Raw genomic sequence first — 124,403 nt, 5'->3', positions numbered from 1 at the left:
AGGAATAGGATAGGCCTAAAGACAGTTCCCTGGGGGACGCCAGATGTGACTGGAACTTTTTGTTGATGATTGGCCCTCCAGGACGACCGTTTGAGTACGGTCATGAAGAAAATCTGTTATTCAATTTAGAGCATTACATTGTATACCATAATAGTTGAGTTTGTATATAAGATGTTATGGGGCACTTATCGAACGCCTTGGCAAGGTTCATGATGATGACATCAGTTGAGTGTTTTCATCATTGGGATTTGTAAAGATTTGAAGGAAAGGGACTAGCTGAGTTTCACATGAGCGTTTAGATCTAAAACCATATTGCAAGTCATAGAGGATGTCATTGTTTTCCAAGTGGGTCATCACGTTACTAGAAATAATATGTTCCAGGATTTAACAACAAATACATGTTAAAGATATAGGCCTGTAGTGGATGGCATTATGTTTGTCGCTTTTTTGAATACAGGGAATACATTTGCCTGTTTTCCAGTCATTAGGGATTTGCCGGATATTAGAGATTTATTGAAAATGATTTTAAGGATTGGTGCAACCGAATAAAGATTCAGTTTCGTATAATCTAAACAAGTCAAAATCAAACGTAAATTGTTTTTTTTCGAACAGATTTGAGAATTCTCTTTTTGATGATTTTGATGATAAAAATCCTGATGATGATTTATGGCCACAGGCAAAATTGAAGGCACCAGAATTGGGTGACCCAGTTACCTTGGCCAAATCAATCAATGATTGGTGCACTCATATGTGTAATGCGAATGAAACGGTAGACAAATACAAAATACCGTCCGATTGCCAATTTATGTCGGCACCAAAAGTTAATGAGGAAATTTTGGGCGATCTCGCACGTCACCGTAGGGTTCAAACCACTGACCATTTATTATGGGATACTCAGAATCTGGTTACTGCGGGTATGATACCCATTTAACATTGGCTAAACTCTTAAAGCCACATATTGACAAAGCTCCAGAAATAAAAAGCACTTATTGCAGATTCATTGACAATGCTTGGCCAAGTCCAATTTAATATGAGTGTCCGGCGAAGGTATTTGTTGAGACCTTTCCTTATACAAAAGTATTCAAGTATTTGCAATATTAATAGACCTATTTCAAGTTACTTGTTTGGTAATGATGTGAGTAAAGAACTGAAAAAGTGTGAAACTATTGTTAGAGTTGAGAAATATCCCATGAAAAACCCACTTCTGTTGGTCCTATTAGGGGCCGACGGGGCAGATGGAGGGCTCGCCCATATGGCCGTGGAACATACGGCTCCAGCAGACAGGCGGCAGTGACTGACTATGGGCAGTTTGGCCATAAACATGACTTCAAAAGCCAGAAGAAGTTCAGCACAACTGCGCCTCAAGCCCCAAACTAAGCAAGGTCTTCAAAATAATGGTAATTGAAAGCAATAACATCAGATGAATGGGTACTTGAAACCATACAAGGATACAGAATTGTATTTGATAATCCTCCACATCAAAAGAAACCTCCAAATAAAATTTCATTCAATGATTTTGAAATATAATTAATTGATACTGAATTTGAAAATATGTTGAAGGCTGGGGCTATTATTCCAACAGTTCATGAAAGTAATGAATTTATTTCAAATATTTTTCTTGTACCAAAACCAAATGGAGAATTAAGACCGATAATATATTTACGAAGTCTAAATTAATTTGTTCATTGTGATAAATTTAAACAGTCAAGAGACATTTCCATTTTTTGGAATTAGTACAACCAAATGATTTTTTCACAAGTTTGGATTTTAAAAGGCACATTGGACCTATTGACAAACAATATTTTAAATATCTAAAATTTGAATGGAGGACTAAATTAATCATTTTGTGTGGCTCTGTTTTGGTTTAAGTTCAGCCCCTTATTGTTTTACCAACTTATTAAAACCAGTGTATGCTTTTTTCCGAAAAATGGGCATTAGATGTTGACGCTATATTGATGATGGCATTAATATGCATGGAAAAAAGAAAATATGTATAACCAACATGGACATGATGAGTAAAAAAAATTGGAATCTTTAGGATGTATCATAAATGATGAAAAGTCAAAAAATTCCTACTCAAAGAATAACCTATTTTGGTTACATAATTGATTCGGTCTTGTTCATGGTTTTTCTGCCTGAAAATAAAATTAATAAAGTTAAAAGTTTTGGTGAACATTTATTGACAAAGAAACTGGTTAAGATCAGAGATCTAGCGTCCTTTATTGGTTTGAGAATAAGTACATTTTTTTGCAATATTAGAGGGACCACTCCATTATAGAACTTTAGAAAGATGTAAAGTTCAGGCATTGACAGTTTCAACAGATTTTGAGTCAATTATGACTCTGGATGTAAAAGCACAGAAACAAATTCATTGGTGGGTCATGAACATTGATTTTAAAAAATGGCAGGAAATAAGACCAGACCGTATATCTTTCGCTATACAAACCGATGCTTCATGTGAAGGTTATGGCTCATTTTTTAATTACACGAATCAAGCTTCTGGTGGGAGTTGGTCAAACGAGAATCACTGTTTCATATTATTATTATTTAGAGTTGCTTGCAATTTTGTTTGCATTGAAGACCTGGTTTGCAATAACACATGTATTCATGTTGCCATACAGAGTGACAGTACCACAGCTATATCATATCTTAATAATAAAGGTGGTATCAATTGTAAAGAAATGGATAAATTAACGAAAAAGATACGACAATGGTGCATTAAAAGAGATGTTATCTTTCTGCTTTTCATTTGCCAGGCATCTCCAATATTCAGGCAGATTATTTTTCTAGAAATTGTTCAGATACCTCCGAATGGAAATTAAAAACATCAGTTACTGAAAGGTTGTCTTCACAGTTGATGAATCCAAATAAGGATGCTTTTTGCATCTCGATTGAATAAACAATGGGCCAACTATATGTCACGGACCCCAGATCCTGAAGCCTTATATACAGATGCTTTCTTTTTAGACTGGTTAAAATGGAAACCGTATATCTTCCCGCCATTTCGTTTACTCGGCATGGTGTTGAATAAAATAAAGGAAGATCAGGTTAAAGCCGCATTGTTAATATGTCCATTATGGCCTAATCAGACATTGTTTCCATTGTTTTTGGACTCATTTTTTCTTTTCCTGGTTGCCGCGACACAAGAACCTACTTACCATTCCTCACAACAACGAGTTGCATCCAATGAAAGGACATCTGCAGTTGGTTGGAGCGATTGTGTCAGGAGAGAATTGCAGAATTGCGGCATTCCACAAATGGCTATCGACTCAGTCTTCCAAAGCTGGTGACCAGGAACAAGAAATCAGTACTCATCCGCATGGGAACGATGGTATATGTGGTGTAATCTCCGGATGTGCAATTCCATTAAACCGCTTGAAAGTGACATATTATCGTATTTGCTTTATTTAAAACAGTTTAAGTTGAAAAACTCGTATAGTGTTATATGTTGTCACAAGTCAGTGATTTTAGAGACGGTCAAGATTTTAAATCCTAGCATGTTTTTGAATTTTAATATACTAAATAGATTTATGAAGGGTCTAAATAGAGAGTTACCTCCCAAACCTAGGTATGTTGACACTTTGGATGTAGGAAAGGTACTAAATGTTATTGAAAAATGGATGCCTTTACAATCCCTTTCATTGAAACTTTTAACATTTAAACGCGTGTCTTTAGTGGCTTTGTGTGGTGATCGGTTGAAAACAACTAAACCAGGTAAACATTTTGTTCTAAAATTATGTTCGTATGAGGAACATGAGTTGTGCCCAGTATTTTTTTAAATGTACACAGTTTTTGAGAAAAGATTCTCAATTGTTTTTTTTTTTTAAATTATAAAGCAGTCTATACAAGCACTTTTGCTCGCTGGTTAAAAATGTATTTCTATTAGCAGGAATAGACAGTGTTAAATATAAAGCTCATTCTTATTGGGGATCTTCATCACATGCAGCTTCTAGGGCTGGGTATAAAATGTCCGAAATTCTCACAACCGCTAATTGGTCTTCAGCAAAAACAATTAAGGCATTTTATCTCAGAGATAACTACCAGAATTGTGTATTGAGTTCATGGTAGTTGGATTAAAAATATTAAATTCAAGATGTTTCATATTGTTATGAATTGTTTTAAGCAGAATTGTTTTTTGATTTATATCTCTTTTCTGCATAATATTGGTCAACTTTGCAATATATATTTTGATGTTATGTTCAGATGATGCTTAAGTATATGAAGCAAAGTAATATAGACTGTATGTTGCATCTGAAGTGAATTAAATGTAGTTGGTTATATTTATGTTGTCTTTCACCTGAAACATGCTTGTATATGAGATCCGTAGGCCATCGAAAATAATGAACCCCCCATCCAAACATTTTGTGCTGAATGAAGGGGCATTATTGGAAAATGGCCGGAGGCCGAAATATACCAGCATCTTCCCTCTGATTCCCACTTTATTTATAAATATTTACTAGTGGTTGGAGTTTTGTTTAACAATTCTGACACAATGATTAGTTTATAATAAAGATTAACATATGCTTTTTTTCTAATAATGAAATATGCATATGTTTATCATTTGGTTTTTTCTAAGAAGCCAACATAAATTTCTTCAAAACTATGAGATTTTCATGTGGATCTCGAGCTTATATGTATGATTGGTCACGTGGTGTAAGGTCATTTTTTGACCTTTAAAGTGCGACTATTTTGCGGGTCACAAGAGCCATATGCTTGTATACTTCGGCCTCCGGCCATTCTCCAATAATGCCCCTCCATCCACCACACAATGCTTGGATGGGGGTTCATTTTTATCGTCTGTTACATAAACAGAACATGCTCGCGGAAAGGATTAAAATCAGCTTTAATAGTCATAAAAATACACATGTACAATCAATCGAGAGTGAACTGGTGTATTTAAGGTGCTATATATGTTGCATCAATTTACACGTCATATTCAGTATTCAAATAATGTTGATAAAGTAATCCACAATAGACAATCCATTTCATTTTTAACAACTGAACCCCCTTTTCGTATATAATCTATATCATATACAATACTTCCACAACTTTCACGCTTCGCACGCCTATATTGATTACGTCTATATTAATGTATCGGATCACGTTATCCAGACAATTAGATATTAGATAGTGTCCTTGTTTCTTATAACCGTATAATGGCATATGGAGAAAGTATTTGTACGAATTCCGGTGATGTAAACTTGTCCGCTGTGAGCCCTTCAACGTTCCAGGTTACGCATTACACAACACTCCAACATTTCTCAAAGGCATTTGGCTTGTTATACCCCAACAAACGAAGTTTAGGGGGTATATAGGAGTGAACTTGTCTGTCGGTTGGTCTGTCTGTCGGTCCGTATTAAGTGTCCGCTCTCTAATTCAACTAGTTTTCATCCGATCTTCACCAAACTTGGTAAGAAGATGTATCTACATGATGTCTAGGCCAAGTTCGAACATGGGCCTTGCCGGGTCAAAACTATGTCACGGGGTCACTTAGTGCGTTTTAAATATTCAGCATGTTGTCCGCTCTCTAATTCAAGTAGTTTTCATCCAATCTTCACCAAACTTGGTCAGAAGTTGTATCTTGATGATCTTAAGGCCAAGTTCGAACATGGGCCTTGCCGGGTCAAAAACTAGGTCACGGGGTCACTTAGTGCGTTTTTTAACATTCAGCATGGTGACCTCTCTCTTATTCAAGTAGTTTTCATCCGATCTTCACCAAACTTTGTCAGAAGTTTTTATTTAGAGTGATCTGAAGGCCAAGTTCGAACATGGGCCTTGCCGGGTCAAAAACTAGGTCACGGGGTCACTTAGTGCGTTATTAAAACATTCAGCCATGTTGTCCGCTCTCTAATTCAAGTAGTTTTCATCCGATCTTCACCAAACTTGGTCAGAAGTTGTATCTAGATGATCTTAAGGCCAAGTTCGAAACATGGGCCCTTGCCGGGTCATAAACTAGGTCACGGGGTCACTTAGTGCGTTTTTGAACATTCAGCATGGTGTCTTCTCTCTTATTCAAGTAGTTTTCATCCGATCATCACCAAACTTGGTCAGAAGTTTTATCTAGATGATCTTAAGGCCAAGTTCGACCATGGGCCATGTCAAATCAAAAACTAGGGGCCACAGGGTCACTAAGTACGTTTTTACAAATTGGAGCATGGTGTCCGCTCTCTATTTCAAGTAGTTTTAATCCGATTATTCACCACCCTTGGTAAGAAATTGTAACTAGATGATGTTTAGGGTCAAGTTCGAACATGGGCCATGACGGGTCAAAAACTAGTTCACGGGTTTCACTTAGTGTGTTTTTAAACCTCACCATGTTGTCCGCTCTCTAATTCAAATAGTTATTATCCAATCTTCACCAAAATTGGTCAGAAATGTATGTTGATAATGTCTATGGCAAGTTTGAATATGGGTCATGCCGGGTCAAAAACAATGTCACGGGGTAACTAAGTGCGTTTTAAACATCACAATGTCCGTCCGCTCTCTAATTCAAGTAGTTTTCATCCAATCTCTTCACCCAAACTTGTTCAGAAGTTGTATCTAGATGATTGTCTAGAGTCAAGTTTGAATATGGGTCATGCAAGGTCAAAAACTAGGTCACGAGGTATCTTAGTGCGTTTTTTTTAAACCTCACCATGTTGTCCGCTTTCTAATTCAAGTAGTTTTATCCAATCCTCACCAAACTTGGTCACCAGTTATATCTAAATTATCTCTAAGACAAGTTTGAACATGGGGCCATTCCGGGCCTAAAACTAGGTCACGGGGTCACTTAGTGCGTTTATTCACATTCAGCATGGTGTCCGCTCTCTAATTCAAGTACTTTACATCTGATCTTCACCAAACTTGGTAAGAAGTTATATGGAGATGGTCTTAAGGCCAAGTTAGAACATGGGCCTTTTTGGGTCAAAAACTAGGTGAAGGGGTCACTTTGTGCGTTTTAAAAATTGAGCATGGTTGTCCGCTGTTTTTTGTGAAGACGACATGCAAATATTATGTGTCGATACGGCCTGTGGGGGTATTCGTCACGTCCGTGTGACAAAGCTCTAGTTCTATTGGCAGTCGATGAATAGTTTATCCTTCCTGAGATAGGCCTCCCTTATTAATTTCTCTCGTCTTCTTCGTGATTCGAATTAGCTTCTGTCTGTTTTTCATAATATCTCTGGGGTATTGTTCCGAGAAACCACACGGCGTCCCTTTAAGCTAATTGGAAGCCTTTTGTCCGAGACGTAGGTGTTATCAACGCCTAAGCTTCCGAACTTGATCTCGGTCCGTGTTATAAGCAATCTTTGTTACAATAGGCTTAATTTTTGCGGTGTTATAACGCCCTATTGTATCGGCATGGTGCAATTTGATGTTTCAATTTTCATTGGTATTGTATTTAAATCATGCAGCATAGTACTACAATATTGGCGCTTTGCTCTTTTGCTATGATTTTGTTCTCAATTTGTTACACTTTTTTGTCCATGCGCTCATGTTTCATTGTAAGAGTATTCATTGTTCACTAAATGGTTTCTAATTGGCTTAGTTGTTTATTTATAATGCCCATCCTGCCAAAAAGACTGTTTAGTACTGTTTAGTATAATCTGTATTTTGCTGTGAATACATGACATTGGGAGTTGTTGGCATATTGAATTTTCCGAATCCCGGTGAAGGCATGTTAATAAATTGACTACTGTGGAAATGACTGTTATTGTTAAAGTTAGCAGGTGTGGATGTCGCTGCTCCTAAAATATTCACACAACTCATACTTTCCGCCATATTGCCATTTGAACACATACTCTTTCTCTTTTTTGTTTTTACTTGATTTGTCTCACGTTAAAAAAATCCCGCTTTTTAGGCATTTATAATCCACAGAACAAGTGTATACTTATTGCTCACATACTTTTCACACTTAAAAACATTTGTTTACATTTCCTGCAAAATTTCCCGAATTTATCAAACCTTCATAGGTTTGTAGTTTCCCCAGTTTTCTCTGTTGTCCAGACCCTTTTTCCATCCTGTAGATCAATTGGTTCAATGCGTGTTAGATCCAAGTTTGTAATCAGTTGCTAATCGATGTAAATTATACTATACAGACGGATTAGCCAAACGGAAGATAAAAAATGTTTGATTATTCAAATAAATGCTTTGCTTTTGTATCCTCCTGGTTTGTTGAGTTCACTAGTGCTTTAAGTAACGCCGAGCCGGAAGGAAGATATTTAACAATAAACGTATTTAAAAAATAGTTAAGTGCGCAGTATGGTCGACCATTAATTTATCAACGTCTTTAAATTCAATGAACAATAGGTGTATATTCTAGCATAATACTTGCTGATCTTTCATTGTTGCTTTTTTGCCTAATTGACAATACTAAATCTTATGTCTGTATTTTAAGCACCAGGTCAGCGAAATAAACGACTTCAAAACAGTTGTACAAAACTTGCAAATGAAAGGTCAAAACTGAAGTAATGACATGTATATACAGATGTCTGGTCAAGAATCCAGTTACTGAAGTGGTATACAATCAGGTGACATGTTCATCGGACTTTTAATAAATATTAAACATTTCTTAACTTGACATTTTGAGATAAAATTGAAAAAATATTTATTAAACGAATTCATTTCTCTTACTAGATATATATCTAGTAAATGTAAAATATATTTTGTTCATCAAAATACTGAGTTAAGCTTAAATTTGTTTATAAAGCAGTGTCTTACATAATGCCTCATGTTTTATTTACTACCGAAAATAAACCTGATGTTTGCAGGTTAAATATTTCCATGAAGTTCTTTCTTGACTCTCTCGTTTAACGTCTTTATTGTGTTCATATCGTACAAACGTTCATTTAAATCCTCTTCGCTCAATATCAAATAATTAATAGTTTTTTAAAGAAAAAAATACAATGCAACTACAATAAAAAATAAACTGTTAATCTAAACTTATGTACAAAGTGATGTTTTATTTTGTATATATTTAGGCTCATTGAGAACGAAAACTAAATTGATTGGTCCCTTAAATTTGGCCAAGTGGATGCAATACGATGCGCTAGAAGGGGAAATGACTTAATCAACATGTGTTTTTACATGCAAGAAACTCATGCTAATAAGTGTAAGCTTTTTTTTATATTTTAGCGTCAGTGTTACAAAAGACTCATTCTTATAGGTCAATTGTGTTTCTGTTTAAGAACCAGATCTGTGTATCTTTGCGAAGATACTACGATCGCTCCCTGAGACGTGACCTCACTATCGGTGGGCGGGCATCGTATCAACTGCACGGTAGGTACTTATAAAAAATCTTTCAAAATAGTTACTCGGAACACATCATGTTTTAGACTAAAGGTTGAAATTGTACGTATCAAATTTATAAAGTGGGATACGAATTCAAGATTACAAAAAATTGTGTCTTCATTTTTCATAATTTTACTACAGTACATATAAGTCATCAGTAGTACACATGCATAGTTGGGCAGTGTTTTCTAATTAGCATCATTTAGTATGTTTTAGTAGTAATCTAACAAATATTACCATATTTGAATATGTCTGATCTATACCAACTTTCTCTTTGGATAATGAAACGGACGTCACGATTGTAGTTTATGGAAAAATCACATTAAAATAATGATGACACATAAGATCTATAATTGCATGAGCCAGTCAATGAACGGATACAATAAGCGATGTTTGAAAGCTGTTCGAGAAGTCAACTGAGAAATTACCTTGAAGCGCGCGACATTGTGTTAGCACCTTATGCGTCGCTTTGATATGATGCTCATTAATGCCAATTTATTTTGAATCAGACGAAAGACGTATCTTCTGCTTTTTCGTAGTTTCATAGCTTTGGGCATAGAGTTATTACATGTAGATATGTTTAAACTTCGAGACGTTTTAATGTGCGCTACAGGTCAAACGTTACTACTTTATTAGAGATAAAAACTAATGATCTCATGGTCATGAAATTTACGCACATATTTATTGTCTTCTGTAAAATATCCTATTTTTTGTGCGTTTTACCGAGACGATCTACATTTTTATACCAATAATAGCAAAACTTAATACAGACCTATAATTAAAAAACATACAGATTTCTCATGTACTTAGTCTGTGGACACGTAGGCCAAACGTAGTTGGGAGAGTTTATTAGTGGAATTGAGTTTTTGGGTTCCTACACATCCAAAATAAGCTAAGTGCGTCTCTGTGTCTGGCATCATTGCACTTTTCTTGCCATTTCCGATTCAAGGATGGCTCCATTGGTATAATTTTGTTTAAATTTATTATACTAGCAATATCCATTTAAAATGAAAAATCTATACTGTCTGAACGTAGTGTGTAGAATAACGTAATTATCAATGTATCTCTTCAAAGTAAAAATGGACTTAAAACGGCATATACAATGTCATTTTGTGATTTCAACCGCTTAATCCTTTGATACTGAGAGTCATTGGTTTGAAGGAATGGAAAGCTCCGATTTTACTTAAATTTAACGCTATTTTTCGCAGTTTTAAATTGTCTAATATGTATTTGAATATTATATTTGCAAAAAATCTCACAAAACATATTCAATAGAACCATTTTTTTATAGATAATCATGTAATCACATACTTATTAATGAATGAGGATTATAAACATACACATGTAGATCCGATCGTTGAGACCCTCAGTTTATTTCCAATTGCGGGAAAGTCACGGTATGGCGGAATACGAATCTGTTTAACACAGCATGTTGTTATTGTGATATGATTATGTTGATTGTCTTTTTAGTTTGTTCCCAGGTTTGGTAAATTTGCTTTCTTACTTTGATCCCACAGTTATATGTTAACATTTCTAAGATCTCTCTGGATGATATTTTCACAAGAATGGCTGATCGTCTGAGCAACTGCCAAGATGAATGTATAAAGCCAGTTATCTCTGGAGCTATACTGCCACATCAAATGTCGTCAGAGCTACCTAAGACTAAATTTGAGCGTTATTTTATGTCTACTGATCATATCAACCTGGCCATTACAAACATCAATCATGTGCTCTTTTATCGGCCTTATATTGACAATCTTCGGGCAAAGGGTGAATGTTGCACATCTAATTCTGAGGACAAAGCTACCGTGTCAAGAGCTACCTGCCCAAATCAAGCTTATAGTTAGACCAGCGTTATCATAAAATATGTTCATGCATCCTGAAAATAATACGGCCACGTTGCTTGACACACAAACTGCCCGGAATATAGCCACAGTCCGTATATTTACTACTATTATTATTTCTGTGCAATGGTTCAGACCTAGAAAGTTCTTATATCTGGGCCGCTTTTTACACGATTGTTTAGTGTGCGTTGGTGCCTATGATGCCTGTTTGCTTCATACATGTTACGCAAAGAACAATCACTGAACGTGCTACAGTCGGACCTTGCCTCACTACATTTCAGAGTGTGCAAATATAGTTTTATAAGGAATAACTTGCAATATGGTGTAATGAGAGTGTTTCGCTCTTGCCGCAGACATGTACGTACACGAAACGAAAACGTTCAACGACAGCTTTCTTCGTAAGGACCCTTTCAATTTTACCCGTTTTCTGCTCAGGTGGCAGAGCAAATGTCTGCAAGGTTCGACCTAGATTACGAAATCATCGAACGTAGTGTGTTTTGACCAGGTGATAAAGAAGCAGTGTTGAATGGTAGCCATTATTTATGTGTCCGCACTGGTGTTCTGATGGTGGAAGAATTAATGAATAAACTTCAGTAGCAAGCTATTAAGACTTATAATGACAAAACTACATATCCGGTCTTGGAGCAGATGAAAATCAACGTACTGAAAGCACTGGTAGGGCGATTTTGCTCAAATTGTGTGGTCGTAAAAATACTATACACCGTGATGCCAACCAATCACTTTTGTTGACTTAAACAGATGGAATTAAGGAAGGGTGACAGGCTGTCAACATAATATATGATTTAGCATTTGGGGTAAAAAGTAAATGCTGCTTTTTAAAACAAGCCATTGTCGTGCGTGCCAATTCATAACTGCGAAACGTTTGTGAATACAATTTTGATTATTATCATATGAAATGGTGACCTAGGTTTTAACTCTGACTTAGTGTTATATGTGATCTGAGATTTCGTAAAGAAAAACGTTGTCATAAGGTTTCTATATATCATGTCATATATATATTCAATTAATTTTTTTGCTGGACTTTAAGTCACACCGAAACAGTGTAGGTAATATGTAAATTTTAATCTAGCGACTATATGGGAACAAACAATAAATGTTGATAATGTTCTACCGTTAGGACGGACATAAACGAGATTGTTTTGATTAATTGGTAAACATTAACGCAAATTAATTAGCTGCTGAAAGTGACAACCACAACATGTATTTCGTGTGTAAGAAAAAAGTTCAAAACTGGCATGAAAAGCACGGGCGATTGTAATATAAAAACTTTGTAGCACAGAGATTATTGAGATGTATACTTTGCCAGTAAAAATGTAGCGCGTGGTAATTTAATTGTGTCGCCCATATCGCGAACGCAGTTAATTATTTTCCGAAAGTTGACAAATTTACTGTCACCCTGTCAGACATGTAATATTAATTTTATTATACCGAATAAACTATTCAAACATGAACAATTTATATGAACCATGAACAATTTTAATATTCAATAATTGAATTTAATTTCAGCAATGAACAACCATTAATATGTTGAGTGGTTCAGATTTACGGGCAGAGCAAAATGAACTTCGTTTTATTCGGCACCGACCTAGTAATCAATTTATCCCATCAATTTTCTTAGTCGTCAATTATTTCTTTGAAAATATATTACAGAACCAGCTTTCATCACTTGATTACGCAATTTATGACGTACTTGTGTGACGTCATTTCGGTGACGAAACATTTTGGGACAACAATATGGACGTGGTGGTTTTTTTAACAGTAAAATATTTGTTTAAAGCATTGAACGAATCCAAAACGTATTTCGGATTGGGTGTTTGTCATGCATAACACCTTAAGAACAGACACTGAAAGTGTATATCGTTGTAACTTTATTAATATTAGCATTGGATTAAAGTTGCCTTTGAGGTTAAATAATTGCATTAATCTATTATACCGCACAGTTTCAGCTGCAATCGATATTTTAATTTTCCAAATACAACGGACACGCAAAACTGCGTACTGCGCATGCGCGAATGGGACAGTACAATTTTCGAACATTCCGCACGTTATTGCTAAGGCAGCGGGATACAGTATTTTTTTGTCATTAATTTTTTTCCCGCTGGTGGCACGTGATTGCTGTGGCAGCGGGATACAGTATATTTTGGACAGTAAATTTATTCCCGCTGGGTCTGACAGTCTTTCTATGTCACGATGGCCTATGGGAGTTTAGCAATGTAAATAAAAGTGAGGTATAATAATATTGAACTGATATTTCGTCGCTGTATACACCTTCCATGAGAACTGCGTGTTACTCGGGTGCTAATGGCACAGTGAAAAGACGTTTGCATGGATGGAACGCGCTAATCCGAGTTATTTTGTTTGCGAATGCAGAATATGGCTGCAAAGTGGTTAAATGCAGTAACAGACTACATTCTTCGATATACGTATATTATGTTACCTATGGTGCGAATTGCAGAAGGCAATCGCCCAAAATCTATAAACTATAAAACATGCACTTTTTCAATTAACGCCGTCCAGAGCAGTATGAGGGTTTTCACGAGTATTGTTTTTTTATACAGACTGGTTCTGTTTAAAAGATATGTATAATAGTGGATATTTATTGAGGTGTGACAGTCAAGTAGCAGATCATTCGAGATCCTTCGGTTTGAATTGTATAAGAGTGTCATTTGACATTCTCTAATGAGCCCCGAAAGCAAAACTAATTGGATATCATGGAGGAGTCTGTTTAAAATAACAGCGCTAGGTTACATATAACTATGAAAATAAATATTCTGAACCGGAATTTCCAGGGGTGGATCCGTACCCGCGAATCTGAAGTTGGATCCCATATCATCGGATATTTCGTGTACCCGTTGCAGCCCTACTGCTTCCCATATCGTGCATTGACCCTTTACGACGGAGTTATTTGATATTGCGCAAGTGTACTCGACGTTGTCCTTAATTTGTCTGCGGACAGGCATTGCATCACAGTAAGTCATAGTCAAATGGACATGCACCTTGTGGAAACCTGACATGAAATGAATAACTTTGGGACTGCATTAAATCTGCAAAAAATGTGAACGAATACATTTAAAAATATATTAGCAATGTAAAATGAGCCTGATTGCATTTTTATGATTTGTGTGCGTTTTTGCTATAATGCAATATGCAATTAGTTGTTAGCCCGAAATTAGCTAATTAGGATAATCTCAATTAGCCTGTCACTAGAAAGGTGGTGGCTCAGTGATTGCCTAGCTAAAATATGACATTGGTTCAAAGTCTTCCCGACATCTACTCGATATGAAGTCGATTTGAAATTGAGCCTACGTTCAACAAATGCTTAGCATAGGGTTCGGTCGATTTCACATTATTTTCCAATTTGCATTTGGGTTTGAGTCCCGCTCACTGTAGTATTTTTCCTCCGAATATGAAAAAAGTTTTAATTTACTAGTCAGTTGTCAATAGATATAACATGCGTAAGTTATCTAAATGTATAAATATTCCGTAAAACTTGCATACACATATTGTAATAGAATTAATTACGTCAAAATGTGTGACATTTAAGTTTATACCCTCGCTACTACTGTCCAAGGTAAATTCAAGGTCGTCAATGTATCAAATGACCTTGTACTTGACCTTTCCGAAACACTCACTATTTAAAAAGACCTCTCAAAACTGAGTCCTTCCCGAAAAATTAATCCATTAAGAGGTAAAACATTTTATTTTATTACAAAAGGCAATCCTTTTTCAACATGGCCGTCAACGGAAATTTTGGGTTTTGGTATTTTGATGCTAATGGGACTGTGACGAACACGCACCTCATTGCATTATCCTGTATAGGGAATAATTTACCCACATCATGTGAAACAATCTCCCAACCCCATTTTGCAGGCCTAGTCCTGCACTAGATAACAATGCAAATAGATGTAGAGCTGATATCTCATAATGATTTCATGTGGTTAGATTCTTGACAATTATAGTGAAATTATTGCGTCAGTACCACAACACGGTTTTATCCGATGTGCATTGCGTTATTCAGCACGATCGCGATTCCAGCAGCCTGTATGTACAATTTCTAGGGATTTCTTTACATTCTAAATAAACAAACCACGTGACGATGCTTTATTATTTAATTATTTAAGATTTTGATGTTAGTTTTTTTTTCTTTATTTGAAATAGTAAATTTGAAATTGTAAATAAATGCTTTCCTGTAGTCCGTTTAGTAAAAACAGCACTGAAAAAATGTATGAAAGGTGTAACACCAACGTTATCAAGATAAAATCATTAGCAATTATTCAATAGAGAAGTAACCGCTAGGGTGTCTCTGTTTCTAACTTCATGCCTGAGTTTCTAGCTCGTTCTGAAGCCAGAAGGTTCGCACTTGCCCTTTTCCCTGAAAGTTATATGAAATTCTTTATTAACGAATGATAGTATGTTTATAAATGTACGGAAGTGCAGAACATTCTTCTCGGAAATGAAAGTTTGGTGAATAGCTGATTAAGTCATTCAATCGTCTGTTCGTTCTTTCTCTCCTTTGTTCATTCATTAATTAGTTCATTTATATAAATATATATTAACAAAATATTGGCAGAATAATATTCTTCAATACAAGAAATTAGAAACGATATTATGCAGCTAATTCGATTATTTTGTATTGAGTGTACAAATATTTGAAGGTAAAAAATCTTAACAATGTTTTCCTTATCCTTTGCTTAGTAACAATTGTAAATCGTGCTGATGCGCAATTCATAACTGGACTAATAAATTGACGACCTCGTTATTTAATTGTAAATTTCGTTTGTTAGTGAATAAATAACCGTAAACAGAAAAGTATTTTTCATTTCACAGCTCGCCTTAACGCCCTCACATGGGTAAAACATTTCAAACAGAATGCGATGAGATAAACAAACTAGATTACCAAACGCCCTGTATTACCTTGACCTCGATTATTCCCCGCTCTTCTATGGTGAAAGTGGCAAATGGCAAAAGAAGTTCCATAGTGGCTTCACTGATATGTATTTTCATTGCTGTAAACACACTTCGGGAGTTTTAAATAAGCCTCTGAAGAAAACTGATTGATTTAATTATATGGGAAGCTACAATAAACTATAACTGGACTTGACCCATCAATTAATTACGATCAGCTGATGTATATTTTCATTGTTAAAAAACGTTTTGGTAATTAATGCCACCTTGTTTGACCTTTTGCATTTATATTCTTACATATCAGTCAATATGATTTTTCAAAAAAGAAGAGTTAAACATCAACGTATATCTAACACGATGTATGAAGTACTTACGGCGCGATGTTAATATTTCTAATGTGGACAAAACACAATAAAGTAATGGTGTTCATGTGTATAATGAATTCAACCCCTGGATGCTATCACTGGAACATGGTATCTGAGGTGCAAACGTAACACAAAATATGCCGTATGTTAGAAACGTTGCTCGAGGCAGTGATTGAATTGATGCATTACGAAATAGAAAAAATACCCAAGGCTCGCGCAATAAACTTATTTTAAGCACAATATGATAGAAAAAGCGAATACATGATAATAGATTATTAAAGTCAGGTGTAAAAAGTCCTGGTTTTGAGTTATATCGTTTAAAACTGTTTAGTGTCATATATACTAGTATTCACATAAGTATTATTACACGCATTTTGAAACTGGCCTGAACAGTTAAGTCACACAAGTGGAGGGAAAATTGCGTTATGTTTTGGAGCTATGATTGTATGACACAAACAATTCGGGACTACATATAACTTCTAAGAGACATAAAGAAGGTGATGTGCTAGAAATGTTATCGCGCTGATTAAATCGATCAGGCAATATCGATTATTTGTAACAATCTCCGAAAAAAGCCGAAATGTGAATATCGATGTTAAATTTAAAAATTCAATTAAGGAAATCAATCTTTAAACCCGACCTTTTCCGTTGGACTCCATACGACTGGCGGTGTTCACGGTGTCCCCAAACAGACAGTACCTAGGCATCTTCCGTCCAACCACGCCTGCGCAGACAGGACCTGAGCGAGAGGTAAAACATCATTAAAGAGCTTGATCATTTGTTGTAATATTGAAGGTAAGAAGATCTTTCATTTTCCATATTGAGCAAAAGATAGACGTTAAACAAATATGTTTAAAAAAAATTGTATTGTCTAAAACGCTTTCTTTATACATATGTACCAGCAACAAATTTTAAAAGCATACATGTTTGTTTAACACACGGTCACTGATGTAAAGTTTTATACAAATGACACAAACAATAGTATTTTCTACATGGCATCATCTAGTCTTAAATGTTCATGGGTTTGGTTTGTTTATAAGACAAGTGTAAACCGCTAATAGAAACCTGTTAAAGCTCCGGTAATAAACAATGAGCCGTCCATGCAATGTTGAACGCATAAATTTAAGCGGAATATTTGACTTTTCACGTTCATAACACTGAACTAAAATACAAACCAGAGTGTAATCCAATACGCGCCCGTAGCGGTTCTTCCGGTTTATGACGAATCACGAACTGTCGCACACTGTGGACTATTTCAAGGGACATCCGAGCAATCTGTCGAACATGCTCATTCCCGTTGCGTTCAGGGAGTCCGGATACCACCATGTAAGCGTCGCCGATTGTTTCAACCTGTCAGTGAAGCGCGTTATTGTTAAATGCAGTCAGTAATGTCTACCATAACGTATATCAATTTTAATAATATATCGGTATATTTTGACCTTACCTTGTATACGTCGTAGTTTTCAATAATGTCATCGAAACATGTGTATAGGTCATTAAGCAAATCAACGACCTGAAATAAAACAAAATCAATAACATCATCCGCAGCACTGAAATCAAATTGTAGAAATACAAGCAGTGCCTGTGTGTATGTAACCAAGTATTGTTTCTGTTCGTATTAACAGTTGTGCGCTTTAGCACATTGGTATATAGAGTTTGTAGTTTTTGTTCGTGGACATATACATAGACGGTACGCAATTTGTTTGCTCATTTCAAAATACCAGATAAAACGACCTTACAAATAAGCCATATCATCATTTCTAGCAGTACAAAACACACATTAGTATCAACTGAACCGTCTAAAAATCGCTACAATCGCATATAAGGTTGTTGCATATTTCAAAACGACGTTTAACGCATGACAGCACGAGTATTCTCTCTTAACTGAGTACACTCGTTTTTACTCCTTATGTTTGCTCGTTATTCTTCCAAACGACACCAAAAATAAGCGGAATTACGTTTAATAATGATTAAATGACGCAGTTATTTGTTGTTGTTTTTTACTTTTAGTACTAAGTCTGCAAGTTAAGCTTTTGTTTGTATATTATGTCTAATTTTAATAATATATTCCCATTTTCGCCTGTTATCTCATCGATGCCGCCGACCAGTTTCCTCCTGGCTTCTCGGTTTTGGGCTTGTATCTCCAGCTTCCCCCTTATCTTGCCAATATGCTTGGAATCTTTATTCGGGATCTCGGCGCCAACTGTTTCTAAACCGCCATGTTTTCCTGTTTCCAACGGGAGTTAAGGTGAGAGATTTCCTCGTTGTATTGGATTAAGCCTACCAAGTGTGTTATTAATCCATCTCCTACGTCTCTGAATGTTCTCTTATTCAACGACTTTTTTGTTCTTCTCTATAATTCTTCGTTGATGATATTGTCTGGTCAGCGGATCATGAAGACTTTTTTCGGGAAGATGTTGATGAAAACCTGGATTTTTTATGGTGGTGACGTATGATCTCCAGGTATCTGCTTCATAGAATAGTATTGCCTACACGATGGTTTTGGTGAGCCTGATATTGGTGATGATGCATATCGCGCTGCATCCTCTGATGTTCTTCAACGGAAGGTTTGTTCGTGCTATAACGATGCGGATTCTGACGTTTCTATGTTTATGGTCGATCTTATTTTTCATTGACAGGTTTGGTTACTCTCCAGTGTTCTCGTGTATACTTTTGAGGTGGTAAACACTTCCACAGATGAGGTGGTTAACACTTCCACAGATGACCTGATTATTTGTTGCGCACAGGTCGGCGAATCCCACCCCGTTTAAATTCATCTTGCCAAGCACTTGCTAAGCTTTAAGCTAAATGAGCTTATCATATCCTAGGTTTTTACTGCTGATATTGGCGACTATGTCGTCCATTACAATAATGATGATCTTTTTTGTCTGTCTTGCATGACATGATGTTTGACATTCTTTCCTAAAAGTTGTCCTTCACCGTCCTCGTCACTGACGTTCGTCTTGGAGTAACACTACATTTTGTCCACGCTGATATTGTATGTCTTTTTATAAAAAGAGGATGACATTATTCATGGTCCGTGCGTTTCTCACTAGCTCTCTCTGTCTCTCTGTCATTTCTGATGCATTAAATTTTCAGTTTCCAATAATCCAGTTATAACGTTAAAGGTCAGCAAGTAAACAAGCAATTGCAGAAAATAGTGTGGTATCGAACTGGAAAGATACTGCATTAATTTGAACGTAAAATTTTAAACGCGTGTACCATTGTAAACAATAGCAAATGGGTATGCTAGTGAATGATGTCATAAAGTAGACTATATATTTTTTGCAGGCTACTACTGGCGCGCGCGTCAAGCGCAAAGATGAGATCGATTGTGGGAGAGATATTTCTAGTTGGCGCAGAAAAGATTTAAGGACTGTATTACGAAAAGCTTTCTTATCTTAACTTAAAGAGGATTCGTTCTAAACCCGAATTGTGTAATCTTATGCAATAGCTTATACTTATTCCGAGTTGAGATGTGAAAAGGACATGTTATAATCTCTGCATTACGACATTCTTTCTTTCATTTAGGAAATGAAATCATTATAGATAAGGAGTAAGGCAATCATATGATGTTTTTATTTTATATAATATGCATATGAAATAACTCAAAAGGGGATGATTAATTATGCCCATCATTTCATGATCTACTATTGAAAAAGTGATTGTATTAAAAAATGCTTCGTGTTTTAAAACAGATAAACAGATAACGTTCATCTTCCAAAAGTGACGTATTTTTTATACTAATTCCCAAATTATTCATTGCGACATAGCTTTAAGATATAACAAGGCTTTCTAAATGATAAGCTATATTTTAAGCTTGCAGTAAATTGAAACAACGGAACTATTATAAATTATAAATATTTCAGCAACTACAATATAAGCAACAATTTTGCGTGTGAATTTCGAAATGTATGAAGAGCTTTAGAGCTTGGCGCTGCATCATGTAAGATATCTAAGTGAGACACAGCAATCCAGCCTGATCTCATAAATACTTGCAAAACAATAAAACGATTGCGGGTATCTCTCTTACCCAAATTATGACCTTCATTTATATCAAATAATGTTTGAAAACCGCTTATTTATCCGATTGAATAATTGCTAACATTTGATATACTTATTTGATATATTTCCTTCAACAAAATGGCTTCCCATTTTATATCACTGAAAAACATGTTGTTATCACACCTTTCTCTTGACACGGTTTACTTTTTTTTTTTTACTAATATATGTTTTTGCTATTCCCCCAAAAGTCAATTTAAAAAATTTAGATCATTATTCATGAAATGTAGTTATTTCCTTGCATATATATTTTTTCATTCACCGCTTAATTAAAGAGACACCAGTGTATGGAAGGCAATTCTTGTCGTATTCAATAGGCCATAATATAACATGAATTTGACGAACAGTAAAACAAGATCAGAATTGAATTCTTCATGTAGCTGCATTGCAGTTTAGTCGCAGGATTGTTGACATAACCTTTTGTTTTTTTCTTAAACAAATACACAAATCGTATAAATTACACTGTTTTATTTTGTTCAGTATATGTTTTATATGCGTTCGCTTTTATAAAACGCGTCTTGTACAAAACTCAAAGTGGGATAATATGTAATGCAGAACGAATAACTTCCTCGATCCTGTAAAAATCATTTAAATATGTTGATAATATAATTTACAATAAACGCACTAACAATAATACATAAAATATCGCAGTTTTAGACACATGTATTCATTAAATAACCTTATATATACATGCACCTCTTTTGTCAGGAGCGTAAACTTTATTTTTAAGTATATCTGAAACAGCCTTTTGTTATTTAAGCGACATGAGTAAGTAATACCTGTCATAAATATCGATCTAAGCTTTATCATATGGATCACCTGGAATGGCGTACTGTCTGCGGAGATGGTAGTAAAGCCGACGATATCACTGAAGTAGATGGTAACACACTCGAAGGCTTCCGGGTTTACAGAATGTCCCATTCGCAGTTGATCCGCCACGCTTCTGCAAATGAAAGGGACGCTCATATAAGGACACGATGTCATTGTTCATGTAGCTATAAATTTGTATTTTTAATTAAATACGCAATTTCAAAAGATATACATCCATACATTTCATATACGTGTGAACATATATATTTTTGCGGTCACGTTACACGGTCAATGATATAAGCTTATTTAGGTTTTTATATTTCTTATGATAATACTATTGGTATCTGAATATTGTAAAAATACACATTCTTTTCAACAACCGTGTTATTTTATTTAGAAACGAACGTCATTAACAACGAGGTTTTATAATATTTAAGGCACAGAGTAATTTAGTTGGCGTAAAGGAGTTTTCAAAGGCTAAACACAGTTTAAATCAAAATCCGTCGATTTATATGCTAAATTTATGAAACACGTCATCTATAAATATTCCACAGTCCTCATACTGGCATGACCTAATACAACACCTCTTTTGAGTGTTTCTCTCCTTCAGGATGGCCAGTGTTTTCTCAACGACAAAACATCTTATGTAACTTGCTTTCTCTTTTTAACATCAATACTAAACTTTGCAATTATACGAGCGACGTAGAGCAATTATGTCCCTTATCCTTACAGACCACCTCCTCAAATCCTAAATCAAAGTTCAGGTGACCTCACCTTGGCAGGACCTTATAAAGCAGCTCCTCTGAACGTTTCTTCTCATCTAGGAACGCCTGTGTCTTCTCCTCGACCATGCTCTCCAGGTTATTGGCGTATCGCTCCATGCGTTGTAGCAGCACGTCCAGAACGTTCTTAGAATCGCCGTTGTTTCTATGATAAATTACACATTGGGCGCTTATCATAAATATCTATACAAATAATCTTCTGTTGGCCTTATATTGTTTCGTTTCGAATAAATGGCAAAAAAATGCGTATTTATTTAATACTGCTTGATAATTATGCCGATGTTTTAAGTAAACTAAGAAAAATGTAATATCAATTTAATACTTATAATGATAACTAAATCTAAATATAATTGTTATCTATCTGACTATATATTATTTGTTACTTGCATAGAAAGTCGTTCGTATGGATTTTGGTCTTGATACTCGACTATTTTATTCATGCTCCTTCAAGTTTTCAATATTGTTGATTAGCCGCAAATATGCTGTCTGTTTTTTTTTTATTCAGCCTAATAATTGTTTTCTGTTATTGATGTTGTTTTTTAAACTTAATTTAGAAATTATATTTGTAAGTTGTGCTCGATTATGCAAATTTATATTGTATACTCTATATACCACTGGCCTCGACTAGTTGTTTGTAACGGTTATGATGCCGGATAAAATAAACTCGTAGTTTCGTTGATTGGAACTCAAAAGCTATAGCTCGTTGTTCATTCTACCTAATATTAACAACATGCTTTATTTGTTTTTACTAAACCTATATTATCCAAAGTTACACGAAATTTAATTAATTTTTACATTACCTTATGGCTATTTAGTCATTTAGGTATCTTTGCTTATGTTTTACCTAATGGGTAACTATCTCGCTGATTACCGAATGGCCGTGTGGTTATTTAATTCAAATTAATATTGTTGTAGTAAATAATTATTTTACACGTTTAGTGTAACACATGAATTTGTATAACTATTTCTTTTTCGGGTTCTCGCGTGCTTTATTCTCAAGCTGCATTATTCGACCGCTTGTCTTCGAAATGAATCTCATATTAATTGACGTTTTACGCTTTATTTTTATTTTTTTTTACTTTTTCAGCGGATATTGAGCAAAATTTACCATATTACCATATTACGTGCAGATAATCCGAAAAAAAGTTTATTATATCGCAAGTAATTTGTGTGATTTTGACATTTTATGCTTCACGGAAACTCATCAAATTGATGTTGTTTCCGATAATGTTTAAAAAATTAGGTGTGTAATTGAGTTAGAAGTTAAAATACAGTTAGAATACAGGGCACCTCTTCGCTTTACTGTGGTGCTTGTATTGTCCCCCCAAACTCTCATGTATCGTTTTGGAATTACCTTGAAAAGTATATTGATAAAGCCTTGGATAGGAATGTAATAATGCTTGGTGATATAAAAGAAGGCCAAAATCTGTACCTGTCTTAAATAGTTATTGACCATATTTAATATAAGCAACGTTATAACAGAAGCAACCAGAGCCACTGCCGATACTGCCTCTTTAATTGATCCCATAATAGTCTCTGATAATTCAATGGTACTGAATAGTTACGAAATTTCAATTGACACTTCTATTAGTGATAACCACGCCACAGCTGAACATATAAAAGTCCCAACAGTCTTAAGTAAACCGATGCAGAAACATGTCTGGCTGTACAACCGATGTAGTTTTCAACGTCTTAACCATTTAATTAACATCGAAAATGGGAATTTCATTACACTCCCGAGTGTAGATGATGCTACTGTTTCAAGTACGGAGAAACTCATAGACTTGATGAAACTGTGTATTCCATTTAAATTAGTTACAGTACGCTCTAATGACAAACCTTGGTACGACTCTATGATACGTACTTTTGCGCGTAATCGCGACAGACTTAAAAAACAACCATCTGCTAACAACTGGGCGAAAATCGAATACGTTGTAACAGAGTAAGCAATATGATTAAACGTGCACAGAAAGAAACAATACTTGAAAATGATAAAACGTCTCATTAACTCTCATTCACATTCGTATGTAATACCGCCCCTTAAATCGGTCGATTCTCAAGGAAACGTAACTTCATATTCTTCTGATGAAACAAAAGCAACGGGCTTTAATAATTATTTTGTTTCCATTTCCAATTAAGACACATCTCCGGAAGTTCTTCCTGTACCTACTCACTTTCAATTTGTCATTTTACAAAATGTTTATATCACTTAAACTGAAATAAGGGACATACTCAACTAACATATATTATGTTGGTGAATACTTAATTTGTCATCTAGTTTCTGCTGCGTACATGCGAGTCTATTGCACAAACGTTATGTTTATTATTTAATAAATCATTACATAATGGAAAAATGCAATTGTGATGCCCTATTAAACAAGAGCACCGCCTTGCGGGTGCAGACCGCTCATCTATTTTTCTTTTTAAAAGTGAAGGGACCTATCTCAATTTCAATCACAAAGGAGGGAAGGGTGGAGTGGAGAGGGGTGTATAGTGTGGGGTTGTGGTCAGTTATTAATTATCTTCCAAAAAGGCAAAAAAAAATGGGAGGGGATTTGGGTGGGATAGTTGGACGGTATTTCAAAAATAAAATAATAAAAATAAATATTTTTGTTTTTTAACAATGTTTTTAAAAAATTGGAGGGGGGTGGGGGTGGGGAGGGGTATAGTGTTAGGGTGTGGTGGTCATTTATTAGATGATCTTTTAAAAAAATGAGGGGGGATTCGGGGGACGTGGGGGATGGTTTGGGTGGAGTCTATAGTGGTATGTCAGGTAAGAATTGTTTTGTCAAAGTATCAATCAAATCTAATGATAAATAAAGAAGTTATGGCAATTTAAGCAAAATTGTATAATTTGACCTTGAAAGTCAAGGTCTTTCAAAGGTCAAGGTAAAATTAAACTTGCCAGGTACAGTACCATCATGATAGCATGAAAGTATTTGAAGTTTGAACGCAATAGCCTTGATACTTCAGAAGTAAAGTGGATCAAAACACACAATTTTACCATATATTCAAAGTTACTTAGTCAAAAAAGGACCATAATTCCGTAAAAATGACAACCAGAGTTATGGAACTTGTCCTTTACTGTCCCCTTATGATAGTTTGCGAGTGTTCGAATGATGCTTTAGGGGTAAAGTGTACCAAAACACAAAACTAAACAAAATTTTCAATTTTCTAAGGGCCTATAATTTCGTCAAAATGCCAGTCAGAGTTACATAACTTTGCCTGCACAGTCCCCTTATGATAGTAAGTGTTGCAAGTATGAAAGCAATAGCTTTGATACTTTAGGAATAAAGTGGACCTTATCGCAAAACTAAACCAAATTTTCAATTTTCTAAGTATAAAAAGGGCACATAATTCTGTCAAAATGCCAGTCAGAGTTACTTAACATTGCCTGCACAGTCCCCTTATGATAGTTAGTAAGTGTTGCAAGTATGAAAGAATAGCTTTGATACTTAAGGAATAAAATGGACCTTAACACAAAACATAACCAAAATTTTCAATTTTCTAAGTTTAAAAAGGGCGCATAATTCTGTCAAAATGCACGCCAGAGTTATCTTACTTTGCCTGCCCAGTCCCCTCATGATAGGAAGTAAGTGTACCAAGTTTGAATGCAAAAGCATTGATACTTTATGAGAAAAGTGGACCTAAACGCAAAACATAACCGGGCGCCGACGCAGACGCAGACGCCGACACCGACGCCAAGGTGATGACAATAGCTCATTTTTTTCTAAAAAAATAGATGAGCTAAAAAGAGTGACCCAAACATACCTCCAAACTATCACCAAACTTCTATTTGAAGCTGTTTAGGGAAACTAATGGAACGTGAAGTACATGACCGAGTTTGGCATCAAGGTCTTGTATTAAAACTAAAACTTAATGGCGTAAGTGGAAATATACTACAATTGATTGTAAGTTACTTGTCCTTCTGTACCCAAAAAGTATTCGTCGGTTCAGCAAAGTCTCAGTTATTAGAAGTAAATAGCTTTGTCGCTCAGGGCTCAATATAAGGACTGTTGTTTTTCTTGATTTTCTGTTAATGAAGTTGTTGAAAGTAGAACACGTATGTTTGCTGACGAAACTTCTTTATCATGTACTACATCTAAATCAGTTAATCTCGAGGGTATTTTGAAACATGGCATCTGCCTGAGTAACATGTGGGCCCAGCGATGGCTTGTCAATTTTAATCCCCAGAAAACTGAAGCAATTGAATTAACAACACAAAATAATATTTCCTTTCCTCAAAAAATGTTTAGTAAGTTACCCGTAACTTTTGTTGATAATCACAAACATCTTCGCCTTACTTAAAGCAGCGATTGGAAATGGAACAAACGCAAATAATATTTTGTCATCCGCGTCGAAAACCCTCCGAGTTATGCGTAAAGTTAAGAACAAACTCTAAAATGCCTCAATCAAATATACTTCACACACATGCGATCATTATTAGAATACGCATTGTACGGGATGGTTGTTCTTTGTACGACAATTAATTATTAGAGAAAATCCAAAATGAAGCCTAACTAGACCCGTCCCGATTATAAATCTTTATTATTAAGTTTAATGGCCAAGTCTTGACAAACGAAGACGTTATCTCAAAGAAATTAACATATATAATATGCATAACGACCAATGTCCAAATTACCTTACTGACCTTCTTTCACAAAAAGTTCATAAACAGTCATCTCGAAATCATAGAAAAGTCTGTATTATTTTATCAATAAGATTTTTTTTTATTCACGCTCGTGTGTACCATCTGCTATTAATCTATGGAATTCCTTACACATCGATATAAGAAACATTGACACCATTTCAAAATATAAATCTTCACTGAAATAATTATTTAATGTATGCGCCGGTAAACCCTTAGTACGTTTATACCGTAGATAGAAACTCATTATTTTACATGCCTGTTTAAGAAAAACTTGCAGCAACTGAAACTTTAGACCTTTTTAATAATCATTAAGCAAGTACTAACTTACTTACATGCATACATGAGTTTGAACATGTTGAGTATTACTTTTTTTCGTTGTCCTACTTAGCGTTTGCATCGAAAAGCTCTTTTTACTGTGCTACGATCATTTCATCCCCTTTTATTGTGAAATGTTTTTTTATGGTAAGACCTCATGAAATAATGAAAACAAGACATTCATTGTTTACGAAGTTCAACGATATATAAATAAATACGACACACCGAATTATAACTTAGTAACAATAATCTTATGCTTGACATAACTTATAACTTTCATTATTTTATAATTAAAACTATTATTTACATTATTATTATTATTATTATTATTATTATTATTATTATTATTATTTTTATTTTTATTTTTATTTTTTTTATTTATTATTATTATTATTATAATCATCATCATCATCATCATTATTACTATACGTATAATTAGTAGTAGTAGTAGTAGTAGTAGTATCAATATTATTATTATTATTAGAAGTAGTAGTATTATTAGTTGCAGCAGCAGCAGCAGTAGCAGCAGCAGTTGCAATAGAAGTAGTAGTAGCAGTAGCAGTAGAAGTAGTAGTTTTATCATTTTAATAATATAAACTTGAATCAACATATCCCGAATGAAATCATTTTATTTATTCCGTTTTCCGTTCTCTAATGTGCCCGGCGTAAATTACATAATTTAATTGATTCGCCTCTTACAATAATAATAAGTTTAAACTTACCCAAGATAAACCCCCGATAATGTTGTAGAACTTTAGGTCTAACCCTTTTTCCAATGTATGTATGGACCAAATGTATAAATTTGTATAAATGTCATGCCTTTGAAAATAAAATATGTTTCAAGTATCATAATTATAGCGCGAGAGTTATTATGGTTGTGTATTCTGGAAGCGCTATTAAATCTAAAAATAAATAACTTGTTTTCCAGAAATAGAACAGCAATGAATGAGTTTTCAAACAAAGTTACATAAAGAAAATGACTAACGTGGAAAGATAAAGCTAAGTAGATATGGGCTGATCTTACAATTATTAAGTATGTGAATATGTATTAACATCGCCGCGTACCTCGTCATTCTAATGTTCTTCAGAATTTTCCTCACATTCTGATACGTTGGTCTGTCCGACGGGAGTTCCTCCCAACACTGCTTAGCGAGTTTCACTACTTCCGGTATATGCTCGTGCTCGTTCAATATCGGCCGGCAAGGCTTGATGCCGCAATTCTTAATCTTATCCAGGGTGTCTGTGAATGAAAACACAGGGCGGAGTTTATGAGTAGGGCATTTTCGTGTTGGGGTTATGTACATTATATAGTAACTGTAGAGTTATGAACGTTTAACTTTCAAGGCTGAACCTTGCATCGTCGCGGCAGAGGTATGAACATTGTATATTCGCGGCGAACAACTTGTCGTTGTTGGGTCGCGGCGGAGTAAGAACGATTGTACATTCGCGGCGCAGTTATGATCGTTGCAATTTTGCGCCGGTCTTGAGTTGCAATGTCGCGACGATGTTTCGAACATTGTATAGTCGCTGCGGTGTTAGTAGGATGGCTTATTCACGACTGGCTGATAGACATTGCATTATTGCCACATTAAAATTAAACAATGCACCTTCGCGGCAAAGACATGAAAATTGAACAGTCTTTGCGGGGTTAGGAAATTGCACAGTCTTCGCCTACTTATGAAAACTGTATTAACGCAGCTGACAGTTTAAATACGAGATTTTAGCCATAGGGTTGAACTCGCACGTACCGCTAATTGATATTGTACCAAGATTCCTCGGTGAATGGCTCGGCTCGCGTGCACATCTCTTACAGAATGACGGCGAAACTGTACACGGCTCCCCGCCTGTGAGCGCTGACGGCTCGGCCCTGGGTTACAGGCGGAGATGCTTCCGGGCGCCATCCATAGCAGGTCAAATGACAGCATGTCTAGCGTGGAGCAAAGAAACTAATTACAGTTGAATGAGTGTTGGCGTGCGTCATATGTAAGACGATTACCACCATTGAACCGTATATGTAATATCTCAATAAGGCCTGAGTAAGCAAGTTTTCCACAAGTTTTCACGTATCTGGCAGCTGTATGACGGCTTACTACTACTACTACTACTACTAATACTACTACGGGACTACTACTACTACTACTACTACTACTACTACTACTACTACTACTTCCTAACTACTACTAACTACCCTCCTTCTAACTACTACTACTATCACACTACGACTACTACTACTACTACTACTACGTACTACTACTACTACTCTACTACTACTACTACTACTACTACTACTACTACTACTACTACTACTACTACTACTACTACTACTACTACTACTACTACTACTACTACTACTACTACTACTACTACTACTACGACTACTACTACTACTACTACTACTACTACTACTACTACTACTACTACTACTACTACTACTACGACTACTACTACTACTACTACTACTACTACTACTACTATACTACTACTACTACTACTACTAACTACTACTACTACTACTACTACTACAACTACTACCACTACTTTTACTGCTACTTTCTACTGCTACTGCTACTAGTACTTATAATACCACTTATTATCTGCCGCATACGTTGACAAAAAAATTCCCTCACCACGTTCAAGTCGCTTATTCCTTATTTCAGCTTCATTCAAGCAATTGAGCCCAAAGCCGGTAATCTTGAGCACGAAGCGTCCATCTATCAAACACCGCGAGTCGGTCAACTGACCATGGACACCAATACTGCTAGCGTGCAGGTACGTCATACCCTAAACATAAAATATTGACATTTACATCCACTTTTGACGCTGACATAGCGCATGTACCTCTTGTTGATGTACGTCATACCCTATAGATGCACCATTAAAAATTACATAACTCATATACCAAGCGTATTGTAATTATCAGTATTGCTATACCCATTGAATACTCAATTTTCACTCAAAAAGAGCATGTACCTAGCGTTGAGTTATGTCATACCCTATGAATATAAACTTACCATATACATAGCTCATGTACCTATATAGCGTGGAGATAAGTCATACCTTAAACATACAACATTGACACTGACGCTCATGTTGCTAGCTTAATGGAATGATCATTAATGTTTACCCCTATAATACCACATAGGTTATATTCAGCGAAATATATTATGATATTATAATTAAAAAAGTGTCGTTGTTACCATGACCTGAAGATAGGTTATCGATTAGACATTCATGTTTTGCTGTATACAACTAACTGGTATCTTAAATTTGATAGCAAATATTCAAAGACATCTGATATTATTTTCTGTGTTGTTACATACATTGTAACAAGACCAGTGAATTCTGATAAGTTTCACTTTTACTAGAAGTGCTCTTGAACTCATTGTGTGGTAAGTAAGACCGCTGTGCGAGTACCATATATCATCTCGAACTACCTCCACGATATCCTGAATCAGCGACAGTTTGAAGTCCCAGTCCAACTTCATGGCATCATTTTGAAGAATATCCTGGAGGAAATCCCTTAGTATTATTTATAACATTATATAGTTCTTAAGTTTATGTTTTGAATTAAATTATTGAAACAGAATATATAGATCATACTGTGACGGAAATGCGAAGAAATAACCCAAACGGTATGTGTCCAGCGAGCACTGATATATCCAAAATATTACAGACAAAAAGTTGTAATTATTAAATTTAAAGGAAGTTCTTAAAAAGTTTGTTTTCTTGCAGACGTTACAGCGGTAGATTCATAATACACGTCATAATAAGAATCGATTTACCTATTTCGGAAATTCATCCCAATGCGGAAGAAAACAAGAGCACCGCCTAGCGGGTGCAGACCGCTCATCTATTTTTCTTTTTAAAGGTGAAGGGACCTATCTCAATACTTCAATCAAAAAGGAGGCAGAGGTGGGGGTAGAGAGGGGTTATAGTGTGGGGGTTTGGTCATTTATTACATTATCTTCAAAAAATAATAAAAAAACTGCACAAACAAATATATTTTTTTTCGGAGGGGGGGATTCTTGGGTGGGATGGTTGGACGGTCTTTCAAAAATAAAATAATGAAAATAAATTATTTTAAAAAAAAAAAAAAAATTTTTAAGGGGGGGGGGGGGCGATCGGTGGGGGGGGGGGTCGGAGGTGAGAGGGGGGAATAGTGTGAGGGTGTGGTCATTTATAAGATGATCTTTCAGAAATAAAGATAAATAAATTATTTATTTTTTTTTTTGAGGGGGGGGGGGGGGAGATTTTGTGGTGGGGCGTGGGGATGGTTTGGGTGGAGTCTATTGTGGTATGTCAGGTTGTGATATGTCAGGTAAGTTTTGTTTTGTCAAAGTATCAATCAAATCAATCATAAATAAAGAAGCTATGGCAATTTTAGCCAAATTTAATAATCTGACCTTGAGAGTCAAGGTCATTCAAAGGTCAAGGTCAAATTCAACTTACCAGGTACAGTACCCTCATGATATTATGAAAGTATTTGAAGTTTGAAAGCAATAGCATTGATAATTCAGAAGTAAAGTGGATGTAAACACAAAATTAAACCAAATTTTCAAAGTTACTAAGTCAAAAAGGGCCATAATTTCGTCAAAATGCCAACCAGAGTTATGCAACTTGTCCTCTTCAGTCAGTGACCTTATGATAATTAGCGAATGTTCCAAGTCTGAAAGCAATAGCTATGATACTTTAGGATTAAAGTGGACAAAAAAACAAAACTTAACCAAATTTTCAAATTTCTTAGTATAAAGGGGCCATAATTCTGACAAAATGCCATTCAGAGTTACATAACTTTGCCTGCAGATAGTTAGTAAGTGCTGCAAGTATGAAAGCAATAGCTTTGATACTTTAGGAATAAAGTGGACATAAACACACAAATTAACCAAATTTTCATATTTTAAGTATAAAGGGGCCATTCGTCTGTAAAAATACCAGTAAGAGTTACATAACTTTGCCTGCACGGTCCCCTTATGATAGTTAGTAAGTGTTGCAAGTATGAAAGCAATAGCTTTGATATTTTAGGAATAAAGTGGACCTAAACACAAAACTTAACCAAATTTTCAATTTTCTAAGTATAAAAAGGGCACATAATTCTGTCAAAATGCCAGCGGGAGTTAACTTACTTTCCCTGCCCAGTCCCCTCATGATAGGAAGTAAGTGAACCAAGTTTGAATGCAATAACTTTGATACTTTATGAGATAAGTTGGTTTAAACACTATTTATTTAGTTCATTGAAAGTACATATAAGCAATACAATACAAACATACATATTATATTTGAGCAATATGCTGGCAGGTAGAATTGCAGTATTGCTTTACATAAAGGCTGTAAAATACAATTGGACAGAATTGAGAAGGAAGCTCGAGGCTTATACTATGTCTCTCTTCTGTCAGTTAGAAGCGCTGAAGTAATGGTGTAAACAACCAAACGTATAACAACTATTTAAAGAAATGTCAAAATAGCGAACAATATATTACAGTGATAGATAATTGCATACTGGTTAGAAATGTAAAAATAATATATCTTATAATACAAAAAGTATAACAGAGTAATGTAGATAGCAAAAGAGCTGATAAGTGGAGAAGGAAAGGGATAGCAGTGGAAGAGTAAAGTTTCAGAATAAGAGAAGTTGCGGTAATAAAGGAAGCAGTTGCGGGAACGGGGCATCGTTAGCAGAATATGGTTTGTTCCTGAGATAGAAATGAGTTAGAATCTATGGCTATCTCGGATGAAAGACTGAACATGTTTGGATATTAATGAATTTACTTCATATGAGCCGTCTTTAACACCAAAAAGAAGAAGTTGCAAAGTTATGGGTAAGAATCTAGACAGATTGTTAAAAAAGATAACTCTTTTTTCTGTATAAATGGGACAATTGAAGAAAAAGTGATATGTGTCTTCAATCGCACCGCATTGACATTATGGACTTTGTACAATGTTTTTTGAGTACAAATGTTCATTTAAACTGCTACAATGCATTCGTAAACGCGCATGTAGAATATTAGATGTCCGCTCCCCATCGTAGAAATGCTGGGGAATTATTTTCTTATTTTTGCTAAGATTTGCTTTGAAAGCAGAGAGAGAAGGAGCCGTTCTCACCGATTCCGGTAAATTGTTCCATAAGTTTATAGTTGATGGTAGGAAAGATCGTGTAAAAAGTTGTGATTTGCATTGGATACTGCGAATGTTGTTAGAGTTACGAAGTAGATAAGCAGATCTTTCTCCCACGCTAGAGGGGATAAGTGTGCACACGTATGGGGGTGCTAGTGAATTATACATTTTATAGAATTGGGTAAGTTTATGTTTTGTTCTCCTATTTTTTAATGGTTCGAGAGCAGTTTCATTGTATAGGTTTTGCAAGGATGCCAAACGTGTTCCCCCTCTGATTATCCTTGCAGCTTCCTGTTGAACCTTCTCAAGTTCTATTTCATCTTGTGTATTAATGTTATCCCAGACTATGTCAGCGTATTCAAGAATTGGTCTAATAAATGTTGTGTAAATCGATAGAAGGGACTTTTTATCGAGCGTAAACTTGAACGTTCGCATTACATTGAGTCTTTGCCATGCTTTCTTCTTGACTGATTCAATATGGTCATGCCAGGAACATGTATCAGAAAAAGTTAAGCCTAGATGCTTGTGAGACGAAACATCAGTGATTTGGCAGTCGTTGAAAAAGAGAGGGGGATGGATCGGGCGGTTGATTTTTCTAGATATAACTAAAGATTCGGTTTTGGATGGATTGAAGGTTACCAACCACTTTTCAGCCCAGGAATGAATTTTTGCAAGATCAGTGTTAAGATGATTAGCCGCATCAACAGGGTTGACGACGATGATATATAGCGTGGTGTCGTCTGCAAATAGTCGAATTTGACAGTGTATATCTCGTACAATGTCATTTATATAAATGAGAAAGAGAAGGGGCCCTAATATAGACCCTTGAGGGACACCAGCGTTTATGGATAATGGGTCAGATTGGCAGCCAGAGATTACAACACACTGGGTCCTCTCATGTAGGTAGTCTTTTAACCAAGATAGAAGATTGCCCGAGATACCACTAAGTCGGAGCTTGTGGATAAGTCCTTCATGCCATACTCTGCCGAAGGCCTTAGACATGTCGCAAAAAACGGCTCGAACCTCTTTACCTTCGTCAAGGGCTTTACAAAAGGAGTGATACACAGAGACTAATTGGTTGACAGTGGAATTTTTTGGAATGAATCCTGATTGAGATGGGGTTATAAATTCAATAGTCCTTAAATGATAAAAAATATGTTTGTGGAGAATTCTCTCGAGACATTTACTCAAAACACTTAAAAGGGAGATCGGTCTGTAATTTTCAACATCTGAAGATCAGACTTTTTGTGAAGTGCACAAACAATTGCTTCTTTCCAGCTCCGTGGGACCCTACCATTACTTATACAAAAAATGAAAATATTTTGTAGTGGACCTGAAAGCTCAGATGCAATTTGCTTTAGAACTTGACTATTTATTTGGTCTGGACCTGATGCCTTTCCCGTTTTTATAACTTTAATGGAATCCGAGACATTTTGACGGGAAATATTGGGATCTTCAAAGACGGGGCAATCTGGCTCTTGGGAATGTAGGTTGTGCATATGCGTACTTGGTGTAGTTAAAGTAGATTGAGATTGGAAGAATGAATTAAGAATATTTGCTTTATCAAGGGGTGACTCATATATGATACCATTATGAATTAAGGGAGGCAACTCGTTTTGTGTGTTGTTTTTATTTGTGATTTTTTTAAATTATTTTCCAGAAGTCGGATGATGAGTGTTGATTTTCACGTATAAGTTTAGCGAGATTTTCAAAGTGCACTTTTTTCGCTGATCTGACAAGATTATTAACAATATTACGTTGTTGGCGAAAGATGTGCCAGTGTCGGTCTAAATTGGTAGCCTTGGCTTTTTTGTATGCTCGTTTACGGCGTCGGATTTCCTTACGAATATTAGTATGTAGCCATGGGGGATCGGCTGTTCTTATTGTAACTATTTTGTTCGGGATTGTAGCTTCGCAGAGACTGATAAGTTGACGTGTGAAATTTGAAGTATATATGTCAATATTATTATCACAACAACTGTTCCAATCGAAATTCTGCACAAGTTGTCTTAGATTAGTGTAGTCCCCATCTTTATATCGCCATATTTTACGTTTAAAATTAGATCCAGCTATTCTATTGAAGTTTATGACGCAGTAGACTGGGCAATGAAATCGAAGTTGCTGGTTAAGAAAGGGTTCTCCAACGCCGCTTTTTAGCACTTTTAAGGAACATGTTACGATAAAAAGGTCAAGAATGGAATTCGAGGTTTCAGTAAAATGAGTAGGTTCTTTAATAATCTGTAAGAGATTATTCTGTAAAAGAAGGGAGTCCATTTTGATCCTGCACTATGGTTTATTCATGTCAAGATTAAAATCACCTGTGATAACAATGTTCTCAATACCGGTGTCAACGGCTAGTTAGATCGAATCGTTTATGCATTCTAGTAGATAAGAAGAGTTTGGTGGTCTGTAGAAAGAGCCAGATAAAAGACGCTTTCCCTTTATACGTAGTTCGACCCATAGACATTCTAGATCATCATTTTGTAGGTCAGGTCGCTCAATGACAAAGAGATCGGATTTTACGTATACTAGAATACCTCCATGGGGAACGTTTCTTCTATGCCGTCTGAACAGCTTATGATAAGAAGGGAAAAGTAGGTCGTTAGTGTCAAATTGTTGAGCTGCGCCAAGTTTCAGTAAACACTATAATATCAAAATTGTTGAGATCGGCATTCATAATATCTTTCTTGGCGAGGAAGCTCTGTGCGTTGTAATGAAAATTTTTAGATTATGGGCAAATGCATCATTTATTGAAGATGAGAAAGATGTACCCGAAGAAGAGGATGACATATCAAGGGAGCTGTCGGGTCCAGGATTTGGATGGACATCGCCTCCTCTAAGAAGAAGGATTGCCAGCCAGCAAACTAACTCGAACATATTCATTTGTTGAAGCCCTTTACTTTTCATAGTACGTGAGTGGAACAAACCTATCCTCTTGCTGGACACTCCTATGTCAGTGTACATCATGTAATGCTGAGTGCAAGAAATAATTGGATGAGTAAAAAAAGCTATCGTGCGCCCGGCCCGCAAGAAGTGAAAGAAGGAAAAAGGAATAATGAGAAGAGAAGAATAACAAAAGTAAACAAAATATTTGGTCATGTTGATGTTATAAAGAGATGTTAAAACCTCATTTGATAAATTTATATTTTGGGTTGTATAATGCTACAGAAAGTGGATCTTATATTGAATGATCGCGTAGTAACATAATAGTACAAGGATCTACGCAACATGGGTTTAGTACTTGGGCAAACCGAAAAATGACAAGCTTTTTACAAAGCGTGATTTATTTGCTACTGAGGCGTGTTAACGGGATAGTCTGTGTTTGTACAATGTGCACGATTTCCGCAAGCTGAAAGAATACATGTGCACTAAGTGTGTGGCGAAAGATGGTAGCTTACTATTAAGGCACAAGTTAGGAGTGAATGATCGTGTCAATTGTGTTTTTTTCTTAATACGAGTATATGAGATAAGTTGACCTAAACACAAAACTAAACCAGACGCCGACGCCGACGCAGACGCCAAGGTGATGACAATAGCTCCTGATTTTTGTTTCAAAAAAAAAGATGAGCTAAAAAGATTGTAAATTAACCTTTTCTTATCGCGTTCCTTATTACAAAACTGATTATGTAGCTGTGTCGACCTAGTATCCGAGTTTCAAATAATTCGTCAACAATGCTCTTGCCCTTTAACTCTTTATTGAATGGCAGATTAAATCGTAAACCATAATTTAATATATGCATTTCTTCTAGACCATAATTATAATTAAAAGCATCAACGTTGATCCATAAATTGCGTGTAAGGTTAATCGATATAGATTCAATAAAATATATTTCTATATGTTTTTGTACTGGAATCAGGTGCTTTGAAATGAACTGCAGTAAGATTTTAATTGCGATGCAACGATAGGAAATTTTCAGCGGTTGTCTTAACATTGTTTGAAACCGTTTAAGTATATGTTGGATTTTAATTCGCTGTTGCACATGTGACAACAGCAGACTGTTAAATACAATTCATAGAGTACCATGAGTTTGTTTGTGATCGAGGTCAAATATAAATGCTAATGGGTCTGTATATGTTTTAAGGTGTTCAACTTCCAGCATTATCCATGCATTGAATATCAATAGATCTAAATATACAGTTTACAATTAAATCATATGTGGTAATAGTCCGACGATTGCTAATATTATCAATTAATTTATGTCTTTAAACGAATTCTTATTCGTCCATGTAATAATTTTTTTTGCAACTAGTCCCTGAACAAAATGGCGGAGATGTTGTAAATCCATGCCAATACAGCGTCTAACGTTATGAGTTTATGCAGTAAAATAACATTACTAAAGCCGTTCGAACACATCAAGAACGTTTTGTGCTTGGCGTTTGAATGGGCTTTGACATGTTTCGGTTCAGAATAAATGAATATTTTAAAGTTTGCCTCCGTTATCTGTGACATTTATTTTGGAAATAATAAATTAATATATATGTTGTATTTCACTCATATACTTTGTTGTCACCCATGTACAGTGCAACAAAGTGTTTCAACACTAAGACATATGCGTGCAAGCATGAGGGAAAATGTTTTCGTATTGAAGAAGATGTTCCGGGATTTGGTAGAACTACTGATACAATTTCGACTTATTTCTCAAAATATAGAAGCGCTTAACTAATTAATACAACTTAAGTACTTGTGAAACAGCAATAATGATTGTTTCTATCATTGTTGCTATTTATACTTGAGATCAAGTCCATGATTAAGTAATCGAAGTGTGTAAAATTACAAATGGAACAAAACGTAGTTAGTGTTCCGTTTTTGCCGATCCGACGCTAACGTTTTGTATTCGTGAATTTTGATCTGTGTATACCTGAAGGTTTCCCCTGGCGCAGTGCTCGGTCAGCACACACATCTTGCCTGTTTCTGGACAGAGCCCGAAGAAATTAGTCAGATTTGGACAGGTGATCTCACGCATCTGACAGAAAAGCCAGTAAATGCGTTCATAAAAATGTGGAAGTGGAATATATACCGGTAATGCTTTCTCTAAATGTATTTTATTAAAAATCCATTATCTTTAAAAAAAATAGAAACTAGGAGGTCATAATGTGTTAGTAAGACAAAAAATAAATGTAATCACAATTAGAGCAACGTCGTCTTAAACATATCAGTAAATCAGTTTCTCGAAACTTTGGAACTACAGACTACTTAAGAAATTCAAAGCGGCTGGAAAAATCAAACCAATGTAAATGTAAAAGAATGTGTTAATCACTTTAAACAAATGTTTGCAACGCCAAAGGAAAATTGTTTTAGAAATTTCAATTATTAAGATTCAGCTGACGGCATGAATATTGATTCCCTCGATGATCCAATTACGACCGATGAAATTATAAAGATGGTATCTTCGATGTCCCGAAATAAAGGCGCTGATTTTGACGCAGCGTTGCTGGTTTTTGTATTAATTGTAAAGACTGTATCGCCCCATATCAAGTTAAAATATTCAATTATTTATTTGATGGAAGCGTATATTCTGAGTTATTGACTGAATGCCCAATTGTCCCATTGTTTAAAAAGGGTGATACAACTAAACCGGCAAATTATAGAGGGATAACTCATGTTAATATTCTGGCTAGAATATTTTCTTTAACGCTGCGCAACCATCTTAATAATTTGTGCGAGAATGAATCTATTTTAATGAATGCCAATTTGGTTAACGAAACAATCGTAGTACGTCTCACTGTATATTTATTCTAGATAGTATAATTCAGACGGTTTACGTGAATAATTTAAAACTATTTTGTGCCTTTGTATACTGTGGAAAAGCATTTGATACTGTCATTCATGATGCCCAATTGATTAAACTTGTGAACTCGGGTATCAGCTGTAAAATACTTATTGCGCTCAAATTCATATGTGCAAATGTGAAATATTGTATAAAGTATTAAAGTTAAATGTCATACTCATAATGTGTTGATGTATCATTTGGGGTCCAGCAAGGTGGGCCGTGGTCACCTCTTTTGTTTAATGATATTGTTGTACATTTGAGATCCACAAACCTATGTTCTAATGATCTTGATAGGATATCTATTTTATGTCAATGTTTGCCGATGATATTGCATTTTTCCGTAGTGATATACCCTTTCAGACACTATGAAATAACGCGAGAGATTGACGATCAAATGTTGCTAAAATACCACAATCTTTTAAAAAGAACTTTTACGCATTCGGACAAACGAACCGCTCATGAATCATTCATTTATTCTGAATGTTCTTAGTACTAGATATTGTAATTCAATTGATAATCTATGAAATGTTAATCATTTTATCTAGAACAGCGTGCCTGTATATGTCTATATATATATATATATATATATATATATATATATATATATATATATATATATATATATATATATATATATATATATATATTATATATGTATTTTCTTGTAATCTAAATGTATTATGTTTATAAGAAAAGACAGATTCAAGAAAGCAACAAAACCATTTAATTTGTAAATGCATTGTGTCAACGATTTCTAGGCATTTAATCAACGAATGATAGCATATTACCCTGAGAAATAGTTCTATGATTGTGATAGATGTTGGGATGACATCGTTTTTCTATACATATTTATCGGCCATTAGGTGCAGAGCTTTTTGAATCTCGGCATTAAAGCATTGGAACCACGGCAGTTTACCGGTGTCATTGTCGGGCCAAAATCGCGCCGAGTTGCAAGCCTGCAAACCATATTTCGAATATGCATATCTACATGTATATTGTTCCGATAGTTGGCCGATACAAATATTTTTGCTATTAGTTCTCTTACTTAAACCGAACTTACAGAGTGTATTGTACGTGCGCGGTGCTTTTAAAAATCCAATTATCACGTAACCAAAACTACCTGACTCGCGACAACTTTCCCATCTATTGAATTAAAGCCGTTATGCAATAGATATGAGCTTACCTGTTTGATCTCTAGTAACAGTGCTCGGTCTATTGGAGCTGTCTTCACCTCCAGCTTTCTGACATGCACAATTGTTCCCTGCAAATCCATTCATATGTGTCAATTTTTTATAATGATAAAATAGAGACATTAACAGAATATAGAAAATTGTAATATTCAAATACTATCGCTTAAATGCGATGCGTAATTATTTCTGCTTAAATGCCATACCGTCACAATAAAATGACCAATTTGCCTTTGTTGCAAAGTTTATTTATGCTTTTATCGTGCCATTAGAATAAAATTGATTGCAATAACGATATTCCTTATTTAAATATACATGATCTTTCCATCCTGCATAATGACAAAATATATTTATATATAAAAAAATAAAAGGGTAAACCATTTTCCATTTACGGCGACAATTCATTTTCATCTAAAGACCACCGTTATTCTTTGAAGATATATTTGAAATTTGAAAACAAAGTCGATAAATAATTGCTTCGTTTGGCATGGTCACATGATACGACAAGACAAACCACGACCACGCAAGACAAACTAAAACCAATAAAGCCCTAAATACAAGATGCAGGTTAGTCACAAATATGATAAAAGTTCTGACATATTTTAACGTTTTGTATAATTGGGTAATACGCTATTTATAAATTACCCAAGGTAAAAGTGTTGAAAGCCATCGAAATTTCATAAAAAGTAAATGGTATGAATTAACGTATTAGCACTCTAATAGGACAATTTGATTGTCTCTTTTTTTCTTCGCATATTTCTTAGTTTTATTGTTTTCTGCATTGATATACAAAAAAAATGCAATTCACCGTACAAAATATCTTATTTATTGAAAATTTATGTTGTAAACCCGCCATTTTTGCCATTTTTATCTGAACCATGTATTTACAAGTTTCACTCTCATCCTTCTAAATATAGAACAAACAACATTTTTATAGTATGCATTGATAGATAAATGCATAATATATGCAAATAAGATAGTTTATAGGGTATAAGAAAAGGAAAAAAAGAACATATGAACGAACAAGTAATGTCATAATTCCTCGGAAATCCAGAACAATTACAATCTCTAGTCAAAAGTCTTTTTAAAAATAAATTTGCAAAAATGACAGTTGAAAATTAAAATATGTTCACATAGAAAATATTTACAATGTATGTTGGTATGGAACATAATAAAAAAAAATGGTGGGTCACTAATGAAAATGAAAAATTAGTGCTTAACAAGGTCCGTGAATATAGCCTGTTTATGTTTTTCGTTTTGCATTCGACACAACGAAAAATTGAAATCAACGCATATTATATCATATTCCGATGTTTAACCAGGTTTTCCGAAGGAAAAAAACTGGTCATTAGATAGGCGAATGTCGGCGGCGGGCGGGCTGGCGAGCGGGCTGGCTGGCGGGCGGAGCAAGCTTGTCCGGGCCATATCTCCAAGGTCAAGGGCACACTTTGAGTTCAAAGGTAAAAAATGGCCATAAATAGGCTTGTCCGTGCCATAACTATGTCATTTATTGTGAGATTTTAAAATCATTTGGCACATTTGTTCACCATCAGTTGACGGTGTGTCGCGCGAAAGAATTACGTCAATTACTCCAAGGTCAAGGTCGCCACGACTAAAAATATATTGATTTTAACAAGGGGATAACGTTGAACAATCAGTAACGATGCACATTTTGAGTTGGTCTCCCTTTGTCACACTTTTTTTCAAATTGAAATCAAGGTCGCCACGAGTATAAATAGGTTGAAACTTACACAAGGGGGGTATCAATGTACATTTCGAATTGTTTCTCTTTATCAGCCTTGTTTTTCCAATTGAAAATCTGGTTTTGTTACAATTGTGTCCCTTGTCTATTAATAGAAACAAAAACAAAGAACGGAAACAAAATTTACCTCTTTATATAGATTTTGGTTTAACAAATTATAATACAAAAAACGAAATGTATTTCCCTATATCACGCCTCCTACAAAACTGACCTAATCCGATTGGCTTAGAGCGGCCAGGTGCCCATGGAGTATTTTCCATACACCCTGAGTAATGTCCATACTGCCCTAGTAATCGAGTAGTCGGTTGAGATAAAATCGTAACACCGTTAGTAACAGACGGTGTTTGGGATATACACACTAAGCAATTTAATACCATTCGCGAGCTTTGCTCGCGTATGGTATGAAATAACTGAGGGTGTATATCCCATACACCGTCAGTTACTTACAGTGTAACTTATTGTTCATATTTTGTTTCATTATCCATATAACGAAAATCAATAAATAAAACTTGACACGGAATGTTTGTTCCCGTTTACCGTTCTTGGTTTGATATTACGGTAAACGAAAATCGAAAGACGAGAGGCGCTGTGCAAAGAAAGATCTATAAATATACATGTTTATTTATAGATCTTTGCTTTTTGCTGCGGTCTTGGGGAGAAAACTCATTCGTGGCTTTTTGCGCGTATATTTTTCCCTTACATAATAATAAATCAATTATTTATATCAGCATGGTTTCACTTGCTTTCTCACACAAAATACACACTGTAAGGGAAGAAGACGTGGATATTTTCAGTGGTTTTCCAGGTAATGTATGTTTCCAAATTGAAATAATCATAATCTTGACACTGTTTCCAAACGTACCGGTATTTCATGTCGAATAGATAGGGTTATAATTAGCATCTTCCCACGTCTTCCCACCTATGCCATATGTATGTTTATTCAGTACTATTAAAAAAAAACTCGTTTTAGTCCTATAATCATTGGGGGGGGGTCCTTACATATTAAGAGCTGTAAAACCCCTTCCAGTTAGTCCCGTATTTTAAAATATTGAAAGAAAAACCAGGAATGAAAAATATATTTAAAAATAATATTATGGAACGGTAAAGTGTATGGTGTCTACACAATAAGTACTTTCAATTTGTTCGATTGAGGACAAATACATGTTACATTTAATTACTAAACGGTGATATGTTAAGTGATTTTAGTTCTAAAACAAGAGTAATAACCAAACACCTCATATGAAACCGTTTCGCGCTTGAATAATAATAAAACACATTTAAATTATATCAATTAATGTGCCTATTTAATAACTAATTAAACAACATATTCAATGTTCCGAAAAGAGCGCCAAAGATTAACTTAATGCTTACAAAATCTTAACCTTCCAATAATACTATAACGCCGCTAAATTGTTTTTATTTTAAACGTTGCGTTTTATAGAGAAGGCGAATATCATGCGTCATGCCTATAGAAACTTCTTGCATGCATTGAAATATTCAGTTTTAGACCCTGGTTGTCTCCTTTAATGAAACTCGAATACCATTATAGAAAAGCTTTTACACCTGTAACTTTATACGTGTATGATCCGCTGAGTCAAGAATATACATGAGTTGCAGAACTTATTTTATTAATTAGTTCTTCAAGATGGCGGTGGCCGTGAGCAGGAAGAGGAACGCGCCATCAAGAAAGCGTTCGCTTGCGTGATCTGTTCAAGTACATGCAATACTCGAAAATTGTTTTATTTTAAATCCTTTTATACACATCCAGTTCATTTGAACAGTCATTCAAAAAGTGGAAAGAATTATGTAAAATAAAACAAAAACATCATTCATAGAATAAATTTATTTGCAAGAATGTCATAGTTGTTACTTATACTCTTGGAGACTTTTCTAACGCAACACGTATTCAAATCAATATAGCTATAATTGTGAAATTCAGGAAAAGTGTTGCACCCTATATTTGCAACTTGTTGTGAATCACTGGTTGGATGCAAGACCTGCGTGGCACGAAAGTCCACCAGTATGGCACACGACGTGCCATGAGAGCGCTTCATGAGGCAATGTATGCTCTCAGAGGAATTGTTCACCATACTAGTTGAATTTATATGTTTAGCAATAATGTTGGGCTTTTTTCATATGGTAATTAGATATGATTACAATGTAGTAAATTATTCAATTGTTTAAACTACTACGCTTAACAAAGATATTTTATTTTGCCACGATTATCGAAATGCATATTATAAATGTACTCAAATCATATAATTTTAAACAAAAGAAGACATGTACATTTGTATCATAATTTAATGCTACTAGATCTATTCATGTTTTCATTAGGTTAGCCAACAATAACTGTCCCACGAATCGACTATTCTTCTTCTATAATTGTGCAAATTGATGTATTCATGATAATAATATCCAAGTGAGAAACGTGCGCAAAAAGATAAATCATTACTTATCTCCTCAAAACAACAGCGGAACGCCCCTTGTTTTCCGTTCACCGTTTTATCAAATCGAGAACGGCTAATGGAGGAAGCAGCCACTGTGTTTCAATTTTTAAATAGTTATATAATTAAAATTGAAACGAATTTTTAAGAGGGAAATAAGTTTCGTGTTTTGTTTTGTTATAAGTACTTCGAAAAAAGATACAATGATCTCAATTTTGTTTTCGTTTTTTTGTTTTTGCTCCGCTTATAAGAAAGTCGGAATATAACTAATATGCGTTGATTCTTGTTATTCGTTGTGTCTAATTCGAAACGTAAAAGACGGTATATACACGGATCTAACAATCAAACCCCCTTTTGGCAGAAACGCCATACTGAATTTGAGACTTACATGTAAGCATGTAGGTGAGTTCAAGTGTTCAAAAATGGATAAAAACGAGAAAAGGCTTAGAATTAACTCATAAACAAAATACATACATGGTTCTTATATCATATGTGATATGCAACCTGCTTATTAAGGTTCATGGGAGGGATAAAATTCATTAAACTTTGATTTGGTTTTTCTTCATTCAATGTGGTACAATATGGTCAAACTATATATCATTTTAAAGGTAAAGACGAATAGAATAACATAAACACATTTTTTACATTCAATATTTTTTTGCTTTATTCATATTTTTGTTTAAAACCAAAACATTTGTACACTAATTTACAAAATCTCAATCTAAAGTTAGGAAGGATATGCACTACCGTAAGTTGAATAAATACAAAGCTATATACATATACAAGGTCAAGTTAGCGACATTTCACAGAAAATTATTGTCAGAAAACAACAAATGAGTTATTATTCAACTGCATTTTTTGGATAATGTTCCTAAACAAAGTTCTAAAGATAACTAAACTGAACTACTTTTTTAAAATCCAGGTATGGTGGATATAAGAGTCACCATTCGATTTCAAGGGCTTAACAATTTTGCTATAACCAAATGGAAAATTTTAAACCATCTCAAATTGTTTGAAATTGCAGACGACATATAAAATTGTAAATAAATATAAAGAAATAGGATTGGCTGGGTTGAAATCATTGTGATAAAAGGAGATATTGCTCATCAATAACACGATTTTATGAGTTTTGTGCAGACGACTCTAGAACTCATAGTTTTACATAGAAATACACAGCTAGGTATCATGGTTTTTTCTTTCTTACTTCCTGAACAACTACTGTCCTTGTACCGTTTTGAATAATGTGTTCCTTTTGGCAAACCGAATCTTTTTATACATTTGTATATCGATTCCTTCTACCCTGTTTGAAAGCGTGGCAATCGCTGTGCTCCGTAGAAAAACGTGCATTACAAATCGGTCGAAATCACGTGAAGTAGTAAGAAAACCTGGTAAGTGTATACACATACCTGAGAAAACACATCATTATTTTGACAAATGGTCGCGACTAGTAAAACAACTGTTAACATTAATCAGGAAGAGTTGGCGCTTAATAACAGAAATGATCACACAGAGACATAATCACTTAACCCATTTCAATTATTTTCCAGTCGCCGTGGTGTAATGAATATGGTGTCCGCCTAGCGACCGGGAGGTCACGGGTTCGATCCCCACCGTGGGGGCGTTCTTTAGATTTCCCCCAAAGACACCAAGTACTGGTTCTAGGCCCAGGAAACGGACTCGAGAGCGTTTATATAAGCCCAAGGCTTTCGATGCAATCGAGCTAAAATGTATAGGTTTAAACTTTAACTAAATATTTTCCAGCTGAAAATTTCCCCCCACACGTCTTTTTTTAGTGTATTTGTATTGTTTTTCTGGAACCGAAGTGCATCTCACATAATATCCATCCGACTTCCGTTGTTTTCACTTTCGTTATTAAAAACTCCGTTTAAAAGAATTATTTTTACATTTAGGTTATTGAAGCGAATTATGATTATATATTATCACTAAAATAGTATACCGTGATGAATTGAACGGAGTTTCGTATCGATCTTTCTGTCAGTCTGTAAGCGTACTATTTTGCTCGCAATAATACAAGTATATGTGATTCGACAACAATTGTAAACATTGGCGTAATGCTTCTTACAAAGTTACTTTTTGGAGTGTTTATGAGGTCGGATCATGCAGTTTGCACACATCAACGGAAAGATTACAATCCAATGCATTTGCCATCGTCAACCGTTTGGAATGTCAATTAGGCGATGAGAGAGTTTTTAGCATGTTTCTTTCAATTTTATTAATTCAAAAATGGCTGCCCCCATCGTCATGAAATGACATGTGTTCGAGTTTTGATATTTCTAGATATGTAAAAGAAATACTATTTAAGCGTAACTTGCCCTCATCAATGTCGATATAATTAACTAGTTACATAATTTTCCGCCGAAATACGTTGAATAAACATCATTCAGATTTTTGAAAATAATGTCTATTTTTATGTTAAAATCGCTTTGTATTTTGATTGATTTTGTCGATGGTATGAGATTTTGCTGCACAAAATTGGTAGCAGTTTGAAGGAAAACCATCCTTTTAAGCAAATATGTAAACATTTTCAATGTGGCACTCTTCGTTTAGTCAAATTTGAGTTCAAAGCTAGGGGTCCCACATTTTTCAAACTGAAGCCTCTACATGAACCTTAACATAAGATTTGCTAAGTGGAAAGGAAATGCGTTCTTCTATATATAAAATACTTAAAATGTGACAGGGAAATTAGACAATTCATAATTAAGTAACCAGACACATTAATTCATTCAAGCATACAAGTTTAAATGAAAATAGATTTATCAATAAATAGTGATAACATTATTATTTTATACAAAACAAATACTTGATTTCATGGTCGTTTATTGAAGAACTCCGACAGACTGGAGTAAACGTCTCAAACCCCGCTTTGTTTTTGGTGATCAAGGGCTTACCGTCTGAGTTTTTCATTATGAAAATGTTCCTGAGACCATCTTTGCCATCCCAGTCAAGGATCGTTCTAAGACGCGTGAGGATGAGTCTACATCCAGCTATAATATTTTATGTTGTTGCTGCCTTGCCAATATGATTTTACACAAGAACACTCAGTGACTGAAATTCCATAATCTGGCGGGTCTTGTTTTCCTCCTGCGCAGTTATATCACTGAAAACATAAGACAAATGCTCTTTAAATTTGATGTTTACCTACTAGTTATATTAAAGTACCGGTAGGTCCAAGTACTTCAATAATTTCAGTCAAAGGAAATAATGCAAAATAACAAACTGTGTATCAATAATTTTAAGCATTGTATTTCTTAGCAGAAATGTTCTTTTCTGATGTAGTTGGCTTAAATTAGCCTTTTCAGAGTTGTTTCTATAAATTGAAAACATTTTCTTCATGTTATTTAATAAAACAATTATATACTGACTTCCAATACACAATAACTTTTTTATGAGTAGCATCTGACGTTAGTGTTTCATGGGAAGTGTGACATTATCCACAATGATATGTAAGTGTTATTGCTTTTATTTATTCAGACATTCATGACATAGCATGACATCACTAGTATTTTATATGATGCACACTTTCAAACTAGATTAATAAGTAAGCGGAAACACCACACGTATACATTCTTCATCAAAATGTTAATACCAAATACATGTATTATCCCTACTGGATACGAAAGCGACTTTTAATGTTACACTTTATTACTTAAGACATAGGCTCTACATTAAAAATTACACATCAGTGAAATACCTTCTTCGTTTCCATCTAATAAGCCTGTCTTGCAGCGTCTGCTGGGAAAATAATTGACACTTGTTGCATGGTCATTCCCGTGCGAATTAAATGTTCTATAAGTTCGGAATACTTATCATTGGAACATTCAGTGTTGACTTAAAGTAGTTTAACCTTCATGGACCACCAATGTTGTCGGCCATTGCCGGAAAGGTGGTAGATAAATATGCATTCGTTTGGATAACTATACGTAATGTATGAGATCACATAATTAGTGCTCCTTGGCATATCATTTTGACATAATATACTTTTGTTGTTTCTTTCAGAAAAAAACAACATCACTTGGTAATAAAATTAAATCATGCTGCCCATGATTTCCATGCTTTTGCAACATAGCATTTTCTAACATGGCATCTTTTCTTTTAAAAAAATGGAAGCAAATATTAGCCTGATTATATAGTACAAAATCACTGACAGGGTGCACTTTTCCTTCAAGATCTACTTTACTCCCATTATGAACCAGGGAACTGTGTTATACTTAAATAACAAATATAACATAATGATTAATTAAATAATTAATAATCCATGTACATGCCTCTTCCAAGCTTTGTGTTGATATCAAAACATACAATTCGGCATCGCACAAACAAAATTCAACTCCATTCCCTTTGTCTGCCTACCAACAAGATTAAATTGTGTAATTGGCACGGGTCCTACACGACATTCTTGAAAGTGGGAAAAATTATTGTCAATCTGCCATCAACATTTCCATCAATAAGTTGACTTTTATCATTAAATAACTCCAGTAACATTATTATGTTCCACAAACAATAACACTGCTGTGAACCATTCTCTTTTGATATGACAGTTTGTTTTCTCTTATAACGGCCAAACCTGTCAAGTACAGTGTCGGCCATATGTGTTGTCATTTTATGTAGGTTGCGGATCCTACATATAGCATTTCATAGCGATATTATCGAATGTTCGTAGTTTTCCACACATACAGGAAAATTTTCGGAGTGGCGGATATGTACGAAATATTCGCGCGATATTGAACGAAGTTCATAAGAGTGCTAATACTTTAAATAGGGCATCCAAATATTAAAACCAATAATATGCAAACAGTGTTTTTTTTCGAAGCACACAAAATGCACTTGGCTAGTTGTTTTAATGATATTTATATTAATTAGATTGACAAGTATTGTAATATACTTTGTAAACGCCAACTGCCTGAGCTTCTTGAGGTTGTGTCACTATCGAAGTGCCTTCGTCGTTCTGAAACTAAATATCGTGGATCTAAGAAACAAAAATACGCATTCGCAATTACGTTTAAGTAATAATAATGAGTTCATAACAGAAACAAGAAATATTAGTTTATTTCGACTCAAAGCATTCAAAGCTTATGGTCATAAATGTACATAACCAATAATTAATATGTGTTTCAATCAAATGCAATACATAAAACATTTCAAAGATAGATCAATTTACAAAGACAGGAAATAAAAATGTCTTCAAGAAAATGTCACACGAATGAGGCTGATTTGAACTTATCACACAATGTCAAACCGTAATTTTATAATTGCAACAAGTATAACTTAACTCTGTTCTTCTTTTCTCTGTGAAAACTATTTTATTCTTCATTAATAATACATGTTTTCGTAGTTAATGCATTTTAAACAAAAATTGAAGTTTGTTTAATTTTGAACTAATTAAGTAGTTCGATCAGTTTGAACATACATGTTATTAGACGCTGTCTATACTTTTGAATTAACGTTTTTCTAACATTAGCGTAATAAGAGCATTTAACAAAATATGTGTAAAACATATGGGGGGCGTTGTCGGATTTCTTAAAGGGGAAAGTTGGATAATTGCAAGGGGAGACTATCTCACCTATGCTATTCTTTCTTTTCCCTAACAACATCGAACTCTTTTTGAGTAATAACAATGAAAACATGATAACTTTAGACCAGCTATCTATTTATCTGTTATTGTTTGCAGATGATGCTGCATTTTGTTTCGAAACACCAAAAGGATTGCAAAAATCTTTAGATAATCTATACGAATATTATGATCGATGGAAGCTGAAAGTCAATGTACAAAAATACGAAGGTAGTCATATATAAAAAAAGGGTGGAAATAATTCACAGAACGAGCCAATATTCGCCAAAGCGTTCATAGAATATTTTTAAAACGAATACTTGGTGTCAAAATGAGTATTTCTTATTCAGCTGTATACGGAGAACTAGTGCGATACCCGTTGCCGGTATATATAAATCGCTTTGTTCGAATTATAAAATATTTTATAAAATTGTTAACTGTTGAACAAACTAATTGTATATTATATAGTACACTATGTAATATGAGAAACGATGCCTAAAATAAAATACGATGTAACAATTGGATAACCATTTTAGAGCATGGTTAATTTTCAGCATTACTGTTTCCTCACACATATCATAACTACAACAAAAATTGACGAATCTAATTTTTTTTTTGTCAATTTACCAAAACGTGACAAAATCCGTTAAATAAAATCAACAACTTAAATTTAAGAAAGAAAGATTAAGACTTTCGCCCCATATATTAACAATTGAATCTGTGACACATATTAATATTCCTAAAAACGAACGCAAATGTAATATATTTAGCTCAAATGATATCGAAGACGATTATCATTTTGTAATTGTATGTCCTCTTTATACCGATGTTTGAAACATCTATATTGACACATTCTTTTATTACCGACCTAGTATGCATACATTTATTCTTCTTTTGTTAACAAATTCTTCAACCAAAGTCCTAAATACACTCGCGATATATTGTAAAAAATGCTTTTAAAATGAGAATTGATGCATTTAATGCAAACGTTGAGTCATATAAAAAAGCCTAAGTGCATTTTTAACACCTTATTACATTTGTATTTACTATGTTGGTCACTTCCGCATTACTATTAATGTGCTTATGGCTTATAAATTGTCATTTTTGTATATTTTTCGATGAACTTGAATTGTTCGAGTTATATGAATAAACTTTCTGTTGTGTTCTGTTCGTTTCGATATCATTTAGGTTGCATACCACAAATATTCGTTGGGATTTCTGGGAAGGGTCGTCATCTCTGGGAAGGGTCGTCATCTAATGTTGTAAAAACTTGTGACCCAACCCTTTTGATTCTTTCTATACATTCGATAGCATCAATTTGTAGTATATCTACTTTACGCACTATGCACCATATGTATATTTGTATGAATGCATGTACGAGAGAAAATGCAATAAAATATTATTAAAGTTAATTTGTTGATATCTGACTATGTTCTTGTGTCTTCCCGTTTTTATAAATAATTCAGACGAGATATATAATTAACACATAGTGTTCATATGCTTGTTATTTCCAACAATAACAAAATACGCTGATCTAGTCCAAATACTAGTTTAAGCTACTCGCATAAAATAATTGAGATAGATGATATGACATTCACATTTCAGTCAGTAAAGTATTTTTGTTATCAGTTTTTTAGTAACGGGATAAAAGGATTAGTGTTCACAAATTCAGGAAAAACATACATTCGTACAACCGATTTGCTTACGAATGACCGTACTTCCGATGACCTATTGCTTGCATTGCTTTGCGTTCAATTGCTTATCTCTGTAATAATGCAACTTGGTCCTGCTTATCATTATATAATTTCACAAAGAAGTAAACGATCCTGACGTATATGTCATAATATCTGTCTAAATAAATAATTACAACACGATCCCCCTAAAATTAAAACAACAAAAGAACACAAACAAAGCCCATGGATACTAATCGATTCAATGACAAAACACAAAAATAAATATTAAGAAGAAGTGATAACAGAAAATCAACATAATTATATTTCTAAGGCTATTGGCAGAAGCGAACGCATCCTTAGAGTGGAAATTCAGAAACACGTATCGGGTAAACTACTATATTTTAAGATCTGGCAAGCAACCATTTTACCAATCGAAAGTACAATCCTCAATCAGTTTTCTTTTTCATCATTTGTTGGAGGCATAATTTATACAATGCCCCTTGCATTGTTCGTTTTTTTTAATTGCCCAGTTTCAGAAGAATCCTGATTTAAACCTTTTTTAATCCTCGTTATTCAATAAAAAAACAGGGGTTATCAAACGACAATATAAAAATTATGATTATTCCTTTGCGTTGTTTAATTAATAAATGCTGCAATGATTTTGAAAGTATTCGTAATAGTGCAATACTCAAGTCGTACATTGTCCTTAATCCACCACCTCATCTCAATTAGCACCTTAAACAGCGATTTTTGTTTTATAACTCTTGATTTATAAAGAAAAGTGAACAAACAACACTTGCTTGTTTTCTTTTCGTATTACCCGACAATTATTTAAATATTCAATCAAAATTGTGTATATACACAATATTGATATATAACAAAGGGTGCGGGTGGGGAAATAAATAATTATGTCAAACTTAAAAGAAGTGGTACCAGAAAATCAATAAAACTAGTGTCTTAGCAAATCAAACAATATGGTAAAGTTCGACTTGTCTTTGCAGATGTGTTCATACGACACATAAGCGCAACGTGTGGGTTTTCAACAAAATCAAGTAAACGTTTCGGCATCGGTTTTTGAGGTTATACATTTTTCAGTAAAATAATTTTTGGATAAGATAAAAAAGGGCAGACAATTTTTCCAACAAATACAAGAAAAGTAACTCTTTTTAATTCGATATGAGACAGGAATGACTGCAAAAGTCTCAAACGAAAACAACGAAAAGTTTTATTAGCTGCATCGTGTTACCCGGCGATTGCTGGACATTACTGATGACGTCTGTATGGTCACGTGTATGTCCTCACTGCGTACGCGCCACCAGTTACTCTGAATATCCGCTTCCGCTTTTATTTTCCTGAAAATGAAATTGAGCTAGAATTAAGCTGATGAAAAACACGCCTTAATACATTTATAAGCCGAAATATTTCTTCGTTAAATATTAAAACGTTCAAATTGACATATTTGATTTATGTCCTTATAACTAAATGACACAAATCTTGATAAAAAAGAATATATATAAATGTATGCAACTACTTCATTTTTTATTATTAGCTTTAAGACAAGAATGTATAAATATTGTGTAAATTACAACGCCGTTCAATCGGCGTAATTGTGGTTATTGACATTCACTTTTGAAATAAATTAGCATATATGCATAGATTTTCATCATCTACAGTCAATAAACTCTTTCAAATCATACCTGAACATAAAAATGCCGACTACGGCGAGGACGACAATGACGCTGCTCAAACTGATCGCCACAACTGCACTGGAGGACAACGCTTAGAGAAAAAGTATGAAAAACGTCATAATACTAAAAGCGTACTCATGGAAAAACAGGCTTAATGTTTTTGCGATTCTTGTTAAAGCATGATTGAAATAAGTAGTAGTAGCTGAAGCAGTAGTAATAGAAGTAGTAGTAGTAGTAGTAGTAGTAGTAGTAGTAGAAGTAGCAGCAGCAGCAGCAGCAGCAGCAGCAGCAGCAGTAGTAGTAGTAGTAGTAGTAGTAGTAGTAGTAGTAGTAGTAGTAGTAGTAGTAGTAGTAGTAGTAATAGTAGTAGTAGTAGTAGTAGTAGAAGTAGTACTAGAAGTAGTAGAAGTAGTAGTAGAAGAAGTATTAGTAGTAGTAATAGTAGTAGTAGTAGTAGTAGTAGTAGTAGTAGTAGTAGTAGTAGTAGTAGTAGTAGTAGTAGCAGTAGTAGTAGTAGTAGTAGTAGTAGTAGTAGTAGTAGTAGTAGTAGTAGTAGTAGTAGTAGTAGTAGTAGTAGTAGTAGTTGTAGTAGTAGTAGTAGTAGTAGTAGTAGTAGTAGTAGTAGTAGTAGTAGTAGTAGTAGTAGTAGTAGTAGTAGTAGTAGTAGTAGTAGTAGAAGTAGTAATAGTAGTAGTAGTAGTAGTAGAAGTTGTAGTAGTAAGTAGTTGTAGTAGTAGTAGTACTTGTAGTAGTAGTAGTAGTAGTAGTAGTAGTAGTAGTAGTAGTAGTAGTAGTAGTAGTAGTAGTAGTAGTAGTAGTAGTAGTAGTAGTAGTAGTAGTAGTAGTGTAGTATTAGTAGTAGTAGTAGTAGTAGTAGTAGTAGTAGTAGTAGTAGTAGTAGTAGTAGTAGTAGTAGTAGTAGTAGTAGTAGTAGTAGTTGTTGTTGTAGTAGTAGTAATAGGATGACACTGCCATGTAGGAAGTATTTCTTACAGAAAGTTACGCAGACTTCTCCGCGAAAGCCACAAGCGGGTTGGTTCGGGGGACGACTGCCGCGCACTGGCCAGTGTATCGGAACTTCTGGTATAAGCTTGAATTGGTTTGTCCAACCCTCGTATTTCGCAACTACCTTCAATGTGTATATACACGGTAGATTATCTTCAATGAGGTTTCAAAAGTAAAGCACTAGTTGTAATAAAACGCCTTAAAGTTACATTTTAAAATGCAAATTTACAAACTCACCACCCCTTTAAATCAATCAAATTTGTTGACAATGTTTCGAGCTTTAAATTATGGTTTAATGCCTAATGTTTATGTTCTGTGTGTTGATTTTGTTTTCGTTATTTATTGTAGTATTGTGTTTTCATTACAAATAATGCAAAAAACAGACCAAATCGAATGACTTTTGCAAGATGTTATGTAAATAATTACCATGAAATAAAACAAATGCAATTAGTTTAAAATGCTATATTGTAGAATTCAATAGAGAATAATACAAACTTAATATTTGTGTTAACAGTATTGCCAATCACGTTCATCAGTTGCGTGGGAAGTTATTTGCACAAAAAACACGCACAGTCCAAACCGCATCTAACCAATATGCGTCTTAGTCAATTATTGTTTGTCTGATTGCCCGAGTATTGCCAATGTTTCTTGATATTCAAACATAGATAGTCAATAACACAAGTGAAAATATGATAATTCGAATGCCTGTGTTATAATGAATCCTGTATTATAATGATGAATTTTTAACGGAAAAAATAACATCTTAATTGCGTTAATACCGGTAAATCTCTTCCAAAGAATGTGTGAAAATTATGCGTTTAATTAAAACTAACAACACTAAAGTTTACCTTGAATTGTCCAGTTTCTGGGACCATGTCGAGTAAGGTGAAATCAACCACTCGGTCACCGTTTGGATTTATATAAAATGGTCCGCCGATACCTTAAATTAAATAATTAAAATACATTAATATTTAGACATAAACATCGAGGCATATTTCAAATTATATATAAAAGATGCAGTCTACACAAATGTTTGCTTAATGTACAACACATAACAACAAAAGTAATGTTTATCGATGTTACTCTTTATGCGATGAATGTAATTTCGAACGAGCTGAACTATCAAAATCGTGTTTCTTATTTCTAAACCATAAACAACGCGCATGATGATGGTTTTGTGCAAAAGTATTAAATTCCGTCCTTTGTATAGGTTTCTATGCACATGAAATCTAATCGCTTTTGTAATGGTGTATGCTAACCATCAAGAGTTCTGTTCCACATCCGTTTAACAACTCTCTGCCCATTACGAGGATTCTCGCCTGCCGCGATAGTCTCATTTAGCGCAAGCGCATACAGTACGAAGGAATCGTAGAGGCCAATGTTGAGTGTGGACACCTGCAACAGACATGTAATCAATCCTCATAGCGCAAATGGTTAACCAGTGCTTTCCTTGATAAGATGTTCTCCTACTGTTAACAATTTATAGTACAACAAAAGTAATAATGCAAGTCGAATGCGTATGTATGGGTTTCTACTGCACAACTACCAATCACTTTGATGTGAACTTAGCGAGCAGCATCGTTGTATTTTTGGTAAAACTCTGTCAATAGACTTTATAAAACTTTGCGATGTGAATGTGCATGTATTATACATGAAACATACGATCACACCGGTTACCAGAAATAACATTATTTACCGGGCATACCGTTGTTGTGAACAGCTTTATCGGATCAAGGCTTGATACCTCGTGGTCTTTTTCCCACATATAGTTGTACTCGGTCAGCGCGCGCCGCTTCACTTCCGTCTCGAACCACGCGAACTGCAAGTCTTCCGGACGGCGGGGCCGCGCCACCATCACCGCCTCGTAGGCCTTCCGGGCCGCCTGGGGAGACACATTGAAATAACCAGTAAATACTGAATTGACGGATTTGTGGGATTATACTTTACAATTAAACAACTATATACTATTATCCCTGTCAAAAGGTATTCAAGAGTTGCCTTACATCCTGTGATTTCGAAAATATATGCTTAATGTTGCAACGATTCAGAAACACGGTCTTAAAACTTTACTTTATTGAGTCATTAAGTTTTAATATAAAGATGCTGCTGATGCAGCTGACGATAATGTGAATGTTGTGGTGGATGATTGCGGTTCGTGGACTTGGTAGTGCTAATGTTGCTGACACTGATGCTGATGATGATGAGGAGGGCGTTCATATTGGTGATGGTGATCATAATGATGATTCAGCAACCGTCTTACCTGGTCCATATCGTCTCCCCTTTTCCAGTTATAGTTGCCTGCATTCGGGTCTCCCCAATACGTGAAGTAGACTATCAGCACGTATTCTCCGAACGTCAGCGACGATTTTTCCTTGGCCAGTATCGCCATCTGACGGAAGTGGTCAGTATTACCAACGAAAATGAATACTGAAATAATCAAGTGTCCTGTTTTAATTTGATATACGGGAAGCTACCTGAATTTGATTTATGATTATGATTGCCAATAGCTTACAATACATATGACTCAATTCAATTACAGAAATACTAGCATACTACTTTCGAGTTTTATCGACCTTTATGCTTTACAAAGTTCATTTATATTAAGAAGAAATAAAACAAATAGTTATGAAAATAATATGCTTCTGAAATGGACAAATTATAGTTCGTGTCTCTATGGACTATTTGTATACCTCTTGACACAGAACTCGCTTGACTGATAGCTCGGAGTAGCTCTACACGCAGGTCTGCAGCTTTCGCATTATAATGAACTGGATACGAGTGAATGTGGGGGGCTTCGCTCTCGAATGTGCGCTGAAATCGTCATAATGCGTATTGAATCATAATATAACAATGTCTAAAGGTATCAGAATCAGGGCTTGTCTTTCGTTTTTATTGTATCGTATATTTATTAAACGATCCACATTTGGACACAGCATACAGAGGCGTATCCAGAAAATGTTCAGAGGGGGGGGCTAAACAGGGGAGGGTGCGGGAGGGGTGTCCCCTTCCGTCGTTGATTTTGTTTTGAAATTGCACCTTGAAATGATGCGATTTCCTGCTATCTAATCAGCATTTTGCATGATAAAAGTGCATGTGAAACAAATAAGAACTTGAGTTCACACATCAAGTGTGACAGACACACGGACAGACAGACACACAGGGGTAAATCAAATGTCTCTCAAACCACTAAATTGGTGGGAGACATTATCTTTATCCATAACTTTTTTAACGGTGTAAGATGGGTGGACCTCCTATTTAACCTTGTTGGATGTCCTACTACGTCAACTTAGGTACAACATTAAAATGTTTATGTCCATGTCCCTATGAAGGAAAGCAGGCACACAGCGGAAAACCTGTCCTGACCCATTGATGATCTTAGTTTTGTCTTAACAAGTCCTTGGGCACTGATACTCCTTTCACACTCGCATGATGTGACAGGGAACACACATGATATGGACAAAACAGTGTAATGGTGGGGTACAGCTGGGAATCACAATGTGCATCAGAGCCCTGAAGGGAAGTAGGTGGGTTGGGTACACCTTTCCACCTAGCCTGCCATATAAAGTGCAACTCGGCAGGGAGGTACTGAGGGGAAGGGAGATCATCATTGAACCATTCAAGGTCACTAGCACTGACAGGAGAGGAGCATATTTGTTCAGGTATAAACTTCAATCCCATGGCTGCCTTAGTCTGCAAATAACTGAATCGGGTGTCCATTTCGTTCACAAAAGTGTCAACAAAGGGAGTCGTTAGGTGTTTTGTGTAGTTTAATTCGGGTGTTGCTGCCTCGATGTTGTCACGCTTTAAGAAAATGATTTAGTTTCATATAGCAAAGTAATTCATTTTTTAGTCTTTTTTCGGCGTAAGCTGTATTAAGCCAGCTTTCACCCTGACTTGACCTTTGTAAGTGTCCAATAATATTCAAATAAAATTTCCCGCGGCTAGGTACGAATGAATACACTTCATTTATTCCATTGGCTGATTTGAGTATAACACCAGAACATTGGAAACATATCCGCGTCTTTGTAACACTGTTTTACTGCATGAAACAATTTTATCTCAAATGAAAAGGCTCAATAGAAAGACCAGTTTAACAATCAATTTTCGACATAAATACAGTTTGTGCGTTCACCTTTTATTTTCAGAGAATTACCAGCGCAAAAGCGTTTATACTAAAGGCTATATTCTCATATTTAGTACTTACTTGCATTGCATTTCAACCCGCGAGGTTTCGGGTCAATTCGCGGCCAGTGTGTGAAAGTCAGAGTTTATATACAGTTCATCACCGGAGTTCGCAGAAAGGGTTGCGATCTTTTCATTGAAGGAAAAAATTGGAATCTATGCTATTTTTGTCTGATGGAGTAAATAGTTCGTTTAGTCGCTTTGTCGATATATCAATATTTTAGGCACAGCCATTGCCTTGGTCGTGTACAGTTGGCGTAAACAAGCCGTCGTTTCAGCAGCAGAATTGTTTCCTAACTTTAATGCATTGCATTCCAATCCGCAAGGTATCAAGGTCAGTTTGCGGTCAGTTGCAGAAATCTTTACATAAACGCCGTCTCGTAAACTTTGTGCACTTGAAGTCTGTTTTGATCAGAAAGATACTAAATAAAGATATTATTGTGGTATGTCAATCATCAATTTTTAATATGTTTTCAACATTTGCATGATAAGGACCAATTTTGATAAAATTAATTAGAAATATTTATCCATTTAGACCAGTTTATTAAGCATGAGCACAATAATTCACTATACTATAATTTTGCAATTAAATAAGATTCGAGTATTGCCGGCTGACCTATATGCACTCGTTTATTTTCATGTTTCTTGTGTTTTTCTATTCTGTTAATATGCATATCTGAGTAATAATATCACATAAAGCAAAATAAGCCACGAAATGTGGCGCAACACCCCGTAATTGATTTGCTTGTGATGTAGCTAAGAACTTCGCAGAAAAAGGTATGCCATACCTGCAGAGACTCAATTTGCTTAATTACATAAAAAATGGTCTTTTTGTCGTTATCTTTTATGTTTCAAAAGATTACTACATCAAAGTTGATCATATATATATGTATATATAAACTCTGATTTTATCTACACTTTATTAATTTATATTCACAACACTTTAATATATTAAATATTGTGGCTGAAGATAGCGTTTGTATGAAAGACAATGGATTTTGAAACGGTATTGATGTCGTTATTAATTCTTTTACCTGGTAATCAGAGACGCAGATACCGTGTATCTCTGTGAAAATTAACTTAGTATTGAACACACCGTGCTTGATATTCACAGTATGTAGTTATCACAAAGGTCTGCTTCTTTAAACATATTCTAGACCTGTTTTAGTACAAGACAATTAATTGAAAGTGGTTCATTATTGATATACGTCAATTTTCTCAGTCAAATAAGGATGAAAACAAACAACACACTTGAATATGTACTTGTCTAGACAAATAATTAAAGTGTTACGCATTAATGTTTTTCATTTTCGTTACGGGTGCTTTGTTTTTAGGTTTCGCAAAATTTCGACACTCATCGTTAGAATATTTGTAAACTGGTTTTTAATTTCCACTTTGTTAAGCAAAATCGATTATATCCGTATGATCATATACTGTATGACAGTTACCACCCAAAAACGAGGTCGAATATCTGTTTTAACAAAATGTATGCTACTTTCATCTCGTGTCTTAAACATGGCATTAAGCAAACATTTTATGGAGTAATTCAGCGCACAAAGTGTGTAATTCGGAATTAATTAAATGTAAACACAGATTGTGGCCGAGCACTAATACCTATTCAATTCACTAGACGCACGAAAGGTTGGACACATTTCTAATTAGATCTTAAATTTCTGTTAATAATTTGTTATTGAAAGATATTCAATTTTGGTTCAATGGTGGTATGGCCTTGTATCGGAGGGAGTGTTTGAGCACCCGGAGCGAACCCCAATTGTGCGGTGTATGTTGACCGTCAACCAAACTCACATGCTCTCGGGAACGGGTATTGAATCCGGTCGCCTAGATGAAAAGAGCGCGTACCAACCGCTCCGCGTATAGTTCAGTCTGTATCACAAGATACTTATATGCAACGCGCGTATTAAAAAAATCTAAATTTATTCGTCAAAACAGATTTTCAAAAACTATATGCTGTAGAGATTTTAGCCAGTATATTCATAAGCATTACGGTGTACATATTAAAAAAATCAAAATAGCGTATATATTGCTATTTATCACATGTTATACCCTGTTTCCCATTTAATACAACCATTACATATTTATTTTTTATTGCACACGTGTAAAACAACATTTTTAAGCGTTTTCATTGGCTTAGTTTTCGTTTATTGACCAATCGTATTTTGTTATGTTGCTGAAATGGCGTTGTAACGTCAAAATGTCAAATGAAGTCACGAAATGTTAACAACATTCTGTTTGCGTAAATATTTGTTTAATTTGCTCGTTTAAAAGCATGCGATAAAAAGATCTGACACTCGTTGTCATATCATTCCATATTTTATTAAACTCGTCCAGAAATTCGTAAGTAAGCTCGCCAAAGGCTCGCTTACTAACAAAATTCCTAAACTCGTTTAATAAAATATGGTATGATATGACAACTCGTGCCAGATCCTATATATATATATATATTTCTGTTACAAAATGTTTTACCTAAAGGCTAATAAGATACGTACACAAATTAATTATGATACCTGAAAACTGGTCCCGACAAGAGTGCCACGGTAATCGTTTGGGTCATATATATTGGCTATGTCTGACCACCCGAAGTACGTGAACACCTACAAAGAGTGTGAAATGCAACATTAGAATTAACAGTGGGGAGTTCGCAGACATAGCGATCGGCTGAAGACTGATGAACGACTCATTGACAACTATTTAAAAGAACGCCGGGTACTTTCAAGTATAGAACTATGTACCATGATAACAGAAAATGTACTAAAACGTGCGCCGAAGTATGGGCGGATGCCTTAACGAGATTCGTCCGCAGCAGGGGTACATTGTAGTATACTTAAAAGTACCCGGGATATCTTTAAGCAGTGCCATGAGCCGACAAAGATAAATTGAGAAAAATAAAAACATAATTTGAACATGATATGATGCTATATTTGTAAGGCCGTGCAGCATTGAAGATAAACTTTCGAACGTTAATATAACAGGCGAGACGCAATCTACTCAACGACAGTAAGTAACTCAGAAATGTAAAGTATTATGTTTATTATTTATTATATGTACTTTCCGAACGATACGGCTAGCATCGCCGTTATATGGTTCTATGCCTCAACTTATATATTTCAAAGTGATAGGGCAGTAACCTTAAACGCTACATTTGTCACACGCTCATATGAACCGCATACAAGGGCTCTTTGTTATATTTTTACAAGGTCAGTATGCGTTTATAGCATACAATATTTGAAATTACGACATATTACTCGGAATCAGCGACGAAGTCTTTACTTTTAGCAGAAATGAACCAGACTGCAAAAAAAACAAACACGATTTGATACCAAAATTGAATGCATCGTCAATCGCCATACACCACAAACAGAGCTGTAGGGATTATATTAAATAATTTCTTTCCAGCTTGCTTCTTAGAGGTATGATACGAAGAAAAATTGGCTACTGCCATATCGTGATGTAATATATCAGACTTGCCACGAGTAAAAGAACGGCTCGGAAATCTTCGCCGTTATTTTATTCAAATGCTTAACGTTTTAATACAAAACGACATGGAAGTTACCGTTTATTCCTAAATTCCGCACGCAAAAAGTGAGAAGGTCTTTAGGCAACAGGGCAATTTCACTGACTGAAACAACACGGGCGGATAACATATTCATATGTATTCAAAACTTTCCGTTAAGATCACATTTATCGATTTTCAAAAATAAACTCCACTTTTGGAACAACCTTCCGACCATACTGATCTAGTGCGATAATTTACTCACATGCGATATATTCAGCGATATATTCAGCGTCGAAATCACACATGTTCCCACGCAGTCGCCGACACAATGTAACTGGATTCGTTAAAAGACAGTAAAAGCAACGTGATTACACAACTATCCGATCTTCTGCTCGGCTAATAACTGTAATATTCAATTAAATTTGACTTTCTCGCTATATGTCACTCGGTGTTTCATCTACACATGTACAACATTTTATTTTTATAACGCGTCATCTAGTAAGTTGTTCTCATTGTGTTGGCCAATCATATGGCGTGTTAGAACCGAGCATTCGATCGACAAAAAAATGGCAGCAAAACACAGACATGTAGCGAGAAAGTCGAATCTAATTGAATATTAAAGTTATTAGCCGAGCAGGAGATCGGTTAGTTGTGTAATCTCGTTGCTTTTATTGTCTTTTATCGAATCCAGTTGCATTTTGTCGGCAACTGCATGGGAACATGTGTGATTTCGATGAAAAAGGTCACGTCCAGTGTTCCACAATCTTTCAGCAATAGACATATAGTACGTTTCATACCTTGTGTATATATAATACCTATACGAGGGTAATTTATTCAAACTATGTATTTTTGTCAATATTCGTTGTTGAAAAGTAAAACCATGCACAATAGGTGTACATTTAACAATCTGAAACCCCTGGGGTAAGCTCCGGGGTGGTGTAGGGTCCGGGTGGGGGAGGGGAAATTTATGATACTGCTGCCTGTGATTTTGATGTGAATTTGTGTGTGTAGAGCATACGGATGGGTGTGTATTTTGGTTTAGTAGTCTATTCGAACTGGTTTGCTTTTGGAAGTAAGTGAACGTACGGGTATTTTCTTTGATGAATACACTTTGTCTTTGTGATTTTATCAAATAAAGTCTATTCAGTAAGAATAACCCGTTTGCAACACGGGTTTCAAAGCTTATTATAATTTTTACGGATTATCTTGTGTTTGGATCGCAAACTAAAGGATGTGAAGACTAGATCAAGACGCCATCAAAATCTGCAGCGTCCATGAACAAATAAGGCGAGTATTTTTTTGATAATTTATGTTTAGAACGATTCTGTGCGTAAATCTACATGTACATGTATGCTGGCATCGACATCATTTTGTCAGGAGCAATTGCCGCCATATTTGATTTTGATCATTTTCTTTCGAAAATAAAATGAATAAAACCTCTTTTCGCGGTCTTAGTGTATTAAAATGTGCATGCTGCGTAAAATTGAATCGAGGCATATGGTGATGTTTTTTCTCGTTGTACAGTTTTTGTGTGATTTTTTTTAAAGGCTATTTTGCGTACCAGAACAAATACATTGTATATCACTACGCATGGTTGCATTCGTTAGATTTTAAGCACTTTTAAGAATGAATTCAAATTATTGTTAAGGTTATTAGATCTATTTATTTTAAATGTCACGTTGAAAAAAATGGAATAAATAAGGCTCGCGCTTCCGGCGTTCTAAGCCTCGCAACATAAACTTCTCTGTATTCAACGCTAACCTAGTATTCTCTATATAAACCATAATGCAGAGGAGGTAGAAGAAAAAACAACTAAACCGTTTTTTTTTACAAATGAAACTGCGCTGCAACCATAAAAGAAACGGCTCCCGGGATAACCTACCTCGATGTAGAAGCGGGCGAAACTATTCATGGTGAATGACATCCGGGTTAGCATGGCGAACTCCTTCTTGTTTCCGATCTCTTCGTCCGTCCCGAGGTACGTAAAGTGGGGCAGGTTCCAGGCCACCGCCATTCGAGACACTGTCATAACGGAGTTGCTGCAGCCTGTAAGTGTGAGCGTATCATGCGTGTCTTATAAAAACGGGATGAATGTCCGTGCGTACATGTTCGTCTTAGATCAGCGTGTGTGTCTCTAATAAGAGGATATCTGACACACGTTCATGAGACTCTTTTACCTTATGAAACATCTAAAACAAAGTGGCTTCAGCGTTCTATATGATAAAATATTTCCCGAACGTTAATAACCGTTTTTCTATGTACCCACTGGTTATTGCCTGATGTTCTATGCAGCAAATGGACATTGTTTTAGGCTCTTTTTCCATTCATCAATTTTAAATTGCAGTTATTTGTATGAACCAACATGTAAGATTATGCATTTTCTATGTTGATTGACTTTTGAGTTATACAAAAAATCTCACCAGGCCCGATGATCACGTGCGGGTTGTAAGTGTAGCGCATCTCGGCCGCCAGAGCGCCCCACTTAAGCGCCACACATGAGGGTACATCACAGGGCATCAGCACAAGTCTCTGTGAAAAGATATTATGATAATAATTTTTAAGATGTTCATTAAGGTAATATACAGCTACACTCTCTTTCGAGGTGATTGGAGCGCAATTCTTAAAAAAGGTGATGAATATAGCTCACACAAGTCGTTCTACAGTATTGTTTGAATATAAATACATATTTATATATATGATGAACTTCGCAGTATTTACGACATATAAAAACATCAACGACAAAACAATATCCCCCAGTTTGTGTGAATATCTATTTTACGCAAGTTCTTACCACATTAAAAATCCCCTGAAGCATTTCGCAAGTCCGATCAAAACCAAGTTGCACGATTCCATAAGTTCTATTTATCATAAACGGAATGTTCAGAGCTGTCGACCGTTCAATCACGACGCCGACAGTGATGTTGGTGTCGGCCCCGGTGTCGTTGCACTCAAATATTTCCACAAGCGACTCGCGGCTGCAAGTTGCGAACCCAATAAGCACTGTTATTATCAGAATATGCCTTAAATTCATTGTCTTCTAAGAATCGGATTTCCAGATTGCTTAAAGTCAACTTTAATTTCCTTTCAGCAGGGTTCTAAAGAGATAACAAAAAAATCCCTCCTTCTGCTACCTTATCAAGTGAGATTCCAAATGCAAAATGAATGTGTTGCCAGATTTGCATCTACTGTGTTTTCTAAATACATGAAGACTGTTGTAATAATGCATTCTTATTGAACGAAAAAATGTCACAAGTTATAGTCATTCTTCACGCAACACTGTCATTATGTCTATGTTTTGTTTTGAACTGATTTTACTGAATTCTACATATTAAATATATATTCTAAATATTATGTTTTAGATAATGTCAACATTGTATCACCGCATTGATATAATTGCTTACTTCAGTCAAACGTTTTCTTATATGTTTAAAGAATATCATTTGGTACTGTCACTTTCCGTATATGAAAGCTACAACTGAGAACCTTATTTGCATGTTTTATTTGTATCTTTTCTTTTTGTGAGTAGGGTTCGTATAGTTCAAGTATAATTGTCTGCGTGTTAAATCTGCAATGCCGATAACGATGAACATATGTTAATTGATATGTAATTTCAAGGACAACGTCGGCTTCCGAGGACATAGTAAACACAAGGCATAAAATTGAGAACCTATTGCTAAGTGCTGTAATACTTGCGGTTCATTAGTTCATAGTGCAAGTAAATTGCCACTTCAATCTCTAATGACTTTACTAATCCATAACGATGAACATATGCTAATTGATATGTCATTTCACGACCAGCCCCTGTTTTAGTGGAAATAATAAGAAAATGGATAGTTTTTATAACCAATCATTTGCTAAGTGTTGTAGCATCATTATTTTTCTAAAAAAAGTGTAAAATTTTTGGAAAATTCCCAAAAGAAAAATGAAGGCGGCAACAGATGCGTACCTTATATATGGCCTTGTTGTTGTCTTTATGTGCTTTTTGCGATTGTTTAAAAAGTGTAATTTATATGCAGATATCGTATTTTTTATAGTTCTATTGAATAAGGGTTTTTTGTTTAAACATATTAAGCAAGGGTTTCATTTTATAATCCTTATACACTGGTGAGATGGGGACGATGTTTTCAGTTTTAAAACACATTTCCAGCAAAATTTCCCAATTCAAGCAAACATTTATAGCTTTCTAGTTTGCCCAGTTTTCTCTGTTCTCCAGACCCTGTTTCAATCATGTGGCATCTTTCGATTGGTTCACGGTGTTTTAGACAATATTTAGCTATCAGTTTCTAATCGATGTAAATTATAGGATACAAACGGACAAGCGTAACGAAATATAATATGTGTTCGATCATTAAACCAAGGCTTTGTTTTTTTGGCATCCTTCTGGTTTGTTTAGTTCACCAATGAGCTAAGTAACGTCAAGTCTGAAGGAAGAGATTTTTTCAATAACCGTGTTAATAAAAATAAATTTGTATGCAGTATATTCGACCATTATTTGATCAGCAACTACGAATATAATTAACAAAAGCAGTATATTCTAACATGATACTTGCTGATCTTTCATTATTAATTTTTTGACTTTATAATACATAAATTATAAACAAGTTCTTTAGTCTGTATTAAAAGCACACATGTAAGTAAAATCTATGTGAAAATTAAACAATTTGTTTGATTAAACTTAGAGGCGACTTCGAAACATTTGGACAAAACCTAAAAATAACAGGTCAAAACTGAAGTAATTACATCTATAAACAAATGTTTGATCAAGAATAGATGATGTTTACTAAACTTTTAATATGTAGAAAAATACTTTTACCAGAAAATTTGTAAAAAGCTTGAAACAATAGTGTATTTAAACGAATCTTTTTTCCTAAACAGATATACATCTAATAAATCTCATAACCCGAAAATTAGACGCTATCAAAAAAAATATGTGTGCCCTGCGGAAAAAGATATTCTCTGTAGAATTAAAAATAGTAAAGCATTGATTGTTATCTAAATTCGAAACGGCTACACTAAATCTTTTATTGGAATCATTTAAAAACGCGATGTCAACCTTATAATATTTTTTTGTCATTCACAATGAAAATGTTTTACATATTTTTTATGTAAGAATTGTTTCATTTAATGTTGCGCATTTACTTACATAACACAAAATGGTTGAGCATTTATTATGTATTAAAGCATTTGTTTCAAATCGAACCTGTTTTGTTTTGCCGGAAAATATGACGTTTCAAGTAAAAAATAACTAGCTTGCATGTTTACAATGTATGCATATTGATTTTCCACTTAAGTTTTTGAGTGTAAAATATATTCTGGTACGATCATTGCTATCTAGAAATACCAATATTTAAGTAAAGTTGCGCAATATTTGCTACCGAAACATAACCCTAACTTCTGCTAGCAAAATATGCCGGTGCAGTTCTTTGCTTGACTCTCGTATAACGTTTTCATTGTAGTCATATCTAAAGCGTTGAGTTAAATCCGCTTCACTCAATATCAGATAATTATTGGTTATTTATATAATATACAATGCAAACTACAACAATTTATTCCTTTCGCAGTACATTTATGTTGTTAAATATTCACACTTGATCTTATTTTTAAGTACATAGTGATGTTTTATTTTGTATTTTCCAAACTTAACTGCGAAAAACAAAAATCTTATAATATAGTTAGGCACATTGCGAACGAAAAGTAAATGTGCGGCAACAGATTGGTCCCTTAAAGGGGCCTTTTCACGTTTTGGTAAATTGACAAAAGTAAACAAAGTAGTTTCATATTCGCAAATTTTCGTTTTAGTTATGATATTTGTGAGGAAATAGTAATACTGAACCTTAACCATGCTCTAAAATATACATTGTATGCATCTTTTGACGATTTGAAAACCTTTCAATTATTAAGCATTGGAACGCGAAACGATTGCATAATTTGGAAAGTTCTGTTGTTGTCGGTATATTTTGTGAAACAACGAGGATTGCTTATATAAGTAAAAAATACATCTCATGTTAGCATAAGCACGGATGATCGAGTGGTCTAAGCAGGATAATTTGACTCCAGGATTCCAGGGGTAAGTGGTTCGAACCCAGTTGAGAGTTACTTTTTTTCTTTTTTTAATTGTATTCTTGTGTTTTTTACTGGAGATTTGTAGGTTAAATGTTTAAATTTATCAATACAAAGCATTTAATGACAATCTTCAAAACATGCCAACATCTGTAAAAAGGCCCCTTTAAACTCGGTCTAGCGGTTACAATCCTATGCAAGGGATATGATTTAATCAACTTGTTTGCATACATGTAAGCAACTCATGGTAATTACTAATAGTAGTAAAGGCCTTTTTTGAGAGTTAGTGTTACAAAAGCTCCATGCTTATAATGTCTGAGTCAAGTTTTCTGTTCTCGTTTTAAAACCAGATCTGTGTATCTTTTGAGAAGATCCCATGAACGCCCCCGGACCTCAAGATCGGAAAGATAATAATCATATTTACTGTAGGTACGTATACGAACAACTTTTTTTTAATCGGCAAATAAGACATTTTGAAAATAATGTTACGAGGTAAAAAGCTGACACCATATAAATATAGGCAGTAACTAAAATCTGATAAATACTTTAAAATAACCAAACTAATAAATAAAACAAAACACTACTTAAATTAAGTTAAAATAAATAAGTAGATAAATAAATAATGAATTAATGAGTGAGTGCATTGATTGTGGGGTTTAAAACACAAGTTAAATGAGCACATTAAAAAGTTTATACAATTTAAAACAGTGTGTCAAACTTTCTAAAATAAAATGTCTTCAGGTTTCTTTTGAACAAATCCAATGTCTCTGACTGCCTTATCGCTAATGGAATAGTGTTCCAGATTATTGGGCCAGCAGTCCGGAAAGCCCTATCGCTGAATGTTCGTTTTTTGTTTACAGGGACTGTGTAGCTCATCATGTTATTGTCGGCAGATCTCAGGTTCCGCTTCGGAAATTGGAGCGTTAATAGTTCCGTTAGATAAGCCGGCGCGTTTCCGCGGGAACAATTGTACATAAAGGTCAATAGTTTGAACTCTATTCGGGTTTTTACCGGTAACCAATGGAGATCGAACAATGCTTGCCTGGAACTATCGTATTTTTTCCGATTTAAAACTAGCTTTGCACACATATATTGCATATTGGGGTATTAAATTAGTAATGTTTATACAGTTTGGAAATCAATACATATAACATGTCTCAAAAGGGGATTTAATCTAAAGATACCAAAAAAAAAAAAAAAAAAAAAATTCATAAAAAAAATTACTACAGTACATATCAGTCATCGATAGTGCACATGTATACTAGTGCAGTGTTTTCATTTGCATCATTGGAATGTTTTTGTATAAAACTGGAAAATATTACAAATATTACAAAATTTAAATATGTCTGATTCATACCAACTTTTACTTTGGATAATTAAACTTAAGGTACAATTATTTATCTGATGGACAATTCACATTAAAATAAGTATGAACCATAAGATCTATAATTGCATAAGCCTTTCTATGTAATGATGAAAAATAAGCGATGCTGGCTTCAGTTTGATGGAATGATGCTTAATAAAAGGCGGTCTATTTTGTGAAAGCTGTTATTAACAACCACAGCGCTATCATTAACCATCATTATTCCGCCATGTTTCTAATATGCAGATCAAAGAAGTCTACGTGATCTGACATAATGAATGGCAGCTATTATAATCGACTCAAACATAACTGCAGCATCAAACACCTTGAAATACAAACGGGATTATACTGGGGATTAGTCTCTAAAAAGTGGATATAAGGTTTAAATAATGGCGTTTATATCTGATATTGGTATGTAGTCTGTATTTCCACTGCAACATACTTTCACATTCAGTCCACAATAATTTAAAACAAGTGAATTAAACATATCAAGTCATAGTTCAAGCATTATTTCACCTTTTTTTTCAAAGTGGATCCGATAATATTCCATTTTTTTAAAGTTTTTTTAAACGAGCATTTAAAGGGTAAGGGGGTACCAAATGATATGTTAAAACATATGAAAATACTTTGAATATTATTTGACCTGAAAGCCCCAGACAATGTTAAATATAAAGCATATATCAGTTATTTTTGTGATCTCTACACCCAAATTTTAAGCAATTCAATGGGCTCCTAGGTGGTAATGCTCCATATGCGTGGCAAGCCATCGCCCCAATGCATATTGATAGCATGGTATGTGACAATCCCTCGCGGTGCTTACATTCAAGGAGACAAACAAGAGATGTTAATGTCCCAAGATAGCACGTTCGAATATTATTTCGGTTTGATAATATAATGTTTAATTTCTGTTACTTACCTGATAAATTTACCACAAATATATATAATTTAAGTTGAATATATAAAGTAAACATACTTGTATGTATTTACTAAAATATGACAACTTAAAAAATTAATCAAAAAACATAATCATGCGCAATAACTGGAGTTTAAATTTTTAAATAATATATTCAATTTAGTTAACTTATCAAAACAAGGTCTGTTTATGAGCTATCTACACACAAAATGCCACTAAATACCTACATCCATACTCAAGGTAGTGAATGGAAAATGTGCTCAGCGAATTTATTATAAAATGACATAATGTACGACAACGGTCACATACGCTCGCACACAGGCACGCACAAGTTATTTCAAAATTCCAAAAGTCAACAGTGACCTTGACCTTGAAGCTAGCAAACTTGTGTTTGCATTTATGCGTCGCTTTGATATGATGCTTATTTATGCCAATTTATTTTGACATAAGACGGAGGCATTATCTTCTGTTTTTCGTAGTTTTATAGAGTTTTTTTTATAAAGTTAGCATATGGAGATATGTTTGAACTTTGAGAGGTTGTCATGTACGTTACCGGACACACTTTACTTGTATAGCTAAATAACTTATGATCTCATAGTCATGCAATTTTGTAAAATATCTACTGTTTTGTATTTTACGGAGTCGTTTTACATTTTTATACCAACAATATCCTAATCAAGACTCAATACAGACCTATTATAAAGAAACAAACATATTTGTCCAGTACTTGGTCTCTGGACCCGTATGCAAAACGGAAAACGTAATAGGGCGATTTTCTCAGTACAATGGAGTTTGTGGGTTTTTCGACATGCAAAATAAGCATATTGATAAGTTGTGTTCGTTTTTGCTATTATTCCATGTGCAATAAGGTGCAAGCACGTCTCTCCATGAGCCTGTACCTAGACCGCATCTGCATTTGGGTTTGAATCCCGCTCACTGTAGTATTTTTCCGCCGAGTATGAAATAGTTTCAATTCACTAGTCACGTGTCTATGGGTGCAACATGCGTGTTGTAGAAAACAACATATTAAAAAAACTATTACAAACAGTGAACTGAAGATTATTTACGAAATTGAACTTTGCTATATTTTTCTTGTATGTTTGTTTCGTGGCCAGAAATGAATATATGGGTAATTTGTTATTGAAAATTGTTAATATGGTAGGTCATATTGCCATTTGTGAATGTTGTTTGATTTAAGTATGTCAAATCATGCTTTCAGCTACATTCATTTTTTGGGTTCTGTGAACATCAGTGCAAACTATGTTAAAAAGAATTTTGATTGTATGTGCAATTTTACACATTTGCATCAATATTAATTGCTTAGTTCATGTATTATTTATCATGACCACGTTAACCATTACTTGGTAATATCATTGCAAGAAGATTTAATAAATCCAAATATTATCCAAATAATAAATCCAAATATTATTGTTCAGTAATAATGCAAATATTACTGCAGTTTAAGAGCTCATTACAAATACATCAATTGTGTTCTCTTTGGTGTTTTTTCAATTTATTGTTTCTTAGCATATGTGTACAAATTTACACGCCAAATTGTCTAGTAATTGATATGTACTTTTGTCATTTATCATGACCATGTTAAACTCTATTTGGTAATATCATTGTAAGATGATTTAATAAATCCAAACATGTGAATGAGTAATTATGCAAATATTACTTAAATATGAGGTCTCTTTACAGAGACATATTCTGTATTCTCTATGCTGTGTTATTGATGTCTTGTGTTCTTTACATGTTATTTGAACTTTTGATTGTTTAATGTTGAGACCAATATAGATGTGTTTTAAATTTAACATGATCGTAAGTTGTTAATTGTTTCGAATCTGTGTGTCATGTTTTCTTAATATTTTTGGAAGTTTAAACTATTCATGTTAATTTAGTGTGATACTGCTCATAATGCAGAAAGCTGAGTAATACTATATCGACATAATTTTGTGTTTTTAATTAGGATTGTAGTAGGAAAAGACACCAAGGTTAATCTTGTTAATTTTGCAACTAATTGATTTGTATTTGTATTTTCTGTAGTTAAGTAACACTTCGTGTGTATTTTCAAAATCAATTTATAATGTTATGTGTTTCATTTAACTTAAACATTTTCGAAAGAACTTTTTAAATTTAGTTGTGTTTTGAATGACTTACATTTTAAAATGTCTGGAAAAAGAGGGGAACTGTGTAGTAGGTCAATTTGTTATCTCTCTTTTCATATAATACACATTTTACTTTATTGTGGAAAATCTGTCCTCTCACTAGTGTTCGTTCACCTATGCAGGCTGATGCAATAGTTGTTATGTTCAATCATAATAATGAATTGATACTATGCAAGAATTTCATTGGTCATTCGAAATTACTGACTACGCTTGCATTTGCCAAGACCGTCTAGTGGACGCAATTCCATCCTCGTTGTTTTATTCCAACCTGGTGAGTTAAACAGATTTCATTTATTGAACATTGTGTATTATTGCATTATGAAATGTGTAAGAATAAGTTTAATTAATGTGTTGTTCATTTCATTCGTATTTCGTAGTTTCGTTTGTTTTGTTCTGTTTGTAAAAAAGTGTCATTCTTTTGTTTAGGTCTTTTCCGTCTTGGACTATATTGGTCTACGTCTGCAATAAAATGGATGTAAAACTCAATTGACTTGATTTACGATGTGTCGCCGCCCCCAAAGCCACTACATGCGTAAATTATCTAAATGTGTTAATATTTTGTAAATCTTGCACGAAAATATTGTAATCGAATCAATAACGTCAAGATGTGTCACGTTAAAGTTGATACCCTGGCTTCCACTGTCCAAGGTGAAATCGAGGTCGTTGATGTATCATATGACCTTGTACTTGAACTTTCAAGACCATTCAATATTTGAAAAGATCTCTTCTATTTGAATTTTACCGAAAAATATACCATTTAGAGGTAAAACATTTGATTTTGCTCCAAAAGCAATCTGTATTCATTTTTCAACATTGCCGGCGGCGGCAATGTTGGATTTCGGTATTTTGATGCTCCTGGAAGTGTGACCGACAAACACCTCCTTGAATTATCCTATATAGGGACTTATTAAATAACTTCAAGTGAGACAATCTTCCAAACCAATTTTGCGAACGGGTCTACGGGCCTAGTCCTGCACTAGATAAGCATGCAAATAGATGTAGAGTAGTTCTATTTTATAGTACAAAAATGCTTTCTTATAGTCCATTTAGTAAAAACAGCACCATGACAATGTATGAGAGGTGTAACGCCAACGTTATCAAGAAGAAATTATTTGCAGTTATCAAATAAAGAAGTAACCGCAGAAGGGTTTTCTGTTTCCAACTTCATGCCTCAATTCCCCAGAGTTTCTAGCTTGTTCTGAAGCCAGAATGTTCGCACTCGCCCTTTTCCCTGAAAAATATTATATATGGAATATAGATAATATTTTACCAGCGAATGATATTATGTTTGTTAATAGAACTGTACGGAAATGCAGAACATTCATGTTGCAAATAGACGTTTGGTGAACAGCTGATTAAGTCATTCAATCGTTTATTAATTAATTACATTGGGCAATGTATAGAAACATTTGGCAGAATAAAATTATTCAAAACAAAGAGTATAAAATATACATTAAACCTTATCCGATTACTTTTTATGAGTGTGCAATAAGTGTTCAGGTTAATAATTTAAAACAATGTTTTCCTAATCTTTGGAGGTGCTTAGTAACAATTGTCAATCGTTCTGGTGCGCGATTAATAACTGGATAAATAAATTGACGACCTCATTATTTAACTTCTACCAAAATTTCGATTGTTAGTGAATACATAACCGTAAAAAGAAAAGTATTTTTCATTTCACAACTCGCATTAACGCTCTCAAATGGGCAATACATTAAAAAATGTGATTAGATATACCAAATAAATTACCAAACGCCCTATGTTACCTAGACCTCGATTATTCCCCGCTCTTCTATGGTGAAAGTGCCAAAAGACAAAAGAAGTTCCATAGTGGCTTCACTGATATGTATTTTCATGGCTGTAAACACACGTTGGGAATTTAAAAAAAAAACGACGACGAAAACCGATTGATTAAATCATTTGGGAAGCTGCAATAAACAATATGTGGACTTGGCGCATCGATGGTAGACAATCAGCTGCTGTTTAGTGACATTAGTAAAAAAGGTATCTAATGGCGCATCGTTTGACCTTTTGCAGTCATATTCTTAGATATGAGCCAACTGGTGTTGTTGTTTCCAAAAATTATGGCAAATCATCAACTTATATCTTACAATAAGTATGGTGTACTTCACTGCGTGATGTTAATATTTCTAATGCGGAAAAAACACAATTCATTATTGATGTTCATGTTTATTAAGAATTCAACCCTGTATGTTATCACCGGAACGTGGTTTCTGAAGTTCAAACACAATCATACATTGTTAGAAACATTTTCTTGTATTGCCGATGCAGTTAATTCATTGATACATTAAAAATGGAAAAGATGTACCAAATGCTCGCACAAATACGCATTTATTAAGGACAATATTATAGAAAGAGCGAATTCGTGATATTGTATTATTATATTCCGGTATAAAAATTCCTGATTTTGATTTACATGTATATCGTTTTAAATATTTTGTGTCATGCATATTCAAATATAATTACACGCGCTTTAAAACTGACCTGAACAGTTAAGCAACTCTAGTGGAGGAAAAATTGCGAAACGTTTTGCAGCAATAATAGTATGACAGAAACATAATCGGAACTGCATATAATGTCTAAGAGTTTTATCGCGCAAATAAAATCGATCGGGCACAAGTTAGAAGCATACATGTATGTTTAACACCGGTCTATCATGAACGATTCTGCAGGTCATGCATTTATAAAATGATAATGTTAGTGATCCGTTTTGGCATTTCGTATTGCCTCAGTATTATTGAGAAGGACTTTTGGCCAACGCTGTTGAACGCCTTAGCATTGTCGATGAAGTTGACGTAAACCGATACCGATAAGGTCCGTTCAAGCGATTGATCTAGAATGATGCTTATTGGTCTTGACGTCAGCCTTCATCACTTCTGTCGATATACTGTCATGTCCTGAAGACTTTCTATTGATAATCTGCTTGATATCTTCCTCGCTGGTTGCGAAGCTTTTGATTGGAAAATCGCTTGTAGCGGACGGTATCTCCGATTTGTTCGCCTGATCTGGCCCGATGAGATTCTCTTGATGATTGAATTTAGGTCCTTGCATATGATCTGGTAGACTGTGTTTTCTTTTTCTGTTGCTAGTGTTTCTTGGTAGCTCCGATTGTCAGCTCTTATACTTCTATGTACTCTTGTTGTGGTTTTTTTGCTATTGCTAATCTTGTTTTAGTGTTTATGAAACTTTCATTTCTGTTCTTTTGTCGCTTTTCTGTATATCCTCTAATGATATCCACTCACTGTAGGTGTATGACAAATCCTCTATGACCTCGAACTTGTTGACGAGAGTGATCATGAACTCGTATTGCTTGTTGGTGTTATTCAATATAGTATTGTAACGGTGCCGATGGCTAGACCCTCTTACCAATTCTTCACCGTCGGTTTCAATCGGTCGACATGGTGATGATTGTCCAAATCAACGTTTGCTTTTCGCCTGAAGCCGACAACCTGAAGAAAGCAACGAAATTTATTCACGATGCACAGGTGGTCGATCTGACTTTCTGTTGAAAGGTCTGGTGACACTCCAGTTGCCTCATGTATCCTTTTAAGGTGGTAAGCTCTTCCACAGATGACCAGATTATTTGTTGAACACACCGTTTTCATTGTCTATATCGCCCATTACAATGATTCTTCGAGGTCTGTCTTGCATGACATGCTGATTTGCAGTCTTTTGTAAAAGTTGCCAACGTTGATCTTGCTCTTCTATTTATGGAAAGAGGCTGCCATGATTCGTAGTCCGTGCGTAACTATAGAGGGATTCGTTCTAAACACAAAATTGTTCCATCATATGCAATAGTGTAAACCTATTCCGAGTTAAGATGTGGTCACAGTATCTCTGCATCATGAACATTGTATCCTTCATTGAGAAGGTCGGAGGCATTTTTAAATAAGGACAATAATATAATGTATTTATTTGTATAATATTCATATAAAACAACTCAAAAAGGGATAACTTAGTAAATGTTCATCATTGCATGATGAACTATTAAAATAAGATTATATAACAAATGATGTGCGTGTCAAATTTTGTTTAAAACAGCTAAACAGTTAACGTACTTTCCTACAGTTGACCTGTTTTATACAAGAAATAACAAGGCTTCCTCTGTTAAAAGCTATATTAATAAACTCAAATACGTTTAAAAACATACTTAGGAGAAGTTATTTCAGCAAAAACAATATAAACAACAATTATGTGTGCATTTCGAAATGCATGAAGAGCTTCAGAGTGTAAGGCTGCACCATGTGAGGTATCAAATTGTTACCCAGAAATCCTGTCTGATCTCATACAAAAGCTTATAAGATCTTGCGTAATTTCCTTACCCGACTTTTGACCTATCGATTAATGGTTGAATGTTTAAAAACTTTACCGCTTAATGATCCGAATGAATAATTGCTAACATTGCGTTGAAATATGTGAGATATTTCCTCCAATACAATGTCTACCCTTTTTTAGATGAATTAAAAAACATGTTGTATAATCAAACATATCTCTTGACACGGTTTACGTATTTTTACTAATATATGTCCTGTGCTTTATATATGTATAATTCAATTAATTAAAGCACAGTATAAATTTACTACAATACAATACACATTTACGATAACAAATCAATATGTTCAATGATTTTCGTGGATTTATTTTGAATTTAGTTTTGAGAATGAAAATGCAAGTTTTAATTCAAGTTATAAAAGAATGAGGAACCAGTTCCTTGTTTCTTATTAAACCCTTAAAATGAAATGGGTAGCCATTAAGTAAAACTAAGATGAAAAATATAGCAAAAAATATTTGTTATAACGTATAAATTTGTATTGATATAAACAAAGAACTGAATTTTATTGCGATAATAAAGGTTTCATCAGCGAATTTAAAGGATCGATAAATTCTGCTTGCAATGACAGTAAAATAGCATGCTTTGTTTACTGCTTCCACTGCTCGTTGCGCCGGTGGTGTTGCACTCGAATATTTTGATTATCGACTTAGTACCGCAAGTTGCGTATCGAACAAACACTGTTATTGATACGATATACCATATATTCATAGTTTCGGATATCAAGATTGATATATGTTACGTCCACATAATTTCATTTCAGTCGTTTTTCTGACCCTGCTATCTACTTAAAAAGGATTTTTCGTGCTAAATACAAGTGTTCCTTATTTTGAAATAAACTTGTTTTAAAAAATGAATGTTGTAATTATGTGTACATAATGTGGCATCTGTCGATAAGTCCTATACGTTTTTGCCTTAATTTTGAAATTAGTTGCTAATCGCTGTAAATTAGTAGAAACATTATATTACTAATAAGGTACAAAGCTAACGCAAGATAAAATGTGTTTGATTTTTAAAGTAAAGCCTTTCATTTTAGTATCCTTCTCGTTCGTTAAGTTCACTAATGAGCTAGATACTGTTACGCTTAGGATGCAGGAAGACGTCTTAAACTTATTGTACAGATGAAAACAATTATGTACGCAGTATGTTCGACCCTTAATTGAGCAACTCCTTAACATAAGCTTTTAAATGATAAATGAGGCGGATGCCGCTGTTCTTTCTATGGACAAATTACATTGTTTATGCCAGTCACTTACTACCCAATAATAACGGGAAAAGAAGTATATAAGAAGAATATAAGTATCCAACGCACCACAACTTTAAATTGTTCATTATTGGATCATAAACACTGACAAAAAAAGCAATATATAACGTCTGTGTGTTAAACATACATGCAAGTAAAATCTCTGTAAAAGCATTTTAAAAAGGTTTCGGATTATGTTTTAATGTTTTATTTTGTACACTTTCACTGTTGCTCGAAAATTTTGGAGCTCGAAACAGTCATATAAAACCTGTGTTTTTTTAAGATCAAAACTGGCGTTGCTAAGGTTATGCACACCTATAAACATATTTCTTGTCAAGCATTGAGGTCCTGAAGTCGTATAAAGCCTACTTTAACATGTACTGCTTTCATTAATTTGAAATATTAATATTTTTAAATGAAATCGTTTTTTTATCCAGATATACATCTTATTAATGTTACATATATATTAAAAAAAGTAAAAGTATAGCTTCAATTCTTCTATAAAGTGGTTGCTTACATAATGTAACAGCATCATTATACGCAGCTAATTCAACAATTTGACGCTATAATTGCTAACTAAGTGTATTATAATTATGTATTTGTTTTAAGTATAGGTATGCCTTGTGGAAAAAGAAATTCGTGAGAAACCACAATACCAAACACTTAATCACTAAATGTCGCGAATGGTACTAACATAACCCGATTGGTATAATTTACTATTTAATAGAGAACTTCAGAAAACGAAACTAGCTTGCATCTTATAAATGTAATTTTTTTTTTTGGTTTCCACTTGTTTTAAGTGCAAAATTAAAAATGGTATGATCATTCCTATCTAGCAATATGTTTATTTAAGTTAAGTATTGTCACTGTGTTATTTGCCGCCGAAACATTACAGGCCATGTCCTAATAGGGGTCTCCATGCACCCGCCCCCCCCCCCCTGGGATTAATTTTCACCTATACCAAGTTGTTCACAGAGGGGGTAATCACGTGATAGACAAGATGGCGACGTTCATACCGAGACAGTTATTTTTCGCCGTTGTATACCCTTTATTTCTTCTGTTTATTTTTTAAATGACGCTCACTTTCCAGCCAAATCAGTAAGAAGGTGATTAGCGTTTACTTCGTATTTTAATTCTTTTTATATCTCGACTTTACTCGGTGCAAGTTTTCTTAGTGGAGCCCTAATTAGGTCGTCCCGCTAAGAAATTTTGCACCGAGTAAAGTCGAGATATAGAGCGAATATTACTTCGAAATAAAAGCCAGTAACTTTCTTTCTAATATGGCTGGAAAAGGGAGCGGAATAAAAAATAATAATACAAGTAGTAAAGGGTATAAAACGACGAAAAATACCTGCCTCGGCATGGACGTCGCCATCTTGTTTGTCACGTGATTACCCACTCTGGTTCAGCAACTCAAGTAAGTAAATTTTTCACTTGTCCTCAAAGATAAACTCAATTGAAAGTGTTCATATCAACCAGTTTCCATGACAACCGCGACTCAAAATTGGAAAACGGACCAGGGCGACTATATCACATCATTATTATATTATATCTTATCGTAATACAAACAAATTAGTGCTTAAACAAAGGCTACACATTGTACTTTATTTTAAAGACCAAATTATATAATTATCTCATTTGCATATTCATGAATATTAATGAGAAACTAACAAAATCGGGCAAATACCTATTAATGATCATAACTTTGTAACTACACAATCAAGTCTGATGAATTTGGTGTCTATACCTCGGTTTCAAGGTACCAAGAACACATAAAGATCATCAAAACTTGTTTAAGTTTACAATAGAACACATAAATCGAACATGGCGTCCAAAATGGCCGCCAAGATGGCCGCCAAAACCTATAAATGATCATAACTATGTAAATATCCACTCAAATTTGATTTTTTGGTGGTCATACATAGGTTTCAAGGGCCAAAGAACACATTAAGATCATCATGCATTGTTTAAGTTTATTATATTACACACAAATCCAACATGACGTCCAAAATGGCCGCCAAGACGGCCACCCAAACCTATAAATGATCATAACTATGTAACTATCCACTCAAATTTGATGAATTTGGTGTATATACCTAGGTTTCAAGGGGCAAAGAACACTTACAGATCATCAGACATTGTTTAAGTTTACAATAGTACACAATAATCCTACATGGCGTCTAAAATGGCCGCCAAGATGGCCACCACAACCTATTAATGATCATAACTATGTAAATATCTACTCAAATTTGATGATTTTGGTAGCTATACATAGGTTTCATGGGCAAAGAACACATTAAGATCATCACACATTGTTTAAGCTTATTAAATTACACACAAATCAAACATTGCGTCCAAAATGGCCGCCAAGATGGCCACCAAAACCTATTAATGATCATAGCTATGTAACTATCCACTCACATTTGATGATTTTGGTATCTAAACCGAGGTTTCGAGGGGCAAAGAACACATTGAGATTGTCAGACATAGTTTAAGTGTATTATGTTGCACAGAAATCTCACATGGCGTCCAACGACACAATACGAAGGACCACAAGTCCATTACTTTTGACGTGATGCGTGTTATGTGAAATGCCATCGTTTGAACCTGCCAAGATTTCTGGATTTTGACAAGAGGATCGGTATTTTTCAGCTTCATGCATCACTGAGTTGGCTGGGAATGATGCGTATCTTGCATTAAAAAAGTCTGAACCCTGGGTTGTTGTCAGTCAAATTCTTGCATATAAATAATATGTACAACGGGGACAAAGCGTGCATTCTGTCAACATAAGCCTTAGTTTGCAACCTTGCCACAACCTTCACACCATTGTAACGTTTGACCAACCCTTGTATTGGAAGGCTGCCGAAATCATCATTGATGCGCCACAAAGTAGTTGAAAATGTTGTTCAAAATTTAGGATGTTTCATAAACGTATGAACTAGTGGGGGACAAAGAATCCCTCATAGAAGAAACTGCTCTCAAAAACATACTTGAGGCTGTCTATCATGGAGAAAAGGGAATTGTGCACATTTTGACACGAAAAGCTGTCCAGAGGGCTCCACGGGACCATCTTCTTGTTGAAAAGTGCATACACAGCAATCTTACAGCCGAAATGACCAAGGAAGATCCAGACATTCAGATACTGCTGGATCATGCCATTTGTACTCTTCACTTCTTATGGTGGTCAAAACGACGCTAGCAGATGATGCATGTTATGCGATTTTGATCAAACTCGAGAGGGCTACAGAGAAGAAAAAAACATGAACTTGCCATGACCTCAAAGACAAGCATAGTATGGCTGAATTATCAGCTTATGATTACAAATTCAAGCATATCGTACTGTGTGTTGGCTGATGAATTAGCAGGCAGTGTCCGATATGCTATCCATCTTAGCTGCAGCTGGGTACATTACCTGAAATCTGCTTATTACTACATGTATCTGCAACAAATAAGCAACCTAGAGGAAACGCACCCATACGTTTATCGAAAGTTCGGTATTGGTGTTCACGTTGTTCGAAGGAGCAATCTGTGCTGGGCTGGGCTAGGACGTAATCTTGTCATTGAGTAAACATTAATAATGTTTCTATAGAGTTCATGTAGTATAACTCGCGGCAGTGGAATGACCGAGGAAAGGCAAACCCCTTGGACCTTTTCTGCAACATCCAAGCACAATAGTGCGATGCAGGATTTCACAGAACTGACCTATACTACAAGTCAACACAAAGACTCAACTGAGGCGTGCATCAAAGGGGATTCTTCTGATCTAGAGAAAATGCAGACAGATTACAACCTGCTCACCATACACAGCTGACCCTACTCTGAGAAACATGGTCAATGGGACTGTGGCTGGGTCAGATATGAATGTTCATGCAATTAAGGCGGTTTGGAAAACGATCATAAGAGATATGATGGGAAAGTCAGTCTTTGCTTATAAATTTACGAGAAAATACAGAGCCAAAGCTATTTGGAATACCTTGGCTTTTAAGATCGCTTCTGACCGTGCTTTTTATCCTGCTCTTCAGTTCCAGCGTTTCCTGGTGGTGTCCAAATCTGGAGATCCTTCCCTTCAGCAGTGGGGTTCGATGGCTACGAAGACTGTCATTATAACAAAGACAACACGCACCGGAGACGATGAAACAAACGTATATCATATTGTGAGTTTCAGCAAAAAAACAGAATGCTCATGAAAAAAGGGAAGACTTTTTGTCTCGTGACAGAAACAAGACCGCTTGAATTTAAGCGGTACTCTTTGCAAATTCGATTTAAACTATTTAATATGAAAACATATTAAACTCTTAGTTCATAATTGAAAGCTTTCTAATAGAATGTTTCAACCACAAAAGCCAACATGTGTTTTTCAGTACGTCTTGTAAAGAGGACATACAACTTTTCAGGCTCTAGGTTTTTAGCATATATTTTAAAGCCAAGTGCTTCGTGGGTTCCTGCAAATTTATATCCCGTTTGTTCAAGGATTGCTTGCATACATTAAAACAATAAATATTAAACAACGTCTAGATCTTTCCGGTAAAACGTATAACATATCTCCGATTAAATAGCAAAAATTCAACATAGTGAGAATTGCAGGCTTCTAGATGGGATAACTTCGTATTATGTATTAAGAAACAAAAAACCGTCGAAACTTAATAGACATTATTGTATTCCGTTTTTTACGAGGAGGCAAAATTTAAAATGTATATGCATGATTTATTGATTAACAATTTTACACCCAACTACAAAATATTTTATGATAAATTCCACAATAAACACATTTTATTCACAGGGTATAGACCATTGTCAAATTCACCGATCATTTAAGTATCACATTTTGGGGTAGTTTTCTTGATCGTATGGCTTCGTGTCGTCAAAATACTCGTCTATAGGCTGGCTGAAGGCGTCGTTACGTCGGAACGGCGTGTCTCTCGTCTTCACACTCGTAACTCCCTGAAAGATGGGAGAAAATAAATTGAAATACATATAAAAAAAAGAAACACATTACATAGCGTGCTTTTAATTCCTGTGTATTCACTTTTTTAAGAGTAATACTGCTTAAGCACCTGCGTCACATTAATAATCACGATCAGCAATATTCAGTTGCTCGCACGTTGCTATGGCATTCGTTAAGGAAGAAACGTCGATTTTAGTTTAAAACATTCAATAAGTTTGTTTTAATCAATCATGAGTAATTATCTCTTTTGAATTCGCTCTTTTTCCAATTATTAGCATAGTAACGCGAGGAATTGCCTGATGTTATAACTGCTTTTATCGTATTGTCTGAATTTGAAAAATACAAACAAACAGTTATGCATACCAGGGCAAATAAATAAATAGTGACGTGTGGTGTATTTTCGGGAATTCTTCCAATTGAAGTTTCTGTGTGATATCTATGTCTTTTGGACTTCGAACGGTTTTAATATGACATATATTAGCATTTTCATGCATGTTCAGTAGCAAAGCCTAGACGAGTACTGGTCTCTTTATATGAGCCATTCACTGAAGGTAGTGCATTCAATAAGAAGTTTAAACTTTCGAGATGAAGTTTACCTCTAATTAATATATAATAATGTTTTCCGTAAGAAGTTAGCATTTTCCTAAAGAATTTATCGTTTTACCCCAATTGTTTTACGTTTTCCATTTGAGTTTAGGTTTACCGTTTTAATACGCATTACCCCCAGCGTGTAGGCTTTCCGTAAATAAAGAAGTTTACGTTTTCCCTTAGGACTTTTTTTAAGAGTAAGAGTTTTTCCAGAAAAGTTACCCTGTCTATTACAATTAGAAATTTTGTCTAAATAGTTTCCCCGTGGATTGAGAGTGTTTAAGTCTTCTATAAGGAGGTTCGGCTTTTGATATAGAGTTTGGGCTTTTCCTAAGAAGATTAGGCTTTCCCTAAGAATGTTTATCTTTTTCTTATAAGTGTACATTTTTCCAAGACTTTAGGTTTTCTTTTTCCTCAAGAGTTACGCTAATCTTATTAAGTTTAGGCTCTTCCTACGATATTTAGTCTTTTCCTATGGAGATTTGGATTTTTCTATGGAGTTTAGGGTTTCCCTTTCAGTGTAGACTTTCTTTAACAGTTTTTAGACATTTCCTTAGGAGTAAAATATTTTTGTAAACTTTCCAAGAAAAATTTGGTAAATTCGGGACAACAGCAAGTGAGATAATTCATCCCAGCATCCGTTATTGCTTTATTGCACAGTTCGTTATGTACTCCGGTACCTTATTTAAAATGAACACCCAAACCTATTACACGGTCTTTAATAACTGGAACCAAATGTTTCATAAACTGCTATGGAACAGCAAATAAATACAAAGGGTACAATTTTGGCACCATATTTTACCCAAGTTTAACTATTGAACAATATAGTACGTCTCATTAGTCGAATAGTGTGAAGACAGATACACTCACAACCCTTTAAGTAACGAGAGGACCTTAATAAGTTGAAACATGTTTTAGTTTTCAGAAGCAAATCAAAGTTTTTTGTATGGCATGTCTATATTCACCAAATCAAGCAGCTGTTGCCATCAAACGATTGGTTTCAAAGCATTTAAGTTTCTGCATTTACTTAAAAATTCTCTTTTAAACGATTTGCAAGATATTTTGCATTTTCCAAAAGAGATAGAGCCTATGCCATGGAATTTGTTAAACTTAAGAAAAAATCCATTAAATATAGTCATAACATAACTAAATATATTCAAGTATAGGATACTGTTTTATTATTGGCAAAAGCCGAGCTCAAACTCAATAGTCGAAGCCAGTGATATTTTCGCTTAAATTCTAGTTCCATTTATTCTGAAATGCTTTGTCCAATCCTATCAAAATAACATCTCTGATATGACAAAGCAGGGAAAAAGATAACTACACAAAAAGGGAGCTTTATTAGCGGATGAAACGTAATCTTTTTCATTATAACGGTTAAGCATACCATTATCGCCTTATTTTCTGTCGCGTAGCAGACAATCATCCGTTGGATTACAGAGCGTCTAATATTATTTTCAAGAGCACAAAGTTAACTGAATCGTGAAATCAAAGACCCATTTATATACATATTGATAGGTCTTTGGCGAAATCGATAATTGCACGTATTCAATTGTTTTGTTTTTCTTTAACAACATCATTACATGAATTTTTATTAAGTAGTCAGGTAAACTTAATTCGTATGTAAAATTGATTAAATAAAATATGTCACTTAATTGAAGTTTAAAATGTGCATTTGTGCCAACTCCTGTTCTAAGTGCAACCTCCTTGGCATTGGCTCCATCTCTTTAGAAAACCCCCCAGCAACTTCCATGTTTTGAAATCAATTATTTGGTTAAACATTTCTTATACCACACACAAAAACAGCTTTAAAATTTATAAATGATCACACGTTTACAAATTGGTTGTGATTGTATGATACGGTACATTTTGTACATTGTCCGATTTTTAAACTGAAGCAAAATATGTTGAAACAAGACCTGCGTTTGTGAAACACAATTCCCTGTCCCCTCCCGCTACTGCGCTTTGAAACCCAACAGAAGATATTTGAGCGAAATTGTTTAAGTCCAATACCCATGACTTCGCTAAAAATCAATGGATCGGAAAGCAACTCACACTTCATGTGTAAGTCATATAGAAAGACTCACATGCCAAAAATTCAGCCCAATATCTTTAAGTGTTTCGTACAAACCCTCAATAAAAGAGTTATTATTGGGAATATTTTCCGGTATTCCAGCCGGACGGACGGACGAACAGTCCGACAGCTATATGCAACCCTACCGGGAGAATAAAATCATAGGTAATATATCCTACGATATGTGTCTCCGCCGCTTTTTAAACTTACGAGCGCCATCGATTAACGGTCGTGACGATAAGTTTGGCTAATTTAACGCCAATATGACGCAACAAAACTAGCTGTCACTAACCTGGAACTTGAGATATTTTTTAACTCATACACTTTAAATGTAGCCAGTTCGTCCATTGCATTTTCTATGTATTTTCCTTAAACAAATTTCATTAAAAAACCCTGGGCCTTTTAACAGGTGACCTAATAACCATTAGGTGTCTTGCTTTCCACCCAAGTAAACAGCTCGACAATTTAAATTTATAGTATGTCAAAGCAATCCTTTTGTGGTGCAGAAACCACTTTTATGATATTCGTTAGTGTTTTCAAGATAGCGTGTGGAAACCAATTTCATGATAGATGTCACTGTAGTGTAGAATTTGACCTGTAGACCTCAACATGAAAATGAGTCTAACTTTCCGCCCAAGTAGCCCCTATGTAATGTTCGCAAAAATTGAGTGGAAACGAATGTCATATTTTGAGCCCCACCTATGACATTGGGTTAACAATTGTTGACCTCACAATCAATCGGCATCTTTCTTTCCTCCAAAGTAACCATTACACCCATTTACATGGTCGAAAGGCCGAAACATTGCCAAGATAGCATGCGGGAACGAATGGTCAACTGTGATCGACAGGTGTAAAACTATAAACACCCTTTTTAGGGAGGCATGTTGCCTCCGACATTAAAAATCATAATTAATATATATATTTTTCAATGTTTTTTAATAATGTTTTTAGATCGTTTCAAGCGTAATGTATGCAGGTATAATTTGCATGGAAAAAGAGTTTTCCAAAAAAAACAAGGGACAAAATTTGTCACAAAACCAGGTTTTCAATTTAAAAAAAACGTCTGATAAAGGGAGACAATTCAAAATGTGCTTTATCCCCCCCCCCCTGTTTCAAATTCAATATAGTTTTTCTCGTGGCAACCTTGATTTCAATTTGAAAAAAAGTCTGATAAATGGAGACAACTCAAACTCAAAATGTGCATTGTTACTGATGTTCATAGTTACCCCCTTGTTTCAAAATCAATCTATTTTTAATCGTGGCGACCTTGACGTTGGAGATATCGACGTAATTCTTTCGCGCGACACATCTTCCAATGATGGTGAACAAATGTGCCAAATGATTTTAAAATATCACAATGAACGACATAGTAATGGCCCGGACAAGCTCATTTATGTTCATTTTTGACATTTGAACTCAAAGTGTGACCTTGACCTTGGAGATATTGACGTAATTCTTTCGCGCGACACACCGTCCAATAATGGTGAACAAATGTGCTAAATGATTTTAAAATCTCACGATGAACGACAAATTTATGGCCCGAAAAGCTTGTTTCGCCCGCCCGCCAGCCCGCCCGCTCGCCGACATTCGCCAATTTAATTACCAGTTTTTTCCTTCGGAAAACCTGGTAAATGATGATTAAATGGCTCGGATGATGATTTATGGTCAAACGCAAGAGAAGTATATTCAATTATGCAGACAGGTAAACAAGTATAAATTGCCTGTACAAGGAAATGCAGATTTGGTAATACTCACCGTGATTCGGTCTTTGTGTTCACTCCAAAATGAAACAGGCTGTTCGGTTCTGTAGTTGTGGTTCTGAAATTTACAGCACAAATTTGAATTATACACATAATACTAATAAAGGAAACGTAAAGAGGGTATATTAAGAAAGCAAGAGAGTGAAAGGGAAATGTGAAAATTTCTTCTTTACATCGTGTTTTACTTAATAAAGAACACATGCTTACGCAGGGGAGAACACTGAAGGAAAATCATGTGTTTATATCATTCAATTAAGTACCCTTAAATGACGGACGCCTTTCATTTAATTTCTTTCAAAGGATAAGTCGAATTATAGAAAGTTTGGATTAACAATGCTTGGATTTTGTTTGCACTGAACGTGCTTCTACATCCCAGCTATGATCAAGATTAACTTCAAGTTATTTTCGTGAAGATTGGATGATAACAACTTGACAGTGGAACCTGTGGCTGTTTAAAATGCTTCGCTCACATATTTTTGTAATGTCATTGAATATGTTTACTAAATTATTTTTTTAAAGGTCGTAACTTATGATAGCAGCAAAAACAAATATTGCAGTCAACGGAATTCGAACCCAGGACACATTGGAAGCAACAGTTAGTACACTCTCACTGCACCATGCAGGCATTAGTTTACTTAGAAAAATTTAAACATTCCCGTACAAAATTTGGGGGCGGAAATGGGACGGAAATGAGGTGGAATTGGGACAGAAACTATTGTTTCCTGGCAGAATCGAGGCGGAAATTGATTTCCGCCCTAAACAGACCATGTCTCTTTATTTTTTTCCAAGCAGAACTCATTAGCTATTCCGGGCGGAAATAAGACTCGGGGCGGAAGTTCATACTTATACATTTCTCTGGGGCAGAATGTATTGATAAAGAATTTCAAAATGGGACTTTAAGATAATTAAAAAACTAAGTTCTGATTTTAGTTTCTAAATGGTTATTGTAGGAAACATTTGCCATACACAAGGTAAACAACATTTATATTCAATTTAAACAATAGTTAACCCATGCAAAAAAGGCTGAAATGAGCTTGAAATAACACAAATTTAAGGCTGGAATGATTCTGAAAAAATAGGACTAATCCACAAATTCAGCTGCAAGTTTTCACTCCTTAAAATTTAGAAGTAAATAATTAACTAAGATAAATACTGTTCTGGATGAAATTTATATATATTTTGGCTCAGGCTTTTTTTTATAAGACCTTATAATTAAATCGCTTTGTTATGATAATTTACCTATAACAACATTTAAAGTACATGTAAATCTACTATGTATTTAAAATATCTTTGAATAAAGGGTCGTAGAGCAAATTCGATTAAGGGCTGTATGCAAGTTGAAAATTGTTGTGAAATGCAGTACATTTATCCCTGTTTATCAGTAGTGTTTTGTTTTAAGATGTCAATTTGGTGGCTCTTTGTATTCCCCAGTTAATTGTACAAGAATGCATGGGTAATATGGGGTAATATGATGCCACAGCCAGATAAGACACACTCTTGTTCTGAGTGTGAGTCAGAAATTTGAAAATAACAGCCCAGTTGACTGGCTTAAAAATTTGAAATGCAGTTTCAAAGCAATCATTGGGCTTTTTTAAATTGAAGTTTTAATAATATGATGAATTAATCTAACTTTGATGAACCTTCTGAAATAATTAAGTAAAATGTGGAAGTCAACATTCAGTGTGAAAAAAAGGCTGAAAAGTGTGATTCAGTGAGTTATGATGGAACTTTTTAAATGCTCCAAACTACTAAACAGGTTTGTTTCTTAGAATATTTACTTTGTATTGTTTTCTTATTTCATGCTGTGTTTATTATAGTTAAATTGTTTTACAGTAATATCTGTTTTGGCAGGTGGTTTACCTATAACATTTAACATGAATGCTCAAGCAAGTTTATAATCTTTGCAGTAATTTCACATTTTATAAAAGACATTTAAAGCAGTCAAAGGTGTCTATATCTTATTGAATGTTGCCATATAATCAAGATTTTTGTCATTTGTGAAATAGAAACCAAGTGTTTATAAGCTCCATTAGAGGTCCAGATAAAGTTTTTGTATTCCTTAAATTTAATTAGTGAATGTTTTAGTGAACCAACACGCATAACTGTTGATTTTTGGGTATTTAGTTTTAAGCCAGATATTTCACTAAAGTATTGAATTGCATTTATTAAAGCAGTGAATGAGTTAATTGTTCCATCAATGAAGTATGTTGTGTCATCTGCAAAAAATGTTTGTTTTATGACTGACTGTATCTGGAAAAAGATTGAAGGGGACATGTTGTTTTTGTAATTTTTAGCTTTTGTGACCACTTAATGTCCGTCAATCCATAAGCAGCTTAAGAAGCTATATACCGGAGTAGTAAATAATACCCCCCCCCCTCGGAATCATTCACATATTCTCCTGTTATTTCCGCCCATAAATAAATTCCGCCCGGAAATTTCCATCCCAGTCTAATTTACGCCCGGAAATATTTTCCGCCTCATAAGTATTTTCCGCCCCAAAATCCGCCCCGTGTCAACATGCAAAAATAATTTCCGCCCGGGAATCTTTTCTGCCTCATTAGCATATTTCGCCCCAAATTCTGCCCCGTTTCCACCTCATTTCCATCCCGTTTCCGCCTCCTTTCCGCCTGGAAAATTCTTTCTTGTAACCACTATATTCTGGGCGGAATCAACAATTTTCCAGGCGGAACTGTCAATAAAATTCCGTCTCAATTCCAGGCGGAACATTTTGTACAGGTTATTTAACAACAATGCATTTCCTAAATTATGGAGGAAAGTGGTACACATGGTGTATTATTTTACCTATTTCAAATAATTATCCATTTGTGAACAAATATTTCAAACAATGTCTTAGCCATGTGTGTTATTATGCTTTTTTAAACATCATGCATACATTTTTCACATCACAATTATTTTTCAAAACGTTATTGTACCAAACTGTGCAAGTCCCATTAAAAAATATCAATTTTCTATAAATCAAGAGCGAGAGCCATAACTCTGTATTTTTTTATTTATAAACCTTGGCTAAAACAAAACTATCTCAAGCAAACATGTGTAAGGTATGTTGATAAAATCTAAATAAAGCAGAACTGGCTTAAAAAGACCTATTTTAGAAAATTCAAGAGCCATAACTCATCAATCCAAGACTGTGGGGAATGATCGAACTGCTAATTGACTAAGTCTAATAAATAAAGTATTTGACACACACTTTTACGAAGTTTGGTTAGTCTTGGATACTGTTTGACTGAGAAAATGGAAACTGCTAAAAGGCCCTATGTCATGCATTTCAATGCCCATATTAAACTCAACTAAGCAACAAATCCAAACAAGCTAAACTTACATAGCTCTCTATATCATATAAAGAAGTAAAAAACACACTTGGGTCAATTTTGGATCTTAAACGTAAGAGTGTCCGACTTGACAATTGCCCATGTTATTAAGTATAAATTTGCAGTAGGTACCTTGGTTGGTTTTGGTGGTACATGTACAAAGTCATCTTTATTGAAGTCTTTGGCAGTGACAGACTTGTAATCTAAAGGTTCAGGCTGTGGGATGTTGATGTCATCTTTAAATACATCTTGACTGCAAGGAAGCCATGACACAGTAGTCAAAAAAATGAAATCATTATTTGAACCATATGGTAACTTCTCAATCTTAAAATCAATTAATCTGGTTTTCAATGATATTACACACACAGTACAAAAATCGTTTTACTAACAAGATATGTGGTTTGCGTAAAACATGGTATTGATGTCAGCATTTAGTGTTGATTTTTTAATTGATTTCTAATGCAGAATTTATCATAATTATATAGATAAAATATAAACACAATTTGAATTGCAATATTTATATCTACAGATCAAGGTGAAATTGAAATTATTGTTTTATTATTATTTTAAAAAGGCTGTATTTGTTATAAATAAGTTTAACATTACTGGGTTACTTACATTGCTTGTTCCATATACATCTGTCTCATAAGGTCATTCTTTTTGCCTAGAAAAAAAGAAATAATAATGTTCATAAATATGTTGAAGATACTTTATTTGATTGGTGAAAAGTGTGCTGATAGAAACACAAACACAGAAGTTAATTTTCATCAATGAAGCAGTAATGAAAATTATCCCCTAAATTATGGTACAGCCTTGTTTTTGTATTATTTCTTTTAACAAAACACATGGTATTTCTAATTTTTATATGGATATTAAATGACAAAAAATTCAAAAAGCTCTTCCTGACCAGAGAAATAGATATCATGTTATCTATGTCTCTGTCCTGACACACCATACCTTACTTTCATTGTCAGAGTTAATTTGGCAAATATGGCAATACCTAAACAAATTAGGACCAAGACCAAAATTTAGGATCACTTAATTCATGGAAACAAACAATTTGTTAAGGCCTCATCAATAAAAAAAATAGTATGATACAATTTTATTTTATTTAACTGACATTTGATTCTAGAAAACCTAAAAGCAGTCAACACAGCTATGGTGAGTAATAATTGTGAAACTTATATCTATCTCTGTTCATAGATGTTCATTTGTGTCTTTATTAATTATTGCCACATGGTGAGTAAAAGGCTACATAACAAGCCTTAATATGTTATGCTTTACAAGTGTGAAAATAAAACTTCACAAATCTGACAAATATACATATTTAATAGTATTTTTATTAAATAATGATTGAATGACATAGATTTGTGTGTGTTTATATATATTTTCATGCCGGTAATACCCAGATTTGTGGCCTAATCAATTAAATACATGTACATTTCATTTCATCATTTGGATGTTATATTCAGTATGAGACTGTACTACAAACAAATCTATCAAGTGCATTATCTATTTGGTGTATTTTTATTTGACAAGATAAATATTTGTATGGCCCCCCGAAGGAGGGCATATAGTGACTGCACTCTCCCTTTGTCCGTTTGTCCGTACGTCTGTCTGTACGTCACACTTTGCGTTTAGTTTTCGAAAAATGTTCATAACTTCTATGTCGCTTCAAATGTAATCTTCATATTTGTATGCATGTGTGTATATGGACAAGGCCTTTCCATACGCACACAAATTTTGACCTATTTGACCTTGACCTTAATCTTAGGGTCCGCGTGTAGGTTTCTAAATCTGCGTTTAGGTTTTTCGAAAAATGCTCATAACTTCTATCAAAGCTTTTTTCGGGGGCATGTGTCATCCGATGGAGACAGCTCTTGTTTTGTTATTTTGGATAGTATACCATTCTTCGTCAGAAGCGTCTGCAGAGGCACCTTAAATGTGTTAAAGCTTTAACAAAATTTGAGTGTCTGCAAGTAAGAACGTGAAAAAAAAAATTTAATATATGGCATAACTATGTGTTTACCTTCCAGTGGAATTCCAGGGTGGACCGGTTTCTTATATGATGCCCTCACTGTGGTCTCTGACTCCAGCTTAGAATCAACATTGATTGTGAGAACTCCAACATGTCCATCTCTGAACAGCTGAGCCTTGCTCTCGCACTTGTCATCATTAATTGTGTCGTATTTCTGTGTTTGTCTCTAATAATGCATAGAAAATCGTACAATTTTGTAATTTTTATAATGATTAACATAGGCTGAAAACTTTGCAACTTTGACCATGGGGCATAGGGTACATTTAAATGCTGCCAAATAATACACTTATTGGGCTTTCACTGGCGTTTCAGGTTAGCAGTAAGTGAAGTTCAATATCTGGTCTCAACCCATGTGAGTTGTGTTGGTGGTCATCATAACAGACAGGTAATCAATGTTGTTTTCCAAAAATAACATTAAACGTTATTTCAAACTTAGTTCCTCTTGAATGCTCTGAGCTTTTATGAGTACATACATACATCCCAGGACCCGGAGGGTCATTAGCTGGGAGCTGGATTATTGCAACTAAGTTCAAACTTACCTCTTCAACCCAGTTTTCAAGCAAGCATTTCCCTTCTGAATTATTAAATCTAATTTCATTCCTGCCTTGGTTTAAAATACTCATGTTTGAGGCTATAAAGTATTAAATATAAATGATTCGAAAGAGATTTCAATGCATGAAGATTATTGTTTACATCGGAAGTAAGGCGCGTCCTAGCAACGTAAGAGTCCACAGGGGAGACAAGCAGGTTAAACTAGACACGTTATGCCTACCAAAGATAACCAAATGTACAATTATATGGCTGGAGATTTTCCAAAGAAAAACAGTCTATATCGATTGTAAGAATTTATTGGAGACTATTTATATTGATTCGATTGATAATAGATTTGAAATAAGTTATTTGCGAACGTCCGATATTAATTATAATGGTACCGTTGTAAAGAAGAACCTCCAAAGTATCTAACAATGTCAAAATATTGTATGGCAGGGTCAGAGTCAGCCTGTAAATCGCGGTCAAAGTCGACCTATTTTAAGGGTTTTTTTAACACAAAAAATGCCCATAGGAAAACCCGGACAAGGTAAAAGTAGTTATAAAAACATTATTATTAATTCGATATTAATTAAATGTTACCGTTGTAAAGAAGATCCTCTAAGGTTTCTAACGATGTAAAAATAGTGTTTGTCGGTATCAGATTCGGGTTTTGAATCGAGGCAAAAGTCGGCCTTTTGTTATGATTTTTTTATACACAAAACAATGTATTGAGGAAAACCCAGAAAAGATCAAAGGGGTTATAAAAGCAACATTTTTCCAACCGACCATACATTATTTGATATCGTTGTAATTGTATTCATCCACCGTTTTTAAATGTGTAAAAATATATTGCGAGAACAGCATATTATTCCTGCTAATTGCGACCGAAGTTGGTGTATATTTTTATCTTCTTTATAATGACAAGCTGTGTTTCCAGTAAAACCCGGATATGATAAAAGTGACTTTAAAAGCATTATCAATTCGATATTAGGGTAACGTTGTAAAGAGGATCCTCTTAGGTTTCTAAAATATGCAACATTATTGTTTTGCAGTATTAGATTACCACTATTGTTAGCGTCCATAGTTAGTATGAGTTCTATGATTGCTGATGCCCAATTATGTTTACCAAAAAATGGGGAATATAAAAGGGGTCATAAAAGTAATATTTTTCAATGGACCTTCATTTAAATAATACTGCTGTAAAGGGGATTTTACGACGCTCCAAAAGTATGCAAAAGTAATACGTTTGCAATATTGAAAGCGACTAGTACTACTACTTATACTATCTTCGGACGAAAATTACAGCGTATATCTGATATTTAAAACATATTACTTTTGTATATTTTAGGAACGTCATTAAATCCCTTTTAAAGCAATATTATAATGATAAAGGTCGGTTTAACAATACTACTTTTATAACCACTTTGATCTCTACTGAATTTTACACAATCTCAACTTCAAAAGCAATTAAAGAAACACCGTGTATAATGGCTTTGTTTTATAAGTGCTTACTAGTATATCAAGTGAAAAAGCATATCATTTGCATCAAATACACCGCGAACATCGCCGTCAGTTTGGTCCATCAAATCTTCGAGGAAATGAGTCGGGCTTGATTGATCCTAGCATCAAGTTTAAATCTGCAAGCCAGCTAATCCTCCGCTCATTTCATAAATAAGCTCGACTTGATTGATCCGTTGCACATCGAATAAGCTAGGATCAAATCTACAAGCGGCCATTTGACTACAGACGGAACTTCATTCTTAACAAAACACACAAACGAGGAAGGAAATATAAATGTAGACTTTTTTGCGTTGTTTATTCTGAATCGTTAAAGTCATGCCGTTTTTAGAGTTTGATCGCCATCCAGCAATTCAATCGCCATTGGCGATTTTCGCGATCGGTAACGCTAATATATAATCATTCTATTTACACCATATACACTTTTTATTTTAACTTTTTGTGAGCGCACGGCGTTCTTCAAACTGGCCTACATACTTCTATGTGACGCCGCATTCATTCGCGCGTCGCCGCAAAACTGTGGCATGGTTCCGTTTATGCGACGTCTTTAAACGCATTAACGGGGTCAAGATTATGCTCCCACATTAAGGATACCAAAATGTTAAATAATTAAAATTAAGCTGGTCCGTAGTATTTTATAGAACAATGCGCATTGCAATCAAATAGTCCATTGTTGTTGGTTTTGTTGCATTTTATTCAACACCTTTATATAGAGAATACTTGTTATCTTATAAATCCCATCAGCATTTGAAAGATGAGGCTATAGAGTGCGGCCTATTTCTGCATCGTCGCTACAAATCGGAAATGTTGTAACTCAACATTTTCAATACACATTTACTATGTTCCCCAGTCTATACTGGTGGACATATTGTTTTTGCCCGGTCTGTTGATTTGTTTGCGTCAAACTTTAATATTGGCCATAACTTTTGCAATATTGAAGATAGCAACTAGATATTTGATATGCATGTGTATCTCATGGAGCTGCACATTTTGAGTGGTCAAGGTCATCCTTCAAGGTCAAAGGTCTTGTATGGGGACATTGTGTTTCACAAACACATCTTGTTTCTTTTTTTTGTCATTTCCTATTCTCAAACATCCGGCGCATCTTACTATCAGGGATCATGAAATAAACTTAAACATACAAATTATATCAGCGTATCAAATAATCCACCTGCATACCAGGTTTGATAAAATGATTGATCTTTCACGGACAAATATTCCTTCAAAGTTTGAATCTGCAAGCCAACTGAAAATGAACCCAGCTTATGTGCCCTTATGTTTTCATCGAGTAAAATTATTCTGTGCAAGCGGATCACACTTGATCCCAGCTTAAGCCGAGCTATATTGAATGTGCAAGAGGCCGATTAATCACCAGTTTCACGCTTGGTTGCCACCTGCGACGTATATTCACACGTGTACCGATACCCTTACTCTTCGTGAAAAACGCTTTTCTCGATATTGCTATTGCTTGTACAGACGCGGTAGTAATCATGTGTATTTGACGAGATTTGACAAACGGCTCCGCCCCACAAAATGGCGACCCAATAAAAAAATTGAAGTTCTAATTCTGGCATAACGAAAGCTCCTCCCAGAAAATACAAATGACCAATTAAAATATGAAACGTCCCAATCTGACCTTCCACCAATGAAATCAATGACGATTTGTTAAAGCTGGATGCCAAAAGCAGGAATTTTATTTCATTTTACGAGATAAATTATTTTTTTTAATTACAAAACTGAAACTTCAAAAGTAATTGAAATGGAGGATATCATTAATTATCTAAACATTAAGACATTATTGTTGTACCAAAATCGCATATCTTTATCTCAGTGCTTGCTCATCTCAAATTACCATGTGCAGTATGGACAAAAGCATTTATATATTGGTTTTTCATTTTGTATCCAACACATCTTATGTGAAACCATCTTTTCAATTTGCATGATATATTGTCACATTGCACCATATCACCAACCATACCAGGTAACTTACAAGTGCAAAAAATCTTAATGGAACAACTTTTTACTACTTTACAAGGCATTTTTCCTATTTTTGGAAATGTTGTAAAATGGTTTTTATTAATACATTATAACAAATGTGCTCTCATATTTGGTATATCATATCTGATACTTTAAACAAGAAATATCTTTAAAAAAGATATACGGCGTAAATAGTTTAATGAATGAGATCAAGTATAGCGAATGTCTTTTTCTGTGCAGTTCTTAGCTGCATCACACGCAGTACGGGATGTTACGGGGAGTTTTCGCGGCTTATTTTACATTATAACATATTGCTGGTCATAAACCTATAGATACAAAACAGAAAACCAAAAGAAGAATGGAAGTGAAATTTAAACATATGAGTCAACCGGCCACACGAGAAGTATCCGTATTTATAGGCGCGTTCTTCGAACAAACCTGTTTTAGTGGTTTGTCGGGCATTGCTATTTGATTCGATTATTAACAGTATCAATTATCATCGTGCTAATGCTTAAAGTGATATTATGGGCATTTTGCACTGTTGAATTGAGCTGAAAAGAATTAACAGGTCAAAATAGTTAGTTAAAATGTGGTTACTGATTAATTATCTGCAACTCACCTTGCTACCAGTTGTTTATAAAAATATATTTTATATTCAATATTCTTACGTGACCCACCCAGTCCTGTAAGCTGAAATGATCCGTAAAACAATTTCGTGTCTTTGTGTCGTATGAACAAATCTGCACTAAAACTAAATTTAGGTTCAACTCGTAAACGCATGATCAGTTGTCAAACGAAAGTAAGGTTGATATTCAAATGCATTATTTTTCTCTTTCTGGTATATTGTTTTAGTATGATGGTGCTGCATTAATTAATATAAGTGTATATGAAGTAGAAACATCAAAAATAATCAACGGTTGCGATAGACACCTATAAACTGTTACATGCTCATAATATCACTTTAGTACATTAGGCAATATGGACGAATAATTATTGTTAAATTTATCAACAATAATATTTATCATTGTATTGTTGAAAACACATTAAGAATCTATTATTTACATACCATAATTATCAGGGATCATATTTTTTTCGGTTTTGTCGGTCCTAGACCGATTGGGGTCATGAAAGACCGATTGAAAATCCCAAACAGTCGGTCCGATTCTGTTTGCTATTTAAATTCCCATGTCATGAAATCGATTACACAGTGTACATGCTAACACACCCTAATGACATTCTTATCTCGATTAGGTGTCATAAACCATTCGCTGCAGTCTCTAAACCGGTCAGGACCGGTTTATTGCACGTCAGACCAAGAATAAAAAACTTGTGAACAGCGGATTAAAGACGCATCCGAAAAGACGCGTCTGAATGCACGCGCCGTAACTAAACAAAACATGCCAATTCATTTTCCACCAGCGTAATAATCCGGTAATATAATATGAATGAAAGTCGCGGATCTGATCGACAGAACAGCCGAAAGTTATTTCTATGGGCGGAACTTCACATAAAATAGTACACAAGAAAAATAATATACATTGAATTAATCTTTAGTAAAACCGTGTTAGAATCGAAATAATTCGTGTACTTTATACTTTGTTGTTGAATCATTCACGACCGGAAAATTAGATGCGTGGTTTCAAATGCTTCGCTCTCGTGATTAAATCCCTACGCATCTAAACTATCGTCCGTGGGTTATTTGACAACAAATTATTTATTAAATATTTGGTTGCTGTTGTCAGTAGCCAACCTACGCACAGACATTTGTTTGGTTCAGTGCATGTTTGTGAGCTATTATCGAGTCGACAAAAATTAAAAACATCGGTATAGACTTACACAGATTAATAATATTGACAACGATGAAAAAAGTCTGATAAAACAGCACACGAAACAACAATAAAATACAAATGATAAAACCAGTTGAGAAAACTCGTTCCGTTTTTTAAAAAAATGCCTAAGGGAATTTTACTTGTACATGTATTATACCACCTTCATGAATGGCAAAATCAATGGTATATATTTTAACGTAATTTGTCATGATTTCGGTTATACATTTTCGGATACTTTTCCCCATTTATATCCGGACCGATTGATGTTGCGGGAAAATATGATCCCTGATAATTATATTGCTGAATATCTTCATTTAACATATTTCTGGTCTAAAGAAAATTCCAGGTCACCTAGTTCACGGATAGCGTCTTTATTATATAACGATTATTTTACTGGCCGCCAACTCCGGTGATGACCTGTATATAAACTCTGAATGTCCGCGAATTGACCCGATATACCTCGTGGGTTGAAATGCAATGCTTTAAAGTGAGGCCTCGCTTCCATTGCTCTTTATACTTTTACATGTTAACATGTTGACAGGAATAAGGAAGTAAGTACTAAATATGAGAACATAGCCTTTTAAGTATAAACGCTCTTGCGCTGGTAATACTCTGAAAATAAAAGGTGTACGCACAAACTGTATTGATGTCGAGAATTGAGTGTAAAACTGTTCTATCTATTAAGCCTTTTCATTCGAGATAAAATTGTTTCATACAGTAAAACAGTGTTACAAAGACGCGGATATGTTTCCAATGTTCTGGTGGTATACTCAAATCAGCCAATGGAATAAATGAAGTGTATTCATTCGTACCTAGCCGCGGAAAATTTTATTGGAATTTTATTGGACACTTACAAAGGTCAGGCTAAGGTGAAAAGCTGGCTTATGCAGCTTACGCCGAAAAAAATCTACATCATAATTGTTGTATAATTCTACAGTAAGATTTGCAATTGCAAAAACATCACAATCTGAGAAATTAGTTTGACGTTGTACGTCGGGTATTTGTTGTAATGTACTTTATAACAAAAGCCTGCATAATTAGTGAAATCATGTTCAACACAGAAATCATGATAGAGAGTGTCCCCCTGCCAGTTAAGGCTACTATTCCATCTGCCCGTATCCGCATATCCGCATCCGCAAAAAATAGAACCGGTTGAAATGCACTGCGCTTATTCCATTCATCCGCATCCGCATATCCGCACGCGCAAAAAGCGTCAGCAAAAGAACGCTCAAGTGAGCATTCTAATGAGGATGCGGACAAGATACGGACGGCATTTAGCACCACGATGAGGGAAGCTGTAATCTCAAAAATCAACTGAAAAACTTATCGAATTTGTGGAAAATTACCCGGAATTATACAACCAATGCAGTTCCGCATATCGGGACTCTGATTATACTTCAAATGTTTGGGAAAGCATAGCCAAGGCACTAGAAGAAGATGTTTCAGGTATTTACCATTTGTATTCTTTTACAGGCAGAATTATGATTTGTACCTGATATCTACTTAAATTAACGCTTGTCCTTCATAATAAGTATCTCAATTATAATTTTCAGTTTTATCCATATATTTGTTTTTTCCCCAAAAAGAAAGATACGTTCGACGTATGCGGATAAATGGAATATAGCGTCCGTATTATGATTTTGTGGATACGGATGCGGATACGGATGCGAATAGATGGAATACCAGCCTAAGTATCTATCGACGACTAGGCTTCCCGTGCCAGAAAAGTGAGCCGATCGACAGGCTTTCCGTGAAACAACGAAAGCGAAAGTAGCCATTTTAAGTAAAATGATGAAAATTGCTATATAGCGTACATTGAACGTAAGGATTTGATCATAAAAATGATATCAATGACACTAGATATTTGGCATATTAGGGAAAAGCCATGTTAAAAAGTCATCAAAGTGGCATGCATGCACGATTGATCCACCAAGCACGTCATCATTCCATCTTCGATAGAGTTTGTGATAAGTGTTTGGGCCTGCGGAGTACTGTGAACCTGTAGCTTGATATATGCTTCAACTCATGGACCACCTCTTTTTATTCACAAATGTGTTTACGGGTTTTACATTTAGATTTGCTTACCTGTTTTGTGAATGTCGATCATCCATTTTCTTGCTTATGACAGAGAGGCAGCCAAGAATGAACAGAGAGGCTGCATTTTGACAGAAAGGCCACCGATATGCATCTACACCGTGTGTTTGCTTCCGTTTGTAAAAAATGTTCTTATATCTGATGGTCACGTGAATAGGTGGGATGAGCGGGTGTCAGGCATTTCGTTCCTAAGTCAACTCATACCTTAATCAACACGTAAGTTTTGTAGTCAACTCGTACACGTTTTTAGCGACAAGTCAATTATGTCATGCCCTGCAGATTAACATGCAAACAAATTTAAGCCATGTTCAACGTTAAATGCCTATTAAAAATGTGTTAATTTTAATAAAAATCAATGACATGAATGATTATTCTGCACAACATAGAAAGTCAGCACTTTCCTTGAATGCTAAGTATTAAGTTCATCAACTTTTCCAACACATTTGGTATTTGTTTTGGTTTTGATTCAATAGTATTTCAGTCATATCACGTTGGTAAGTTAACCAGCTCACACTTTTCCTGGGAACGCCAGTTAACCAGTGCTATGAACTAAAACCTGGCACCTTGCACAGGGCTAACCAAAGACCTATAGAATACAAGGTCTTTGGGCTAATCGATCCACAGTTTCCTTTCAGTAACAGCATGTTTCACTATGACAATCTATTCAAGCAAAGACCTATAGATAACTATCTATAGGTCTTTGATTCAAGGTAGATTTTAATTGATCCTCAAACAATGATGTTCCTCTTAGGAAATCATTGATACTGTCATTGTAACCCATAACGCACCAATCATAAAAGATTTATTTAATTTTTAAGCTAGTTCTCAGCTAAAACAAAAGACATTTCAAAGGCTATATCAGCACATATAATGGTCACATCTTAACTGAACCCCTAAAGTGACCAGCAATTATTAAATACTGTAAAAACTTTAACAAAATACATACATTTATACACCTTTTATTTATCTCTCTCAACATTTTATAAATTTGTGGATCAAAATAACCATTTATAAATAATAAACCCAAATAAAATATAATAATAACCACATCATTTAAAATTTAATATCAGAGTAAACATTCGAATTAGCTTGCTTTTTGTGTTAAAGAAAGAAAACATATAAAACAACAAAAATTTCAGAATTTTTACTTAACAAAAATCAAATACAAAACAAGAGGGCCAAGATGGCCCTAGTTCCCTCACCTGAGAGGAGTCGGTTCATTCAATCTTTACCTAATGTCAAACTTGACCTAGATATTGACCAGACAAACAACCTGGTCAAGTTTCATCATTATTGAACCAAAACTTTTGCGTAGAGTGGTTTTCTTTTTGTGAGATTTGAAATGGTGACCTATATTTTGAGTTGACCCCCCTTACCAAACATCAAACTTTTCTTACAAGGATTGTGTATAATATAATGAAAATTTGGACAATCTAAGGGCAATAATTATGGCATTAATTATGTGATTTTGCTCATCATCAAACCTGACTGAGATCTTTCAGCAACTTTGATAAAGAATGCTTGAGATATGTGAATGCTAGAGTGTTTACAAACCAAATGTGGACGGACAAACAGCGGACAAAGACCAATCCTAAAACCTCACCTGAGCAATCAGGTGAGCTAAAAAGTGTGTTTCACCGATCTGAGCCTTTTTCCAACTTGTCCAAGAAATCAATAAAACCAATGTATTGACTAAATTTCACGATGATTAGGCAAAAAATGTGACTTCTATAGTGTTCGATCACAAGGTTTCTCTCTATATAGTCACATAAGGAAAACTACCCCATCCCCCTGGAAGCCATGTTTATTGACCCATCGGGACCATTTGCAAACTCATCAGAGATATATACAAAACAAATCTATTCACCAAGTTTCATGATGATTGGGCAACTGGCGGCCATGTTTTTTCACCGATCTGGACTATTTTCAAACTCGTTCTACATATCAATAAAAGCAATGTTTTGATTAACTTTCATGATGATTGGGCAAAAATTGAGACTTCTCAAGTGTTTACAAGGTTTCTCTATAGCCATATAAGGAAAACTGCCCCGCCCACTGGCAACCATTTTCAATGGACCGGAACCACTTTTGAACTCAACCAACATATCATTAAGACAGACATAAAGACAAAGTTACATGAAGATTGGGCATTAAATGTGACTTGTAAAGTGTTTACAAGCTTTTTCTTTTTTTTATGACCTAGTGACCTAGTTTTTGACCCAGCATGACCCAGTTTCAAACTCGATCGAGATATCATTGGGACAAATCTTCTGACCAAGTTTCATGAAGATCGGACAATAAATGTGGCCTCTAGAGTGTTTACGAACAAATGTGGACGGACGACGGACAAAGACCAGTCACAAAAGCTCACCTGAGCAATCAGGTGAGCTAAAAACAAGAGCTGTCACCATAGGATGACATATGACCCCTATAAACGCTTTGAAAGAAGTTATAGCATTTTTCGAAACATATGGAAACGTATGGAAAGGCCTTGTCCATATACACATGCATACCAAATATGAAGGTTATATCTCAAGGGACATAGCCATGTTTTTCAACAGACCGAACAATTTTCAAACTTAACTCACGTATCTAGGAAACAAAAGTTCTGACAAAATTTCATGAAAATTGGGCCAAAAATGTGACTTCTAGAGTGTTGACATGTTTTCACTATATACATATAGAGAAAATTGCCCAGCCCACTGGCGGCCATGTTTTTTCACAGATCTGGACCATTTTCTAACTCGTCCAAGAAATCAATAAAATCAATGTTTTGACCAACTTTCATGATGATTGGGCAAAAATCGTGACTTCCAGAGTGTTTACAAGGTTTCTCTATAGCCAAATAAGGAAAACTGCCCTGCCCACTGGTGGCCATGTTTTTCAACGGACCGGACTCCCTTTTGAACTCAACCAACATATCAATAAGACAAACATTTTGACAAAGTTACATGAAGATGGGCATGAAATGTTACTTCTACAGTGTTTACAAGTTTTTCTTTTTTTTGACCTAGTGACCTAGTTTTTGACCCGGCATGACCCAGTTTCGAACTCAACCGAGATTTCATTGGGACGATGCTTCTGACCAAGTTTCATGAAGATCGGAAATAAATGTGGTCTCTAGAGTGTTTACGAACAAATGTTAACGGACGGACGACGGGCAAAGACCGGTCACAAAAGCTCACCTGAGCAATCAGGTGAGCTAAAAATATCCATCGCTGGGACTAAAACTGACTGCCATTCCAACTATTTTATCAAGTAAACTACACAGGAATAAATATTTACAGAAGTGGTAGTAACTTTTAATGTAAAAAAAATCATAATGGTATCCATTTAATATGACTATTCATAAACAACACTAAATATAAATATATTTCCAATATACATGTATTACTCAGATTGATAACTTATTTATAATTCAGTACAACAAAATAATATTATCACAATTAAAACAAATCCCTCAAATAGATTCAAGATCTTTTTGTCTCCTCTATTTTTACTGTACACCAGGCAAAACAAAATCATGTATTCAAAATAATATTTTCCACACGTGAATGACACACTGCCAATGAAACAAAAGTACATCACACTGTAAATCAGATACTAGTACATATCACTGGCATTTCTGGTATTGTTAATTATAAAATGACATATGCCAATCATTATAAAGAGAGAACAAAAATTAGCATAGTTAAACTACTTGTTAACAAGAGGGCAAAAATGGCCCTAGTTGGCTTCACCTATTTTTTATAAGGCCTTGTTCATTGCTTAGTTGAAAATTCAGTACTCTATAGCATATTAGATTGGTCCTCTTCTGTTTACTTTTGCAATGTGAGCATATGATTAATTCTGATTGAGTACTGTCTATTTGCATGGATTTTTTGCATGCAAACATTTGCAAGTAATGCTAATTCTACATGTGTTCACAAGGTTTTTCTGTATTTGGACCTCCTGACCAAGATTTTGACCCCACATGACCCAATGCCAAACTTTGCATAGATATCATCAAGAAAAACATCCTGGTCAAGTATCATCATTATTGGACCAAAACTATGGCCTCTAGTGTGTTTACAAGGTATCATTGGGACAAATCTTCTTACCAAGTTTCATTTAGATTGGACAAAAAATGTGCCCTCTAGAGTGTTTACAAGGTTTCTCTAAAGCCAAATAAGGAAAACTACCCCGCCCATTGGCAACCATGTTTTTCAACAGACCGGAACCACTTTTTAACTCAACCAAGATGTCATCAAGACAACCATTTTGACAAAGTTACATGCAAATTGGGCATGAAATGTGACTTTAACAGTGTTTACAAGGTTTTTCTTTTTTTTTACCTAGTGACCTAATTTTTGACCAAGCATGACCCAGTTTCCAACTTTACCAAGATATCATTATGACAAAGCTTCTGACCAAGTTTCATGAAGATCGGACAAGAAATGTGTCCTCTAGAGTGTTTACAAGGTTTCTCAATAGCCAAATAAGGAAAACTGCCCCGCCCACTGGCGGCCATGTTTTTCAACTACCGGAACCACTTTTAAACTCAACCAAGATATCATTAAGACAAAAATTTTGACAAAGTTACATGAAGATTGGGTATGAAATGTGACTTTAACAGTGTTTACAAGGTTTTTCTTTTTTTTACCTAGTGACCTAGTTTTTGACCAAGCATGACCCAGTTTCCAACTTCACCAAGATATCATTATGACAAAGCTTCTGACCAAGTTTCATGAAGATCGGACAAGAAATGTGTCCTCTAGAGTGTTTACAAGGTTTCTCAATAGCCAAATAAGGAAAACTGCCCTGCCCACTGGCGGCCATGTTTTTCAACGGACCAAAACCACCTTTGAACTCAACCAAGATATCATAAAGACAAACATTTTGACAAAGTGACATGAAGATTGGACATGAAATGTGACTTCTACAGTGTTTACAAGGTTTTTCTTTTTTTGACCTAGTGACCTAGTTTTTGACCCAACATGACCCAGTTTCGAACTAGACTGAGATTTATTGGAACAAAGCTTCTTACCAAGCTTCATGAAGATCAGACAAGAAATGTGGCCTCTAGAGTGCTTACAAGGTTTCTCAATAGCCAAATAAGGAAAACTGCCCCCCCCCACTGGTGGCCATGTTTTTCAACAGACCGGAACCACTTTTGAACTCAACTAAGATATCATTAAGACAAACATTTTGACAGAGTAACGTGAAGATTGGGCATGAAATGTGACTTCTACAGTGTTTACAAGGTTTTTCATTTTTTTGACCTAGTTTTTGACCAGGCATGACCCAGTTTCGAACTCCACCAAGATTTCATTGGGACAAAGCTTCTGACCAAGTTTCATGATGTTGGGACAAAAAATGTGGCCTCTAGAGTGTTTACGGACAAAGACGGGTCACAAAAACTCACCTGAGCAATCAGGCGAGCTAAAAATGTAAAAGAAGTCCTGAAACCAAATACACCATAGCAAAATATAGTTCTCAATCAAATACATTTTTATCAAATCATAATAGAATAAAGACAGCTTTTGTACTATTATTCTTTCTTGGTCAATGAACAACACCTTGTCAGTCAGATTCATGTTCTTACCCTTATAGTTTTATAATCCTATGGAAAACAACCCAAAATTGATTTTTATTGATCAATAAAATCAATATTAATAGAAAATAATTTGTGTATTTACATTATATATTAAACGCCGTATAAACACATATTTAATGCATGTCAATAAATAAATAAGCATTAATATATATAAAATAAACACTTGAATAAGAAGTCCCACATAAATATCAATAGCACTTGTAATCCCAATGAACCAAACTTTTATTTCATGATTTAATGCACTTTATAACAATAGCCTGCATAATAAGTGAAATCATGTTCAACACAGAAATCATGAAATATGAACAACCAAAGCCATCTAAAATAATTGAAGAATAAAATATAACTTTTACACAGGAAACCCACTTCCTTGCAACTTTTGTTTTGTAATATTGAACACTGCTAAGAAAGCAGCAATTTTCGTAGCATTCATCTTAAAGTCATACTGGGGCAATGTTGCCATGTTGGATTCCATATTTTCAATGCTTGAGTCTGACTGAGAATCAGAGAGTTGTCTCCCTTCCCCATTGTAGGACCCAGATTGCCTCCCCTTGGAATCTTGATCTGCAGCCAAATTTGGAAAGACTTTGGGCGACTGTGGTGACTCGCTGAGCTCAGGTGTAGATGTACCAATAATCTGTGATTGTGCATGGTTTGGGAGGGGCAGAGACAGGTCCATATAATTCACATCCAAAGGTCTAAAAGGTTCTTGCATGTATTTGGTTGTACTGTCTATGAAGGCTGAAACCCTTTCAGCATTCGACATTCCAACCTGCAATGTTGTCATATTGGCATTATGCATTTTTTAGTAAGTTTTTCAACAATTGTATAGTGTCCACATAATACATGAATCATAAACAAATAAGAATTAGAACTTAATCATTGGTTTGTCTTTTGTTCCAAAGTATACAAATAATATACAAACTTTACCAACTTTAACGAAGATCAATTTTTGATGGGAAAAACTTAAAATTTAAGGATTTTACATACAAAGGTCGTTAGAATCCTAAATCAAGACTTCTCCTACGAAGCATTATGCCTGAAGCCCTACCTGGTCCTCTTTGTAGACCTGGGTGTCCCTCCATATGATGGAAAGGGTGGGCTGTTCACCGAAGGTAACACCGCACTCTAGCTCCAGCAGCGAGAATGACTGCTGCTGACTGTCTTCTTCATGGTTCATCTGCAGCAGATTAATAGTTGTTTGTTTTGTTTTTTATAAAAGACTTTAGCTTTTGCAAAATCATTACTAACACAGACGCATTTTTTTCACCAGATATAGTTTTTAAGGAAAATACCCCAAGAAAGTGTGGATAACTGATGAGGAAGTGTGTCGACACTTCAGGGTGATGACATGCATGAAAATTCAAATCAATAATATGTCAAATCTGGAAGGATGCTCCACAAACCTATGTTTAATGCAAACAGACTGATGAACTGACCAACAGAGTGATTCCAATATACCCCTTCCTGCAGGAGATTCATTAAGACCAGTACACTCGAGCCCATGTACTGTAACTTTAGATTAAATTATCAAAATAAAAACAAGAGGGGATTTTAAGCTCTAATTATATAAATTGGTGTCAGTTAAAAGACAACATTTTGTGTTGTGTTCTTTTCTACAACATAATCAACTACAACCATTACGGTGATGCCCCAACGATCAATCTTTCTGGAATTTCTTTTTTTTTCATGAAGCACCTCATAAGTTGAGACCCTATTTTAATCAATTTTTGAAGGTAAAAAATCTTGACTTACGAGTGGGTTTTTACGGTACATACCACAAAGAGTATCTCAGGTGTGAGGACCAGTGTGACAGGCACCTCTCGCTCTGTCAGGTCCACATGCCCCGCCTCCACACAGCACAGGATGTCACTGGAGGGCAGAGTCTGCAGCAACTTCCTGTGCACAGAACATTAAGACGTGTCATAGGGTATTTGTAATTTGCTACATAGAAAGTATCGAATACGATGTGTTAAGCACTGTACCTTTTCCAAAAGCTATCAACAAGAGAGAAATATTTCATCAGAAATGTAATGTTAACTTGTTACATTAAACTTACAGCGCGTATTTGACCTGCCCACACACTGACTCCTCAAGGCGATGTTCCACTGGTGAATGTCTGACAGTGGGGAGACGACATAGGCCTGTGCCATGCAAAATACCTGCCAAACACATGATCTTGCATTATGTTAAATTTTTTATATAATTGTTAATATTGTCGTGTTTATGTATACTTTAGATGGCAAAGATTACAATTTATCTTAAGGGCATGTGTTTATGTTAAAACAGAATATTTTTGTTTTCAGATTCTCTGATTGATCTTTATGATGTCACTTTTTTTGAATAAGTTCTTCTCATTAGACTTTTAATTGGCAAGCAGTGATTACTTGTTTTCCTGTTTTTACCAAAAAATTACCAACCTTGGCCTGTCTGTGACACAAACTCTGCCGCACCACCTATTGGCTTCGTGAACACACCCACCAACCCCTTGCCCATGCCTGTCACCAGTCCAGTTGCTGTGGCAGTTGACCCCTGATGACCTTCACCTTCCTGGTCATCTTGACCTGAGCTAAGGAGGCTCTGAATGGGGTGGTCTGCTAGCCCTGCTACAGCACCTGTCCTCAACAGAATGTTGAACAGAAATGTACTTATTTGTAATTTAATTTTTATAACATGAATGTTGTATCCAGTAATCACCCTATTAGGTATACATTACAGAATTTAGTGGGCAACCCTGTGTTACTATGTACAGTACACTTAACACTTTAGTGAAATGTTTCAAAAATCTTGTCACATTCATTGATTCGATGCTTGTTTTCTAGGCCAGTGTATGGCTATCGTTTTAATACAATCAAATCCAGATGAACAAATCTACGTTGTACTGCTAGTTATATTCAGTACCAGAATGTCAAATCAAGAAAATCCATTGATATATGAATGGATCCATTGTCACATTACCTCATTTTTATGCCCCCGGATCCATAAATCGGGGGTATATTGTTTTAGTACTGTCTGTCTGTCTGTCATTCTGTCCCAAAACTTTAACCTTGGTTAAAGTTTGATAACTTTTGCAATATTGAACATACCAACTTGATATTTACCATGCATGTGTATCTCATGTCCCTGCTCATTTTGAGTGATGAAAAGTCAAGGTCAATGGTCATTCTTCAAGGTCAAAGGTCAAATATCATTGTATTTTTCTTTCCTAAAACTTTAACCTTTGTTAAAGTTTTATCATAACTTTTTTAATATTGAACACACCTACTTCATATTTGGCATGCATGTGTATCTCACGGAGCTGCACATTTGGAGTGGTGAAAGGTCAAGGTCATCCTTCAAGGTCAAAGGTCAAAATTTAAAAAAAATATATTAATTTCTCCATTCAATCTCTTACTTAATTCTCATGCAGCTACATATTATTAGTGGTGAAAGGTCAAGGTCAACCTTCAAGGTCAAAGGTCAAATATCATTGTATTTTTCTTTCCTATAATTTTTACCTTCGTAAAAGTTTTATCATAACTTTTTTAAATATTGAACACAGCAACTTCATATTTGGCATGCATGTGTATCTCGTGGAGCTGCACATTTTGAGTGGTGAAAGGTCAAGGTCATCCTTCAAGGTCAAAGGTCAAAATAATAATTAAAAAAAAATTCATTTCTCAATTCAATCTCTTACTTACTTCTCGTGCAGCTGCACATTTTTAGTGCTGAAAGGTCAAGGTACACCTTTAAGTAGCAACTTGATATTTGGCATGCATGTGTACCTCATGGAGCTGCACATTTTGAGTGGTGAAAGGTCAAGGTCATCCTTCAAGGTCAAAGGTCAAACAACAAGAGCACCGCATAACGGGTGCCACGCTCGGCTGCGAAAGCTTGTCAGAAAATGTTTTTTGTGTGTTTTTTTTAGAGGTCACAGTGACCTTGACCTTTGACCTAGTGACCCAAAAATGGGTGTGGCGTGTAGAACTCATCAAGGTGCATCTACATATGAAGTTTCAAAGTTGTAGGTGGAAGCACTTTGATTTTAGAGCCTATGTTTAAGTTTTATATTAGAGGTCACAGTGACCTAGACCTTGTGACCCAAAAAAGGTTGTGGCATGTAGAACTCATCAAAGTGCATCTACCTATGAAGTTTCAAAGTTGTAGGTGGAAGCCCTTTGACTTTAGAGCCTATGTTAAAGTTTTATATTAGAGGTCACAGTGACCTTGACCTTTGACCTAGTGACCCAAAAATGGGTGTGGCATGTAGAACTCATCAAGGTGCATCTACATATGAAGTTTCAAAGTTGTAGGTCAAAGCACTTTGATTTTAGAGCCTATGTTAAAGTTTTATATTAGAGGTCACAGTGACCTAGACCTTGTGACCCAAAAAAGGGTGTGGCATGTAGAACTCATCAAAGTGCATCTACCTATGAAGTTTCAAAGTTGTAGGTGGAAGCCCTTTGACTTTAGAGCCTATGTTAAAGTTTTATATTAGAGGTCACAGTGACCTTTACCTTTGACCTAGTGACCCAAAAATGGGTGTGGCATGTAGAACTCATCAAGGTGCATCTACATATGAAGTTTCAAAGTTGTAGGTGGAAGCACTTTGATTTTAGAGCCAATGTTAAGGTTTTAGCACTACGCCCAAGGCGGACGACGAGCTGGCTATGACAATACCTTGGGTTTTCTCCGAAAACAGCTGAGCTAAAAATCAAAGCGGGGCAATAAGGGGGCATTGTGTTTCTGACAAACACATCTCTTGTTTATTAATATAAAATTTCTCATTTTAAAATGCTGGTGAGGACATAACACTGTTTGTGGCAAATATCAGATGAGTCCATTGTCACATGCCCTTATTTGGGCGCCTTTCAAGGTTTCTAAAAAGAACCACGAGCCTCTCTTACCCAGAACACTGATTCCAAGCCCTGTGAGCCCCTGTTTGAGACCCTCTGAGACCCCGTCAGGCCGGTGTCGTCTGCTCTCCTCCTGGCGTCTGATGTGGCCCCCGTCAAGGGACAGACGGTCCATGTTACGTGACACACTCGAAGCAAAGTTGGTCACTGACTTCAACATGCCTTGAATACATTATATATTTGTAAGAAGTACCTTAATTAGATGTTCGGGACTGAGCACTTTCTTCCACTTTGATAGTATAATGCATATTTTCTGTAAGTCACTTAATATATAATTGATCAACAAGATATTTTGATGTTAATAACATGTAGTAAGTTTTATAGTTTATGTCAACTTAAAGGTGGCAATTTAAAAATTAAAACAAGAAATACGACCATGCCAGAAAATAAGATTTTCAACTTGTTTGCAATTTATTTTATTTAATTTGATAGCAATGCCTGCATCTAAGCTACATAGGCCAAAAAATACAGATCAATATATTCATCCAAATCCATTTATTGAGCAGAAACCTTTTTTTAATATTTTTCTACAATGACCTTGACCCTTTGGGCAGCATCGGAAGAACGACGTATTCATGAGAACTACGTCGTGCTTTAAAAGCTGCCTGAGGTCATACTTGTGTTCGCTCCTAAATATTTGGGATATCGTAGCCGAAAATTCACATGGAATATTGACAACAACAAACAAGATGTGTTTGTGAAACACAATGTCCCCCTATATGACGTTTGACCTTGAAGGATGGCCTTGACCTTGACCCTTCACCACTCAAAATGTGCAGCTCCTTGATACACACGCATTTCAAATATAAAATTGCTAGCTTCAATATTGCAGAAGTGACATTACATGAGCAATTTTGACCCATATATTTGACCTTGAAAGATGACCTTGACCTTTCACCACTCAAAATGTGCAGCTCCATGAGATACACATGCATGCCAAATATCAAGCTGCTATCTTCAATTTTGCAAAAGTATTCATAAAATAAGCGATTTGGGCCACATATATTTGACCTCTGACCTAAACGGATGACCTTGACCTTGACCTTTCACCACTCAAAATGTGCAGCTCCATGAGATACACATGCATGCCAAATATCAAGTTGCTATCTTCAATATTGCAAAAGTATTCATAAAATAAGCGATTTGGGCCACATATATTTGACCTCTGACCTTGAAGGATGGCCTTGACCTCGACCTTTCACCACTCAAAATGTGCAGCTCCATGAGATACACATGCATGCCAAGTATGAAGTTGCTATCTTCAATATTGCAGAAGTATTCATAAAATAAGTGATTTTGGCCACATAATATTTGACCTCTGACCTTCAAGAATGACCTTGACCTTTCACCACTCAAAATGTGCAGCTTCATGAGATACACATGCATGCCAAATATGAAGTTGCTATCTTCAATATAGCAAAAGTTATTGCAAAATGTTAAAGTTGGCGCAAGCCAACCAACAGACCAACCAACCAACCAACAGACAGACCAACCAACCAACAGACAGGGCAAAAACAATGTCCCCCACTACTATAGTGGGGGACATAAAAAAACCGAGCATTTTGTATTGCGTTAAATATGTAACCAGACCACATCCAGCATTGAAATTTTGGCTACTGCTAAAAGGAACATTGATTTGTGTATGTGTTAACTTTATTTCTCGAAATATTGTACCAAATATTCGTTTATTTCGAGTGTTTATGGGCTTTTTTCAATAAAACAATTATTGCCATATTCTCCAGAGTTAAAATAACAGAGCGCAAAAAGGCAAATTGATATCAAATAAATAAAGAAAATCCTTTTCATAAATTGTGTTACCAAGTCTTTCATGCTACCATCAAAAGACAATCAATCATATATTATGTTTCCATTCCTCTTACCTGCGGTCACGTGTTTCACCATGGATGATGTGCCCTGGGAAACCCCCACAACAAATGCCCCCGGCCCCTTTGTGAGGCCCCTATAGGGCATCCTGAAGAAATCAGCTACACCGGTTCCAATACTTCTCACCAGGCCAGTAGGGTTACCTAATATCTCCAGAGAACCAACCACAGCACCTGTCAATAGCAACCAAAGTCCTATCATGGAAACTAACCTCATACTGGAAACTGACACAATTTTCAGGGCATATCCAGACACACATAAAGAGATGATCTAGACAAATACTTCTATGGAAATGACTGATTCACATTTAAGTCTCTGTAACATTTTTATAATTTAAACTGGAATTATTAGGTTTCATTTTTGTAACTACATGTACTGTTTATATTGTCCATATAAATGTTTAACAGTATCAAAAACTTTACAATTTGTAAAAAAAAATGAATATTCTGAAAATAAAGATTTTACGTGTTACATGTACACTAGCATTATTCAGACACATACCAGCTCTAAACAATGCACCAAATGCATAATGCATGGCTAGTGCCCTGGTCAGCTGGTAACTTGTGGTGCTGAGGTCTAACTTCTCAAACTTGCCAAACTGCAGTGGTGTCTCGTCTGATGCTATGAACAGCTTCATGGAAGCATGAACACTGAACATTGCGGAGACTGGATGAATCAGGAGGTGGCCTATTTGCACTGGAGAGCTGAGTGATTGAGCTACAGTTTTCACGCTTTTAGGGAGTTTGAGAGTTGTCATTGGTAATGGTTCAGGTATTGATAATGGTACAGGCAAGAAAGTGCCAACTTGCTTTATGCAGTGGAACACAAACTTGTCGTCAATGTAACAATTCACTGGCTTAATTGAGCATTCAATTTTTTCGATCACAGAATTGCGTCCACTTACAGTGCCATACACTATCTGGATATGCATTATACTACTGGATTTCAAAACAGCCTGCTTTTCAAGCACATTTAACTGTGTAAGATGTTCAACATCACACCCTTTCCAGGGTTTATCAAAATCTTTTCTGACCAAAACTACTGGGAAATCAAAGTTTTCAGTTTGATATTTCTGGTTGTCCAACTGCACATTTCCACAACTCATCACTATGCAGTTTCTATGGTAATTCGGCATCTCCAAAAGGTCACTAGCTGGGTATGTCGCAATGAATAGGTCATCCAACGTAAAACATATCAATTCCTGCTTTAATGTGGCAGAAGAGACTTCATCTAACATAACAATGGACACATGTTTAGCTAAAACACCCAATGAAATTTTCAAAAGAGATGATTTTGGTTTAGAAGATTCTGTTTTCTTTGAGTCAGTAGCTCTTAATACTGCCAACGCAGCTTCCTTGGGAGTACTTTCCTCATTAAATTTAATCTGAGGTGTTACAGTAATAGTTCGCTCTTTCCCCTTTAGCCGACTTCTTATCTCCTTAGCAGAAACATCAGCCTTACTTATCGGAGAAATTGTTACATTTGTTACCATGGCAACCTTAATGACATGTACTTTTACATCCGCCAGTCCTGGTATAGAGACAAAATTATCTGCAGCAACAAGCAAATCTATTGGATCGCTCCATTTCAAATTGCTTAAGTCTGATTGGTCCATTGAACTTGGCATCTTGCCAGATATGTGCAGTTTTGGAATGACTCTGCTGTCCAATATTTGAGGGAATGTTGTGTTTAGAAAAGGGGGTGTGTAGTATCGACTTCCCCCAACAGGAATGCAGGGCAGAATGTCAACAAGCTCAGTCTGCTCTTGCACTGTGGTCCCTGAAATGCAAACATCATAAACCATGATGATAAAACATACAGAAACATATTAACAAATCAGAATTCAGGGTACAATACAATGTTGGATTAATTTCAAAGCTGCTTTTCCAAACTTTTAGAATTATGTCATTTTGTTGATATTGTTATTATATATATAACAATATATATTGTTCATGCTTTTAAGATTGTTTCCATTTTGTGTTATTCTTAAAACAATAACAGACTATTCTATTATATATCAACTCCTAGTAAAAGTGATGATTAAAGGCATATCTTTCCATTATCCAGGTAAATAATCAAGTTCATTTGGCCTCTTTGAATGAAATAATCCTTTCAAAATTTACTAAGTATAATTATCCACTTCAAGCTGTAACATACATGTAAACAACAAGTAAAGAGATGTACATAGTCCACCTTGCGAACACTTGAGGTCCCCTTTTGGATCCATACTCAAGAAGCATTCTCAAGACCTTTCAAAAAGACACCAATTACCGTAATTACTCTATGTTTTCGGACACCCCCTTTTTTAGCAAAAATAATTATTTTTCGTGACTCATAATTTTCGGACACACGAGTTTTCGTCCATAATTAATGTCTCTAAGTTTTCGTACAGTATATTTTGCAGCGCTATTTTACCAAATTTCGGTCCTGTTTTCGATATCTAATGACACTTTGATCATGAGGTTTTACAACCAGATTAACATCATAAAACATGGCAGGTGCATGTCTGAGGGCAACGGACCATTACATTTGCATTATTGGGTAAATAACCTTGTAAACCGGTATTAAACAATGGTTTCGCCTGATGGCACATGCGTTATGACAATTCCCAGGGGTAGTGCCAATTAAGAGTACCGAAATGGTACTACCCCTCTTAGTAAAATAACTGTGACAAATACTAAACGCTTCAAAGTGTGATGCACCCTATTGCAAGTTTTACGAACAGTGGAAGGTGTTAGACAACAACTATCGGAAATGAACAAACAAAAAATTCATAGTTTGCTTTTTTTTATTGCATTAATTACAGGTTCATACTAGCGAGTATCGGTACATCACATGCTCATCTTCGAACACGTTGGTCAAAGTACAACCTTGTAGAACTTTCTGTCAAATAAATTAAGCATTTAAAATAATTTAAAATGCAGTGTAAACATATATAACTGTAATTTATACTATACAGCATGGTATTTTACAAGCTCGTGCTATTACCGGCAGTCGTTGATACAATTGACGCTATTTTCGACTCTAAATTTTCGGACACCTGTATTTTGTGAATATTTTTCGTATCTTAGTTTTCGGACACGAAATTTTTTTTATTATTTTTAAGTTTCCGCAAAACATAGAGTAATTACGGTACTATTTCTTCCAACGAAATTAGTTCAGAGTGTCTGAATATGAAATCAACTTTCAATTCAATCAAGCAACATTGAACATGTTTAATATTAACACTCATAAGAATAAATTATTACCTTTCAGGGTCAAGTTCATCATGGCCTGGCCAATGTAGAGTGGGAAGTTGCAGTGGTTCTGAATGAAGCAAGTAGGGGCACTATCTATTTTAACAGTCAGATACGTAACCCCGCGTTCTTCTTGGGCAGTCACACACAACGCCTCTATATTTACCATTTCCTCTTCAGTAACACACTCAACATTAGCGTTCCCACTTGGTTGATCAATCACATTTTCAAATTTTATCAAACCCTGGTCTGAACTGTTCGTTGCATCTGCTCCAAAGTTTTTTTCACCTGTATCATTTTGATGACAGGACTGAACACTGTTTAAATTTGATTTTTTAACAACCAAAGACAGAGTCATTCTAACTCCACTCTCATTGGCTGACAATCTTACAGGATATGACCAGTCAAAATGTAGAATATGTTTTAATGTTTGACTTGAATAAATAGATTGCACATGAGCAATTGACAAATAGTTTACAAATTTGGTGCTGCTGTCTATATCTGCCTTCTTATCGTTGCTAAACAGCATTGCCAAGGGATGAAAAGACACGGGGGCAAGGTCACTTTTGTCTCTATGGCAACCAATATGGCTGGGAACTATGTTGCTCACAGATGCTGATGGCTGAACCTAAGGTAAGGATAGTATGATTAAGCATCAACTATAGCTTACAATAGAATACATGAGGCTTGAAGAAATAAACAAACATTAACGTCTTAACAGGCTCATATTTATGTCAAAGAGCACTTCAATGTAATTTAAAAATGTGAATCATTTTTTTATTGGACATATTATACATAAACAGTTCCTTTCATTGCCCTTAAAATATTATGACTATCAATGTTTTATGTGCACGAACAGATGGTATTTCTGCTTTTAATAATTTACAACAAGAGCTATGTTTGTGAAACACAATGCCCCCATTGCTCTTTGAAGTCCCACAGCAGCTATTTTTGAGAAAACAAGGCCCATAACTTAGCCAAAAAAACACTGGAAAACATTTAGTATATTGAATATTTAAGTCCAAGGCCCATAACTTTGCAAAAAATTCAATGGACCGGAAAGAATTTCACACTTCATCAGTTGGTCGTGTAGGTTGACTTACATTCCAAAAATCAGCTAAATATCTTAAAGCTGTATGTGAAATACATCTGGAAAACAGTTATTAAAGTGAAAAAGTCTAAATCCAAGGCCCATTACTACACCAACAAGAGCACCAAATAACGCGTGCCACGCTCGGTTGCGGGTGAAGTTTTGAATAAATGAAAGCTTGTCAGATTTTTTTTCTTTAGAGGTCAGTGACCTTGACCTTGACCTAGTGAACCAAAAATGGGTGTGGCATGTAGAACTCATCAAGGTGCAGCTACATATGAAGTTTCAAAGTTGTAGGTTGAAGCACTTTGATGTTAGAGCCAATGTTCAAAACCTTGACAAAATGTTCTGGTTTTAGCACGACGCTGACGACACGCCACGACGAGCTGGCTATGACAATACCTCGGGTTTTCTCAGAAAACAGCCGAGCTAAAAATCAACAGATCAGCAAGAATTTAACAATTCATCTGTTGGGCATGTAGGTTGACTTGCATACCAAAAATCAGCCCAATATCTGAAAGCTTTGCATAAAAACATTCGGAAAATGGACAAATATTACTTCCATTGTCAAAATGACCTGTACCTGCCAAATGATATTAACAAATTATCTCCCTTTGAAGCTTATTACTTCCCTTAGATCAGTAAAAGGCTCGTATCTTCATAAAAATCAAAAGACCGGAACAATTTTTACACTTTATCTGTATATCATGTATGTTGACTCACATACCAAAAATCAGAGCAATATCTTAAAGCTTTGCGTAAGAACCTTCGGAAAAAAGACTGCCGGACGGAGAGACAGACGGACAGTGTGACTTCTCTATATGCCACCCTACAGGGGGCATAAACAATCTTCAACCTTTTTCACTTCATACTATTTCCAACAAAAAGCCCACCTTTTCACTGGATTCTGGAATGCTGAATGGACACAGAGCTAGTGTGAACTTGGTATGGTTGGTTAGGTTGTAACGTTCCCTCACATGGATAACACGGATATTGTTCTTCAGGCTTGATGTCACAGTTAGAAAACATACCTAAAAAAAATTAAAATAAAAAAAGCCTGTTTTGATCTCACCGGCATACCTAGAAATGTAACTACAGGTATATAACAAAGCCTGAAATTTTACTTGAGGGTTAAACATGGTTTTCAGTAAATAATGATGTTATAACCTGGGACTTCCTTCATTAAATATGGTGTACATAAAGACTGTAGTTTGCATGCAAATAAATTAACCTATTGTTTCTATGTCACAAAATAACTGTACATGTACTAATGCACTGTAGAGCCTTATCTTTGATCTTTACTGATAAGCCAAGTTAACCTACTGTGTTTTGGTGTATTGATTGAACATCCTTTTAGATCAATTGGATTGGGAAAATCAATAATCTCAGCAGTCAACTTTGCAAGAAAACTGGTTCCATGGCAACCTTGACTTCTGTAAAATGCACTGGTTTACCTGTACATATTTGGTGCAGTAGATAATGACCATCCATAAAGGTGATGTAATGCTGATCATTTTCATACATCTTTTTCACTATAGGGTGTCATTATTTTGCATTTACATGTGTACATACTGTAATTCATTTCTTTCTGAGTAGTGTTTAGATTATGTTTAATGTGTCAACTGCCAGTAATTTATTAATTTCACAAGTCTGTCATCTGATAACCAATATATCTCATGTTTATACTCAAAATGAAGCATTTTGTTAGAGGAACATGAATATGCTATTTGTTGTTTTGCATTATTTTGACTCTTATTTTATACATGAATTTTAGTTAATTGTCATGTTTCCTTTGTCTAAGCTGAGGAGTGACAGAGGGAGGGGCCGAAATGCATTGTCTTAGATCCTTATCTGTCAATCAAAATTTCAACACTCCTCTTAGACAATGCAAAAGCAAATTAAAATTGAGATAAGCCCAGAAAAGATGTATTGAAGTATATTATTTGATGTTAACTATTGGCCAATGTCTTTCTAGCCTGAGGGTGTATAAAACATACTGGTAATTAATATTTTGGACATTGAAGATAGTTTCTAGAAATGGACATTTGGTAATTTACCAACATCTAAGATAGTTTATTAAAGTACAGAGATGAAGAAGATTCCATTTCTTATAAGTTTGATGATTCTCAACTTGCTATTTAACTTAGTAATTTTTGGAACAGTTTCAATCGGGATCAGTTTTTATGTGTACTTTAACTATTTGGAACAAAGCTATCTTACATTAACCTGTAAGGCTATTTGCAATTTCTAAACTCAAGGCTGGCAGACTTTTAGTTGAGAGAGGTGAACTGTACTGTATTTAAGAAGAATTAATAAATGGAAAGAAGAATTAATAAATGGAAAGGAAAAATTAACTGTGACTTGTTGTAAGTTGAAGAAAATAAAGGTTCCTGGCTAACCGACTTAAAAAAGCCAGTGGTGTCGGCAACCTGACGATTAACGCCCTGAGAACCCAGTTAACTTTGACCAAGCAACAGGTTTACGACAAATGATATTATTTATTTGTATACATATGTTGCACTTTTAGTAAAATATGTTTTTTAATTAATAACAAAAAATTTGTGAACAATAATAGAAAAATATCTGTTTCAACAATATGTAGATCTGTTTATTAGAATATGATGTTTTCATTGCATTGCTGTTTAGTCAAAAAAGTAAAACTTCATGTTGATGATTAAACAGACATAAGAAAATACCAAGTTTTTCAAAATGTCAATCACCCAGTATAAGCTGTTTTCCTCACTCAAGTCTTCATAAGACAGTTTAAAGGTGAAAGTCTAACCTGTTCTGTCCCATTCAAATGCCCCAGTAAGTGCACGTGTACCCAGTGGTCCATGTAGAGGGTATGCCCAGCGTCTGGCCTGTACCGCTGAGTCATCAACTCCTCATTGGACACAGGCACTGGTTCGGACATGAACACAGTATCTCCTAGCTTGGCTCCGATGTGAAATGATCTCTACAAGCAATGACAAGGGAACTATTGACGGGCAATATATGACTCCAAATACTTTCCTCAATTAAACTCTAGCACAACAGTCATAAACACAAATTATTAACATACTTGAAGTACGGAAGCTAGTAGCTAATAGATAGCAGGTATCGTATTTATGACATTAAAATAAGTAGTATAATAATGTTATTTAACAAATGAAACCACAATTTGTAGAGAAAAATCTTTATGTTATTAATTTATAATTTACTATACATCCAAATGGGTGCAAAGACGATCATTCAAACAGACAATACTTTACTAATTCTTGCATCTAATGGCCTTACCTCCAGTTTGGGCGGACAAATAGTCTGACCTTTTGAAAGGTCATACTGAATGTCCTCTGACCCCATGAAAACTAGGTCAAGGTCACATCCATTGGTAACCAGGTAGCTAGGGGCAATGTCCACTAGCACAGTCTGGTACCCTGCCCAGAATTCTGAGAGACTGACATTGAGATCAATGGTCGGCTGGTTCCCCATGGTTATTTCTGGGATCACTGTGTTCTGAAGATCTGGTATCATAACCTCCCTAACAAGAGAATGAACTTTTTTTTTTACTATATGAAAGATATTTGTAATTAAATATAAATAGAAGAAAGTTAAAAATGGCACCAATGGGTTTGGTAACTTTCCAAAAATGACATGAATTGTTATCCTAGCTTTCAGGCAAGCAATTATTCAAAATTAAATTCAATTATTATTACATAAAATTTCAGTTAATGTTCTATTTTACCAAAATGATTAAATGAAGCAAATTTTTTCAGCAATTTCCTCATGAGAAAGGTGTTAAAACATGGATCAAATGAACATGAAGTTAATAAGATAAAACACTGCAAGAATTTATCAGTACATCTAGAAAAGAGTACCTGAAGAATTGTATAACAACACATTATTGGTTTTTGCCTAAAAATGAAAAGCAGTGGGTATGAAGATTTTGAAAATATGCAATACTATCACATATGAACCATAAATATCCTACTCATGTTAAAGCATGGATCAAATGAACATGAAGTTAATAAGATAAAACACTGCAAGAATTTATCAGTACATCTAGAAAAGAGTACCTGAAGAATTGTATAACAACACATTATTGGTTTTTGCCTAAAAATGAAAAGCAGTGGGTATGAAGATTTTGAAAATATGCAATACTATCACATATGAACCATAAATATCCTACTCATGTTAAAGCATGGATCAAATGATTATGAAGTTAATAAGATAAAACACTGCAAGAAGTTATCAGTACATCTAGAAAAAGAGTACCTGAAGAATTGTATAAAAACACATTATTGGTTTTTGCCTAAAAATGAAAAGCAGTAGGTATGAAATTTTTTGAAAATATGCTTTACTATCACTTATGAACCATAAATCTCCTACTCATATTTGTCCTCCTGGATATATGGCCAATTGTACCAGCACTGGTCAGAGGTGAAGGAGGTCAAAGTGGCGGGGTCAAACTTGCCCTGGGGGGCTCGCTTCAGCTGCTCTATCAGACCTGTAGACAGGGTCACACTTGTGCTGGACTTCCCAGAATTGGCACTGAAATGGCAACAAAAACTTCAGTTTGGGGGCATTTATTGCTAGAAGATTAACGCAGAATTAAAACTTTCACAAAAATTAAGACCTGAAGTTGTTTAATCTTGTGTTTTATTTTTAGTCCCGTATTTTATAGGCAATTTGTCTCTTGATTTAAATAAAAGATTAGTTTATTGTAATAATAATTCAATAATACTGGCTAATTTTATTCCTGCATGGTTAATTATTCCTGTATTTACTTATAACTTGCTGGAAAAAGTTTTTCTTTTGTATCTTATGCATGCAATTTTCCAGTAAGGCTTCAATTTTACGAAATGTTTTTCTAAGAAATATCTGTTTCATATTATGCAACATGGTATTTGTTATTCTGCCAAAAATGCTTTCAATGAAGAACAGAACAATACATTCTCATACAAGTGTGACCACCATAAGAAATGGAACTGCATTTTAAGTTATGTAAAAGTAAGTCTTAGTATAGTTATAATCATCATAACCACTCTAGCATAATTTATTTTACTTTAAATCAAACAATTTTTATTCCCTACTCAAACTGAAAAGTCAGTGACTGATAGAGGTCCCCCCCTGGGCACTGCAATTGGAGGTCGTGACCCCGCCCCGGAGTGGAGATCCGGTCATGTAGCCCCAGCCTGCTCGTGTCGATGTTAATGTAGAGCGGAAACGGGAGGTGAGACCGCACCATATACAGCGGGCAGAGCACAACCTGGGGGGATGTAAGAGAATATTTGCTCATTTTGGAACACATTTAAATTAACAAATTAATGCAATTTGTAAAATGGTGTTTGTTTGAAGCTAAATGAATTAGATAGCAACCTGTGGGGCAATGGGAAACAATTTTTTAAAGTATTGACATTTTAAGCAGATACAATATTGTCACACTAAAACCTTCATATCTGTTGCAATCAAATAAATCTCAGGTGTATAAATTGCTTGTTATATTATCAATAAGGCACTGGATAAAATTGTACAAGGATATAAAGAAAGAGTTTACTTACAAAGACCCGTGTGACTCCGTGCACAATGTGGGTAAACAGCCTGCACCAGACATGGTAGAACCTGTCATCGTGGATCAACTGTGAGGTACACAAACATACTGGTATTAACACTGAACTTAAGCTCATGTTTATCATTTTTCATTTTTTAGCACAATGAGATTTAACCCTTTTCCCTATAAGAAGCGAAGTATAAATGGCTTTTGCAACCAGCATAAAAGCAGAACAGCCTGCGAGTAACTCGTAGACTGCTCAGGTTTTAATCTGTTTCCTGCTCATCAGTAACTAAGGTTTGGAAATGAAGCGTTTAAAACTTGAATTTAGTAAGAAAGGTCTTTAATAAATGCATTTGTATAAGGGACTACAAATGCGTCAAAATGGGTATCTAAGTGGTAAAGGGTTCATTGAAAACCAGGGCCCATTCCCCAAACAATTCTAAGAATAAAGAATATTCTTAAAACAATATTCTTAAAACTATTATGTTTATAATACTAGTATTTCTTGTTGAGTCTAACTCAACATTGGACTGGTAAACATGCACAAATCTTCATGAAGAACAGTGTGCTTATGACAAAAGCATCATTTATAACATACATCTGTTCATACTCTGAAGTAAGATACAATGTATATTGGGTTTAAGTCTTTACCACTTAGATATGCATTTTTACTCATTTGTAGTCCCTAAGAAAGTTGAATTTAAATAAAGTCCTTTCTTACTAGATTCAAGTTTTAAAGGCTTCATTTCCAATCCTTAGACACTGATGAGCAGCAAACAGCATAAAACCTGAACAGACTGTGATCGACCATTCTAACTTTGCCTCTGAGTGGGAAAGGGTTAAAGGGGCCTTTTCACAGATTTTGGCATGCTTTGAAGTTTGTCATTAAATGCTTTATATTGATAAATGTTAAAATTGGGTCTAAAAATCTCAAGTAAAAAAACAAGAATACAAATAAAGAATTTTTAAAAAGTAACCCTTAACGGGGCTCGAACCACTGACCCCCTGTAGCTCTATCCACTAGACCATTCGCTCTCATAACATAATCAACGTATTTTTCACTTTATATATGCAATCCTCGGTGTATCAAAAAATACAACAACAACAAAATTCTCTAAATTATTCAATCGTTTCGCCTTGCAATGCTTTATAATTTTCAGGTTCTTAAATCGTCAAAAGATGCACATAATGGATATTTTAGAGCATGGTAAATGTTCAGTATTACTGTTTCCTCACAAATATCATAGCTTCAAGGAAAATTGGCGAATCTGAAACAATTTTTTTCAATTTTGTCAATTTACCAAAGCGTGAAAAGGCCCTTTTAAGTCTATTCTTCATACTTAAGTCTAAGAACGGATTGGTGAATATGGGCCCATGTGTTTGGCAATTCAGTTTAGTAAATAACTTGAATGAATATTGAATCAAAGAAAGTAGAACAATAATAGAAGTTCATAGAATTT

The 124,403-nt window shown here is 35.0% G+C and overlaps 3 protein-coding genes and 1 long non-coding RNA gene across 4 annotated transcripts in view; all 4 read right to left on the bottom strand.

Annotated features, from left to right (window-relative positions):
- Positions 1-15,274: 15,274 nt before the first annotated feature.
- Positions 15,275-65,063, bottom strand: LOC127878872 (atrial natriuretic peptide receptor 1-like). The gene is made up of 26 exons (XM_052425399.1): positions 64,720-65,063; positions 64,349-64,457; positions 63,811-63,974; positions 60,940-61,026; positions 56,923-57,043; positions 56,493-56,659; positions 55,977-56,114; positions 55,492-55,627; positions 55,081-55,172; positions 54,221-54,356; positions 53,237-53,318; positions 52,786-52,891; positions 49,201-49,269; positions 40,088-40,165; positions 37,993-38,097; positions 30,457-30,528; positions 29,650-29,803; positions 28,899-28,949; positions 28,088-28,262; positions 22,049-22,201; positions 21,284-21,407; positions 17,847-17,915; positions 17,578-17,752; positions 17,043-17,141; positions 16,047-16,138; positions 15,275-15,504 (listed from the first exon to the last, which is right to left on the bottom strand). The coding sequence occupies exons 1-26, from the start codon at positions 64,957-64,959 to the stop codon at positions 15,448-15,450; spliced, it is 3,051 nt and encodes a 1,016-aa protein (XP_052281359.1). The 5' UTR covers positions 64,960-65,063; the 3' UTR covers positions 15,275-15,447.
- A 17,690-nt stretch (positions 65,064-82,753) lies between these two features.
- On the bottom strand, positions 82,754-93,475 carry LOC127879918 (sperm-associated antigen 8-like). The gene is made up of 6 exons (XM_052427026.1): positions 93,300-93,475; positions 92,752-92,926; positions 91,341-91,386; positions 90,855-90,975; positions 87,389-87,451; positions 82,754-82,967 (listed from the first exon to the last, which is right to left on the bottom strand). Exons 1-6 carry the CDS (start codon positions 93,381-93,383, stop codon positions 82,845-82,847), a joined length of 612 nt encoding a protein of 203 aa, XP_052282986.1. The 5' UTR covers positions 93,384-93,475; the 3' UTR covers positions 82,754-82,844.
- Positions 93,476-106,525: 13,050 nt separating this feature from the next.
- Positions 106,526-124,403, bottom strand: part of LOC127878871 (intermembrane lipid transfer protein VPS13B-like) — a 60,677-nt gene continuing 42,799 nt past the window's right edge. Inside the window, exons 23-37 of the mRNA XM_052425398.1 lie at positions 122,951-123,028; positions 122,483-122,658; positions 121,779-121,940; positions 120,687-120,930; positions 120,193-120,366; positions 118,304-118,441; positions 116,333-116,948; positions 113,586-114,863; positions 113,081-113,257; positions 111,192-111,362; positions 108,726-108,920; positions 108,365-108,467; positions 108,084-108,204; positions 107,357-107,485; positions 106,526-107,077 (exon numbers count right to left, since the gene is read on the bottom strand). Of these exons, the coding sequence (XP_052281358.1) occupies positions 106,655-107,077; positions 107,357-107,485; positions 108,084-108,204; positions 108,365-108,467; positions 108,726-108,920; positions 111,192-111,362; positions 113,081-113,257; positions 113,586-114,863; positions 116,333-116,948; positions 118,304-118,441; positions 120,193-120,366; positions 120,687-120,930; positions 121,779-121,940; positions 122,483-122,658; positions 122,951-123,028 (4,185 nt within the window). The 3' untranslated portion in view covers positions 106,526-106,654. The remainder of the gene's footprint in view (positions 107,078-107,356; positions 107,486-108,083; positions 108,205-108,364; positions 108,468-108,725; positions 108,921-111,191; positions 111,363-113,080; positions 113,258-113,585; positions 114,864-116,332; positions 116,949-118,303; positions 118,442-120,192; positions 120,367-120,686; positions 120,931-121,778; positions 121,941-122,482; positions 122,659-122,950; positions 123,029-124,403) is intronic.
- LOC127879280 (uncharacterized) lies at positions 110,227-110,647 on the bottom strand. Its single transcript, XR_008048995.1, has 2 exons — positions 110,511-110,647; positions 110,227-110,371 (listed from the first exon to the last, which is right to left on the bottom strand). It is a non-coding gene; the product is annotated as an uncharacterized LOC127879280 (long non-coding RNA).

The sequence above is a fragment of the Dreissena polymorpha genome, chromosome 4, assembly GCF_020536995.1.
Source record: "Dreissena polymorpha isolate Duluth1 chromosome 4, UMN_Dpol_1.0, whole genome shotgun sequence".
NCBI lineage: Eukaryota > Metazoa > Mollusca > Bivalvia > Myida > Dreissenidae > Dreissena > Dreissena polymorpha.
The sequence above is the reverse complement of the archived record's forward strand: the minus strand, read 5'-3'. Positions and strand labels throughout refer to the sequence as shown.

What these genes read in the sequence shown, in the direction of transcription:
- LOC127878872 (XM_052425399.1), bottom strand. Translation starts at nt 64,959, where the DNA reads ATGAATTTAAGGCATATTCTGATAATAACAGTGCTTATTGGGTTCGCA. An exon ending in AGAAGTCTGCGTAACTTTCT is followed by an intron (nt 53,319 to 54,220) that starts GTAAGAAATACT and finishes TTTTTCTCTAAG; the next exon opens with CGTTGTCCTCCAGTGCAGTT. An exon ending in CTTTATAAGGTCCTGCCAAG is followed by an intron (nt 21,408 to 22,048) that starts GTGAGGTCACCT and finishes TTTCATTTGCAG; the next exon opens with AAGCGTGGCGGATCAACTGC.
- LOC127879918 (XM_052427026.1), bottom strand. Translation starts at nt 93,383, where the DNA reads ATGAGTATTTTAAACCAAGGCAGGAATGAAATTAGATTTAATAATTCA. An exon ending in ATGTATATGGAACAAGCAAT is followed by an intron (nt 90,976 to 91,340) that starts GTAAGTAACCCA and finishes GCTTCCTTGCAG; the next exon opens with TCAAGATGTATTTAAAGATG. An exon ending in TACCACCAAAACCAACCAAG is followed by an intron (nt 87,452 to 90,854) that starts GTACCTACTGCA and finishes TGTAAATTTCAG; the next exon opens with AACCACAACTACAGAACCGA.